Source organism: Vitis vinifera, chromosome 1 (assembly GCF_030704535.1).
Source record: "Vitis vinifera cultivar Pinot Noir 40024 chromosome 1, ASM3070453v1".
Lineage (NCBI taxonomy): Eukaryota > Viridiplantae > Streptophyta > Magnoliopsida > Vitales > Vitaceae > Vitis > Vitis vinifera.
The window spans coordinates 23292990-23437168 of NC_081805.1; the positions used below are offsets into that span (position 1 = coordinate 23292990).

At 33.1% G+C, this 144179-nt stretch overlaps 14 protein-coding genes and 1 pseudogene across 14 annotated transcripts; 9 read left to right on the forward strand and 6 right to left on the reverse strand.

Moving 5' to 3' along the window:
* Positions 1-7121: 7121 nt before the first annotated feature.
* On the forward strand, positions 7122-20217 carry LOC100244187 (lignin-forming anionic peroxidase-like; annotated as a pseudogene).
* LOC104880278 (uncharacterized) lies at positions 13799-19165 on the forward strand. Its single transcript, XM_010656548.3, has 4 exons — positions 13799-14054; positions 17617-18158; positions 18254-18488; positions 18568-19165. Exons 1-4 carry the CDS (start codon positions 13862-13864, stop codon positions 19026-19028), a joined length of 1431 nt encoding a protein of 476 aa, XP_010654850.3. The 5' UTR covers positions 13799-13861; the 3' UTR covers positions 19029-19165.
* On the forward strand, positions 16250-17523 carry LOC104880280 (L10-interacting MYB domain-containing protein). The gene is made up of 2 exons (XM_010656554.3): positions 16250-16789; positions 16882-17523. The coding sequence occupies exons 1-2, from the start codon at positions 16466-16468 to the stop codon at positions 17371-17373; spliced, it is 816 nt and encodes a 271-aa protein (XP_010654856.1). The 5' UTR covers positions 16250-16465; the 3' UTR covers positions 17374-17523.
* Positions 20218-32564: 12347 nt separating the features above from the next.
* Positions 32565-33023, forward strand: LOC100249348 (nuclear transcription factor Y subunit B-4). The gene has a single exon (XM_010658207.1). The coding sequence runs from the start codon at positions 32565-32567 to the stop codon at positions 33021-33023; it is 459 nt and encodes a 152-aa protein (XP_010656509.1).
* A 21907-nt stretch (positions 33024-54930) lies between these two features.
* On the reverse strand, positions 54931-55827 carry LOC100254462 (lignin-forming anionic peroxidase). Its single transcript, XM_010656558.3, has 2 exons — positions 55630-55827; positions 54931-55504 (listed from the first exon to the last, which is right to left on the reverse strand). Exons 1-2 carry the CDS (start codon positions 55643-55645, stop codon positions 55110-55112), a joined length of 411 nt encoding a protein of 136 aa, XP_010654860.2. The 5' UTR covers positions 55646-55827; the 3' UTR covers positions 54931-55109.
* Positions 55771-56429, reverse strand: LOC132252604 (lignin-forming anionic peroxidase-like). The gene is made up of 3 exons (XM_059736956.1): positions 56187-56429; positions 55901-56092; positions 55771-55821 (listed from the first exon to the last, which is right to left on the reverse strand). The coding sequence occupies exons 1-3, from the start codon at positions 56427-56429 to the stop codon at positions 55771-55773; spliced, it is 486 nt and encodes a 161-aa protein (XP_059592939.1).
* A 7865-nt stretch (positions 56430-64294) lies between these two features.
* On the forward strand, positions 64295-65203 carry LOC100259578 (lignin-forming anionic peroxidase-like). Its single transcript, XM_059736958.1, has 4 exons — positions 64295-64408; positions 64519-64684; positions 64812-64959; positions 65014-65203. The coding sequence occupies exons 1-4, from the start codon at positions 64295-64297 to the stop codon at positions 65201-65203; spliced, it is 618 nt and encodes a 205-aa protein (XP_059592941.1).
* A 5508-nt stretch (positions 65204-70711) lies between these two features.
* Positions 70712-72043, forward strand: LOC100264755 (lignin-forming anionic peroxidase). The gene is made up of 5 exons (XM_059736962.1): positions 70712-70942; positions 71037-71228; positions 71338-71503; positions 71631-71778; positions 71833-72043. Exons 1-5 carry the CDS (start codon positions 70712-70714, stop codon positions 72020-72022), a joined length of 927 nt encoding a protein of 308 aa, XP_059592945.1. The 3' UTR covers positions 72023-72043.
* A 2422-nt stretch (positions 72044-74465) lies between these two features.
* Positions 74466-75039, reverse strand: LOC100242472 (lignin-forming anionic peroxidase-like). Its single transcript, XM_010658224.3, has 2 exons — positions 74977-75039; positions 74466-74860 (listed from the first exon to the last, which is right to left on the reverse strand). The coding sequence occupies exons 1-2, from the start codon at positions 74990-74992 to the stop codon at positions 74466-74468; spliced, it is 411 nt and encodes a 136-aa protein (XP_010656526.3). The 5' UTR covers positions 74993-75039.
* A 7055-nt stretch (positions 75040-82094) lies between these two features.
* LOC100247600 (lignin-forming anionic peroxidase) lies at positions 82095-83753 on the forward strand. Its single transcript, XM_002269133.4, has 4 exons — positions 82095-82456; positions 82557-82748; positions 82859-83024; positions 83141-83753. Exons 1-4 carry the CDS (start codon positions 82214-82216, stop codon positions 83533-83535), a joined length of 996 nt encoding a protein of 331 aa, XP_002269169.1. The 5' UTR covers positions 82095-82213; the 3' UTR covers positions 83536-83753.
* Positions 83754-88361: 4608 nt separating this feature from the next.
* LOC100252708 (lignin-forming anionic peroxidase) lies at positions 88362-90016 on the forward strand. Its single transcript, XM_002269109.4, has 4 exons — positions 88362-88725; positions 88826-89017; positions 89128-89293; positions 89410-90016. Exons 1-4 carry the CDS (start codon positions 88483-88485, stop codon positions 89802-89804), a joined length of 996 nt encoding a protein of 331 aa, XP_002269145.1. The 5' UTR covers positions 88362-88482; the 3' UTR covers positions 89805-90016.
* Positions 90017-95110: 5094 nt separating this feature from the next.
* Positions 95111-95827, reverse strand: LOC104880686 (acyl-lipid (9-3)-desaturase-like). Its single transcript, XM_010658226.1, has 2 exons — positions 95774-95827; positions 95111-95719 (listed from the first exon to the last, which is right to left on the reverse strand). Exons 1-2 carry the CDS (start codon positions 95825-95827, stop codon positions 95111-95113), a joined length of 663 nt encoding a protein of 220 aa, XP_010656528.1.
* A 6299-nt stretch (positions 95828-102126) lies between these two features.
* Positions 102127-103585, reverse strand: LOC100259700 (lignin-forming anionic peroxidase). The gene is made up of 4 exons (XM_002274657.4): positions 103310-103585; positions 103040-103231; positions 102763-102928; positions 102127-102688 (listed from the first exon to the last, which is right to left on the reverse strand). The coding sequence occupies exons 1-4, from the start codon at positions 103529-103531 to the stop codon at positions 102294-102296; spliced, it is 975 nt and encodes a 324-aa protein (XP_002274693.1). The 5' UTR covers positions 103532-103585; the 3' UTR covers positions 102127-102293.
* Positions 103586-106739: 3154 nt separating this feature from the next.
* On the reverse strand, positions 106740-108406 carry LOC100263220 (lignin-forming anionic peroxidase). The gene is made up of 4 exons (XM_002269022.3): positions 107940-108406; positions 107669-107860; positions 107422-107587; positions 106740-107339 (listed from the first exon to the last, which is right to left on the reverse strand). Exons 1-4 carry the CDS (start codon positions 108144-108146, stop codon positions 106945-106947), a joined length of 960 nt encoding a protein of 319 aa, XP_002269058.1. The 5' UTR covers positions 108147-108406; the 3' UTR covers positions 106740-106944.
* A 9467-nt stretch (positions 108407-117873) lies between these two features.
* LOC100264885 (lignin-forming anionic peroxidase) lies at positions 117874-119529 on the forward strand. The gene is made up of 4 exons (XM_010656585.3): positions 117874-118212; positions 118290-118481; positions 118588-118753; positions 118839-119529. Exons 1-4 carry the CDS (start codon positions 117970-117972, stop codon positions 119231-119233), a joined length of 996 nt encoding a protein of 331 aa, XP_010654887.1. The 5' UTR covers positions 117874-117969; the 3' UTR covers positions 119234-119529.
* The last annotated feature ends 24650 nt before the right edge of the window (positions 119530-144179 follow it).

The following is a 144179-nucleotide window of genomic DNA, read 5'->3' on the forward strand; positions in this document are numbered from 1 at the left end:
CTTGAAGTTCTTAAGAGGTGCAAGAAAGCAATAGGATGGCAAATATCTGACTTGAAAGGAATCAGTCCTTTGGTTTGTACACATCATATATATATGGAGGAAGAAGCTAAACCAATTTGTCAACCTCAAAGAAGATTGAATCCTCATTTACAAGAAGTGGTGCGAACTGAGGTACTGAAGCTACTCCAAGCGGGTATTATTTATCCTATATCTGACAGCCCTTGGGTGAGTCCTACTCAAGTGGTACCAAAGAAGTCAGGTATTACTGTGGTTCAGAATGAAAAAGGAGAAGAAATTGCTACACGCCTCACTTCAGGCTGGAGGGTGTGTATTGATTACAGGAAATTGAATGCTGTTACAAGGAAAGATCATTTTCCACTCCCATTTATTGATTAGTTGCTGGAGAGAGTCTCTGGCCATCCTTTCTATTGTTTCTTGGACGGGTACTCAGGGTATTTCCAAATTGAAATTGATGTTGAAGATCAGGAGAAGACCACTTTCACATGTTCGTTTGGAACATACGCCTACAAAAGAATGCCTTTTGGTTTATGAAATTCACCTGCAACATTCCAAAGATGTATGCTTAGTATCTTCAGTGATATGGTGGAGCGAATTATGGAGGTTTTCATGGATGATATCACCATATATGGAGGTACATTTGAAGAATGCTTAGTAAATTTGGAAGCGGTTCTTAAAAGATGCATTGAAAAAGACTTGGTGCTCAACTGGGAGAAATGCCATTTTATGGTACGTCAAGGAATTGTCCTTTGCCATATCATCTCCGAGAAAGGCATTGAAGTTGATAAAGCAAAGGTGGAACTTATTGCCAAATTGCCATCCCCAACCACTGTAAAAGGAGTAAGACAATTTCTTGGCCATGTAGGGTTCTACAGGAGGTTTATACAAGATTTCTTTAAGCTGTCAAGGCCTCTTTGTGAACTTTTAGCTAAGGATGCTAAGTTTGTCTGGGATGAAAGATGTCAAAAGAGTTTTGATTAATTGAAGCAATTTTTGACAACCGCTCCAATAGTAAGGGCTCCTAACTGGCAATTACCCTTTGAAGTAATGTGTGATGCCAGTGACTTTGCTATAGGAGCTGTACTTGGCCAAAGAGAAGATGGGAAACCTTATGTGATCTACTATGCAAGCAAAACATTGAATGAGGCTCAAAGAAACTACACAACTACAGAGAAAGAATTGTTAGTTGTGGTGTTTGCTTTAGACAAGTTTCGTGCTTATTTGGTAGGGTCTTTCATCATTGTTTTCGTTGACCATTCAGCCTTGAAGTATTTATTGACGAAGCAAGATGCAAAAACAAGGTTGGTTAGATGGATTCTTTTGTTACAAAAGTTTGATCTCCAAATCAGAGACAAGAAAGGGGTGGAGAATGTGGTAGCTAACCACCTTTCAAGGTTGGCTATAACACATAATTCCCATGTATTACCTATTAATGATGATTTCCCTGAGGAATCACTTATGTTGCTAGAGAAAGCTCCTTGGTATGCTCATATTGCTAACTATTTGGTTACTGGTGAAGTTCCAAGTGAGTGGAAAGTGCAAGACAAGAAGCACTTCTTTGCAAAGATTCATGCTTATTATTGGGAAGAGCCTTTCCTTTTCAAGTATTGTGCAGATCAGATCATAAGGAAGTGTGTCCCTGAAGAAGAGCAACAAGGGATCCTCAGCCACTGTATGAGAATGCCTGTGGAGGCCACTTTGCCTCTCAGAAAACAGCCATGAAGGTCTTGCAATTAGGGTTTACTTGGCCATCGCCTTTCAAAGATTCCCACATCATGTGTAGGAGTTGTGATAGATGCCAAAGACTCGGGAAGCTTACAAAAAGAAATCAAATGCCCATGAACCCCATCCTTATAGTTGATCTTTTTGATGTTTGGGGTATTGACTTCATGGGACCTTTCCCAATGTCTTTTGGTAACTCTTATATATTGGTGGGGGTGGACTATGTTTCCAAATGGGTGGAGGCAATCCCCTGTAAACATAATGATCACAGGGTGGTTCTTAAATTTCTCAAGGAGAACATCTTCTCAAGATTTGGGGTGCCCAAGGCCATAATCAGTGATGGAGGTACTCATTTTTGCAACAAACCTTTAGAAGCCCTATTAGCCAAGTATGGAGTGAAGCATAAGGTAGCTACACCTTATCATCCTCAAACTTCCGGGCAAGTGGAGCTAGCAAACAGGGAAATAAAAAACATACTGATGAAAGTGGTGATTACAAGCAGAAAAGATTGGTCTATTAAGCTGCATGATTCATTATGGGCATATAAAACAGCTTATAAGACTATTCTTGGCATGTCTCCCTATCGTCTCGTCTATGGCAAAGCATGCCACCTTCCTGTGGAAGTTGAATATAAGGCTTGGTGAGCAATCAAGAGGTTGAACATGGACTTGATCAGAGCTGGGGCAAAGAGGTGCTTAGACCTTAATGAGATGGAGGAATTAAGAAATGATGCTTACATCAATTCCAAAGTTGCAAAACAGAGGATGAAGAAGTGGCATGATCAACTAATCTCCAATAAAGAATTGCGGAAAGACAAAGAGTCCTATTCTATGACTCAAGGCTTCATATCATTCCAGGGAAGCTCAAGTCAAGGTGGATAGACCCTTTCATTATTCACTAAGTACATCTCAATGGAGTGGTGGAATTACTAAATTCCAATGGCATAGACACCTTTAGAGTCAATGGTCATCGCCTCAAGCCATTCATTGAGCCGTTCAAGCCAGAAAATGAGGAAATCAACCTCCTTGAGCCACAAAAATCCTGATTAGAGAGAGTTAGATGGACTTGGTTTCACCAAAGTCCATAATTTTGTTAAATATGTTAATTTTTAAGTTTTGTAAATTATTTGTTTGTAATTTTGGTCGTAAATTATGTTAATTGTAACTAACTTAATCTTTTTGAATGATTAAAATCAGCAAGAGCAGATTCTTGCCACTCAGGCCCAGCACACTGCCATCCTGAGGTAGATTCAGCATCATCTTGGCAGTACATCAGCTCCTGAGCATGCCATTCCCACCTCATCCGGAGCCTCCCATAGGAGAGACAGCTGAGCCATTATTTCCACAACATCACTTCATGTCTCTAAGGAGGTACCACTTCCTCCCTATTTTTCAATTGCTTTTGTCACATTGAGGACAATGTTCAGCTTGGTTGGGGGGAGAGTTGAGGAAGGAAGTTTTTTGTTATGAATGCTAAGTTATTTTGGTAATTTAGTTGCTTTTTGCTTAATTTTAAAATTTTTTAAGTTTTTATTCTACTCTCCATGGTTATTAAGGAAAAATTCTCAAAAATGAAATGAGAGAAATTGAATTTTTGTTTTTCACTTAACTTAGATTTTGTATTATGCTTACTAAAGTTGATAAATTGTTGAAACTTCTATTGAATTCAACCTTAGTTCTTCCACTTTAAGCTATTCACACACCGTGCACAATAGGTTTCGATTATAAGATGAAAAACTATTTCCCTCTTGACTTAGGAAAATTTTAGACTTGGTACATTTGACCTCATTTAATAGTGTTGGGACACCTTATAAAAGGCCAATGAGCCTTTGAGAAAAACAAAAAAAGAATAAAGAAAGAAAGAAAAAAATGTTTGCTTGCCTTGAAACCCGAGCAAGGTCTGAGGGGTATATGGTGAAAATCTTTAAAACCTGGTGCCCTAAGTTTTCATTGGTTGGGAGTCACCGACCTCAATGCTCGTTACAAGGGTGGATAGGTGGAGTTTAACATACTGTAGGTGCTTGGGTATTAAAATTTATTCTCAAAAGTCCGAGGTAAAATCCGAGGAGTTAGTGGTTGAAAGATCTTTAAAGCTTGATGCCCTAAACCTTAATTGGTTGGGAGTCATCGATGGACCCCCGTTACATGGACAATTTAGAAAAGAATACCTTTAGCCTTGTACTCCTACAATGAAAAAAAATTGTGAAACAAGAGGTGCGTTCTTAGCCTATTGGAGGTTGATTAGTTTGCTAAGCTTTGAAAAAGAACTAGGTTGGGGGGAGAGATTAGTTCAGCATACTATATTCGGAAACTAATAAATAACACTTAGATTTTTGTGGAAGAGTAAGGTTTGACCATTTGGAAGTGGAAACTCTTTTAAAGCTTAAATTTGCATAATGCCTTCTCTTTAAGAATTATGATTAGACAAGTTATTTGATAACTCTTGTTGAAGTTTGAGTTTTATTTCTTTAATGTTCCATGTGAGAGTTAGATCATCATGCCACTTGAAAATTGTTTTTTTTTTTATAAGCATGATGTTGTAAATTATAGTACTTTTTATTTTTATTTTTCTCTCCTTCATTGTTAAGGGACTAGCAATATGTCGGTTAGGGGGAGTGATTACTACTCAAAAAGTGCTATTTGATAGCTTGTAATAAACTCTTTTAAATACTTTTGAGTAGTAGTTATCACCTTTTAACCCAATTAACATATTAAGGACCCTTGCAATCAATTCTAATCAAAGTGTGTTAAGTTTTGGTGTTTTGATAGCTTTTTGATCACCAAAGCAATCAGAGATTGAGGAGAGTTCTTTGGAATCCATGACAAAGCAATGGAAAGCTCAGAAACATGAAGAACCGAAGCTTTGAAGTCCTTTGCCATAAGCAAATCCGGAATGCAAGGAACAAAAGATGTCCGGACAGGGCGTCCGGACACACCATCGGATGGAGGCGGAAGTCAATGATCCGAACAACATATCCGGATAGGATATGCTATCGTCCGGGTGTGATGTTCACGAGTACCGTGTGCTTCTCCCTAAGGGAGTCCAGATAGGGGAGCGCGCCATATGTCCTCTTGGGGGAATTCAGATGGAGTTGATCCGGATAGCTTGGCGTCCGCCGACATTTCACATCCGGAATTCCGTGCGTCGACATTTCATATCCGGAATTCCGTGCGCCGACATTTTACATCCGGATATCTCACAGCCGGATGGGAGAGGAGGACACTTCAACTTCTCCGGATATACATATCCGGACCTTCTGATAACGCTTACCTGCAGAGTTTTTCTCTCAGTATACAGTGCAGCGGTGTTCTCCTGAAGCTTTCTGATATTTCCAACCGACATTTTGAGATATTTTGGGATATTTTGCTTTAGATATTTGTTGTTTAAATCCCCAAACTCTCCTTGTAATCCACCTATCATAGGATTCCTTAGTCTTTAAGTAAGTAAAAAGGGTGAATAACCTCATATATATAGTTTGTAATTTTCTTTACAAAGGGATGATTTATGTAATCGACGGAAGGAAGAAATATAATTCACAGAGCACTTGCTCTGTTTTTCCTTCATATATTTGTTTTCTCGTTAGTTTTCTTACTAGCCAAACAAGCTCTGAGGAAGTTTCCTCAGAGAATGAGTGGCTAGACTTTTAGTTCCTTGGAGTTAAGGTTGCCGGGAAAGGTTCCAAGTGCAAGAATTAGTAGCTTTGTGGTTTCAGTCATTAATGAAGAGAAAGTGTGATCCTTTAATGATTTCTATGTTTTTAGTTAACTTAAAACACCTTCAAGTCACTTGAGCCAACACTTGGTAAGGCACGTGATCTCCGTCCATGGAGATGCACTTGTTTATCTCTTGCGAGCTTTTGGGAAGTGACTTGAAGGTAGAATTTTCTAGAATTGCCAACACTTGGTAAGCTTTTGGACTCCAAGGAGACATCCATTAGTTATCTCTTGCGAGCTTGAGAAGGGAAGTCCAAAGTTAAAGATCACCTTGAATGGCAAATGCTAGGTGAGAGGCACGAGCCATTGCAAGTTGCATCAGTGAGAGGGAATTAGAGCTGAAATCCATTTAAAGGATACATCCGTATAGCACCGGTTAGAGAATTGACTATATGTTAACTCTCTAATGCGAGGAAATGAACCAAATGACCGGAACTCTGTTTTTGCATAAGGAACCTCCCCTGTGAACCTAAACCTCCAAGGAATGTTTTTCTTCATAAGTAATTTCCATTACTTTCTTTTTAGTTAGCTTTAAACAAAACCTCATTTAAACAAAGTTTGTGTTTTATTTCTTAAGCTAACCTTGAAATGAAAAAGCACCAATTTACTTTGAATTGGTATCAGTTGTGAGTTGAAAACCCTTCCCAGTGAACGATCTTAGAGCCACTATGCTATATGAGCTAAAACTATCCTAATGCATGATGATATAGGTTATAAATTTTGTTGATTACTCTCTCAATCAAAGAGCACCAGCTGGACATGAATCAGTTGAGACACCAATTGGGAACGAATCACACGACCTATTGGACAACTCACATTTTGTCTCTCTTGATCAAGGTTTGAAATATTGGCAAATGCAGATATATTGATATTTAGATTTTACTGATATATCAGAAATATCAGAGAAATATTCGGTGGATATTTTGATAAAAATTTCGATGAGGTGAAAATTATTCAAAATTCATGAAAATATTTGAAACAACTCCAAATAATGATAAAATAAGTAAAAATACACATATTAAAGTTATTTTGTAAGTGTAATTGGTATAAGTATGGTTAATAAGAAAAATATCCGTAAGTAAAGATATATCAGTCTTAATATCTAATTTATTATTTATCTTATCAAATTAATTTTAATTTATAAAATATTAGAACTTCATTATTATTTTTATATTTTAGTATTTTTTTAATAAATTATATTTTTAATATTTTAAAATAAAGACATTCAAAATTAAAAGGATAAATATAAAAAATTTAAAAAATTGAAATGATACTTATTTTTTAAAATAGGATTAATGAGATAAAAATTGATACATTTAATATTAAAACTATAATTTATTTAGTTTAAGTATATTTAATAATGTAAAATAAATGATGATGCATATATTATTTTTTAATATTTATATTATTTATATTTAATTATCATATAAATGATATAAAAAAAGACTTGTTAAAAAATTTATAATGTTGGTTTTTATATTTTTATTAATCAATTAAATAAAATTTAAAATTTTTTATTTTTATAAATGAACTTTAAAATATTTAAATTGAGTATATGATTACAAATGACATGTTAGCCTAGTGGTACCTAGGGATCAATCTAAGCTTGTTAGCCTAGGCTTCGGTTCGCGGCAAAATACGGCCAATATCGTCGATATACCTGATAAAATGGACGATATTTTCGCCTCGCAATATTCAAACACTGCTCTTGATGACCAACAGCAGCCCAAATCTCGTAACTGTTATGAGGTTAGAATATGTTTCACATTGTAATTATTTTTGTACGAAATTAATTAAAGTTCCAACCTTAATGATCCATATACAATAAGGATATGCATGTATGAAGAAATTTTTTATTACAATAGTAAGGTTTTGAAGCCAAATCACTTGGTCAGTTCTTGACTTTGAAATACATAGAAATAAACTTTATATGTATCTTGCAAGAAAGAATACGAACCTGATCAGCCCCCAGCAATAAACTCTAATTCATCTCCACTCCCATGATTGCTTTGTTCAGGTATTCATTCCTTTCTGTCCAGCTATACTAGTTGTCCTTGTAAGATTTTTTTAAGTCATTGGATTAATACTGCAGGGATGTGATGCATCAATCTTGCTTGATGATTCCTCCTCCATTCAAAGTGAGAAAAATACACCTAATAATTTGAATTCAGTTAGAGGATATGAAGTCATAGACCACGTAAAGTCTCAAGTGGAGAGCAACTGTCCCGGCATTGTATCTTGTGCTGACATTCTTGCAGTGGCAGCCCGAGATGCATCCGTTGCTGTAAGTATACCTTTAATGTTATTACCGTAAGCATGATCATGTCTCTTGATTGTTTTTTATGTATTGATTCCATAATGATATTGTCAATTTTTTTATGTATACATGAAATAGGTTGGAGGGTCAACATGGACAGTGAAGCTTGGAAGAAGAGACTCCGCCACTTCAGGCCTCAGCCAAGCTTCCAACAACCTTCATAATTTGAGAGATAGCCTTGGTAGGCTTATTTCCTTGTTTGGTAGCAAAGGTTTGAGTACAAGATACATGGTTGCCCTTTCAGGTAGGTGGAATAAATTTGAATTCACTTTTGGTCATGTATACGACTTAATACAAATTAATTCACTGAATGGAATACAGGTTCCCACACAATAGGCCAAGCAAGATGTGTGACATTCCAGGATAGGATATACTACAATGGAACTAATATTGACGCCAGCTTTGCTAGTACCAGAAGATGCTGTTGTCCTTCTAATAATGGGGATGGTGATGACAATCTTGCAGCCCTAGATTTGGTTACACCCTGAAAGTGAATATAAGAATGCAGTGGGAATGAAAAGACTTAGCATATTCTATTATTGGGTTTGAGCTATTTACAAGAAAGTATATTGAATCTTGACCTAACTACTTACAAGTGCAACCGTATATCAGTTAGGAACTATAACAGTGTAACAGTTATGAGCTATGAGTTAGTTTGGGTCAAGTCAGTTCTGTTTAACCCTTGTTGGTTATTGTCCCCTCGCTAGTGCACAAGGCAAGGAACATCAGAGAGCTTTGTTCTGAACATATAAAACTGTGCACTTGAAACATACTTGGTGAAGATAACCATAACTTACTCAGCCGAAGAAACATAGTGAATATGGAGATCATGTTGAAGAACTTTATCTTGAATAAAATGCTGGTTGAGTTCTTTATGCTTGGTGCGGGCATGAAATACTGAATTTGCAGCAAGGGCAATTGCACTTTTGCTGTCACACCAGCTCAAGGGAGGCGTATTCTTCGGTACACAAAGTTCTTTTAATAATGCTTAGACCCAGATAATTTCAGTTGTCAAGGTTGCAAGACTCCTGTATTTGGACTCGACACTGCTTCGTGAAATAATCTCCTGTTTGGATGAGGACCACAAAATGAGATTAGGTCCAAGAAAGAGACGGTAGCCACTTGTACTCTGACGATCATCTGGGCAAGATGACCAATTGGCATCATAACATCCTTGAAGTGCAACAGATGGAGATGACTGAAGGAGTAGACCATGGGTAGGGTGCCTTTGAGATACTTGAGTATCCTCTTAACAGCAATCCAATGTGTAGTGGTTGGACTAGCCATAAATTGACAAGCCTTATTAACAGCAAAAGAAATATCAGGTCTGGTTAACGTGAAATATTGTAGTGGCCCTACTATGCTCCAGTCAAGAGTTGGGTCAGATAGAGGATCACTATCTGAGAGTGATAATGTCTTAACAATAGAACCAGGTGTGGAAGCTAGTTTGCTTTAGTCAATTCTGCCCGTTATAACAAGTCACAAATGTATTTATTCGACTGAGATGAATATGAGACTTGTCTCTATGAATTTCAAGTCCAAGAAAATAGTTAATAGGACTAAGATCCCTTAGAGAAAATGTAGAGCTGAGATGTGTAATGAAAGAATGAACCTGTACTGTAGAACCACCGATGACTAATGTGTCATCAACGTAGATGAGAAGGATGATAACATCAGTAGATGTGTGCTTAAAAAATAGGGAACTATTTGCTCGTGAACATTGGAATCCCCAGTTAACTAGGGAGCTGCTGAGCTTATTGAAACCAAGCTCTAGGATCTTGTTTAAGGCCATATATGGCTTTGTTGAGGCAACGGACATATATAGGAGGGATGCTCAGGATGAACATAGCCAGGTGGTTGTTGCATGAAAACTTGTTCTTGAAGCTCCCTATGTAAAAATGCATTTTGAACTTCTAACTGTCGTACAGTCCATTGAGATGAGAGTGCAAGAGTGAGCACTATTCAGATGGTGGAGGGCTTCACTACAGGGCTAAACGTTTCAAAATAGTCAATGCCTTGGGTTCGATTAAATCCTTTGGCAATGAGGTGGGCTTTATATCAAGCTATGCTGCCATCTGGTTTTGTTCAGTTGTTGGCATTCCAGATTCCAAGCCTTGAAGACTTAGTCTTTGCTGAAGATTAGCTCAAGCTTGTTATGACTTCATTTGTTTTAAATTTCAAAAACAGGTGTAATAGCCTAAATAAATATGCAGGAAAGATAGGAAGAATTTGTTATTTGTTTTTGTATAAATATCTCATCTCAAATGGAATAAAATATATCAGCTTCTCTCTATCATATTTGTAGCTTTTCTTCATTATACCTACAACTTCATACTTGTAATTTCTCCAACAAGTGGTATCAGAGTCACAGTTGGTCTTACAGGTCGCTTGGTGAAGAATTTCCTGATGCAAGGATCGTGGAGAAGGTTCTTGTGACACTTCTTGAGAGGTTTGAGTCCAAGATTTCATCTCTTAAAGAATCTAGGGACCTTTCACAAATTTCACTTACTGAACTAATGAACGGACTCCAAGCACAAGAGCAAAGAAGAGCTTTGAGGCAAGAAAACGTCACAGAAGGTGCTTTTCAAATGCAGACCCTATAATCTAATAAAGACAAAAACCAGTTCAACAAGAAGAAAAGTAAAAGCAGAGAGAAGAGCAGTAAAGAAGGGCCCTAACAGAAGAAATATCCAACCTGCTCACATTACAAGAAGACTACGCATCTAGAGAAATACTGTTGGTGGAGGCCAAACGCAATGTGCGGCAACTGCAAACAGCTTGGGCATGTTACCAAAATCTGCAAATATAAAAATAAAGGGCCTCAATCTTAGCAAGCACAAGTTGCTGATGTAGATTCGCAGGAGGAAAAACTCTTTGTAGCATTATGTTTCTCAAGTTAAGACTCTTATAATGCTTGGCTTATTGATAGTGGATGCACACACCACATGTGTCACAATGCTACAACATTCAAGGACCTTGACAAAACCTACAACTCTATGTTGAAAATTGGCAATGGTGGATACGTGGATGTCAAGGGAAGGGGCACGGTTGTTGTCAAAACAAATTCAGGTATCAAGCTCATCTCTGATGTATTATTTGTACCTGATATTAGTCAAAATCTATTGAGTGTAGGTCAAATGCTTGAAAAACAATATTCCCTACAATTCAAAGACAACCAGTGCATCATCTTTGATCCATACGAAGAGAAATTGCTTTGTGTGAAGATGAAAATCAAGAATTTGGCCATAAATTGGGAGAATGCTGCTGAATATGCATATGCTGGAGTTACTCAAAGTGTTTCAGACCTATGGCATAAACGGTTTGGACACTATAACCAAAGGAGCTTAGTAGAGCTAAAAAAACTTGAGCTGGTGGAAGACATGTCAAACGTATCTGATGAAGCTCAAATATGTGAGATTTGTCAACAAGGCAAACAAGCAAGGTTGCCATTAAAAAATAATCAAGCATGGAGAGCCACCGAAAAGCTTCAACTCATACACACCGATGTTTGTGGTCCCATGAAAACAACTTCTTTGAGTGGTAGCAAATACTTCATTCTCTTTATAGATGACTATACTAGAATGTGTTGGGTATATTTTATCAAACTAAAGAATGAAGTTTTCTCTGTTTTCAAACAATTCAAAGCCCTTGTAGAAAATCAAAGCAACTTGAGCATTAAAATCTTAAGGTCTGACAATGGTATGGAATATACCTCCAGTCAATTTGTTGAGTTTTGTAGCACTACATGCATCGAACGTCAGCTAACAACTCCATACACTCCACAACAAAATGGTGTCTCAGAGAGGAAGAATCGAACCGTAATGGAGATGGCCAGGTGTTTTCTATTTGAGAAAAAAATGCCAAGTAATTTTTGGGTAGAGGTAGTTAACACCTTTGTATATTTGCTGAATAGATTGCCTACAAAATCCTTGAAGAACAAAACACCATATGAAGCATGGTACATTGTCAAGTCCTCTGTTAATCATCTTAAAATATTTGGAAGCACATGCTATTATCATGTACCAGAACCTAAAAGAAGCAAGCTGGACAACAAAGCTCAGAAGGGCATTCTCATTGGCTATGGGACATCAACTAAGGGCTATAGAATATTCTATTTGCAAACAAACAAAGTTGTCTTGAGCATGAATGTAAAAGTTGATGAAATGACAACTTGGGATTGGCAAAATAAAAAAGATGTGCAATCTGATCTCGATTTTGATAATCATGAAGATTTTCAAACTTCTAAATCCGCAGATGATTTTCCAGTGAGGAACACAAGAAGCTTGAAGGACATCTATCAAAGGTGCAGTTTAGTAATAACTGAACCAACAAGTTATGTAGAAGCCAAAGATTCTGAAGCATAGAGGAGAGCAATGCAAGAAGAAATGAAGATGATTAAGAAGAATGAAACCTGGCAGCTTATGGAGAGACCCAAAAATCACAAGGTGATCAGAGTGAAACGGGTTTTCAAAACAAAACTCAATCCTAATGGTTCGATATGCAAGCACAAAGCTAGACTAGTGGTGAAGGGATATGCTCAACAGTATGGTGTTGATTATCAGGAGACTTTTGCTCCCGTGGCAAGGTATGACACTATCATACTACTTTTTGTACTTGTTGCTCAAAATTCTTGGCATATTCATCAGTTAGATGTTAAATCTGCCTTCTTAAATGGATTTGTTGATGAAGAGATATATGTAGAGTAACTAGATGGGGTTGTGGCTCCATGCAAAGAGGACTATGTGTACCTTCTAAGGAAGGCATTGTATGGCTTGAAATAAGCCCCCAAGGCTTGGTATGAAACCATGGACAAACATCTGACTAAACTTGGTTTTGTTAGAAGTCAGAGTGAAGCAACCTTATATGTAAAAACTGATGATGTCTAGCTTTTAATAGTCTCTTTTTATGTAGACGACATGCTTGTAACAAGAAATTAGCCCGGGTTAATTCAAAGCTTCAAGGATGAGATGAACAAAGTCTTTGAAATGACCGATCTTGGAGTCATGAAGTACTTTTTGGGAATGGAAGTGATGTAGTCATGTTCAGGAATTTTCATATGCCTACAAAAGTATGCTATGGATATGTTGAAAAAAATTTAAAATGCAAGATTGCAAGCCTGTGTCTACTCCTATGACAACCAGCGAGAAGTTAAGCAAGGATGACGACTCCGAGAAAATAGATGAAGGCTTATATAGAAGCTTAATTGGTAGCCTTTTATACCTAACAACTAGCAAACCTGACATATTATTTGCTGTTAGTGTGCTTTCTAGGTTCATGCACTCACCAAGTAAGAAACATTTTTCGGCAACTAAAAGAGTATTAAGGTACATCAAGGGAATTGTTGCTCTTGGAGTTCAATTTTCAAAATCTGCAGAAGGTGATTTGAAGTTGCTAGGCTACTCCGACAACAATTGAGGAGGTTGTGTTGATGATTCAAGAAGTACTTTAGGGTACTTATTCTCCTTAGGCTCAGGTTTTTTCAATTGGAGCTCAAAGAAACAAGAAACCACAACCCAATCCACAGTAGAGGCAGAATACATTGCTACTGCATCTGTTGTAAATCAAGCTTTATGGTTAAGAAAAATGCTGAAAGACTTGGGGCAAGAGCAAGTTGAGCCAACCAACATTATGTGTGACAACATTTTTGCAATATCGACTTTGAAAAATCTTGTGTTTCATGGTCGAACAAAGCATATTAAGATCAAGTATCATTTTATTAGAGAAGTTCAACAATCCAATGAAGTGTTACTTGTTCATTGTTCCTCTGAAAATCAACTCGCAAATATATTCACAAAGCCTTTACCAATGGAAAGGTTTGAAACTCTTAAGTAGAAGACAGGTGTTTGTTATTCAGATGCCAAGGAGGAGTGTTCAGTTGTTGGCATTCCAAATTCCAAGCCTTGAAGACTTAGGTGGCGTTTGTTTTTTTGGCTTTTTGCTGAAAACAATTTGCTTTCAGAATTTAGGTTGTTTGTTTTTTTAATTTTTGATGACTTATTACTGAAATTTTAAAATTTTTGATTAAATAAAAAAAGCTAAAATATTTGGCTTTTTCTATTTAGAAAAAGCCAATTTTTTAAACCTTTACCAAATGCGATTGAACCCGAACCCGACGCCCAAACCTACCCACCCATCCCTTGTAGCTCTCTGCAACCCCGATCTTCAACCCTCACCTCATCCCAAAGCAATAATTTCTTCATTCTCCTCCTCCATCGCTCTCCTTCCGGGACTACAGAGTTGGAAAGAAGCTCCTCTTTCATTCAGCATCGTTGATCTGATTGAAGGTAACTGACCCAAATTTATTTTGGTTTTAGGATTTCAATGGAGCATTCGAGTCTCATTTTCCAGTACTTTTCTTTCTAAAACTCTCATTTTCAATAGAGCATTCTGGTTCACGTGTTGCAGGTCCGTTTATTTTTTGAGGAAGAAAAACTTTGTTTGGTGATATCTTATTATTTAGAGCCTATTTGATATGGTTGTTGTCTCGTTGTTAATTTGGGTTTGTTTGATTGTTGTGATTTTTGTGGTTTGTTGGGTTATTTTTTAAGGAAGAAAAATTTTGGGTTTAATCTTATTGATTTCATATTATAGTTTGTTGAGTAGAGCATTTGTGCTCAAACTGTTTGTTAGAATGCCCATGAGAGTTCTTAAATAATGTGGAATACCCCCTCCAAATGATTGAACGCCATTGAAAGTTGTTGCAGAGATAAAAGGTTCCCCTGAATGTTGGGGGGTTTATAGGATTTTTTGAGTCCTCTTTGTAAGGTTGGAGGGGTTTGGATCATCCAAAAATGGCTCCTACACTTGCCTACTGCCAAGCTCTTTGTAAGGTTGCAATCGCCTTGAAAAGGGATGATTCCATTTTCTTAGCTTTTGCTCCCTGTCCCTGATGAATTTTTCAGAGGAGTTCCAGCAAGGATGAGAGCCGATGCTTCACAGCCCTTCCAGAAACTGGGAATAAATAGAGAAATTGAGTGTCAAATGTGGGGATGACAAGACCAAGTTTTCTTCCCGGAGGGAAAGCATCTAACAGCTTCTCAGCATTTTCTAGGAAATCATCCATCGACCATTCAGCATCTTCTTAGCCATTGACCAAACTTCTACTTCATTGGCCGTCGTAAATACAATGACATACATGTTGACTTGGTCAATTGTTCAAGCTTAACCTATGACTTTGGTTTTAATTTATTGTTCAAGAGATTTTGATTTTAGATAAATTAAATTGGTTGGTGGAATGATGATATGTTAGAGCAACAATATGTTAGAGCTAGAGTGCCAAAATTGGAGATGTCCTGTGCCAAAATTAGAGCAACTTCTCTAATGTCCAGCCATGTGACTAGCAGACAAGGATGACTCCTCTACCAACCGTGAGTCCAGCCATGTGAACATCTAGCATAGTGACTTATCAAGTGAGCAAAAGCTAAGAAAATGGAATCATAATCTGTTCCCCACTCCAATGCCAAGCTCTTGTTACCCTGTTTTACCCTTCCTTAAGTCATTAGCAGCTGGATTTTTAAGAATGGTATGCCTCCCATTGCCAAAGAAATTGGTAATTCAAATCATTCCTTTCTTTTTCCACAAAGATCAAGATGGCTTTACAGTTCCTGTGAGCCCAGAAACCAATTACAAAGGAACCTAATTCTAAAATGATTTTTTTATTTCTTTTTTCCTTTTCAGTCCTCTAACTTGTAATTATTATGCCTCAGCTGTTTAAAGCCTGTTTAGTAAAATCCAGTATCTTTTTCTGTTGCTTAGTTGCTGTCTTACTTACCATGCTTTCTTACTTCCCTAATTCAACCCTAAATCCAAATTTATCATTTTCTATTATTATTGTTATTAATTGTTATTATTTGTTATTCCAACATTAGTCAAAGGCCCTCACAATAAATATATGGAAATTCTCAATTCATAATAACTCTTTTTCTTTTCAAATGGGTTGCTTTGAATGTTCACTTTCTAATTTATCCTTGTCAAATTGCTGTGAAAGGGAAATTGGGCTGCTTCAATTTTCTGGAGTCGGGGACATTGGGAAGCTTGACAGTTAGTTGCATCGCAGAATCAATAGACTGATTTAATTGTTAAAAGTCTGCCTCACTCTTTAATTGGCAAATAATTAGTAATAAAAGCAGTCACATGCTATCAGAATCAGAAGTAGTTGGTATTTAAGGTTTTTTTTGGTTGAGTTGAGCTTTGACGGGCCCAATGGTAAAAATATGAAAAACAATTCAACTCCAAGGGAGTGGTGAATGCTTGATATTGTCCAGAGGGATTCTACAGCGGTCATTTGAAACATTTGGTTAAAAATCTTCACATGAAAGAACAGTGAAAACAACCAAAATTTAGAACTGGGGCAATTCTCTCTCTCTCTCTCTTTCATTCTTTTTTTTTTTTATCTTTTTTTTTAGATGGCTTCATCTTATACTATGGATGACAATAAATATATGGAAATTATCAATTCATAATAACTCTTTTGCTCTCTCTTTCCACCATTTATGAGCTGCTACTTCCCTCAAAAGCACCCCTTCACTTTCTCCCACTTTACATATAATCCTTTTTAATATTTTTGTTAGAAAAAATTATTTTCCTTTTCTATTTAGACATACCAAACCAACTGAAGTTTATTTTATTTTATTTTATTGTCTTTAATTGAAAATTGAAAATTAGTCATTAATGTTGGTTGGTTTTTTGTACAGTAATGAGTCAAAATATTGAGATTAGTAGGGCAAATTGGACTGACCCCATCCAAAGAAAGCACTTTATTGATCTTTGTCTTCAAGAGGCAAACAAAGGCTTTAGATCAGGTGGAGGTTTAAAGTCTAGTGCTTGGCCTCGAATTGCTGAAGAGTTGGAGAAGTTACTTGGAAAACGTTATACTTCAAAACAACTTAAGAATGGGTGGGATTACATGAAAAGACAATATCTCATTTGGAGTAAAATGATGACTATGACAGGACATGGTTACAACTCTGTAACCAAAACTTTTGATTGGCCAGCTGAAAAATGGGAAGAATATCTACAGGTAGTTTTTTTTATGGATTTGAGTGAATTTTAAAAATAATTGTCTTATATATATGTATATATGACTAATTTGTTGTTTATCTTGTAAAATAGAAATATCCAGAAGCTAAACAATTCCGTTTTAAACCATTAGCAAATGTGGAAGAATTAGAGGCATTGTTTGAAGGAGTGTTAGCTACTGGGTCTAAAAATTGGAGCTCTGGGGGAGTGATGGCTTCTGGGGCTGAGGAATCATCAACACATTCTACATCTATGCCTAGCGAAACTTCAATTAGTTTAGAAGAAGATGAGGATTTGCCAAGAAATACTAATGATGAAGCAGAAGGTTCTAAGAAAAAACAGAAGAAAGGAAAGAAAGAGCAAACTCAAGAAGAAATGAATAGAATAGTGAATGTGTTGGAGAATTTTGAAGGACCCACAGTCAAAGAATGCATGAAGATTTTGAAGAGGCTTTTGACTTATGAGGATCCATTATACTATGTAGCAATTAATGCATTCTGCAAGAAGAAAGAGTACAGAGAGGTGTGGATGGAGATGGAAAGTGATGAAGAGCGAATGGGATGGATTCAAAGCTTGCGAAAATAACTTTTTAAATATTTGTTTTAAATTTGTGGAATGCCTAGGGTATATGACTTATATGATGATTTTAATTTGGTACTTTTGGTTTGTTTGTTTTGGATATTTGATACATTTAAACTTTTCCAATTATAAGACTTTCTCTCTACATTTTATGGATATTTGTTTTGGATATTTATTACTCATACATTGTTATAACTATTTGATTATATTGTTATGTTTTTATTTCATAACTATTTTTTTTTATAATAGATATTCTTATGGAGAATCCTTCACATCACTCAAATAGTTCAAGTTCATCATCATCAAGTGAAGATGAAGATACAAAGTTAGAAGTGACAAGAGTTTTAAAAAGAAGATTGGTTGTGTTGTTGCTCAAATTATTGAGTGACTCATCCATTAATAAGGAACGAGTCTCTACTTCATCATTTACAGGTTCACTTTTCATTCAAGAGCTTTTAAATGGTTCATCTAGCACATGTTATGAACTAATGCGGATGGAAAAACATGGATTTATTTCTCTATGTCACATGTTTCGAGAAAAAGGATGGTTTGTTGACAGTAAACATTTGAATGTTGAAGAGAAAATGGCCATGTTTCTTATGACTATTAGTCATAATCTTCGGAATCGATTGATTAAGAATAGATTCCAACACTCAAGTCAAACAATTCATAAATACTTCCATGAGGTTTTAGTGGCCATGGTGAATTTCTCAAAAGAGATGATTACTCCTCCATCATTCAATGATAGTTCAAATGGTATCTCCAATCGTCGGCTAAGACAAATTTTTAAGGTACATTATTTTTTATTTCTAATTATTCATATCATATTTGTATTATTCTCATATAAAAATAATTATTTATATTTTAAAGAATTATTACCATGTAGGATGCTATTGGTGCAATTGATGGAACTCTTATCCATGCATGTATTCCCACTAATCAACAAGTACCTTATCGAGGTCGTGGGAGAGGAGAGTGTTTTCAAAATGTTATGGCAGTTTGTGATTTTGACATGATATTTAGGTTTGTTGTTGTTGGATGGGAAGGAACAGCTCATGATTCAAGAGTCTTGACAGAAACTATTCGTAACCCGCAACATAATTTTCCAATGCCCCCATCAGGTGAATATTTTATTTTCATTTTATTTAATATAATTTGTATTTATTCATTATAATAATCAACTCAATCCTTTTTTTTCAGAAAAATATTATTTAGTAGATGCAGCATACACACACACTCGAGGTTTTATGGCACCATATCGTAATGTGCGCTATTGGTTGAGTGATTTTCGTAGTGGTGGTAAAGCTGTAGGAAAAGAGGAGATATTCAACCAATGTCATGCAAGATTAAGAAATGTCATTGAACGTGCTTTTGGTGTTGTTAAGGCGCGTTTTCCAATCTTGAAGAGAATGGCACCTTATTCGTTTACTACTCAAACAAAAATTGTCATGACATGCTTCTCCATTCACAATTTTCTTCGACAAATCTCAGTTGCGGATAGATTATTTTCTGAATATGACAATGAAGTGGAATTGGAAAGTGACAATGCCAATCAAAATCAAAACTCAACTACAAGCAGTTTTTTTGCAGCATCTGATCAAGAATTCATGCAACAGTTCCGAAACCAAATCGCAAATGAACTCTTTCAAGTGTTTAGTTAACTTGTCATTTTTAGCTTTTTACCATTGTAAGAAATGCAATGTTTAGATATTAGCATAAAATGTGATGTCTTCGGATATTTGAAAATATGTACTTGAATTGTTATGTTTTTTCTTTAATTTGATTTAGGTTTTATCAATCCATTATTTTTCATATTATTAAGTTTAAATATTTTATTTTAATTATATAAAAAATAAATATATTAATTATTTTTTGTAAGAATGATAATGATAAATTATTTATTATAACAATTTTATTATTTTGAACTTTTTAAAAATAAGTTAAATTATATTTTTTTAATACATTAAAATATTAAGATATTGGTTTTCAGCATATAAAAAAACAAACAGCTTAATACTTAATAGAAATAAAATTTAAAAAAAACAAACAACTTAATGCTTAATGCTATTAAGCTTTATTTAGTATTAAGTTAAAAAAAAGTTCTATTTAGAATTAAGCCAAAAAAACAAACGCCACCTTAGTCTTTGCTGAAGATTAGCTCAAGTTTGTTATGACTTCATTTGTTTTAAATTTCAAAAATAGGTGTAACAACCTAAATAAATATGCAGGAAAGATAGGAAGAGTTTTTTATTTTTCTTGTATAAATATCTCATCTCAAATGGAATAAAATATATCAGTTTCTCTTTGTCATATCTGCAGCTTTTCTTCATTATATCTACAACTTCATACCTATAATTTCTCCAACAGGTTTGTACTTCAACTTAAACACCCATTTGCACCCAATGAAGGTGAATACAAGAATGCAATGGGAATGAAAAGACTTAGCATATTCTATTATTGAGTTTGAGTTATTTTTACAAGGAAGTATTTGAATCTTGACCTAACTACTTATAGGTGTAAACATATACCAATTAGGAACTGTAACAATTTAACAATTATGAGCTATGAGTTAATTTGGGTTAGGTTAGTTCTGTTTAACCCTTGTTAGTTATTACACCCAACTCTTTTGATAGCAATTACTTCAAGAATCTCATTAAAAAAAATGGTTTTCATCAATTAGACCAAGTACTTTTTAGCGGAGGATCCACAGATAGTATTGTCAATGGATATAACAAGAGCCTTAAAACTTATAGTTTTAAATTTGCATCAACCATGGTAAAGATGGGAGATATTGAACCTCTCCCTGGCACAACTGGAGAGATACATAAATTTTGTAATGTTACAAACTAAGTTGTGGTGCCTAAGTGCTTTAATTCAAAATGTCTATAAGTGTCAATAATTTCTATTGAATTTTTCTCTTTTCCTTTGTTTGGGCAAGTGGTGTTGAAAATTAAGGTCATTCTTTTTCTTGTATTCTACATTCATTAATGATAAATCTTTGGTTTTGGAGTGTGCCCGCCCATGGTGAGTCATCTTATTTACCTATCATGGCTATATTTCCTTTTATTATCTCCTCTTTCTAGGAAACAACGATTAAATTGCATTAAAAATGTGATGCAGATAGAAACAAAATATAAATCATGGTGTCACAACCTATATAAACAATATATAAATAATCCAAGGAAAATATTATTCAACATCATTATAGAGTCCGAGTCTCACCATCAAATGGTAATGCATCATCAATATGTGAGAAATGCAGCTCTATGAAATGATGACTCACTAGGGATAATTAAAGGTTCAAGTTTGAACTTGAGTTGAGGGAATGACATTGTGTTTGATTAATTGATTGATGAATACTTTCTCATGTGCCATTGTTGCATGGAAAGTATTTAGTATATTTGTTTGCTTATAGGTGCTTAAGGATTATGGCATGATGGTGTTCATTTGTCTTATATGATTGTATGCTAATTGAGTAGGACTCTAAATCATTGTTTTATATGCTCAAAATTTGGAGTTTTTTCTTATATTTTGAGTGTAAATCATATTCTTTAAACTTCAATATTTGGTAAGTCCTCATTTGTGTGCTAATGTAACTACTTAGTGAAGAATACAATGAAAGAAGATGAAAAGCTCAAATAATGAAAGTTTCCAAGTAAGGTAGAGTCCCGAGCATCATGGAAACAAGAAAATTAGACCTGGAAATGCACAAACAATGATAGAAGCTAATATCAATTGAAAGAAGCTAAGATTGATTTCCTAGTCTCAAATCGATACTAGGAATTGCAAATTGATACCCAAATTGGCAATAGGGTAGATTAGAGCCAAATTGACACCTCAAGGCTAGATACTTGCATTTTGAAATTTTGTTACCTCGTTAGGCTTGTGAGTAGTTGCAGATTAGCACTTGACACCCAGTATGGATACCATGACTTCTTTGTTGAAAAACTTTTGATAAAGCACTGTGCAAGGGCCCAATCTTGGTCTCTAACATTGAAATTTTAATATCCAAACCGACAACAGACTTAATATAGATTTCATCTAAAGTGGCTGCTCAATGAAAAAATATTTTGTCAATTTCAAATCTATACCAAGGCACGGTATCAAAATTTTGGCACAACAATTAAAGATGTCAACCCTCAGTCACTTATATTTGTTACCATAGATAGTAAAAATTGATGTAGGATTCGGTACTATAGTAAGCCTTGGTGTCTAAATTGTGATATTGTGATCAACAATAGGTTGATTATCAATTTGAGAATGGAGAGGTCCAAACTTGTATCAAATTTTTTGATTAAAAGCTAACACTAGAGGACATAAATTGACACCATTGATGCAATACCAAAATTCAATACCAAGCCATCTTAGTGTTGATATTTTAACACCACAATGCTGTAGTGTCGATTTATGCTGACTTTGGCCTATTGTTATTTGTTTCCTTTCAAGAATGGATTTTCCAAGATATTCTTCATAAGACAAGTTGTACCAAGACTTCTTACTAGGGTTTTGAGTGTTTTTAGGAGTATTTCATTTAGGGTTTAGAATATCTAGGTATTTTTCATTTTGATGTAAAAGGGAAAGAAAAAGAGATATCCAAATTTTACATAATTTTAATTATGTGTTTATTTCAATTTTATTCTATGCGATATTATGGACCCCGCATTTTGGATGATGCGTTCCCACTCGATGGCGAAACTCGCTTTTTATTTATTTGGTGAAAAAAAATGATTTTTATAAAAAGACTTGGAGTCGCCACTTATTTTAATTTTTTTTAAAGGGAAAAAAAAATAAGAAAGAAAACCTTATGTGACTCCTTATTTGGAAAAAACATGTCTGCAAAAATAGAATTTGGATCCGAGGGTCAGGTTACCTATTGAGAAGGTACGATGGTGACCCGTAGGATCCCTCTAAGCCCGTATATGTACGGCCTCTACTAAACAAATTAAGGGAATTGTGGCAATTAATTAATTAATTATGGATACCAAGAAAAATAATCAAGCAAATGAGTATATACAAATCATGGTGAAAATCAATATACACAAAAATAATGATGAAATCTAATTACAAGAATACACAAAATAAATAATAAGAGAATTATGCAAAATGATTTATTGAACTAAATAAAAAAACATTAAAAAAATAGTTTTCAAGAAATTTCAAATGATTTTAATAAAAATGGTTTTGAATTAATGATTTCAATTTATTTATTTACAAAAAAAGAGCCAATTTATTTTATCAATTTCATTTGTATTTAATTTTCAAAAAAAGGTTATTTACACTTCTTGTATTAAAGAATTTATTACAAAATTTCAATGTGGGCATAAAAATTATTTTCACTTGCTTTTACTATAAAAGAATGAATTTTTACAAATTCATTTACAAAAGTATTTCAATTTGTTTTCATTTAAGAAAAATGACTTACACAAATTATTAAAATAATAATAATAATAAATATAACTTTATTTGCAAAATAATTTTTAATTAAAAAGAAAAAAAAAGATTTAAATCATCTATTTCTAAAAAAAATACTTTTAATCCCATTTTAATTAAGGAAAAAGAATTCATTTAAAAAAACATTTTTTTTGGACACTTTAATTAAAAATTAATTTTTGGGACAACTTTATTTACAAAAAATTTTTTGGACAATTTTTATTAAACAAAGAAAATTTTGGACAATTTTATTAAATACAAATTTTCAAATTCTGTTAAAAACAATTCTTTTGGATTTTTTTGTAAATGCATTTTTCTGAATTTTTATTAAAAGAATCTTTTATTAAGAAGAATATTTTAAAATTATTATTTAATTAAAACATATTTACTGAATTATTCTTCTAGTTTGTTCGATATTCAATTCTGTACACACTCAATAAATATATACAAACGAATATTTACAAGAACTAATAAAAATAAAATCAAATAAAATTGGAAAATAAAATATGTATCTAAATAAGCTTATAACAAGCTCAATGTTTTTCTACAGCTTTTTGATTCTCACTTTCTTCCATAAAATTTCATGCTCCATATGTCATGAATCTGTACTCAGCCAACAAAATTGCATAATAGGCTCATGCAAAAACAAAAATAGCCCAAATGTAAATATCCAAAGATGTACAAAATCTCAAACAAATATTCAAACCCAAATTCAAATTTCAAATTAGTCCCATAAATTTCACCAATTAAAATGAGCCCAAATTACTATAGGTCTTAGCCCAAAATATCCAAATTACAAACACAATCAACCAAGCCTAAAATTGGATAAATTAAAATAAATTCTACTATGCCTAAATTTAATATTCCATAATCTAAGCCTAATTTAATATACACCACAATTGTCCCATGTCCAAATTGGCTAAGCTCATATCAAATATTCAAGTCATCCAACAAATCTCGCCCACATTGTAGGCCCAAAATTCATATCAATTAACAATCCCACATTAATAATACATAAGACCAAAAGAAATAATATCTCAAGCTCAATCCAATAAGCCCAAACAAATAACCAATTAACAAGCTCACATTAACAATACATATCACCAAAGGAAACAATATTTCAAGCTCAATCCAATAAACCCAAACAAATAACCAATAAGCAATAGGCCCAAATCCAAATCAATTACTATGCAAACCAAAAATAAAAAATAAAATAAAGCAAAAAAGAAATTTACCCATTTTTTTTTTATAAAAACTATGGATGGTCAGATCATGGGGGTGGTTGCCCAGCGGTGGTTGGTCGAAAGTGGTGGTGAGGGTGGCGGATGGAGAGAGAGAGGAAAAAGATGAGAATGAGAATATGGAAGGAAAAAAACCTTGAAATAAATAAATAAATAAAATGTGGAGAGAAAAATGAAAAGAAAAGAAGAGAGTGGGGAACTGAGGAAAGTGGCAGTGGGTCTTCGGAGGGAGAAAAACCTAGAAAAAAATGGGGAAGAAAAAAATCTGGGTGGGAGTCCTGGCCGACCGTTTGGAGAAAATGGGGATAAGAGAAGAGAAAAATGGAAAGAATGGGGCACCCGCTAGTGTGCTGTTGGGTGTTTGGGTCATGCTACTGGAAGGGAGAGCCAACAGAGAAGAAGGAAAAAAAATGGAGAAAAAAAAGGGTGCCGACCACTTGGGAATGGAGAGAGAAAAAAACTAAAAAAGAAAGAGTGAAGAGAGTGGGCATGTGCTGGGTGGGAGTGAGGGGTATGGGAGGAGAGAGAGGAAGTGGGTGGGGTGGTTGGGGGAAGGTAGGAAGAAAGAGGAGAGAGGAGAGAGAAAAGAAAGAAAATGAAGAAAAGAAAAATAAGGAAAAGAAAAATAATAAAAAAAATAAAAAGGAAAAAAAATAGTAATAATAATAATAAAATAAAACAATATACAAAATAAAATAAAATAAACTAAAAATTAAATTGTGAGTGGGTAAAAAAGACAGCATGTAATCAGGATTTAGAATCTAATGATAAAATTGAGCTCAAAATTAATGTAAAAATGAAATTGAGACAAATTTTAGGGTTTACAGATATTTTTCATATGCCAATAACGTGTATGAAGAGTTTTCTCATAGACAGGAGTGGCTAAATCTTTTCTCCTTGGGCATGTAACAATGAAGGTGGAGGATTTAGGAGAAGGAAACAACAAAAGGTGATATCTTGCTATGGTAATTAGTTTTAACCTTTGTTGTTTTGTATAAAATGAAGTTCTTTGCTAGTTCATCCGAGTTAAAGATACATATGATACATGCTAAGGATCCATTGGTATGATCCCATAAGATTGCTAATTGAGGAAAATTTATTAAATGAACATTAGACTTTTGAATGATTAAAAGGTCAGAAACCATATAACCATTGATTCTTTGGACATTGTTAAACTAGGGATTTAGAAATTTAATCAATGTTCTAGATTTGAATGGTCTATATCAATGATTTAGTCTTGAAAAGACTAAATAGTTCTTAATATAAAATTTGTTAACCCTTATCCTAGATCTGAATTTGGATTTGTGAAAGTTTTCGGTGTTTTTAGTCATTGTTAAGTTAATTTTCAGTTTTTCAACCAAAATCTCAATTTTAAGATAAAAATGTTTCATAAAAATCAATATTTGACTTGATCTAGACAAAGCAACATAGTTCTTTTAATTCCCTAAGAGCAATATCCAATACTACGAGTGGTAATTACTCGCTCTCTACCTTTTTTTTGGCTAGAGTTAACTCTCTGTTGTATAGGATTATTAAAGTGTTAATATACTTTGGGATTATGTCATTCATCCTCTTTAGAGTAACAAAAAGAAACAAGTGAAAGCAAAAAAATAGCATGGTATTGACATAGAAGTAGTGGTGCCAGTGAGCATACCTTCTGTCTCTTGTCAATCCCAACATCCATGTCTTGCAAAATGAGCGATCCAACTTTGTATTAAGAAATGATTGTTTTACTGACAACAAAATTTAAAAATGAAAAAAAAAAAACATTAATTTCTATTAATTTTAAGAAAATAAAATAAAATAACTCATATATTTATATCCGATAACCAAAAACAAATTAATAATATCATCAAATAATAAAACAAACAAATAAATAAAAACTTCAAATTATTATAAAAAAATTAAAATTTAAAAATTTAAAAATAAAAAGAGAATTCTTGCCATGTATAATTTATCCTTAGCATGAATATCACCAGCTTCATTGATGGTGAACCTTATGCCTTCCCTCTTCTTGTAGCCCTAAAAGCCCTTAACAAATGTGATTACTTTACCCACCCCATTCATGATAAAAAGAAACAAGAAACAATTGAAAGCAGGAAAGAATAAATGAAAGTAAGAAAACAACATAGAATTAATTTGGAAGTAGTACCAATGAGCATACCTTCTGTCTCTTGTCAATCCTAACAATCATGTGTGTTGCGATCACTAGATCAGTGATTAGGAAGCATGCTTTTAAGATTCGAGCTAGGTTCAATGGAGTTAATTACTATAAAAAATTAAAATTTCTAGGGTGTTAAAAATAATACCTTTAGGTTCAGATTTTTTTTTTTTAAGAAGGGAAGAACGAAGATTGCCTAACCCTAAGAGGATTTATATAGACAAACAAGTGACCTTAAGTCACTACAACCCATTGTGATGATGGCTCTTGATTCATAAAAAGCCACAAACCCCAGTTGTTTTATCAGTACAAAGCTTATTATTCTGCATCCTCCTGTAATTGGAAAGGCTGCAATAGTATTTGATCCATTTTTTGTAAGATCATACTGGAAAGGGTTGGTTTTGCTTTCAAAACGTTTCGAAGATAAGTCTCATTTGGGGTTTTACAGACACTTGAGAATTATTTTGATGACTTAAGCAATTGATTTAACTTTATCATATACTGTCACAGGTGTTAGGGCTAAAAAGTGTTGAGTAAGTTTGATTATCTTGTTGGCGTCTCCAAATCTGCTTAATCTTTCAAGTTAATTAGTAGTTTAATATGGTATCCTAAAAGAATTTTATTTAAATTGTTATTTTATTTATTAAACTTTAATTAGTACTAAACAATGAATAAAGGGTATATTTAACTAGAGGGCGTAAGCAGTAGCTTGCTTAACCATTTGTTTTTACTAGGAAAAAGAGGGCACACTTGACCATCATCCATGGCGGACAGGCCAGATCCTTAGCCCATCCAAAGGAAAGACCGCAATAGAGGAGTCTGGTAGCCTGGGTTCTTAGATTCTTTCATGGGCCTTGACCACGACTCTTGGGCCTAGGTCGCTAGCATGGGATAGGTGGGACATTCTAGCTGGCTGGGTAATTTCACTATGTGGTTAGATGGTTGGCAGTTCCTTGCACAAGGATACCCATCCTCAAGGTGGCCGTTTTGTGGCAGTTTTATTGCTCTTTTGAGAGGAGTAGGAGATTAGTTGTGTTTGCCTTATGCTTACCAATGATGGTCGACTTCTACTAGTGATGTTGTCCGACCAAGGCTCAAGCTTCAGCTTCCTCTGTCGTTTGGAAGACCTAAGTGGACTGCTTATGATAAAGACACAGGTCCAGGATGAGGGTCAAAGGGGTAGGTTCTAGATGTATTATCCTTTTTATCCATTAATCAAAATAATTCTTATTCCCATCTTAATAAAATAATTAAACAGATTGTGTAAGAAAGGCAATGCAAATTTTCCATATCCGTCCACTTTTTTTTAAAAAAAAAAAATTTAAGAAGCCTTTTCGAAAAAAAGGATTATTTAAAAAAAAATTAATTACATTAGAAGTAAATATATTTTATATTAAAAAATAACTCTTTTTATAGTTATATATATCAATTAGAATTGGGGAAATAAATTTAGGTTAAATTATTTTTTAAAATTAATTTCTATATGATCGGGATAAGGTGAGATAAGGCAATATCAAAGCCCAGATCTCATCTTGGATTTCAAAAAAAATCCTAAACTTCTCGGTTGTCACTAATCCATTTATTTTAATTCTAAATCCATTTGGGTGGAAGGAGATGAGTATATAAAAAATCAACCAAAAAAATCAACCACATTTTCATCCCTAGTTCAGCTCCCTCATAGTTGTTTGGAAGATCTAGGTGGACTGCTTCCTCGTCACTTGTATTCTTGATAATTTCTTTTGCTTTGGAGATATGACCTAAAAGGTCTTTTTTTTGTTTAGACTTTGGATGACCTAACTTTTAAAGTAAAAAAAGAGTATGAAAGGAGTAGAATTATTTTTTAAAACTAATTTTATATATAATTGGGATAGGGTGAGACTAGGCAATACCTAAACTCACTCTAAACCCGTCTTGAATTTTAAAAAAACTCCCAAACCTATCACTAATTCATTTACTTTAATTCTAAATCCATTGGAATGGAAGGAGATGAGTATCCAAAAAATCAACCACATTTTCATTCCTAATTCAGCTCCCTCATGGTTGTTTGAAAGATCTAAGTGGACTGCTCTCTCATTACTTGTATTCTTGATAATTTCTTTTGCTTTAGATAAGATGTGACCTAAAATGTCATGTTTGTTTTCGACTTTTGATGACCTAACTTTTAAAGTAAAAAAAGCGACGAAAGGGGTAGAATTATTTTTTAGAATTAATTTTATATATAATTATGATAGGGAGAGACAAGGGAATACCTAAGCCTACCCTGAACCTATTATAGATTTCAAAAAAACATTCAAACTTATCACTAATCCATTTACTTTAATTCTAAATCCATTGGAGTGGAACGAGATGAATATCCGAAAAAACTAACCCAAAAAATCAACTTCATTTTCATCCCTAGTTCAGCTCCTTCTTAGTTGTGTGAAAGATTTAAGTGGACTGCTTCCACTCACATTCTTGATAATTTGTTTTGCTTTGGATAAGATATGATTATTTTATAATTTTTTTTGCTTTGGATAAGATATGATTATTTTTTACTTTGGATGACCTAACTTTTTAAAGTAATAAAAAAAAAAAGAAGCGTACGAAAGGGATAATGGTAGTCATTTCCTAGTGGACATCTACCAAACTTTTTTAAAAAAATGTAATAAAAAATACCCTTAATTTTATGTAAAAAAATTCTATGACATGTTATGCATGCGCCTGTGAAGAAGAGTCAATAAATTTATTCTAAATAGAAAAGAAATGCAAGGAAGTTCAAAACTTTCCACATGGACTCTTTAAGCATAAACTAGAAGGTACTCTTTTCTTTTTGAATATATAGAAAGATGCCCATTAAGTTAAAGGAAAGCAAGGAATTTTGAAGAATCTTGCTCTTGGCCTTAATTAAAAAAAAGGGGCATAAATAGATAATATTTCTCCTATTGTCTTCAAAAGACTTCCTAAAGTTTCTAGGGTTTTCAGGATATTCCTTCATGGATGCCCTGCCCATAACATCTGTTCAATGCATTCCTATGTTCAATGAAGGTTAAAACCCTTAAAGGAGTCCAATAACATAAGCTTTATCTATATATGTATAATGGGTAATGCAGGTCCAATAAATTAAATAAGCTTTTTATATTATATTAAGTGTAACTTTTTTTTTAATGATAATCAGGCACAATCATAAGCTGATTTTCATTATATACTAATAAATAACAAATCCTAAAAAAAAATTAATATTTGTTAGGTAAGTTTTCCATATGTGTGTTTTCTCATGCATAAGAGTCATCAATGTATGCAATTATACACTTATATAATTATATCAAATCAAATAATGACATTTCACATGAGTCCCACACAAAAGGAAAACAAGTTGATAATTAAAATGTAGTTATCAAAATAAATAAAATTGGCCGGTTGATTTTCATTAATAAATAAAATTAGTGAGTTTGATAAGTGAAAAGACAAGTATCAATTCTCATTAAAAATTAAAATTTAAAATATCCAAATATGCATTTCAACTTTCCTAAATATTGATTTTTAATTAAATAATAATATTTCAAGGGTTAAGACCATCCAAATATGTCTTAAAATTTACCTAAATATTAACTTTGATTAAAGAATAATATTTGTAAGAAATAAAGAAAATTGTTTGAATATATATGTCTATTTGGACATGTATAAATAGAGGGTCTCCTTAGTTTTCAAAATCACAAATGATAGAGAAGAGAAGACTTTCACACTTGAGAAAAATTGTAGAAAGTGTTGGAATCTCTAGATTAATCTATTCTAAACCTTGAATTGTTGGGGTGCATGAAAAACTATCTTAAGGATACTAGATTTATGCAACATAAACGTTAAAAAAAAAAAAAAAATCTTAGATCTAGGTGCTTAAGATAACAATTAGTACATGTGATCTAAATGTTCTTAAATTGATTTCAATCGGTTAAGATACATGGTATGCATTGTAGATCTCTCAAACTAATAGCCTTCCACCCATGGTTCTTTTTTCTAATCCTAGCATGCGAGGGGGTGAAATGCTCTTAGATGGTTGGTGGCTAGGACTCTCCTTTCTCAAGGGTGAACAAGAAGACTAAACTCTCAAATGTGAGGCCCTAACCCTTAAAATATGTTTAGATATAGGCTTTTAGTGAACTTATGTAACTTGAGCCCATCTAGGGCTTAAATAATTTAATCTAGCCTACTTGGATCCTAATTAATTAATTAGCTTTATTGGAATCCAGTTAATCAATTAGTCCTAATCTAGAGACAACATTCACAAGCTCTTGTGCAACCTTGTGTTTTTACCAAAATTCCTTTTATGCATATATGCGAACAAAGAATCCAATTAACCTAAAAAAATTATGCTATCATGGAACATGGGTATTAGTAGGGATCACTGGATTGTGGGAACATACTAACTCCTTCAAAATCCAAGTCTAAAGTTAACTTATTATTTTACTAAAGAGAGTCAATTGCACTCTCATATTTCCTATGATGTTACAAGAGATTACTTATCTTGTTATTATAGTTTTGTCATTATCATCATTTTGGTACTTTCAAGTATCAATGCCTTCTTTCAAAGTGTAAGTCCTCTTTAAGGTCCATGTTTGAAAAAACCAAACTTAGACTAAATTCTAGATTTTTTTTTTATATATATAAAAAACAAACTAAGTACAATAGGAGATTAGGGTCTAACAAAAATGAAACTTCTTTTATTAGTGAGTTTTAACATATAAACAATGATTTGATGAGTTACAATAGTTATAAGTGTTTTTCCATTTTGTTTTTTCTTTTCTTATCTAGGAGATTGAGATGATGGTTGATTGTAATTTCAATTTGTCTTAACTCACTTAAAACTCTTAAGTGTCATATTTAAGAAATAATTTCATGCCCAAAAGTCTTTAATATTTGCAAAAGTGATATACCCTTGGTGTGTATTGTGTTATAACTAGTAAGAACACTTAATAATTAAGTTTGATAATTTCAAGTGATCATGACATTCTTTTAGGAACTCCATATAAAGAAGACGTTGGAATTCCAAAATTTTGAATTTTGTTAGCAATTTTTTGAAGTATTAATGAGAGGGAGAGGATGGTTCCCCTTGCTATAGTGCCGTCAAATATAGTACTAGGCAAATAGATTTTTTTCACCACTTTTCCCTGGCCTTCCCTTATATCCTCATGAGAAGGTAAATTGAGCATATGAATAATCATTTTGATGCAACTTATAGTAAAACATATGTAAATAATAATAATAATAATAATAATAATAATAATAAGTTTAATGCATTCTTAATTTTTTTGCCTATCAAATAATAATAATAACAAATGGTGAAATTGTTGAGAGATTTGGCAATTTCTTGAAACTACAGTTTTTATTTTATTTATTTATTTATTTATTTACTAAGGCCTCAAATTTGCATGAATTGATGAGTCCAGAAATTAACATTATGGGAGTTATTAACCATTTAGAGAAGAATGCAAGGAGTTTAGGTTTAACTGAAAGATTCTATTTAGTTCTCTAAATTCTTAAATAAAACTGGATATTGAAGAAAAGGATTTAAAATAAAATTGGAACTGAAAAATTTAAGTGCTCAAAATTGGTGTTTCAAAGGAATCTACATTAAGGTAATGTTCAACTTTTCTATGTACCTTTATACCTTCCTAAAATATCTGATTTAAAATTCATCCTCTAAACAGGCGAATGTATGGGCATGCGTGTGCAAATGTAGCTCATTGGTTTAGCACTTTTGGACCAACTCTACACACATTGGCAGCAGCTCATTGGCTTACTACTTCTGGACCAACTCTACACACATTGGCAGCAGCTCATTGGTTTAATTACTACTTTTGGACCAACTCTACAGACTTTGGAAGCATTAAGATTGAAGATTAAATGGGTGAGGGGACTATTTCTACTATGATGGAGTACTATACCTTTGTAGGCTTCAGTTATATTACTTTTTGCAAAAGCATTTCTTCCCCAATTTTGAGTAGAAAGTAGGAAGATGCGTAGCTGGCTCGGCATAAACTTATTGGATCTTGATTTGTTTACTCTGTTGAATTACTGTTAAAGCTGGGCCATATTAGCTGAACGGGGAATTGTGAATCACTGCTCATTCTAGTATTCAGTTGCTATGTATAGATACCAACATTTATAATATACCATAAAGAATATCACAATTATTTATTCTAATATACTGACCTCGAGCATAGTGATTCACTATTTGATATATAGTGATCTTATTGGCTCCATGGCATTGTAATTCACATATGCACATGCATATACAAATAGATATAAATTTTTGATAGAAGAACGTCCATAATTGAGATTAAGAAGTTGGGTTTTTAGACAATCAAGATAGTTTTTTTTTGCCTTTAGAGATGGCTGATAAGCAGGATCTCTTGCTGCCTATTGCCAACGTGGGTCGGATCATGAAGCAAATCCTACCACCGGGGGCCAAGGTTTCCAAAGAAGCCAAAGAAACAGTGCAAGAATGTGTATCTGAATTTGTAAAGTTCGTTACTGGTGAAGCATCTGCCAAGTGTAGAAAGGAGGACCGACAGACGGTGACTGTAGATGACATTTGTTGGGCACTGAGTGCTCTGGGACTTGATGACTATGCTGGGGCTACGGTTAGGTATTTACACAAATACAGGGAGTTTGAAAGAGAAAGAGTCAATCAAAAGGTCCAAAACGAAGTCCACAGCACTCGAGCCAAATCTGGAGCATCAAACTATAAATGTATCCAAGCAGGGAAACAGACCGAAACCCCCACTCCGCTATTATTGTTCAAAGTTACTGATCAAAATGGTAGTAGCTCTCTTACAAAGCTATCTTGATCAATATTTATTACGTAGCAATATGCTGATAACAATAATGATGGTGATGCACAAGACTATGAAACTAGAGAGTTTGAGATTTTTCGCATATGGGTGGAATCTGTCCCTAAAGATTTTAGTTTGTGGATTTTTTCTAAGTTTAAGGTGCTTTGTGTCTTTTTCTGCATCTAGGGGTTTTTCACATATCTCGCTTTCTTTCCTTCTTTCATCTTCTTCTTCTTCCTTGGATGAAGGGGGAAGAAGATCTGTACAAGATGAAAGATTGTTCTGTTCTGTCTTGTAACTTTGGTTCTCATATATTGGATGATAGTCAACCCAACAATGTGAAATCTTGAATTTTGCTGTGTTGGTATCACAGTTCAAGACCATGTAAGGTTGATCAGTTCCTTTCTTAAAAAGGAAAAAAAAAAGAAAAGAAAAAAAAATCAATTATGAACAAATTTTCCTCACTTAATTAGCTAGCTAGTTAGGGTTTATTGTTTGAACACATTTATTTAACTCAGACACTTTAGTATTTTAGTCTATACTATTCTTGTAAACAATTCCTAAATATATAGAAACTAATTAGTTCAGCTAGTCCTATGCTATGGCTTAACATAGTTTAGTCCAAAGAAATTGGTTTCAACCCATTGCCTAATGAGCATTTCCTTCCTTAAATTAAATGATTATGTCTTATAAGTTCATATTTGCTAAGTGGTCTGTTAGTCCTTTAGCTTTTCAGGTTGCTTCTTAGGTGGCGCTTTTTTTTTGGTTTTTTGCTAAAAGCAATTTGCTTTCAGAATTTAGGTTGTTTGTTTTTCTAGTTTTTGATGACTTATGATTGATTTTTTAAAATTTTTGGTTAAATAGAAAAAGCCAAAATATTTGGTTTTTCTAAATAGAAAACACAAACTTTTTAAATCTCCCCCAAATCATGATTGCAACCCAACGCCCGACATCCAACCCTAGCCCATCCCTTGTAGCTCTCTAGTCTCAATTGCAACCGACGATCCCCAACCCTCACCTCATCCTTGTGTAGCTCATTGGTTTCACGACCATAAGCTTTCTCAAGGTAATTTCTTCCCCATTTTCTCTCTCTATTTAGGTTTCAGTTTTTGTTCTTGCTCTTTCTTAGCAATGGGGTTAAACCATAGGTAGAATGGTTATTTTCTGTTTGGAAATGGTTTATTAATATCTTCTCTAGTACGATTCTTTATGATTCTCATGCCAATGGTTTATTTTGGGGTTTTGTGGGGAATTTTGATTTTGTGGAAGTGGGTTTGATGGGTTTATAGGTTTAATGAATTTTGTAGAGATGCTCATGGGTTTTGGGGATGCATTTGTGTGATTCGGTTCTGGCTTTGAGGAACCATTTGTGTGATTTTGTGGGTTGTTTTCTACCTACTTGGGTTGTTTTTTGTTGCCCCTGTACTATGTCATTCACTTGTCCAATGAGCAAAGTGAAGCTCTGTCATTCACTTGTACTTGCTTGCTGGAAACAATATTTTTTGTTGTGATAATCAAATGTATGTGTGTGCGTGTGTGAAGTGATAATAAAAAATAAAATTATTTCTCCCAAGCATGAGGAGTTTGATTTACTCCTAGAACCACAACTTGATGAAAACCTGGTTTCTAGGACTAGAATTATTCCTTCCAAGCCTGTGGAGCTTGATTTGCTCCCAAAACTACAACTTGATGAAGACCTTACATTTGCCTCGAGGACAAGAATGGATTGTATAAATACAAAATTTGGGCACTGGTATAATTTCTTGTTTCCTTTTCTTCCATTCTCTCTCTCTCCATGTACTGAGTTTTGTAGATGTATGCACACATTTCTTTTTGTGGACAAACCCTTTCTGGAATACGTTTTCACCTTGCTATTTTTTCTGAAGATTTGTTATCCCTCCTTATTTTATGAGTTTATCATGGATAGAGGTTTTTTATATCTATTTTCAGTAGGAAAAAATAATAGAAATGCATTGTATGCAAATATGTTCTTGTGTTCTTGTTCTTAATTCCATTTTATTTTCTAATATAGGAATTTGTAATACAAAATTATTCAGTATCTAGTCTATTCAAGTTGCTGAAACATTTCATGAGACATTTTCATTGCAAGTTTGGAGCCATGCATTCCTTGTCCTGATATTGCAGGAAAGAAGGCTTGTATGTTTTTGTTTTGGAATAATTCCACTATTGTAGAGAACATACCGCCTTCCCATAGGTGCTTTCTTAGAGCTATGGTGAGAACAAATGGTAGAACATGTTTCACTTTTGTTAAAAGTACCATGTTAATTTCTATTTGGTAATATCTTCATTGTCAAAGCTCTAGTCCTAGAGGTCTCAAGTTTGAGAGACTCCATCTATAATTTTTTTTTTTTTTTTTTTTTTGTGTGTGTGATAGGTTATTTGTCTCTCCATGTATGAGTTTGGCCCACACATGAGGTAGGATGTTAGCTTGATATACATTGTTGGTCCATTTTGTAAGAGTTTTAAGTATTGGTAGTTTAACATGGCACTGAAGCTCAATTCCAACATTTTCTCCAACAATCCCTCAGTTTTTGAAGCATCCATAAGATTATCATCAAATTCCTAATCATATGTTGTTGTTGTTGTTGTTGTTTTTAAGAGTTCTTTTCTTTTTCAAGTACTACATTGCTAGTTTGACTTTTCTCCTACATCCTCTCCATTAGACATGGTTTTGAATATTCTGCACTTCCATATCTTATTTGAATATATGATATTTGCTGCCTCATGGAGGAAAATGGTATTATTTAAGATAAATTCAACAGTAGGGATTGTAGGGAATGCTCTCTTTTACTTTGAGGACTAGTTGGAAGACTGAGGTCTTCTAGGATATTTTGATGCAATAACCTTAAAACCTGCCTATAGTGACAAATTGATGTCATACAAAAGAATTCTAAAGTGATTTATTGGATTCTTAATTCAATGGAATCCAACACTGGTCTTTCTTTACAAACATTTATCAAAGCCTCTTATAAACTTTCTGCAAAGTGGATAGACTCCAATATAGATGATTCTTCCTTGTTAGTATAGGAAGTTCACTCCCTATTATGTCTGCAAAAGAACAAAACTCTTTTATGTTCTTTTTTATTTGGAAAATAATATTAACACCATTAAAAGGAAGTTATATTTTTGCTACAGTTTTTATTATAGTGACTAAGGCCTCTTTGAGATCTTCAATTCTTATTTTTCTCATGGTGCATGGGTTTTTTTTTATAAGTATTAGATTGGGCCACGGGTTGTCTTTGAATATCATTTTAGTAATCATCATTATTTCTAGTGTATGAGATGTGCAGTGAACGGGGTGAACAATTTAAAGCAATTCAAATGAACATAAATTGAAGAGATGATGGTTAATGGTTGTTGAAGTGGTTCAGTTTAACAATATAAATTACACCATGAATAGAAATCTAATAACATATGCATAATGCACAAGGTTCTAAGCTAGAATGTTGGTTAGATGCTAATCTTATTTGTCTTTTTTTTTTGTCCTTTTCTTTTTTTGATAGGCAAAAAGAACTAACGGTAGCATATTGGGAATGTATAGAACACCATATGGACATAGTTGATACTGGAACTTTATTTTAAATACATGATTTTATAAGGTTCATGAGAAGAGAGATCCTTAGAAAACTACATGTGACCCCATATTTCTATTTGCACATGCCTGTTTGTTACATTTATGGGGAAAAATTTTAGAAGTAGAATATGTTTGCATTTTCTTGAAGTATCTTTATTATTTTTTCTTTAAGCATCTTATAAATGAACATGTGCTCTAGATAGATGGAAAGTCAAATATTAAAGTTGCTTCCAACTTTCAAAGCATATTCAAGGAGCTTTGAATGATGTTTGAATAGTGTTAGGGCTATTGTTTCATTGATATTAAGTAGCTAGATATCTAGAATTCATTTTCTTTCCTTCATAACTTATTTTTAGTTTGAGAACCTGTTTAATTAGACATAAGACTGCTATTGCATACATGTTTGATAAGATATTTTAAAAATCTTTTTGGTCAAACACTCTCATTAACTCATCTGAATGCTTGTGAGGGTTTTTATGTAATAATTTTAGAAATGAAAAAAAAAAAATATGCTTCCCACATTTCCTACCTTCCTCTCTGTGCATGTCCATATTTGGGTGCTTTAGAAAAAATCATCTTAAGGGACTTTGGATAGTTTTTATAAACTGTCTTTAGGTGTTGTTGGCATAATTTGGGTTTTAATGCTTCTTGTGCTAGATGAATTTATTCTCTACATAGAATGGTTACATGTGAATGGATTGATATTTGTTGTCTATTCTTCCATAATCCAAACTACATATTTATTGTCTCTAATTTAATGCTACTATTTGAATTTAATTTTCAAATCCACACACTAGATATATATGCAAAATGCCACTAGACATTTTTTTTTAAAAAAAAAAAATTGAAAATTAATCATTAATGTTGGTTGTTTTTTTATATAGTAATGAGTCAATATGTTGAGATTAGTAGGGCAAATTGGATTGACCCCATCCAAAGAAAGCACTTTATTGATCTTTGTCTTCAAGAGGCAAACAAAGGCTTTAGATCAGGTGGAGGTTTAAAGTCTAGTGCTTGGCCTCGAATTGCTGAAGAGTTGGAGAAGTTACTTGGAAAACGTTATACCTCAAAACAACTTAAGAATGGGTGTGATTACATGAAAAAACAATATCTCATTTGTAGTAAAATGATGACTATGATAAGACATGGTTACAACTCTGTAACCAAAACTTTTGATTGGCCAACTGAAAAATGGGAAGAATATCTACAAGTAGTTTTCTTATGGATTTGAGTGAATTTTAAAAATAATTGTCTTATATATGTATGCATGACTAATTTGTTGTTTATCTTGTAAAATAGAAATATCTAGAAGCTTGTTTTAAACCATTAGCAAATGTTGAAGAATTAGAGGCATTGTTTGGAGGAGTGTTGGCTATTGGGTCCAAAAATTGGAGCTCTGAATGAGTGATAGCTTCTAGGGCTGAGGAATCATCAACACAATCTATATCTATGCCTAGCAAAACTTCAATTAGTTTAGAAGAATATGAGAGTTTGCCAAGAAATACTAATGATGAAGTAAAAGGTTCTAAGAAAAAATAGAAGAAATGAAAGAAAGAGCAAACTTAAGAAGAAATGAATAGAATAATGAATGTGTTGGAGAATTTTGAAGGACTGTCGGTCAAAGATACATGAAGATTTTGAAGAGGCTATTGACTTATGAGGATCCATTATACTATGTAGTAATTAATGAATTTTTCAAGAAGAAAGAGTATAGAAAGGTGTGGGTGGAGATGGAAAGTGACAAAGAGCAAATGGGATGGATTCAAAGCTTGCAAAAATAACTTTTTAAATATTTGTTTTAGATTTGTGGAATGCATATGGTATATGGCTTATATGATTATTGTAATTTGGTACATTTGGTTTGTTTGTTTTGGATATTTGATACATTTAAACTTTTCTAATTATAAGACTTTCTATCTACATTTTATGGATATTTGTTTTGGATATTTGTTACTCATACATTGTTATAACTATTTGATTATATTGTTATGCTTTTATTTCATAACTATTGTTTTTTTTTTATAATGGATATTCTTATGGAGAATCCTTCACATCACTCAAATAGTTCAAGTTCATCATCATCAAGTGAAGATGAAGATACAAAGTTAGAAGTGACAAGAGTTTAAAAAAAAAAATTGGTTGTGTTGTTGCTCCAATTATTAAGTGACTCATCCATTAATAAGGAATGAGTCTCTACATCATCATTTACAGGTTCACTTTTCATTCAAGAGCTTTTAGATGGTTCTTCTATCACATGTTATGAACTAATGCAGATGGAAAAACATGGATTTATTTCTCTATGTCACATGTTTAGAGAAAAAGGATGGCTTGTTAACAGTAAACATTTGAATATTGAAGAGAAAATAACTATGTTTCTTATGACTATTAGTCATAATCTTCGGAATCGATTGATTAATAATAGATTCCAACACTCAAGTCAAACAATTCACAAATACTTCCATGAGGTTTTAGTGGCCATGGTGAATTTCTCAAAAGAGATGATTACTCCTCCATCATTCAATGATAGTTCAAATGGTATCTCCAATCGTCGGCTAAGACAAATTTTTAAGGTATATTATTTTTATTTCTAATTATTCATATTATATTTGTATTATTCTCATAAAAAAATAATTATTTATATTTGAAAGAATTATTACCATGTAGGATGCTATTGGTGCAATTGATGGAACTTTTATATATGCATGCATTTGACTAATCAACAAGTACCTTATCGAGGTCATGGGAAAGGAGAATATTTTCATAATGTTATGGCAGTTTGTGATTTTAACATGATATTTAGGTTTGTTGTTGTTGGATGGGAAGGAACAACTCATGATTCAAGAGTCTTGACAGAAACTATCCGTAACCCGCAACATAATTTTCCAATGCCCCCATTAGGTAAATATTTTATTTTCATTTTATTTAATATAATTTGTATTTATTCATTATAATAATCAACTCAATCAATTTTTTTTTTTTTAGAAAAATATTATTTAGTAGATGCAGCATACACACACACTCGAGGTTTTGTGGCACCATATTGTAATGTACGCTATTGGTTGAGTGATTTTCGTAGTAGTGGTAAAGCTGTAGGAAAAGAGGAGATATTCAACCAATGCCATGCAAGATTAAGAAATGTCGTTGAACGTGCTTTTGGTGTTGTTAAGGTGCGTTTCCCAATATTGAAGAGAATGGCACCTTATTCGTTTACTACTCAAACAAAAATTGTCATAGCATGATTCTCCATTCACAATTTTCTTCGACAAATCTCAATTGCAGATAAATTATTTTTTGAATATGACAATGAAGTAGAATTGGAAAGTGACAATGCAAATCAAAATCAAAACTCAACTACAAGTAGTTTTTTTATAGCATCTGATCAAGAATTCATGCAATAGTTTTGAGACTAAATCACAAATGAACTTAACTTGTCATTTTTAGCTTTTTACCATTGTAAGAAATGCAATGTTTAGATATTAACATAAAATGTGATGTCTTTGGATATTTGAAAAATATGTACTTGAATTGTTATGTTTCTTTAATTTGATTTAGGTTTTATCAATCCATTATTTTTTAGATTATTAAGTTTAAATATTTTATTTTAATTATATAAAAAATAAATATATTAATTATTTTTTGTAAGGATGATAATGATAAATTATTTATTATAACAATTTTATTATTTTGAACTTTTTAGAAATACGTTAAATTTTTTTTTAATACACTAAAATATTAAGATATTGGTTTTTAGTATATAAAAAAACAAACAGTTAATACTTAATAGAAATAAAATATTAAAAAAATAAACAATTTAATACTTAATACTAACTACTATTAAGCATTATTTAGTATTAAGTTAAATATAAGTTCTATTTAGAATTAAGCTAAAAAAAACAAACGCCACCTTAGTTCTTTAACTAGTTTTTTTTTCTACCTTCCTTTTAAAGAATAAACTTAAGCTAGTACTAAAATCTTGTCAGTCCATAAGTCCATATGAAGACAGATCAATCAAATGAGTTATATGTATTGCAAAATTTACTAGTCTCACCTGGTACCTCTTTTTCTCTTACCGCAGACATCCTCTCAATGCTTATCATTCCCAATAGTCATTCATGTGGGAGAAGTTCAAATGGAACAAGTACTTTTACTGATTCTTGTGAGGGTAACATTAATGTCATTAATTACCTTTAAACATAGAATAGTGAAAGGTGGTACCCAACGTTTCATAAGTATTAGGGTTAGGGTTTTCTTAACCTATGAAGCCAGAACCATTATCCAAGGTTTTCCAAGACATCATGATCTCTTCCAAAAAATTCCATTAAACCTAAGGCATGCCTATATTATATATAGAAGTGAGAATGGGCATTATTTCCATAAAGGAAGATAGCAAAAATTTTGATAATAAAGTGAGTAGTCCAATTCCATTAATAGAGTTAGGGTTTCTATTACTCTAAGCTCCTTGGGGACCAATTCTCAAATATCATCCAATCTTTTTTCTTAATCTTAATGACAGTTTCTAGTATGGAGTTTATATTGGAGACACAAATCTAAGAAATTCCACTTGGAGTTGTAGAGAGAATGACAAAAGCTTAGAATCTACAAATCAACTTTTGGAGTGAACATGTAAAGGAATATTATCCAGCAACTTTCTTGAAACAATGAGTTGTCAAAGGTAACTCTATTGGCGCCAAGGGTTCAGGTCATAGAGTCATGGCATCCATCTACATAGCTTGTTAGCAGAACATGGTTTGTCGAGTGTGGCATTGCGCTTTAGCAACATATATCTATATTAAATAACAGAAAATTGGTATCGCATGTTGTTTGGTGTAACCTATTTCCTTTGATAGAGAGCAAAATGCCCATGAGTTCTTCATGTGAGCTATTGTAGCTTGATATTTACACAAATGCTACTTTGTCTCAATTACCCAAGGAAACATGTCCAAAATTGAATAATCTACATAATTTTTTTTCCTTAAACCCTAGTTCATGTTTTGTAGGACTATGCCAATGCATATCAACAAGCTACCTTGTAGTCATGACAATGTGCATGCATGTTGACTTAAGGGACCAAGAATATCTCTTCTAAGCATGCACATTTCTAAGGCCAAATCCTGAAGAATGAAGATAATTTTTTGATGATGTAAAATGCTCATAGGTATGTCAAGGAGATTATATATACCCCAATTTATACAAAAGCTACCTCTAAATTACTTTTCCAAATAGATACAATGCATTAGTCCTCCATTCACACCCCTGGGCTAAGCCCCTAAAAAGGAAACTCTCATCAACTATGTAGAAATCCAAAATAAATGAGACTATTTTTTTTTTTACAATTTTCACAAATTTTTACTCCATGTAGTGAATCCCATTCAGCAACATGAACAGTGCTTTTTGGTTTGCCTTCTAGTAGATAATCATGAAAGTAGAAACTTCACTGGTAGCAACAATTCCTTATGAATCAAACACCAAATGAGACAAGTTCCTAAAAGCACACGAAAATGGTCTAACTTTTATCAGAGAATCCTCCAAATGTTTTCTAAAGAGGCCATGATATGCCATGACATGGAAAAAATCTATTAAAGATTTTAAGGAATCTGAAGTAAGGAATATGATCATGGAGAAATTAATGACGACCATGGGAATATATTAAGGTAAAGTCAAAACCAATTTTGCTGGGAAAACATGAATATCTATAAGGATAATGAGCCAATTTTAAGACCTTCAAAGTAGGGAAATGGGTAATTTTAATGTGTATAAATAAGTGAAATTATCCTTTCATTGTTAATCATGACAGTTTCATTAATGGGGAAATTATCTTTTACTTGTTCCCATCCTTTAGTTAAGTATTTCATGGGTCATAGCCAACCTGTTTTGAATGGGGAAGAATGTTTTATCTTTAACAAGTTTTTTTTTCATTCTTAGCTAAAGGGTTTGATGAATGTCTAGAAATCATCTTAGCATCATTATTCAAAGGATTGTGAGAGAGAAGTTTTCCTATTGTTGGCCATGTCACATCATCTTTGTGATCCAACAGTAACGCTACGATATGTAGTTTACACATCGATAAAGGGTGGCTTTTTTCCAACATTAACACGAAATGACTGTTAAACCAAAGGTTGTTGAAAATTTCTACAATGGGATAATTGGAGCTGAGAAACCGTGTTGTAGTGTCTAGTATAGTGTAGTATATAGGGCGAATTTTCTGAAGAAAACAAGCTAAGTTGTATTGTGGTCTGATTAATAGATCTAATATTTTCTCTCTATTTCATTCTTTTATTGCTTTAATGAACCTTCTTTTGTTCGCTTCATTGTTGTTTTTCTAGTCTCTAGTATTGCTATTTTTGGTCAATTAGCCATGGTTTTAAAAATCGGACCAGACCAACCGGTTCGGGAAATTAGACCGGAAAGTGATTGAATCGAAATCAGACCGGGGGAACCAGCGGTCCGACTGGCGAATTAGATGGTTTTGTTCGAACTGTCTTATTCAATTTTTTTTTCCTCCTAATATCCGTGTAGCTGCTCCCATTGTCGTCGACCACTGGAACGTTGTCCTGTTGGCAGCATCCCTCCCAAAACGCTGCAAAGCCCCATCGTTGACCACTCAATACCACATCCTCCCTCCCCTCCCAAGCCCAGCAACTGCAAAATCCCCTGACAACACCCTTCCCCAAAATGCTACAAAGCCTTGTCAACGACCACTCAACCCCCCCACCCCCCACCGCCCGCCCCAAGCCTAGATGCAAAATTTCTCCATCCCTTCTCCTCTTATCTCCCAAAATCTCCCTACGCTTTTCCTTCCTAGTTCCTACCGCATTTCTTTTTGTTTTTTTAAAATTTAATTTTTATTTTTTATATTTAATATCTTAATATTTAATTTCTTAATTTTTCTTGATTATAATTGTAATGATATGTTTAATATTTAAAATTTTCATTTTTATTTTATTTATTGCACATTGAAATTTTAATTTATTAAAATTATTGGGTTAATTGACATCTACAGGTAAAAAACTTTGTGAAAAAACTCAACAAATAAAGTAAATATTATCAAAATTTAGATAGAATTATTATTTTTATTTATTAATTTTTAAAATTTTAATAATGTATAAAAATATATATTTATGACATCACCGGTTCGACTGTGGTTCGATAGCCAGTCCGACCAGTGAACCGTGAACTTTTTTGGTTCAATGATCGATCTGGTTCTAAAAACATTGGAATTAGTTGTACATTGGCTCATTGTCCCAACTATACAACACTTTTCGGTTGATTCTTGTTGTTTTACTTGCACTCACAATTTTCCAATATAGACAAGAAAAATTCCTGCATCTAGTTATTGGGAGTTCTCAGTGTGCGAAAAAGGTTCCAACACACAATGTCACTGTAGGAAAGTAGATTTGGTTGTATTCTCATAGGCACACTCCTTTCCTAGAAGAATTTTAATTTTTGAGGATGATGATCAGTTCTTATAAAGGAACTAGACCCATACCCTTGGGCGTTACATTGCTCTAGCACGTCCCGAATATTAGGCCAACATGTCTACTATGAACTAATGTCACTTCTTATGGAGAGATGCGAGATTCTTCCACAACATATTTTTTAAATATAACTTTCAATAATGGTAATGGTTCTAAAAATAAGCCCTAAATATTATATTCAATTGTAAACTTTATTTATTGATAATCAAGTACAAGCATAAGTTGATCTTAATCATATATATATTGGCAAACAACAAACCCTATAAAAATATTTGTGAGACAAGTTTATTGTACCCATAGGAATATTTTCTCTTGCATTATGGTAAATGATATGCAAGTGTTTGCTTGTTTACATAAATCATTTTTGCATATTTTCATTGGGTCAGTTGAGATAATGATCAGAATTATAACACCTCAAATATATTAATTCATATCTAGGAGTAGTCTTAGTCTTAATATTAAGGTATTAGGTTTCTGTTTTGAATGCCGATTAGGTCATGTTACTCTATGCATAAGTTCTTGGATTCTTTGGTAGAATCAAGGACTATGAGTTCTGTAGAGAAGCAACCTTGAATTTGTAATCTCAAATATGGAAAGAATAACTAAAGTTTTTTATTTTATTTTAAAATTGGAATAATAGTCTCTGAATTGAGATTTTCTACCCATGTAAACCAATTAGAAAACATATGATAGTTCCTAAATGGAACTATGATACATTATGTTATTTTGGTTGCCTTAGGACTGAAATTTATGCATGTGTTTTAATTGTTGTTTTATTTTTCAGTTGTTTAAAAGTTTAAGTCCTAGTCTTGAGGAAGTTGTTGGTTAGTTTGTTTCATGTCGTGAATCATGGCCAAAATGTAGGACCATGATCTTTGTTTCCATTTGCTTTTCAATTTCTATTTATTGTAATTCAGTTGAATGAATTAATGAATTCCCTTTGCATCATTTCTTGAGTTTAACCTTTCGATATTTCTCCTACTGCAAATTATTGTCAATCTTCTAGTTGTTTCTAGATTAAAAACTAACAATTGGTATTAAAGCAATCTTCTTGAGGGATCTGTATTAGAGTACAACACGTCATGGAAGCAGAGACTAGTTTTTCATCAATTTCTCCACCTATTTTTAATGGAGATAATTACCAGATTTGGGCAATATGCATGGAGACGTACTTGGAAGCTTTTGGATCTTTGGGAATCTGTAAAATAGGATTATGATATCCCAGTCTTACCAAATAATCCCACCATGGTTCAAGTCAAAGCTTATAAAGAGAAGAAAACGAAGAAATCAAAGGCTAAGACATGCTTGTTCACTACGATGTCACTCATGATTTTCACAAGAATCATGTTCCTTAAAACAACAAAAGCAATATGGGATTATCTTAAAGAAGAATATGTAGGAGAAAAAAGGATAAAAGGTATGCAAGTTTTGAATTTGATAAGGGAATTTGAGTTGCAAAAAATAAATGAATCTAAAGCAATTAAAGACTATTCAGATAAACTTCTAAGTATTGCAAACAAAGTAAGGTTACTCGACTCTGAAGTAAATGATTCAAGGATTGTAGAGAAGATCTTTGTCATGGTGCCTGAAAGGTATGAAACAACTATTACAACCTTAGAGAACACTAAGGATCTGTCAAAGATATCCTTGGAAGAATTGCTTAATTCTTTGCAGGCACAAAAGAAAAGGAGGCTTATGAGTCAAAATGTCATCATTGAACGAGCCTCACAAGCAAAACATCACAGAGTTGATAAGAACAAGAAGAAAAAGAAGAAGGGCCAGGAAGAATACAATGACTTTACAACCTCGAGTAGTAACACAAGCATAAATGGAAATTTCAAAGGAAAATACCCACCCTACTAGCACTGCGGGAAGAAATGCCATCCTTCATTTAGATGTTGGAAAAGAATCGAGGCTAAATGTTCCAAATGCAACAAGTTTGGACATGAGGCTATGATATGCAAGCATAAAAATCAGATGAAGGAAACAGATGCTTAAGTTGTTGACCAAGAAGAGGAAGATCAACTTTTTGTTGCCACTTGCTTCTCAAGCAAGGAATCAAGTGAAAGTTAGGTGATAGACAGTGGTTGTACAAACCCCATGACCCATGATTGGACTCTCTTCAAAGATTTAAAGCCCACAACTATCACAAAGGTTAGGATAGGAAATGGTGATCACATTTCTGTGAAAGGAAAGGGAACCATTGCCATCTCAACAAACATTAGCATAAAGACAATCTCAGATGTTCTCTTTGTACCTGATATTGATCAAAATTTGTTAAGTGTCGATCAACTCGTAGAAAAAAGATTCAAAGTGTCCTTTGAAGACAAGCATTGCCTCATTCATGATGCAAATGGACAAGAAGTTTTCAGAGGAAAAATGATATATAAAAGCTTCTCATTTAACCCAACCGAGAAGGAGCAAAATGCTTATTCCATTGAGGAAAAGTTACTAAAAAATGGCATAAGAGACTTGGCCATTGCCACCTTCAAGGAATGTTGCTGATGAAGAAAAATGAGTTGTCAGAAGGATTACCAGCCTTTGTAGATCACTTACTGAATTGTCATGCTTGTCAATACGGTAAACAAAAATGGAGACCATTCCCAAAGTCAACTTGGAGAGCCTCTTTCAAGTTTCATCTTGTTGGTAGATCGGAGGGTTGGCCGAGTCCATTAACTCCCTTTGTATTCGCCGTGGGCGCTTGGGTGAATGCACTATAAGGTTAGGGTATGCGTCTTTCCTACAAGCAATTGATTTTAGGAGAGTTGGTAGCGCCTAAGGTCCTACAAGTGGTATCAGAGCCGAGGTCACGGGTTCGAACCTTGGGAGTGTCACTAGGGGAGAGATTGTTGGCAGATCGGAGGGTTGGCCGCATCCATCAACTCCTCTTGTGTTCGCCGTGGGCGCTTGGGTGAATGCACTATAAGGTTAGGGTATGCGCCTTTCCTATAAGCAATTGCTTTTAGGAGAGTTGTTAGTACCTAAGGACCTACATATCTAATCCACATAGATGTATCCGACCCTCAAAGAACTATATCATTAGCAAGTAGTTGGTATTACATTGTTTTCATTGATGATTTTACAAGATTGTGCTGGAATTGTTTTCTTAAAATTCAAGTTAGAAGGGGCTAGAGTGTTTTGGAAGTTCAATAAAATGGTGGAAAACCAAAATGGCTGCAAAATTCAAGTTTTAAGGTCAGATAATGGAAAAGAATACACCTCAGAAGAATTTAATTTGTTTTGCATGGAAGCGAGCATAGAACACTAGCTTACTACTCCATATACTCCGCAACATAACAGAGTTAGTGAAAGGAAAAACAACTACATAATGGAAATGACCAGATGTATGCTTCATGACAAGGAGTTGCTAAAGAAGTTTTGGGTTGAGGTGGCAAGTACTGTAGTTTTCTTGCATAACAAATTGCCTACCAAGGCATTGAAGGATAAAAATCCATTCGAGGCATGGTATGGCTATAAACCTTCACTCAATTTCCTTAGAGTGTTCACTTGTATGTGTTTCTCTCACGTTCCACAGGTCAAGCATGATAAACTTGACAAGAAGTCAGAACCAAACATCTTCGTGGGATACAGTTCCTTCTCTAAAGCCTACAAGGTGTATTAACCTCAAACAAGGAAGTTAATTATTAGTAGAAATGTGTTCTTCAATGAAGATGAGAAGTGGACCTGGGAACAAACACAAGAGACATCCATAAGCAATCAGAAATCAAGTCATCCATTCCAAACAATAGAAGTGCAAGCTCTTGAATAGTGGCAAGAAGAATTGGAAGATCATCCACCAATCTGTGGAACAAGACCACTCTATGATATCTATCAAAGATGTACTGTGGCCATTTGTGAACCTGCGGGTTATGAAGAAGCCATTAAAAACTAGAAATGGAAGAAGACAATGGAGGAGGATATGTCAATGATAAAAAATAAAAAAAAGACTTGGGAGCTTGTTGACTAACCAAAGGACATGAAGGTTATTGGAGTAAAATGGGTGTTTAAACCCAAGTTAAAAGCATATGGTTCCATCAACAAATATAGGGCTAGACTTGTAGTTAAAGGGTATGCACAAATTTTTGGTGTTGACAACTTAGACAGTTTTGCACCAGTGGCTAGATTGGACATTATACGAATCTTGCTAGCAATTGTAGCTCAAAAAAAGCTAGAAAGTGTTTAAGGTAGATGTCAAATTTGCATTCTTAAATGGTGTATTGTAGGAGGAGATTTATGTGGAGTAGCCCAAGGGATTCATGGAAAAATATGAAGAAAAGAAAGTCTATTTGCTTAAGAAGGCTTTATATGGCTTAAAACAGGCACCAAGAGCCTGGTATTGCAGGATAGATGAGCATTTATCAAGTTTAGGCTTTGAAAAAAGCAAGTTTGAAGCTACTCTCTATGCAAAACATAAGGGAAATGAATTACCCATAGTTTTCCTTTATGTTGATGATCTCTTTGTAACATGAGGCAATGCCGAGCTGGTTGATGAGTTCAAAAGAGAAATAAAGCAAGTCTTTGAAATGATTGACCTTGGATTAATGACATACTTCCTGAGAATGGAAATTAAGCAAGTTGAAGATGAAGTATTTATATGTCAAAGGAAATATGCCAAGAAAAAACGTAAGAAATTTCATATGGAGGATTGCAAAGCAACAGTCACACCAATGAACCAAAAAGAGAGCTTAAACAAAGAGGATGTGACTGACAAAATTGAAAAATGTAATTTCAGAAGCCTGATTGGTTGCCTGATGTATTTCACTACATCAAGACCAAACATTTTGTTTATTGTGAGTCTCTTATCTTGTTTCATGCATTGTGCTAGTGAATTGCATCTAAAAGCAGCAAAAAGAGTGTTGAAATACATTAAAGGAATAGTCAACTTTGGTGTAAAGTTTAAGAAGAATCAATGTTTCAAGTTGCAAGGATTTTCTAATAGTGATTGGAGAGGATCAGTTGATGACACGAAAAAAACCTCTAGGTATTGTTTTAGTCTTGGTTCAGGGATTTTTTGTGGTGCTCTAAGAAGTAGGAGATAGTTGCACAATCCACTACAAAGGTAGAGTTTATTGCAACTACTACAGTTGTCAATCAGGTATTATGGTTAAGAAAAATTCTGTGTGATTTGCACTTGAAATAATGGAACAGTATAGAAGTTCTTGTTCATAATCATACCACAATTGCAATTTCTCACAATCCAGTCTTTCACGGGAAGACCAAGCACTTTAAAATCAAGTTTTTCTTCCTGAGGGAGGTGTAAAAAGAAGGAGAAATTGCTCTCATTTACTGTAAGTCTGAAAATCAGTTGTTAGACATTTTTATAAAACCACTACCTGTCAGCAAGTTTGAAGCTCTAAGGGAAAAGGTCAGAGTTTGTAGCACCTAATGCAAGGAGGAGTGTTATTTTGGTTGCCTTAGGACTATAGGTTATGCGTGTGTTTTAATTGTTGTTTATTTTTCAGTTATTTAAAAGTTTAAGTCCTAGTCTTTAGGAAGTTGTTGGTTAATTTGTTTCATGTTGTGAATCATGGCTGAAATGTAGGACCATGATCTTTGTTTCTGTTTGTTTTTCAATTTCTATTTATTTTAATTCAATTGAATGAATTAATGAATTCCCTTTGCATCATTTCTTGAGTTTAACCTTTCAATAGTTCTCCTACTGCAAATTATTATCGGTCTTCTAGTTGTTTATAGATTAAATACTAACACATTCATTTACGAGCCCATAAAATGTAATCATAAAAGTAATTGTTGAACACTAGCTAGATTAGTTACTGCATTAAATCTAAATTAGAAGGTACTCATACCTCATTGGATAGAGATTTGAGTGGGACCTTTTGGGTTTTGTTAGGATCTTGTCTAAAAGTTAGAGTTCTAGAACTTGACCAAGACCTAACAAATTTGAATTAATTACAAACTTGAAAGCTTTTGTGATCTAATAATTTATTAGGGCTACTACTTGGTTGGAAATCCATCCCAAAACTCTCATACGTGGGCGAATGAAACCCATTTGTTTTCTATTTTTAAACCAAATCTAGAGATATTAGCAACATTGAAGTTATAGACTAAATGGGTGAGAGGGACCACCCGTACCATATACTAAGTACAATACCTTTTAAGTAGAAAGTAGGAAGACTCCTAATTAGTTTACTCAATTGCATTACTCTTATATAGTGGCAACATTTAGTACCGGTTTTAGCTTAGTGTCATTAAATTTAAAGGTTCTGCACTTTTTTTTGCTCTATATTCTCCTATACTATAGTTGATTTAAGATAACTAGTAGATTAAAATGATTCAAGCAGTTAATTTTCTTAGTTCATGATGAATAATTGAGGATGGCTATTTATTTTAGTTTTTGGCTGCCAAAAAGCTTCCCAAAGATGCAGTTCCTTGCTATATAGAAATATACCATCAAGAATATCAATGGTTCCTTGCTATATATAAATATATATTAACATTTATAATATTACCATCAAGAATATCTCTTGTAATTACACTAATGGGTTCAACCTCGAGCATTCCACATTAATGATGCAACACCTTGTGTGCTCCTAGTGGATCTCACTTTAGTGTCTAAGGGATGTAGATCTCCTTTACAACCTAATAGAAGTTTGAAACCTTATTTAAGAGCTTTGGGAATAGGAAGGCAAACTAGGTTTTTCTAAACATTTACGTCAAACTCAAAAACCTATTTAAGAAGGATATATGTAGGCCCAATGGCCAAGTAGATTGATTTTATAATAATTCCCAAAAATAAAGGTATAGAATATTGAAAGACGAATTTCCAAAATTCTGGGAGATTCAATCTTGAATGATTGATCACCCTTAGAGTACTTGAGCACTTGAACTAGTGCTTGAACACTCACTCAGTTTTTAAAACATGCATCCTACATATAAGCAGGATATTTAATTGAAGAAGACCATTTCTTTGGATGAGGTTCTTGAAGTAATTGTTATAAAAATAATTAGGTGTCACCAAATCAAGTGGTGCAAGATTGGCATCGCCATTCCCATTATAAGCATGATAGCCACGCTTCATGGCACTAGCAAAGCCAACATCAATATTAGTTTTGTACTGGACATGCATCCTATCACAAAATTTCACATATCTTGCTTAGCCTATTTCATGGGAATTTACATTCCATTGAATGAATTAATCAATATTGAACCATATGTCTACTCAAATGTGAATTAAATCCTAGAAACATATATAAATGAAAATCAAACCTCTTTGGGTTTCCAATTACATGGAAGAGCCACCATGTCTCTTGCAATCAGACCTTTGCTACCGAACAAGGTAATAAATAAGCTTGTTGAGGTTATCCTTGAAGTTGGGGAGGTTGATTGTTGCTTGGCTTAGTCTTTGAACAAGATAATCTAACAAGGTGAATGTCATGAACCTCTCAAGATTACCTCTACAATCCTTGAATCTAATATCCTCCTATTGTGTGATCCATTGAAATACTCCATCTTAAAAAAAGCATATGTCAAGTCCCAATTACGGAATTACCATAATCATAGTTTTTCCTAAACACACTTCCTTTAGATCACTCAAGAGAACACATTGTCACTAGCTTCCATTGGTAATTACTTAATCTATAGGGAATATATTATACCTTAGAGTTTTACCTGTGGGTTAAAGCCACTTTGGCATAAGTTCTGTATTCTCTCAAGGTTGAGAGGCCATACAATATAATAGTTTGGTGAAGTCATGTTTACTCGATAACCTTATATCATGATTCACTATAAGTCATATCTAATATGTAATCATACACAATAATGCACTCATCATGGGAATTTCATCCTGATAACAAAGACTAATCATCCCTCTAATTATGAGGTACTTTGCAACAACCTCAAATGGATTGTCTAAGTCAATGAACTAGTTGTAAACAAATCAACTACTAGGAAGGAACCAGTGACTTTGATCTTTTATGTAATTCCTACTATACCCAAGTTATGTACAATGCAAAAGATGTTAGGTCATAACACTCATAAAGTGTAATGCATGGAATAGGACAGATAGAAATGGGAAATTGGAATCTTATTAAAAAATAATAAATATAAAGAATGTTACATAATGTCATGCTTTTAAGGGCTTTATCATAACTTTAAGATGCATAAAATTCCTCTTAGGGCTCTTTAAATCTTAGTAAAAAAAAAGCAAATAAGCATTTTATACTTTCAAATCTATAAGATTAGTATATTACCTCAGATTTGGATGTTCCCAAATCAAATCCTATTGTTGAATATGTGTAGAAATCATGGTAGATCTCATAGATTCAATAGCCTTCCACCCAATAGCTTTTCTAGATCCTGACACAAATGGTGGAAGCCTCTAAGAGGATTAGTGGCTAAGGTTCTCTTCTCTTTGGAGTGAATAGGAATAATGGGCTACGAAGAGTGAAACCCTAATCCTTAAGGAGGATTTATATAGACTTCGACTGAGCTTTAGTGACTTAAGCATATCTTAGGCTTAAGTCACTTAAATTAACTTACCCACATGGGCCCTAGTTGATTAATTAGCTCTATATGGATCCAATTAGTCAATCTTACACATTTACCAAAATGCCCATATGCACATAAGTGAACAAAGAAAACAACTAACACTCATAATGTATGTCACCATGAAAACTAAAACTCGAGTAGGGACCACTAGGACCTAGAAGAAAATACTAGTTCTCTCATAATCTAATTTTGAAGTTAACCCAAAATCTAACTATAAAGAATTAACTACACTTTAATATCCTATGCATATTACAATGAGATACAAGACCTCGAGTTCATGACCTACTATCCATTGTATGCAGACATTCCATAAATTGGTGTCTGTAATCAACAAGGTAAAAACTATCAACCTTTCAAGATGATCTCTACAATTCTTATGTTAAAAAATACTCCTATTATCTGATAAATTAATATACTTTAGCTTACAAAGAGCATGTGTTAAATTCTAATTAAGGAATTATTAGGATCATATATATTCAAATTACACTTCCTTAGGATCACCTAAGGGAATACACCATCACAATTCCATGAAATATCATGGTGTTTCTATTGAGAATACTTGTTGCCCATCGGTTTCTATAAAAAAACAACCCAATCCATAGGAAATATATGACCACATTAAGGTCTCACCTGTATATTAAAGTCATTGTAAACTTTAACACAAGCTCATATTCTCCCAAGGTTTGAGAGACCATATAGAACAACTGCTTGATGAGATCATGACTACCCAATCGCCAATATCATGACTACTCGATAGCCAATGTCATAATTCACCATAAGTCTTATCCAAAGCATAACCATACATATTAGTGCACTTACTATGAAAACTTTATCTTAATGATCCAGATCAGTCATCCATCCAATTAGGAAGTAATACACTATAACCTTCATTGGATTGCCTAAGTCTATGAACCAAATGTGAACTAATCATCTACTTGTAAGGAACCCATAATTTGAATATTTCATTCAACTCTTAATGCACTCAAATCATATACAATATAAGAGATGTCAAACTAGAATGCTTAGAAGATATAATGTATGAAATAAATAGATAAAATAAGGAAACATGAATCTTACTAATAAATAATAAATCCAATATTGTTACATCAAGTCATACTTTATTTATTGTTTTAAAAACTGAACCACCGAACCAGTCGTCTTTCCGATCCATTTCGTTGAGTTAGGCCACTAATGGATTGGACTGGTCATAAACCGCTTAAACCAACAATTGGATCGTCAACCCAAACAAACCGCACAGTTTTTAAGGAACCGATCAAGATAAAAAGTCTTATGACATCAAAGTGCACTAATAAGCTTGCTTTTGCAAGCTATGTTCCAATTTCCAATGTAAGGCATGCTACATTCCAACTTCCAAGGTATATTAATAGCACTAAGGATTTATTAAATAATGAAAAACACATTTGCACTGGAAGAAATTTGAGCCCAGGTCCTTCAAGTGGAAATGCAGCAGCTCAACCAAGATTGTACAACATATATGTATATATATCACGTTTATTTTTATTATAATTACATAATAATAATTATGAAAATAATATAAATTAATTAATATAATCATTTAAAATTTTTTTAATTTTAAATTAATAAAATTGGTAGTTATAGAAATTAAATTAAATATTATAATTTTTATCAATAGATACAACCAAAAACTGATCTAGGTAGGTTTTAAATACTCTAATCACTAAGTTTATGAAGGCATACAATAGGTGCATTAGTCGAACTGAAAAGCATTACCAAGAACTTATGCCTAGATTTGGTACAAAAAGTAATCTGGGACATGTCATCACCCTTGACCCTCAACTTCTGGTAACTAGATCAAAAATCAATCTTAGAAAACACACATGCATCTTGAAGTTGGTCAAACAAGTAACCAATGCTAGGTGAAGGATACGTATAGCTCATAATCGCCTTATTGAACTTCTGATGATCAATGCAAAGCTGCAAGAGCCAATTTTTCCTTTTTCACAAACAAAACTAGAGCTTCATATGGTAATACACTAGGTTGGATGAAAAACTATCCAATTAATCAACCTAAGACAAATCTGAAATTAATTTTATATAAACAGAGGAAAATAAACTTAATTAATGAATTTATGTGCGTTGCATGAAAATAAATTTTTTCTCAATAAATTTCATGGATCAGGGACTGTGTTTTGCACATCATCACTTGGCATTGCAATCTACCTTAGGCTACTAAATGTGTTGTGTACACGTTTATGGATGCACCGGCCCACCAAAAATTAATGATGTATGATTAATGAATATTAATGAATTTCTTATCTTTTAACTTAAGAGAAAGAGAGAGAGAGAGAGAGAGAGAGAAGGATGGACAAAAATCAAGAATTTATTATAACATACAGAATACATGAAAGAATGACAATAATTTTCATGATATGATCCATCAAGACAAACAGTGAAGGAAAAGAAGGAAATGAAATGAAAAGGTCTTTAAAAACATTATTGACACCACGAAATTTTGAATATATGAAGAAACTCGGGGTGAAATTAGTTTATGACGTTGCAGAATTTTCGTATCACTCCGGCAGATCCAGTCAAAGCTTCAATATCTCCCATCTTCACCATGGCGGATGCAAAATCAGACCTGAAAGTTTTTGGGCTCTTGCTGTATTCATTGACAATAGTGTCTGTGGATCCTCCACTAAAAAGTACTTGGTCGGATTGAAGAAGACCTTTCCTTCGAATGAGATTCTTGAAGTAATTGTTATCAAAAGAATTGGGCGTCACCAACTCAAGAGGTGCAAGATTGTCATCACCATTCCCATTATTAGCAGGACAGCGGCGTCTCCTGGTACTGGCAAAGCCGGCATCAATGTCAGTTCCATTGTCGTATATCCTATCCCGGAATGTCACACATCTTGCTTGGCCTATTGTATGGGAACCTATGTATCGTTGAATGAATTAATCAGTATTGAACCATGCATATACATGATGAGAAAGGATGGAATTGAACTCCATCAACATATATATACACATAAAAATAAAGCCTCTTTGGGTTTCCACTTACCCGAAAGGGCCACCATGTCTCTTGCACTCAAACCTTTGCTGCCGAACAAGGAAACAAGCTTGTCTAGGCTGTCCCTAAAGCTCGGAAGATTGGTTGCAGCTTGGCTGAGGCCAGAAGTGGTGGAGTCTCTTCTTCCAAGCCTCACTGTCCATGTTGGGCCACTAACCTATTTGATACACGGCGAAAATTAATCTTCAATTTCACCGTGCAATTGATTTAGCGTTGAAATGGACAAGCTAAGGGTAATAATTAAGGATAAACATATACATACAGCAACAGATGCATCTCGGGCTGCGACGGCAACAATGTCTGCACAAGATACAACGCCTGGACATAGGCTCTCCACCTTTGACTTGATATTATCTATGACTTCGTACCCTCTAACTGAATTCAAATTATTAGGTGCATTCTTCTCGCTTTGAATGGAGGAGGAATCATCAAGCAAGATTGATGCATCACAGCCCTGAAATTAATTCATTAATCCAGTGACTACTCAATTTTCTCCAACAATTCCCAAAAGAAAAATGAAAATTCTGAGAGTGAAATCGAATGAGTACCTGGACAAAGCAATCGTGGAAGTGAAGACGAATTAGAGATGCTGCCATTCTACGCTCACGTGACACAGCTGTTCTGACAGCTGTCTGGATGGTGGTGAGTGCTCTTGGACAGGTATGATCATAGAATGTTGGAGATAGGTGAGCTTCACAAGGCATGTTTGAAAGAATGAGGAACACAGCAAGAAAAATGCAGGCAGGAGAAATGCAAGAGGGCCAACTTGAACTCCCTGCTGTTAAACCCATTTTCCCTCTTAAGTACCGTAGGCTGAAAACTAATTAAAAGTGTTGCTTGTGCAAGAAGCCTTTAAAACCCGTAGAGAAGAACAAGGAAATTGATGAGAATTGTACAAGCCCTCGCACCCTATTTATACTCCTAGGAAATGAATATGATCATAGAAGTTGGTGGCTTTGAATGCATCAACTGCATGTTCATCAAAGTCGGCCATATCATGAAGACGTACTGCTTGCTTGGAGTTTTTAGGAAACCATCGAGAAATAGCCTCCAAGCCTCAAGAGCTTTTAGTTGGTGGAACAAATCTGAATTTTAATTACTTTCAAAAACCCTGCATGGATCCCCACGTTGGGTCAAAATTTTCGAAGTCAAACTTTATGTCTAATGTCGTCACATGGCCGACTTTTGCAGTTGCATGCACTATGTGTTTATATAAAGCTCACCTTTTTCTTACCTTCAAAAGTAAGATTAATAAGGTCTCTATGACTGGGATGCTTTCTGCAAGTGGAACTCTTTCAAAGATGGACGTTTTAAACTTAATTTTGATGGCTCTAGGAATATTAACTAATAGCTAAGTGTGAAGCTTTCAGAAATGGACTTGGTTAAAAAAATTCTACGTATTGTAAAAAATTATTGAAGTTGAATTTTCTAAGTTCATATTATTGTCAAATTCCTATATTATGCAGCTTTTGCATGATTATATTTATTGTGGGTTATGTGGTTTATTCTCGATTCTATTATAAATTAACACATACTAAACTATCTCACTGAAAAGTGATTGTGACCCACTTGCCAACTTAATGGGAGATGGTAAGAATAATATTTTAGAAGTTAATAAAAAAATCCTCAATAATTTAATAATTAAAAACAATTTTTTATTTTTTATTTTTAAGAACATAAAATAAGGTATTTTTAGATAATATCTTTTAGTTATTTTTACTTATTTTTTAAGAGTTGTTTAAAAAAATAATAATAATACAAGCATATAAAATAGTTAAAAATAAAATATTTTTATATAAAAATTATTTTAAAAACATATTGAAAAATATTAAAATCAAGTTAAAAATGTTTCAAGTTCCTAAATAAACTTTTGTTTTATAGAGTATAAAAAAACAGTTAGTTTTCAAACACTGTTTTGAAAAACTATTTTCGAAAATAGTTATCAAAACCTTAATTTCATTGATTTATTCTCAATAAATGCAAAGCTATTGCATGCATTTTTTTTAGAATAAAGAAGAACCATTGCAAGAAGTTTTGCAATACTTAGAATTCTAAAAATATCTAAATTGATTTTAAGATCTTGGCATTAATTATATAATAACAAAAGTAATACTAATAAAATATATAATAGTCATACTATATATTTAGGATCTCCACTCATATTCTAGCTAAAAATTCTAAATATGAAAATAAAAGGATTATTTATATTATTTGAATTTTACTTTTGTAACATTTAATATTTTTTATATTTTAAAATTGATATTCTGAATAATATTCTCATTAATATATATGTTTGGAATAGATTGCCGGTTTCAACTGTAATTAACACGCTACAGAAATTCACTGTTGAAGTCTAGCTGCGTGATGCAGGGCACAGCCTTTTCAAATACTTTGTGCGTACGTATCATGGGCGCATGCTTTAAAAATAAATTTATTCTAAAAGAAATGTGAACTTGTCGCCACCCTCTTTATGGCGACAGCAGCCCAGCATAAAATAATATAGGCGTCCACTATAATTGAACTCTTAAAGTGGGAAACCCTAGATCAATTTTAATAAACTAATTCAATAATAATAACCAGTGAAATGGCCATCTCCGGTGTGCCATCATTGAACCTTATATATAGACTTTTAGTGAATATTACAATTTTGAAGTAATTGAAAAAGTCACCCTTATCCAATTTTCGCCGTGCGCGGCCTCCTGACTTTGAATATTTTGACACAAGATGAAGTTCTATGTATGCATGAGGTTTTGTGGAAGACAGCAGTTTCATCCAAAGCTTTATTTGTCCTATCTCATCAAGGTTTCCCTGCCACATTGATGAATAGGTCTTGGACCATGCCACCAACTCCTATTATGCCCCAGCAGTATAATTATAGGTTCTTTGATTGTCTTGATGGGTCACATGAAAATTAATGTAAATCTTTCATTCTGTATTTTATAATAAAATTATAATACCAAGTGATGATATGCAAAATGCAGTCATGCTCCATGAAATTTATTCGAGAAAAAAAACTTTTTTTCACATGCAACTTACAAAAATTCACTAATTACAGTTTCTGTGATGACTATGGTGTATTTTCCTCTGTTTATATAGAACCAATTTCTGATAATTACCCAAAGCTTTGGGTCGCTATATGTATATATGTTTGGATAGGGTTTCATCCGACCTAGTGCTTCACCATATGAAGCTCCTATTTTATTTTTGAAAAAGGAAAAATTGCCCTTGCAACTCTGCATTGATTGTTGGAAGTTCAATAAGGCCGTTATGAGAACTAAGTATCCTCTACCAAAAACTGATAACTTATTTGACCAACTTCAAGATGCATGTGTTTTCATCAATGATGTCGGTCATTGATTGAGGCCATATATTGCGTGGTGATTGGGGCAAATACTACATCTTAAACTTGATTTTGGTATTAAACACGCTCCCCAATTAGTCAATTGTGTATGCTATGCTTTTGGTATATTCTATTAGTTGTTGATCTTTTTCAACCATTTTCATGAACAAGATGATTTTGGGAACTCTTGGTTCATCCAAATTGCAAAAATGGAGTATAAGTAGAGCCAAAGAATTAAAGTCACATGAAGATCAATGGCGCAATCCTATTTCAATCTACAAAAATTTTTAAGTTGGTTAACCCCTTTCAGATGTGAGATATCACATATTAGGTTTATTGATAGTTTACTTTTGACATAAAATTTGTTTAATACAAATAATTAATACTATTTTTATTGATAATGAAAATATTAAATATATCCATCTTTTCTTTCTTTGCACCCATAGATTTGTTTTTTTAATAATCCAGGTTCGGGTCTAGACTCATTTTGGTTTCTTTTTTAATAAGATGGTTCTGAGAAAAATATCACCTACTTACTGTTTTCTTTTTCTTTTTTCCTTTTAATAAGTGGGTCCAAGGAAAATTGTATTTAACATCATCCTTATCTTCTTGGCAAAATCAAAATTAACATTCATGCTCCTCTTTATCCACATCCAACCAATCTCAAACTGTTACACTTGTTCATCAAAGCTACAGGACAACCTTGATAAAATAACCTTACACCTAACCATCAAGCATCAAGAGGCTCTGGTTGGCAGAACAAATAAGACTTTAGTTATTGCATGGATTTGAATTGAACTGTCTTGTGTCAAAATATTGGAATTCAGAAGGTGGCATGGTTGGTGACTTTGTCAATTACTTCAAAATTGTAATATCCCACTTTTGTTAAGGCTAGTTTTTCTACCCTTCATTGTTTATTTGGTTTTTTTTTTTTTTAATGACAGCTAACATAGCAGGATTTTATTAACATAACATAATCCAACGGCATATAAGGAAGCCTCGTGTCATTGGTTATTGTGGATGCTCATAAAATAAAATGGCGGGCTGCTGTCGCCATAAAGAGAATGGCGACATGCTTTTTGATTTGAAGATGTTGAAAGCCTGTAGTTTGACGACCACTTGCTCATACAATTATTACAATTTTTGTTATATTATAAACTTATCTAAAAGCATGCGTGAATGTTACGCCTGTGAATCAGGACTAGCCTTCAAGATTGAATCGTGGTAGCATGTTTTAGCTGGAAAAAAAGCTATTTATTTCAAATATGGTGAGATTTAAGTATTTTTAACATTTAAATAGGGCTTGGGTGTAGGATTTAGGACCTTAGCATAATCTGAATCTAATTTAGAATGTGTTTAATAATAATTTTAAAAAATGTTTTTAATCTTTTTAATATTTAAAAGATAAAATTTTTAAATTATTAAAAAGATTAAAAATATTTTTAAAAATTATTATTAAACATACTTTCAATATTTTATAATATTTATAATTTATGTTATATTATATAATGATATTCACTTGATATCCTTTTAAATAATTTTAAAATAAAAAATAATTATATTATATAGTATATTATTTTTTTTTAAAGGAATTTTTATTTTTTATTTTTTATTTTTTATCATTATTTCGACATAATGCGTTACTTTGTATTTAAATTTTGGTATAAATATATATAAGAAAAAATAAAGTTTAAAAGGTGACTATCTTACCCGAATTTGACCTTTAAACCTAAACAACTCATCTAACTCTATCACCCTGATCCTAACCCAAATTCAACCAGAACTTGAAAAAGTGAGGATGGATTGAGAATGAGCTGGGCATCTTAGGCTATAAGTTGGGTTTTAGATTGAACCGGAGCTGGATACAAACCTATACTTTGACTTGTGTTGCATTCCTAATTCTAAACATATCACATAAATAACAACAATATTCAGAATACATGAAATACAAGAAGTGGCATTGAGTAACATTAATAATATTCAAAAGACATGAACTGTAAAATATTATTAAAGAAAAATTCATATAATGTAAATCATTCTTTTATATTCAAATTTGGATCAGATTTTGGAAAATGAGTCCAAATCTTAAAATTATTATTATTATTATTATCATTATTATTGTATTAGGGTTATTATTATATAACTAGTGGAGACAAGTGTTGTATACATGGTTCTGGTGTCATACAACTTTCTTTCTTTTTTCTTTTTTTTTTAAAAAGCGTGTTGCTTAGGACTAAAATTTATTTACTAAGGTTTAATTTTTCTATAAAGACCCTTAAGATAAATGTGAGTTTCTTTTGTTTTATCTTTCTTCATTATACAATATAAATGGTTAAGAGCTTAGAATTCCTATTAATTATTTGTGATGAAATGGTTAAGTCTCAAGCATGCATATGAGCCGAAATTAAAATGATATATCTCATGAAGAATTAGTGATTGTGTTCATTTCAATTAATTGACTATGAATATTAATTAGTAGTGTTATAATTTAAAGCATGCTAAATGCATCTTGATGAAAAGGAAGATTAAGGCTATGTTTGGTTCCCGGAAAATATTAAGGAAAGAAAAAAAATGCAAAGGAAAATGATTTTTTCATGTTTGGTTGTCCTATGAAAAATATAAAAGAAAATCAAATATAATTAAAACTAATTAAAAACTTATGTATTTTAAAATTATTTAATCTTTATATTAATGAGTTAAAATAAATAAAATGAGTTTGAAGTAAAAAATAAAAATAACGTATCAACTTTTAATCAATTTTTTTATTTTTCTTCATTTTTTCTTTCCTTCTATTTTTCCTTTATATTTTCTTTCCTTTGCACTTCCCTCAAATTTTTTGAGAACCAAACATAGCCTAAGGAATTGATACAAAAGGCATCCCCACGTGGGGGAGACATTATATAAACATATATTGCATGCAGTTGCAAAAGTTGGCCTTTCAAAATTTTGACCCAACGCGGGGATCCATGCGGGGTTTTCGAAGTAACAAAAATTTAGATCTGTGCCAACAACTAAAAGCTCTTGAGGCTTGGAGGCTATTTCTCGATGCTTTCCTGAAAACTCCTATCAAGCAGTACGCCTTCATTATATGGCCGACTTTGATGAACATGTAGTTGATGCATTCAAAGCCACCAACTTCTATGATCATTTCGGAGGAGTATAAATTGGATCGGAGGGCCTGTACAATTCTCATCAATTTCCTTGTTCCTCTCTACGGGTTTAAAGCCTTCTAGCACAAGCACCACTTTTAAGTAGTTTTCATCCTGCAGTACTTAGAGGGAAAATGGGTTTAACAGCAGGGAGTTCAAGTTGGCCCTCTTGCATTTCTCCTGCCTGCATTTTTCTTGCTGTGTTCCTCGTTCTCTCAAACATGCCTTGTAATGTCCCAAACCCAATTTAGGGGTAAAATCGTAATTTAGAAATTAATAATTAATTAAAGTAATTTAATAAGGGTAAAAAAGTCTTTTTATATTTAAAACATCTATATATAAATTATATCTTTCCTATATTCTCGATTCAGAAAACTCTTTTACACAGAGATCAGAGAGCATAGGATTGAAGGTTTGAAGGTTTAGGGTTTGAAGATCAATTTTTCAGGTAAAATTTTTAATCTTTAAATTAATATTTTATATTTGTTAATTAGTTTTAAACACTTTAGATATTCTTTGGAATATCTCAATTTTAATTAGAGTTCGTTTAATTAATTTCTAGGTCAAAAAGATTAAAAATTTATGAACATAGTTTGATTTATTAATAAAGATCAATAAATTTTGATTACTCAAATGAATAGATCTAGATAAAAAAAAATTATATAGTTTTGGATGTGAAAATTACAAAAAATTGTGAGTACGGAGGTTAAAAGTTTTGACTTTAAAGAGGAAAAAAAATGATGAAAGAAGCGTAGGAAGGATTTGACATGTTGAAAACAAAAAAAAGAAAAGAATTGCATGGAGTATTTGTTAAGTTTTGGTAGGAGATTTAAATAATAGTAATAATAGTTTAATGCAAATAAATATTCTTAAAAGATTTATTTTAGATAAGTTAGAAAAAAATGAAATAAATTATTGTTTAGGAAGTTGAAAATAATATTGGATGGTAATAATATTAATATGAGAAATTAATTAGGATCCCTAATACTAAATAAAATATTTTTAAGATTGTCAAATATATATATATATATATAGATAAATAATCAATAATCAATATTGTGTATGATATTATGTTAGGTGAAGAGGAAATTCTTCAAAGTTAAATACTTCAAGATTTTGAGTGCTTCTTCAATGTAAGGGAAATTAATGCAGATTTTTATAGAAGAAAATAATTTCCTTTTTATATTGTATTTTGAAAAGTATAAAAATATTATTTTTATCTTTTTGCATAGATCAAATATGTGTTTTGTATGAAAAGTATATTTGAGAATCTTCTTTGTTTATTTATGAAAAGTATATTTTGGAGATATGATATTTTGTTTTGCAAGTTTGAATTAATGAAATAAAGTATTTGAACTCTGGTTCCTATGGCCCTAGTCAATGGGTTATAATTGTTGACATTTCTATGGCCCTAATCAACGGGTTATAATAGTTGATACTATAGGGCCCTAGTCAACGGGTTATAATAGTTGACTTTATGGCCCTAGTCAACGGGTTATAATTGTTGACATTTGGTTTTGTTCACCTTAACTAGAACAAATTTGAAACTAGCCACTCATTTGTGAAGTCCCACCTAATTGGGCACCATTTGTTATTTGATAACCAGAGTAAAGATATTTTGAATGCATTTGTTTTGGTTTTGATGAGAAATTGTTTTGAAATGGATATGAGAAAGTTTGTTGAAAAGTTTGAATATATTAGTATTTCAAACTCAAAATTTTTTATGAAAATAAGTATATGTTATATCTCCTATTTGCAAACATGATTGAAAGTGTTTGATCTATGAAGCTGCATTGATGTTCCTTATTGAGCTTTAAGCTCATGCCTCTTTGTTGATAATTTTTCAAGTACTTTCAGTTCGGGCGAGGAGTGATGGCTAGACTTAGGATTTTTTTTTTGTTAGGATTTTGGTTCAAACTTTATTTTTGGACATTGTTTAGATGTTAAATTTTAATTCCCGTTTAAATTATTTGAATTTGGAGTTATTTGGATAATAACACTCTGGTTGATGTGTTAGTTTTTTTAAAATTGATACTTGGAGAGATTTTAGAATTTTGTTTTATTACTCTAAATAGGAATTTGATAATTGGTAAATTTTCGGTTACAATATGAATGTTTGTGTCGTTTCCACTTTGAGCCTTTGAGCTTGAGGTGTGAAATGATCGTCATGCCCTTAGAGTGGGTTTTGGGGCGTGACATGCCTTGTGAAGCTCACCTATCTCCAACATTCTATGATCATACCTGTCCAAGAGCACTCAACACTATCCGTAAATGTATACTTGTAAGTATACATTTATCCTCAATTATTTACCCTTTGCATGTTCACTTCAACGTTATATCTGTTGCATGGTGACATTGAAGATTAATACCGATCCCATGTGTATCAAATAGGTTAGTGGCCCAACATGGACAGTGAAGCTTGGAAGAAGAGACTCCACCACTTCTGGGCTCAGCCTAGCTGCAACCAACCTACCAAGCTTTAGGGACAGCCTCGACAAACTTATTTCCTTGTTCGGCAGCAAAGGTTTGAGTGCAAGAGACATGGTGGCGCTTTCTGGTAAATGGAAACCCAAAGAGGCATTATTTTCATGTGTATGTACAATGATGGAGTTCAATTCCATCCCTTCTCATCATGTATATTCATGTTTCAATAGTACTAATGAATTCACTGAATGGAAATACAGGTTCTCATACAATTGGCCAAGGAAGATGCGTGACATTCCGGGATAGGATATACAATGGAACTGACATTGACGCTGGCTTTGCCAGTACCCGGAGACGCCGCTGTCCTGCTGATAATGGGAATGGTGATGCCAATCTTGCACCTCTTGAGTTGGTGACGCCCAATTCTTTTGATAACAATTACTTCAAAAATCTCATTCAAAGGAAAGGTCTTCTTCAATCCGACCAAGTGCTTTTTAGTGGAGGATCCACCGACTCTATTGTCAATGAATACAGCAAGAGCCCAAAAACTTTCAGGTCTGACTTTGCATCTGCCATGCTGAAGATGGGAGATATTGAACCTCTCACCAGATCTGCTGGAGTGATACGAAAATTCTACAATGTCATAAACTAAATTTGTCCACGAGTCTCTTCATTCAAAATCTCTCAAGTGTCAATAATGTTTTTTAACACTTTTTACTTTCATTTCCTTTTCCTTTCATTGTTTGTCATGATGGATTATATCATGGAATTAATGTCATTCTTTCATGCATCCTGTATTTTATATTAAATTCTTAATTTTTTTTTTCTACTTAAGTTTAAAGGTAAGTAATTTTCATTGACATTCATTAGTCATACCTCAATTTTTGGGGGGGCTGGTGCATCCATAGACGTCTATACGACACATTGACTAGCTTACCCAAGCAAAGTTATTAAAATATTATACATCATCATTTTTTAACCTTAGTTATAACTATATACCTGAAGGCAAAAAAAATTCCAATGTTCTAATGTAATTCCAATACCAAGTGATGATGTGCAAGATACAGTCCATGCTGCATGAAATTTATTCTAGAAAAAAAATTATTCTCATGCAAGATACAAAAATTCATTAATTGCAATTTTATAATGACTATGGTCTATTTTCTTCTGTTTATATAAATTTAATTTCAGATTTATTACCCAAAGTTTTGTGGGGATGCTATATATATCATCCAACCTAGCGTTTCACCATATGAAGCTCCAGTTTTGTTTGTGAAAAAAGAAAAATTGGCTCTTGCGGCTTTGCATTGATTATCGGAGTTCAATAAGCTGATTATGAGCTATAAGTATCCTTTACGTGCCTAGAATTGGTGAGTTCTTTGACCAATTTCATGATGCATGTGTGTTTTCTTAGATTGATTTTTGATCTAGTTACCCCAAATTGAGGGTCAAGGGTAATGACATTCCCGGGACTACTTTTTGTACCAAATATGGGCACTATAAGTTCACTGTAATGCCTTTCGGTTTGACTAATATGTAATGACATTCCCAGGACTACTTTATGAGTGTATTCAAAACCTATATAGATTAGTTTGTGGTTATCTTTATTTGATGATATGTAATGTATTCTATGAGTAGAGAGGAGCTTGGACACTTGAACGTGTATCTTTCTTGTAATTAAAATACTAAAACCTAAATATATAATAACCTTGACCAAGAAAAATTAGAGATATGGTTATGGCTCTATACTATTTTGGGTTGTTGGCTTCTAGAATTACCTTGTGTTCAATTTTTTTAGATTGGAAAGATTAATTATTTGAAAAAGATAATAAAAACTAATTTAAATAAATAAAAATAAAATATGGATAAAGATTTTCTAAAATGAACTTATTTAAATTAAAGAATAACTATTGATTTTTAATTCAATTAATCAAAATTAGGGGGCTCTACAATCCAACTTCGGATATAAATCTTTAGGCAAAATAAGGATATATATAATGTAACTACTCTTAATGTAATCAGAATGCATGGTTTAATAAGATCAACCTAAGTTTCATATCTTAGAGTTGATCTATATCCTAACTTTTATTGTTGAATTACCTAATAGATGAATGAAAAATAAATTTGGGTTTAGGTATAACATTTTATGTTTTTACCACTTTGTGCAAATTTGCCTTAAAGATAAATAATAATGACAAAATCTCATATCAAGAAATGTTTTTACCACTTTATTCTTTATTCTTAAAGAATAAAGAATTATTAAGAATCCCAGTATCAAGAAATGTGTGATTGTACCATCTCTAAAGTAAAACTAACTCTAGAGGGTATTTTGATCTCAATAATGATGTCCTAACCTTTCATTAATTCAATTATTAGTCTAATTACACTAATTATTTCCCTTTTGGTCTAATCTTAAGTTTAATGTTTCACCTTAAGATAACTTTTTAGCCTCTCATGGACATGTACTCGTATGTACAAGTCATGAAAGATTAAGAAAGAATCGTGTTTTATTTCTAAGAAATTAAAAATAATATTTTATTAATAATAAAAAGGAGAAAAACAAACTACGAAAATCATTGATATCTTCTCCCTTAAGAATCCTCTACATGATCTTCATAAACATAAAATTGGAGTTTTTATAGCAAAGTAAGCATTAACATGTGACATGCTCCTATTCCCACTTATTTCCTAAATAATTATCTAAAAATAATGAAAAAAAAATACCAAAATCCTGATTTTCAATTATGTGCAACCCACTTAGGATGATGGAGTGTCAAAGATACAATTCCTGAGGTGGAAGAAAAATCTTGAAGTGGTAGTGTGATTTCAAAATTGGGCTTATTTCAAAATAGATTTCGGGATTGGGCTTATTTTAAAATAGGTTTCAAAAACATAAGTTAAATTTCAAAATCACCATTTTGAATTTGAAATGATCCTTTAGCTCTGCCTAATTGTCTCCAAATCGTCATAAATTTAAATAAGAATTTTCGATTTAGAAGCATATCTAACCAATTTTAAGGTATAATGATATTTGATTAGCAAGATCAAGCCTTTACAAAAGAAGCTTGACTTTTCCTTGTCGCATGATGACAACTTGAGTTATAAAATTAAACTTTATATCTTAAATGATGAAGACTTAAGAAAGACACTTTTCTATGGATGATATTGTACAATTCATAGCTAGTGGTTAGTATGCCAATAGGTGAAAGTTGAACATCGACCACCCACAAGACAATTACATCCACTTCCCATTCTTAAGAAGAAATAGGAATACATTTCTAAGGATTTTGTTACTAGATTATTGAAGACCTTAGGAGGCAACAATGCAGTTTGGGTGGCAGTGAATCACTTAATCAAATCTACTCATTTTCTACCTATTCGAGTCACTGTCTTTGGACTTTTTAGCTTCTCTTTATATTAAAGAGATTGTAAGGATACATAAATCCTACCAACCTCCATCGTGTCTGATAGGATCCTTGCTTTACTTCTAGGTTTTGACAAAATTTGTAGGAGGCTTTGGATACTCAATTGAATTTTAGCACTACCTTTTATCCTTACATAAATAGAAAATAAAAAAGAGCTATACAAAAATTAGAAGATATGTCAAGGGCGTGTGTTCTAAATTTCAAATGTAATTAGGATGATCATTTACCTTTAGTGGAGTGTGCATAATAATAGTTGCCAAACCAGTGTAGGATGGAACCATAGAAGACCTTGTATGGTAGGCGGCGTAGATATCCTACTTCTTTGAATGATGTTAGCGAATAGAAACTCTTGGATCCTCAGTTGCTGCAGTTCACCACAGAGAAGATCAATTTAAAGAAGTATCATTAGATTAACTTACCAATTCATCATTTTAAGTCTATCAAGAGTTTGTTATTTAAATAGTTAACCACCTAGCAATGCCACTTCTTAAACTTTCCACCATTAATTGGCTTCTATTTAAATTCTATTCTTAAGAAACTCATATTCATTTTGGAATGAATCTAGACTTATTCTTATTGGAATTCCAACATATTTTCAATATATTATTCCATAAATGCCATCGAGTAGCACTCAAAATCAGGGTTTTCTCATGCTTCAAAGAAAGATTATAAAGAGGCATTGAGTGCAAATTAGTATCTTTTAGCTTATAAATATGCTAAGTCTCTATTTGAGTAGTAATGATTCAATCTAGTAGAGAATGCAACAAAAAGAGGGTAAAAGGTGTCAAAATACAAGTATCAAGGCAACTCAAAGATCCAATGATGACAAAAGCAAAGTGAAGAGGTTGGAGATGAGATTGGAAGACTTGGTTATGCAAAAAGACATATATATATATATATATATATAAAACCATGGAAAAGAGTCAAACCACGTAATAACAATTCAAACTGACACCATAGTGCACTATATATATATTTTTTTCAAACTTACAAAAAGAAGCGCAAGGCAATGAAGCAAAGGCTAATATCAAATCATATTGATAATAAACCAGTTGCAATTGGGTCATTCAACATGAATGGATAAGAGCTAAAACTTGTTAATTTGATAGTATAGAAGCTGGACAAGAACTCTAATGTCAATTTGGTATAAATTCAAACCAATACAGTTTCCAAATTCCTTAGGCAATGCAATAAGTACCTAAACTCAACACTTTAATAGGCTCTAAAGAGCCTTGGTGTGTTTGAGGTGGTTTGAACTCATCCATTGTTTAATTTATTTTTTTTAATATCTTAGACTGTTGCTTTTGATCTTTTTATTATTTGTTTTTAGGTTTTTGAAGTAGTTCATGCAATGAAATAGAAGGAAAAATATAGTACAACGGATCAAAACGGAAGTTGAGGGAAAGAGTTAGCAAGCTAAAGTGGAAGCAAGGCAGGCAAGAAGAAGGCTTGAGTACTGATACCACTAAAAATAACTTCCCCCAAAAAATGTGCATCGCGATAGATGCAGCTGCAATCACGTACCTAAAACATCCCTAACTAAAACAGGTACCCATACAAAATCCACCCCAAGCAGTCAAGTCAAACCAACCAACGTCATCTATCCAAGACTTTACACTAACTATAAAAAGGGAAAGCCCAAACGGGAAAAGGACCAAGCTAAAACCACGTCTTCAAGTACCCTACTCAAAGGTATGCACAATCATTCTACATATGCAGGAGGATCAAAGCCCATATAGATCCATAGGCACAAGCTGCACAATGGTCCTGTGCGTGACTCTATGTAGGCACATCAACACCAATTCCCTACGTGAGCTCCACTTATCAACTGATCAATGCACAACCCTATGCAAGCTCATCCAGGCACACCCTCCACACACACCTACAGATCCCCAAGCAAAATACAAGTTTGTGCACTCAGACTTGAACAAATCAAGCCTACTCTCACAAGTTTGTTTCAATAGTGTGTGATTCTATTAACATAATATAAAATTTTTTCAAAATTAATTTCTATCCATTTGTTTACATGCATATGGTTCAATAATGGCATACAAGAGACGACCATTTCATTGGTTATTACTATTGAATTAATTTATTAAAATTAATCTCGGGTTTCCCTTTTGAAGAGTTCAATCATAGTGGACGCTCACATAATTGAATCCTGGGCTGCTGTCACCTTAAAGACAATGGCGACAAGTTCACATTTATTTTTATTATTATTAAATTTATTCTTAAAGCATACGGCTATGTTACGCCCAAAGTTTTTGAATTAATATAGCAGAAAGCATCCAAGGCTTAGAGACATTATTAATCTTAAATTTTCCAGGTAAGAAAAATGTGAGCTTTATTTATATAAGAACATATTGCTATCTGACGAAATAAGACATAAGAAAACAAATTATTTAGAATGAAACACTAAAGTTTGACTTTGGAATTTTTGACCCAACGCGGGGATCCATGCTCTTGAGGCTTGGTGTGGAGCTGTTTCCTGATGGTTTCCTAAAAACTCTTAGTTGCACGTCTTCATTATAAGGCCGACTTTGATGAACATGTAGTTGATGCATTCCAAGCCACCAACTGCTAGTCTGCTATGCTCATATTCATTTACGAGGAGTATAAATAGGGTGCAGGGCTTGTACAATTCTCATCAATTTCCTTGTTCTTCTCTACGGGTTTTAAAGCCTTCTTGCACAAACCACACTTTAGCCAGTTTCCAGCCTGCACTTAGAAGGAAAATGGGTTTAACAAGTTGGCCCTCCTGCATTTCTCCTGCCTGCATTTTTCTTGCTGTGTTCCTCATTCTCTCAAACATGCCTTGTGAAGCTCAGCTATCTCCAACATTCTATGATGATACCTGTCCAACAGCACTCACCACCATCCGGACAGCTGTCAGAACAGCGGTGTCACGTGAGCGTAGAATGGCAGCATCGCTGATTCGTCTCCACTTCCACGATTGCTTTGTTCAGGTACTGATTCAATCTCACTCTCAGAATTTTCATTTTTCTTTTAGGAGTTGTTGCAGAAAATTGAATAGTCACTGGATTAAATAATTAATTGCAGGGCTGTGATGCATCAATCTTGCTTGACGATTCCTCCTCCATTCAAAGCGAGAAGAATGCACCTAATAATTTGAATTCAGTTAGAGGGTATGAAGTCATAGATAATATCAAGTCCAAGGTGGAGAGCATTTGTCCAGGCGTTGTATCTTGTGCAGACATTGTTGCAGTCGCAGCCCGAGATGCATCTGTTGCTGTAAGCATACATTTATCCTCAATTATTTACCCTTAGCATGTTCACTTCAACGTTATATCTATTGCATGGTGAATTGAAGATTAATTCCGATCCCATGTGTATCAAATAGGTTAGTGGCCCAACATGGACAGTGAAGCTTGGAAGAAGAGACTCCACCACTTCAGGCCTCAGCCTAGCTGCAACCAACCTACCAAGCTTTAGGGACAGCCTCGACAAGCTTGTTTCCTTGTTCGGCAGCAAAGGTTTGAGTGCAAGAGACATGGTGGCCCTTTCTGGTAAGTGGAAACCCAAAGAGGCATTATTTTCATGTGTATGTACAATGATGGAGTTCAATTCCGTCCCTTCTCATCATGTATATTCATGGTTCAATAGTACTGATGAATTCACTGAATGGAAATACAGGTTCTCATACAATTGGTCAAGCTAGATGCGTGACATTCCGGGATAGGGTATACAATGGAACTGACATTGACGCTGGCTTTGCCAGTACCAGGAGACGCCGTTGTCCTGCTGATAATGGGAATGGTGATGCCAATCTTGCACCCCTTGAGTTGGTGACACCCAATTCTTTTGATAACAATTACTTCAAGAATCTCATTCAAAGGAAAGGCCTTCTTCAATCCGACCAAGTACTTTTTAGTGGAGGATCCACCGACACTATTGTCAATGAATACAGCAAGAGCCCAAAAACTTTCAGGTCTGACTTTGCATCTGCCATGGTAAAGATGGGAGATATCGAACCTCTTACTGGATCTGCTGGAGTGATACGGAAATTCTGCAACGTCATAAACTAATTACTCCACCAGTTTCTTCATTCAAAATCTCCAAGTGTCAATAATGTTTTTCAATACTTCTTCCCTTCATTTCCTTCTTTTCCTTCAATATTGTTCGTCTTGATGGATCACATCATGAAAATTAATGTCATTCTTTCATTCTGTACTCTATAATAAATTCTTATTGATGTTGTCCTCTAATCTATTTTGGTCCATCCCTTCGTTGGCTCCTTAATTTTTTTTTCTCTCTTACTAATATACATTCTTTTTTTCTCTCTTACTAATATACATTCTTAATCATTGGGAGTCTGCTTGTCTCTCTTATATAAATATCAACTAACAGCTTACCCGACCAAATTAAAATATTATACATCATTATTCTTTAATTAATTAACTTCAGTATGAATATTTCCTGAAAGAAAAAAATTCCAATGTTCCAATGAAACTACAATAAAAAGTTATGCTTCATTAAATTTATTCAGGAAATGGATTATTAAATCTCATATGCAACTTACAAAAATTCATTAATTAATGATTGTGATCTATTTACTCTATTTATATAAAATTGATTTCAGCATTATTGCCCAAATTTTTAAGGTAGGTAGTATATATATTGATTAGCAATAAAAAAAATCCACAAATAATATATTATATAGTATTCAAGATGAACACATCAAACATATCTTCGATCCTAAAATTTGTTTAATCTAAACATAGGACAAGGTGTGGAAAATAGGCTCAATTCTTCCAAACTAGGGAGGTGACATGATATTCCACATGAGATAGAGGATAAAGTTCTTGACACTATAAATATGAGTTCCTCTTAACCAAATAAATTTATTTTAAAGCCATGAAGGCTTCTTGGGCTCAGAGCGGACAATATTTATACGATTGGGAGCAAGTCATTACAAATAGTATGAAAGTCAATCCCCGACCCTAGTATGGGGGTTTATTTGGTCTCGTTTAGGGTATTTATCTATTTAATCTAACAATCTCATAAGACACAATAAAAATGTTATATCTATATAGGGGAGTATTTATGATATTCCACATTAAATAGGGGTCGGAGAAAACTACTAATCTTATTAACCAAATAAATGTATTTTAAAGTCGTAAGGACTCCTTAGACTCGAAGCAGATAATATCTATACAATTGAGAGCAAATCGTTAAATAACAAGTTATAATGGCAAGTGAGTCTCTCATGGGCATTGGTGGGTTTGCTTAAAGGACTCAGACCTACATAATTTTTCCAAGTACGTTCCAACTCTACTTGTGAGTAGAAACTTGTATAACGAATAGCTTATTGTCACAGCCTGAGGTGGAGGGCACAACATTCCTTGACATTGACATTGACATCTGGTGGGCATCTAAAAGTGTTTGAACATTTGCTTAGGGGTTGGCATTTGGACCAAGTACTGTACCAAATAAGGGCGTTGGCTGGTCCGATCATCTTTAGGTATATTTGGAAAATCGTGTTTTTCTATTTCAAATTGGGTTAAATTCTCTCGTTGTAAACTTCATTTGGGCTATGCTCAGGTCAGGGTTTGAACAACTTCAATTTAAATACGATTTAATATTTATACATTATTTATTATTATTTATGTCATCTTATATAATATTATTTATTTTATTTGTTATTTCAAATTTTAAAGGAAAAAAATCAAAACTATAATAATGCCATTTATTATTTAATCTTATTAGAAAGATACATATATTTTATTTTACTTCTATCATGTTAAAATCCTACCTCATTTACCTGTTAAATGCTGATCTAAATATATACAAAGAAGTTTTAAAAATACATTATGAATCGATTCAACATTACCCAATCATGCCTAACTACAACAATTTGATCAATCTGATTAACCCGAGTTAAGTCTAACCTTAACTCAATCCAAGATTCAAAAATGAAGTTGGATTAGACTTTAATTGAGAGTGACTTAAATGCAATGTTTAATTTTCTAAATGCGAAGATTAGAGTTTGCATTGGCCACTAAACTAACCTAACCTAAACTAGGTACCCAAGTTGCATTTTAAATTGTGACTGATGATGAAGGTGGATATAACATTTTGTTATGAAAAGTGCATAAAAGGTTGAAGTCGTTAAATGACGAAGATTTTCAATGGTTAGAAACCACGAATGATTTACAAAGAAAATTTTGTTAATTTTGTTAGCACAGCTGGTTATGTGAACATAATTTTTTTGACTGTATCACATTTAAATTAAGGATATGCATTACAAATATGTAACAGATGGACGGTCATATTTAAATAAGAGTAGAAGAATTATACAAATTTATAAGGGAATTTTCCCAAAGCCATCAAACAACAGCCACAATGCATTCTAAAATTCAAAAATCAAAGAATGACGGTACCAGCAAAAACAAAGAAAAAAACCTAGTCAGTACGTCCACTAACATTGATATTGACACTTGGATTTTGAATGAAAAAATCGTGGACAAATTAGTTTATAACGTTGCAGATTTTTCTTATCTCTCCAGCAGAGCCAAGGAGAGGTTCGATATCTCCCATTTTTACCATGGCAGATGCAAATTCAGAACTGAAAGTTGAAGGGCTTTTGCTATACTCGGTCACAATACTATCCGTAGATCCTCCGTTAAAAAGTACCTGATCTGATTGAAGGAGGCCTTTTCTTTGAATGAGATTCTTGAAGTAATTGTTATCAAAAGAATTGGGTGTCACCACATCCAGGGGTGCAAGATTATCATCACCATTCCCATTATCAACAGGACACCGGCGTCTCCGGGTGCTAGCAAAGCCAGTATCAATGTTAGTCCCATTGTCGTATATTCTATCGCGGACGGTCACGCATCTTGCTTGGCCTATTGTATGGGAACCTGCATATTTTAATGAATTAAATACTTATAATTAGCAGACAAGTGCAGGGTGACAAGTGACTACAACTCCAACACTAAGTAGTGATTCAGTAAGACCTGTTGAGGGTTCCAATTACCTGAAAGAGCAACCATGTCTCTTGTACTTAAACCTTTGCTACTGAACAAGGGAATAAGCCTGTCCAGGCCGTCTCTAAAGCTTGGAAGGTTGGCTGCAGCTTGGCTGACGCCTGAAGTGGTGAAATGGACAGGTATTATCATAGAATGATGAATAAAGCTGAGCTTCACATGGCATGTTTGAGAGAATCAATAACCCAGCAACAAGAAGAAATGCATGAGAAACGCAGGAAGGCCATCTTGAGCTCCCAGCTTCCAAGCCCATTTTCCCTCTTAGTATTTGCTGTTGATTGTGCAAGAGGAGGAATGGAGATCTCTATGAAACTTTCACAATATATCTAAACCCCTAGAAAAGACAGTTTCTTTCTTTGTGTGCTATTGCTAAGCAAGATAGTTTTGATCAGTGGTGCAAAGGCCTCATATCTTATTTATAGTGGTTGATGGGGAAGATGAGCACTTGGATTGACGCATAACCTGTTCATCAAAGTCGCCACCATAATGGAGACATGCAAGAGTTTTAGGAACACCTTGGTTGAATAGTCTTATACCTCATGGTACCCCGAGTTATGAAACTTTCCTTTGTCAGATACGTACCCAACTGCTGACTTGGGTTGCTTCTACATTTTATTATGCCCCATTTTGAAGGTGGAAAATGTTAAAGTGGAGATAAAATAAGTTTGAATCAGATAATTTTTCTTTTTATTAAGTTTATTCCATTATTTTATTAAGTTTAAAACTAAAACCTTAGGTTAAAAAAACCTCATATCATTTATTATAACGTCCCTTTAAAAGCATATGTCACACGTGGAAGGTCAATTTAGGTTGACTGCTACATGCCAACCATAAAGGTATGGGCCATGCAGCATCTTGCCATCAAAATTGAACAGTGGCATCGCGTTATAGCTTAGACTTTTTCAGATTATTCTCCGTAAAGGTATTGCTTACTTATGTACAACGCAAAAGCTATTTTAAATATTAATCTTTCATATTTACAATTATTCCTCGTAACACTACATACAAAACAATTTAAAACATCTAAAATTTATTCTAAAAAATAGTCTGTGTTCAAAATAAATTCTCAAAAAACTATGTTTCATAAAGAAGTTTCCTATACATGTGAGTTAGAAAATTATTAGAAGAATAGTTTTCTCATTAGTCATTATCCTACTCCATGATCAATTCATATTATACTAATTGTCATAAATGCTAAATCAGAGTGAGTTTAATGGTATTTCTAATCAATACGCTCCCAGTCAAAGTTGTTTTTTATAAAAGTGTTTTAAGATAATTCTCCATCAATTGCTTTTTGTAATATATTGTAAGCGATTTTTTAAATTTAAAAAAAATATTTTCTAAATTTTATTAAATAATTTATTTATTTTTTAAATATTTTTCATATAATAAGTACTTTTTAAAAGCACTATCAAAATAATTCTTGATTATAATATTTGTTGTATGGTTTAAAGGGTAACTAAAGTCTATCCCATGTTTCTTAAAGAACCATCTCAGTTCCAATGTTAACAAATTTGGATATTCCTACGGATTTGAATAACCTAAGGTTTTAATTTAAATATTTATGAAAGCGATTTCAATTATATAGTGTGAGTTCTATCTTTGACTTCTCATTTATATTCTAAAAACATATGTGAAGGTACCAAAAATTGAACCACTAGGAGGATGAACCACCAAGAGAATGGTTTACCTCAAAATTTAAAGGTGCACAAATTCACCTCACCCCAAAATGAGGACCATGAAAAGGGACGACCTCCTTACATATGGATTGAACTAACCAAACTATACCTATAAAGACGAGCCTCATTACTTTTGTCTTTATGTACTCAAAAGTCAACAAATCATACAACAATCTATAGCAACCATGATAGATTGACCATCTGCACCTAAAAAGTTGAGCCCAATAGCTATTGTCCTCATATGATCAAAGTTAACAAAAGAAAAGCCTATAGCAACCTTCAGCAACAACAAAGCAATGGCCTATATAAAGCCCTCACCATGAAGCAATTTGGGGGGATGGCTCTGGTATTCACTAGAAACTCTTGTAAAAATTCTCATAGAGGTTCTCCTCCCTACAAGAAATTTCTCTTTGTATCTAACAAAGATATAATAAAAGTTCAATTATCCTAGAAGATTTTGAGCATCTCCAATATGCTATATGTGTAAGGTCAAATTGTATTGATTGTACATTTCTATGCTAATCATAGAGATATGGACCATTGCAGCATCAAACCATCAAAATTGAGAAATAGCACCGCATTTTAGCTGAAATATATGACCCATTCGAACCTTAATATTGAAGCCTTTGTTCCATCCTCTATGTCTCTTACTAAACACTGCTAAAGTCTAGATTATAGATTAGATAGAGTAGATAGTTATGCTTAATGGATTGGTACTTGAATGAATGAAATAGAATTAATTTTTAGATTCAATTATTCCAAAACTATAGGTCTATTAATTTTTAGAATTTAATCAAACCCCAATATTAATAATCTAAAAATCACAAATAAGTAAATCAACTTTAGTCAATTTATAAATATTTTCATAAATGTATTTGTGTTAGCTTCTCAACCCAAACTTAGGCAAATACAATTAATAAACAAAAAAGATAAAAAAAATTACATGAAGTTGGCTCACCGCCGAACCTTTAGCCTCAGGCTCATAATAAGTTTGAAGTGGTGTGTGGTTTTTTTAGTAAAATCTAAATAAAATTTAATACAATTTAACTCTAAATACAACTTAATAATATTAAGTATTAACTTGTTTTTTTTTTTATTAGGGTTAAATATACTTTATTCCTTCAACTTTTAATATATTTTACAGTTTACCCCCTCACATTCAAAACTCAATACTTTGCCCTCCAAAGTTGTTAAAGAGCAATATTTTTACCTCCAATTACAAACCTTTCATAAAATTATGAAAGAGATTGTTCTTTTTTCGGTACTCTAATTCGAACATTGATTTAAAACTTTCAATTAACAACCTTGAAGTAAAATTTCCTAAATGCTTTCAAAATATAGTAGCTACCAATTTTGATTTTTGACTTTTGAAGAAATGTTTACATAACTATTTATGATTTTGGCATACACTTGAAAGTATGAGAACTTCAAACTTGAATAATAGATGTTTTTTGTTACATTTCAAATAATTTTTTAATAAGTTTGGGGTAAAGAGTTTCTATTTAACAAATTTAGGGGGGCAAAGTTTTGGCTTTTGACTGTAATGGGGCAAAGTATAACACACATAAAAGGTTAAGGGGATAAAGTGAATTTAACCATTTTATTATTTTATTTATGTTAAAGTACTAAGTATTAATAGGATGAAAGTTATGTTGGGATTATATTTTGGTTGTTTTAAAAAAATTGTTTTTAATATTTAGGAAAAAAACTAAATATTTTGGTTTTTTCTACTTAGTTGAAAAATAAATAAAATGTAATAAGTAAAATAAGAGTTAAAAACAAACACCTAAAATTTGAAAGCAAATTACATTCAACATTAAGTTGAAAAAACAATCACCAAAATTAGCAATTGTGCCAAAGCTTAGAAGTTGAATAAGTCTAATTTATATATTTAGAATGTGTCTAGAATGTTACAATTCAAAATAAAAATGAAAAATACATTTCATTTGTCATTCAATGCCTTGTTTGAATTAAGTAATTATAATTTTAAATAAAAATTTTAAAAATATATATGAGAGGATAAAAATTAAAATTACTTTTATAAAGATTTTGATTTTTCTCTTATGTAAAAAAATAATTATGATTTATATCTATTTTAATTCTTATTTAGATCAATTAAATGTAGCATAATCCCTACCACCAAGATCAAGTTCATCTTAATTTGAGTAATTACCACTCCAATGGTGAGTTAATTAGTTCAAGGAATCAAGGAATATGGACTTTCATTATTATCTTAAGACCTATTTTGATTTTAGGTCATCACCATCTTATTTGTGGGTTGGCCAAGTTATCAAGGAATATGAATTTTCTTAAGGACAAGACTAAATATGTTAGTAGTGGGAGCAACCACCACTCTAACAATGAGGTTCTTTACTTGATTATACACTTAACTTAGATTATGAAATTGGTCTACCCAACGTAAGGGCTTTGATCTTGTCTTAAGCACTCTCTAAGTTTAAGGCAGGGAAATAAATTTGAGAGGAGCTCTACCTAGTTATAAAATCATAACCTCCACAATATAAGCTTGATACTTATGAGATTAGGACACCTAACAAAGGATATTTAGTCCTAAGGGCTTTACATTTCCTAAACTATTGTTTGCCTTGAGTGCTCAATGTTCTTGTGATTACATAAATGGTGAGTAATGCTCTTTAAAGTCTAAATACAAACCTATGTCTATCTAATGAGCATTAAAAAGTAAAGTCACCCAAAATATTTTTGAGTGTTTAAGATTATCCTTGATTGTTTGCCCTCTCTTTGAAATTTAAAAAAAAAAAAATGGAATAGGACAAGAAAAGAAAAAGAGACATAGCTTGTTTCCCTAGATGGGTACGACACCTTGGCAATGTTTCAAGTGTAAAAAGCCTCCATTGCAAGATTGGGACATCCCTTGTGTTGTTATGTTGTAAAGGCCACCTTAGTGATCCTCAGATTAAAAATTGATTCTAAGGGTGAAGCCCATGTTTGTGTAGTCATTTCAATGCTGAATGTGAAAAACAAATGATGTATGATTTATTTTAAAAGGATGTCAATAGGTTGTGTTAAACAGAAATCTAGCCAAAAGAGATGCAAATTGACCTCATGGAACATCATTTTGAATTTCTCTAGGAAGAGTGTTCTTGAAAATGATTTTTGACTCATGGATGGAAATATGTTTATAAGTGGAAAGTAACTAACATTCTCACTGTTTTATGGTGTCATGAATGAGTCTTCTCTAGGCTTAAGCTTCTTTGTTAGAGTGTTGATAATCATTTGTTTTTTACCTATTCATATGATAAATTTAGAACGTTCCCCAATCTCTATGTTTATTAATTTCGTCTACAGTTAAGCTCTTGGTAGCATCTTTTATCAATATGAATCAATACTTGCTCATTGACTAGAAGATAAGTGTGTCATCCCTATGTTTCTTAACTTTGTTGAATCACTTTTTGGTCTATGAAAAGCTTTTTAATGTGTTTCTTGTGATCATTCATCCAATTTTTTTGCCCAAGTCATTTTTCAGTAGGGTGTCAATCAATCTACTAAATATGTTTTCCAAGAAATTTTTTTAAATGGATTTTCTAAAAATGAACGTGGATTGACTTTTGAAACATTCATCTCTCATTCTTTGTGCAAAAACTCATTCTCTTCTTGCATGAATTCAAAAAGAAGTCGAGATTGAGCTTGGTGTGGACTCCAAGTGTGCTCCGAAAGAAGAAGGTGAGAAGGTAAAAATGAAAATATTAATCAAGAGGTCCGGGAAGGATTGGTTGACTTGAGTTGGGTAAAACCTTTTATTAAATTTTTATTCTTCATAGTGGATGTTTTCGATCAGTGGTAGGCCTATGGTTTTTTATCTCTTCGGAGATTTTTCATATAAATTTATAGTGTCTCATTATCTCTCTTTTTTTCCTTAACATCAGTTTTCAGTTTCAACAATTTATTATAATTTTGATTGTCTATTATTTGATTGAATGATGAAGAGAAATGACTATGAATCATCTTTGCAGTTGTTTTTGATTGTTGATCATTGACATTTTGAGGTATATTGATATTGTTTTTATCATAATTTAGTTTAAGTTAATTTGAGTTTGGGAATGTTAGATCATGTACATGTGAATTGCATTTTAATATTATTGGGGAGTATTGTTGCATTCATATATGTATGTGATTTATAATTTATGTTTTTAAGGTTGTATGAAGAGAAGAAAAATATTCAAAAAGTTTTTAAGGTTTGCTAATTTGAGCTGAGAATTTGCTTAATTGGTCAAAACACCCATTCGCCCTCTTCTAAGTGTAAATTTGAATCCAAATCTAGATTAGGCATTGATTTATTTATTTTTAAATCAAAAGCTAAAAATATATGTAGATAGATAAAAAAAAAATTCATATATTCAAATGACTATATTTATAATAAATAAATGAATAAATAAAGATCGGAAATCCTCGGATGTAAGAATTAAACAAACTAGGAAACTAAATAATTGAACAGCTTGGGTGTGGTGGAGAAAACTAACAAAATGTTGCAATGCGGCCTTCACCATCGGTCCCATCTGGACTATTGTGGCTGCAGTGCTGCGTGGTGTTGGAGTTGGACTGTTCTGGCTGCAGTGCTACACATGGTGTGGATGGCTGGAATCGGATTCTGGCATAACATCTATACGTATATATTTATCTTAGGCATATTTATAACAAATTTATGACAATGGTATTAATAATTCATTTTTGTAGCACTGTTAAAAAATAATATTATGTAAAAGTGCATGGTAAGAGACACGTGATGCAGTAATGGCCTTTCCGAATGGGTCGTATTTGTCAGCTATAAGCCTATAACGCGTCGCCACTGTTCAATTTTGATGGTGAGATGCCGTATGGCCCATGGCCCCATACGCCTATGGCTGCCTTAGAAATAGTCAGCCTAATTTTACCTTCCACGTGTAGCGTACCAGTAATTAGCTTTTGATTCAAAAGACTGACAAAAGGAAATTAGAATAAGACAAATTGAGGTTTTTACACCCAATTTCATAGCTGAGTAAAAAGTGAACTATAAGACATAAAACCAACAAATTTTGAAGGTTTTAGTTTTAGACTAAATAAAATACTGGAATAAACAAGATAATAATGATAAAAAGAAAAATAATCGGATTCAAATTTATTTTATTTCCTTTTCCTGCTTTCGTTTACATTTTCAACCTTCAAAATGGAGCATGAAATTTGGAAGCAATCCAAGTCAGCGGTTGGGCATTTGAGAAAGGAAAGTGTCATAAGACGGGGTACTATGAGGTATGGAACTATTCAAACATGGTGTCCCTAAAGCTGTTGCTTGTCTCCACTATGATGCCGACTTTGATGAACAGGTCGTGCATCAACCCACCTGCTACTATTCCCCATCAACCACTATAAATAAGGTATGAGGCCTTCTCACTTCGGATCAAATCTACTTGCTTAGCAATAGCACACAGAAAGAAACAGACCGTCTTTTCTAGGGGTTTAGATATATTGTGAAACAGTCTCATAGAGATCTCCATTCCTCCTCTTGCACAATCAACAGCTAAGACTAAGAGGGAAAATGGGCTTGGCAGCTGGGAGCTCAAGGTGGCCTTCCTGTGTTTCTCATGCATTTATTCTTGTTGCTGGGCTATTGATTCTCTCAAACATGCCATGTGAAGCTCAACTTTCTTCGTCATTCTATGATAATGCCTGTCCAAGTGCACTCAGTACCATCCGGACAGCCATAAGGACTGCGGTATCCCGCGAGCGTAGAATGGCAGCATCTCTGATTCGTCTCCATTTCCATGACTGCTTTGTTCAGGTATTCATTAATTCCCATATTTCCAACTCCATTTGGTTCGGTCAGAAATTTTTTTCTTGGTGAAGAAAGTTATTAAATCTTTGGATTAATTATATTTCAGGGCTGTGATGCATCAATCTTGCTTGATGATTCCCCCACCATTCAAAGTGAGAAAAATGCACCTAACAATAACAATTCAGTTAGAGGGTTCGAAGTCATAGACAATGTCAAGTCTCAGGTGGAGAACATTTGTCCAGGCGTTGTATCCTGTGCAGACATTCTTGCAGTGGCAGCACGAGATGCATCTGTTGCAGTAAGTATCATTTCTCATTAATTTTATATTACCCTCACTTGATTAATCTTTATACATCAACTTCATGATGATATTAATTTAAAATTCTGAATATGTTTCAAATTAAATAGGTTGGGGGGCCAACATGGACACTGAAGCTTGGAAGAAGAGACTCCACCACTTCAGGCCTCAGCCAAGCTGCAACTAACCTTCCAACCTTTAGAGACGGCCTGGACAGGCTTACTTCCTTGTTCAGTAGCAAAGGTTTAAGTACAAGAGACATGGTTGCTCTTTCAGGTAATTGGAACCCTCAACAGGTCTTACTGAATCACTACGTAGTGTTGGAATTGTAGTCACTTCTCACCCTACACATGGCTGCTAATTATAAGCATTTAATTCATTAAAATATGCAGGTTCCCATACAATAGGCCAAGCAAGATGCGTGACCTTCCGCGATAGAATATACGGCAATGGAACTAACATTGATGCTGGCTTTGCTAGCACTCGGAGGCGCCGGTGTCCTGCTGATAATGGGAATGGTGATGATAATCTTGCACCCCTGGATTTGGTGACACCCAATTCTTTCGATAACAATTACTTCAAGAATCTCATTCAAAGAAAAGGCCTCCTTCAATCAGACCAGGTACTTTTTAACGGAGGATCTACCGATAGTATTGTCACGGAGTATAGCAAGAGCCCTTCAACTTTCAGCTCTGATTTTTCATCTGCCATGGTAAAAATGGGAGATATCGAACCTCTCATTGGCTCTGCTGGAGTGATAAGAAAATTCTGCAACGTTATAAACTAATTTTTCCACGAGGTGTTTCATTCAAAATCCAAGTGTCAATATTAATGTTAGTCGACTAACTACGTTTTTTTTTTTTTCCTTTGTCTTCGTTGGTACAGTCAGTCTCTGATTTTTGTATTTTATAGTACATTGTTACTGTTGTTTGTCGGCATTGGGAAAATTCCCTTATTAATTTGTATCAGTCTTCTACTCTAATTGAAATATGAGCATCCATCTGTTGCATATATTAGTCATGCATCCTTATTTTTGGATTGTGCGCATCGTAACGCTTATGCTGACTATACTAATATCCTTGTCTAAGGAAACAATTAATGCCCTACATTATCTTTAGTGAGTCTCATGCGTGTACTGTGGACCAACGGTCGCACTCATAATGACTGACACTAGAGTCCTTAACTTTCCCTTCACTGCTTTGGCCAACCCAGTTTGGACCACGGGATTGTCTTGTCCTCTTAACTCACCCTGCCCTCGCCTGTCTATTCGAGCATTTGTAAGCAACAGGGCAACGAGGCAATAATAAGAAGGGTTCTTTCTTGCCCCAACAAGCCTGGACTTGGCCTTAGGGTAACCGAGGAGATTGACACACTCCTAAGCATAAATACAAAAACACTGCAATTCCCCCATTAATTTTACTCCAAGTAAAATTCAAATCGAAAGACAATTAGTAAATTCATAAAATGAGAATTTAAAGTGGAACAATGACTACCAAATTGTTGAACTTACACAAAAAGAATGCCTGGTGGCGAACCCAAGGCAACAAAACCAATTGCCTGGTTCTCCCCAAGTTACTAATTTAAAAGGCGTCACCGTCTGTTCTTTGCTGCAACTCACACTCAACCACTTGATGGTGCTCTCGACCCTCATGCTTCCAATTTATGAAGCCATGGATGGAGGCAATTTTGGGAATAATATTTTCACAAATATTAGACATCAATTTTTTTTTTTAATAAGATATAAATAAGTTTTCAAAGTAAAATGTTAATGAATATTAAAAGCATTTTTTTGTTGACTATAAATAGGACTTATAAATAAATATTAAATGGGTTAAAAATATAAGGCAAAGTTATTATTTAAATTGTTCAAATTTTGAAAATTAAATTTAAGTAGTAATAATAGACTCTTTACCCAAAGATTTGCCTAAAGATTTGTTCGTTTTAATTATCTTGTCAAGTATCATTAAAATTAGTTTACTAAAGTTTTCAAGATTGGATTATTAATAAAGAGAAAATATATATACAAGAAAAGAAAAAGATTAAAAAAATTATAAATTTTGTTTTTTTAGAAAAAAATAAAATAAAATTGACCATATTATAACGAAAATTTTCCAAATGGTCGAGGTGGGACTTCCTACAAATTCATCATTTTTCAAACCAATGGGTCCCATTAATACCTTATCTTGGAATCGAAGCAATGGACAAATTGAGGGTGCCCTTTCTCCTAGGAAGAAGGTGTGTTGTCTTAGAGATAAGGACACAATTGGTGAAGGTGACTTAGGTTTAACTATAGGACCTCAATTAAGTCTTAGGTTTTATGCCTTGGATGCGAAAATTTCTACACAGTCCACTTTGTTTTCTAAGTAGTTTTCCTAACTTCAATCACATATGGAAAAAGGTTTCTCTCTAATTAATGGAAAAATACTCTACAACATGGATCAACTGCAAGCTCTTGAAGATTTTGTCCACAAGCATCTCTCTTAGTCATGTTTATAGATTATCATTTTTTTTGGACATCTTACTTTTGTTTTCTAGACACTTTGCATTATTTTGGACAACTCTTAGGTGACATTTATTTCTTTCTTGGACAGGAAGGGGAGACATAATTATACATGGATATTACATATTGGATGATGATCATAATCATTTTTATTTTTTATTTTTGTATATCTATGGATACTTGACATGGTATTGAATCCATACTTATTATCTTTGGACATATTTGATCATTTTGAATGAAAATAGTTATATGTCTGAATGTGGCTATTCTTGTGAGAATTCATTTGAAATTTATGGAGATTCTTGGAGATATTGTGTACATTTAATGGTTTCTTATAAGTGCAACTAATCGTTTTCTTGAGATTTAATTGCAGGTTTTGTAGTACCTAAGGTGTGGTTTCGAGTGAGGTATGAGAGTTGGGTGGGGCTTACTTGCTTGTACTCATTCGTATTGTAAAAGGTTTTGCCCCAGAATTGCCAAAGAGGGAGATTGTGAGTGTTGTAGTCAAGTTGGTAATTCCAGATAAAATACCTAAGTGTCTACTAGTTATGGTTCTCTAAATTCGTTGTCAAACTACTTGACTTATGAAGATCAAGTCACTGGATTTGCTAAGAGGCCAAGGTAAGTAGCTGAGTTGTGTTAAATGAATTTGAATCAACCTTATGTTCAAAATATTGATTGTCTTGAACCATTTTAAAAGAGTTATGGAAGCATAGGAAAAATATTTTTGCTAAGAGTTTTATGTTACCCTGTTTCTCGATCGATCCAAGTGTAAGGGCAAATCGATCCAAATTACTCTTTTTTGTTATCCTTTTCCATCCATTATATTAAGGGTTTTATATCCTTTTAAATTAAAATCCTTCTATTTTTGGATATGAGATAGCAGCAGTCGGTTCTTGTGCTCTTGATTCCCTTCCCTTTTTGAAGTTGTTGCTTTCCAAGAAAATCTCATGCAAGTCTTCAAACAATTTTTTAATGGATTTTTTGAAAAGAAAAATGGGTTGAGTTCTTTGAACATTCATCTCTCAATCATTTTGGGTTTGGATGAAAACCCATTTTCTTCTTGATGAAGCTTTAAGCAGAAGGCCGGAAGGACTCCAAGCATGTTCCTGAAGATGAAGACGTGGTGTAGAGGTGTGAAGATGCTTGTCAAGTAGTCCGTGAAGGATTGGAGATCTTGAGCTAGGCAAATTCTTGTACACCTTAATTGTTTTTCATAGTGGAATTTTTTATCAGTAAGCCCATGTTTTTTTTTTTTTTTTTTTTTTTATCTCTTTGGAGGTTTTCCACGTAAATTTTGGTGGTCTCATTGTCTCTCATTCTCCTCTTAATCTCATTTTCAGTTTCGAGTTATCTTAGACAATTTGGACATCTAAAACTTGGTTGAATGTTGAGGTAAAATAGATATATGAGTTGTCTTTAGGTAAATTGAATGTTGTTTTTGAATATTGTTCATAGGTATATTTGAGATATTATACTCTTGTTCTTAATTAAAAATTGTTTTAAGGAATTGTGTTGGGGAGCGTTGGAATATGTGCATGTGACTTGCCTTTTAATCTTGTTGGGGAGTGTTGTTACATACATATTTGCATGTGATCTCTACTTTGTGTTTGGAAGTGTTTGTAAAGAGAAGGAAAAATTGTAAAAATCTTAAGGTTAGATAACTTATGTTGGGAGACCTTTTAAATTGGTCAATAACACCTATTCACCCCCCTTTAAGTGTGTTTTATCATTGAGATTCACCTTTCGGTTAATTTGATGAACCATGTTTACATCTACAGATAAGAGAGAACAATTCTATTATGTCATATAAAATATTATAAAAGATATGCAAAATTATATATAATTATTATATTTTAAAATACCTCATATTTTTTCATTCTTTATATTTACATTCTGAACTACAAGTAAATTTGAATCCAAATCTAGATTAGGCATCGATTGATTTATTTTTAAGTCAAAAGCTAAAAACATATGCAGATAGATGGATTCATTCATAGAGATAAAGAAATTTCATATATTCAGATGAATAGATCTATAATAAATAAATAAATAATAAAGATAGGAAATCCTTGGCTGTGAGAATTAAACAAACTGGGAAATGTATTTATTTATTTATTTTTTTCCATTATGTCTTGGTGCCATTAATTGAATGGCTTGGTGTGGTGGAGAAAACTGAAAAAATGTTGCAATGCGGCCTTCACTATCGGTGCTATCCGGACTATTGTGGCTGCAGTGCTGCGTGGTGTTGGAGTTGGACTGTTCTGGCTGCAGTTCTACACATGGTGTGGATGGCTGGAATCGGATTTCTGGCATAACATCTATACATATGTATTTATAACTAATTTAGGACAATGGTATTAATAATTCATTTTTGTAGCACTCTTGAAAAATAATATCATGTAAAAGTGCATAGTAAGAGACACGTGATGCAGTAATGGCCTTTCCGAATGGGTCGTATTTTTCAGCTATAACGCGTCGCCACTGTTCAATTTTGATGGTGAGATGCCGTATGGCCCATGGCCCCATACGCCTATGGCTGCCATAGATATAGTCAGCCTAATTTTACCTTCCACGTGTAGCGTACCAGTAATTAGCTTTTGATTCAAAAGACTGACAAAAGGAAATTAGAATAAGACAAATTGAGGTTTTTACACCCAATTTCATAGCCGAGTAAAAAGTGAACTATAAAACATAAAACCTATAAATTTTGAAGGTTTTAGTTTTAGACTACATAAAATAATGGAATAAACAAGATAATAATGATAAAAAGAAAAATAATCGGATTCAAATTTATTTTATTTCCTTTTACTTTTTGTCGTCTTTCTTCTTGTAATCTGCTTTCGTTGACATTTTCAACCTTCAAAATGGAGCATGAAATTTAGAATCAACCCAAGTCAGCGGTTGGGCATTTGAGAAAGGAAAGTTTCATAAGGCGGGGTACTATGAGGTATAGAACTATTCAAACATGGTGTCCCTAAAGCTGTTGCTTGTCTCCACTATGATGCCGACTTTGATGAACAGGTCATCAACCCACCTGCTACTATTCCCCATCAACCACTATAAATAAGGTATGAGGCCTTTTCACTTCCGATCAAATCTACTTGCTTAGCAATAGCACAAAAAGAAAGAAACAGACTGTCTTTTCTAGGGGTTTAGATATATTGTGAAACAGTCTCATAGAGATCTCCATTCCTCCTCTTGCACAATCAACAGCTAAGACTAAGAGGGAAAATGGGCTTGGCAGCTGGGAGCTCAACGTGGCCTTCCTGTGTTTCTCATGCATTTATTCTTGTTGCTGGGTTATTGATTCTCTCAAACATGCCATGTGAAGCTCAGCTTTCTTCGTCATTCTATGATAATACCTGTCCAAGTGCACTCAGTACCATCCGGACAGCCATAAGGACTGCGGTATCCCGCGAGCGTAGAATGGCAGCATCTCTGATTCGTCTCCATTTCCATGACTGCTTTGTTCAGGTATTCATTAATTCCCATATTTCCAACTCCATTTGATTCGGTCAGAAATTTTTTTCTTGGTGAAGAAAGTTATTAAATCTTTGGATTAATTATATTTCAGGGCTGTGATGCATCAATCTTGCTTGATGATTCCCCCACCATTCAAAGTGAGAAAAATGCACCTAACAATAACAATTCAGTTAGAGGGTTCGAAGTCATAGACAATGTCAAGTCTCAGGTGGAGAACATTTGTCCAGGCGTTGTATCCTGTGCAGACATTCTTGCAGTGGCAGCACGAGATGCATCTGTTGCAGTAAGTATCATTTCTCATTAATTTTATATTACCCTCACTTGATTAATCTTTATACATCAACTTCATGATGATATTAATTTAAAATTCTGAATATGTTTCAAATCAAATAGGTTGGGGGGCCAACATGGACACTGAAGCTTGGAAGAAGAGACTCCACCACTTCAGGCCTCAGCCAAGCTGCAACTAACCTTCCAACCTTTAGAGACGGCCTGGACAGGCTTACTTCCTTGTTCAGTAGCAAAGGTTTAAGTACAAGAGACATGGTTGCTCTTTCAGGTAATTGGAACCCTCAACAGGTCTTACTGAATCACTGCGTAGTGTTGGAATTGTAGTCACTTCTCACCCTACACATGGCTGCTAATTATAAGTATTTAATTCATTAAAATATGCAGGTTCCCATACAATAGGCCAAGCAAGATGTGTGACCTTCCGCGATAGAATATACGGCAATGGAACTAACATTGATGCTGGCTTTGCTAGCACTCGGAGGCGCCGGTGTCCTGCTGATAATGGGAATGGTGATGATAATCTTGCACCCCTGGATTTGGTGACACCCAATTCTTTCGATAACAATTACTTCAAGAATCTCATTCAAAGAAAAGGCCTCCTTCAATCAGACCAGGTACTTTTTAACGGAGGATCTACCGATAGTATTGTCACGGAGTATAGCAAGAGCCCTTCAACTTTCAGCTCTGATTTTTCATCTGCCATGGTAAAAATGGGAGATATCGAGCCTCTCATTGGCTCTGCTGGAGAGATAAGAAAATTCTGCAACGTTATAAACTAATTTTTCCACGAGGTGTTTCATTCAAAATCCAAGTGTCAATATTAATGTTAGTCGACTAACTACGTTTTTTTTTTTCCTTTGTCTTCGTTGGTACAGTCAGTCTCTGATTTTTGTATTTTATAGTACATTGTTACTGTTGTTTGTCGGCATTGGGAAAATTCCCTTATTAATTTGTATCAGTCTTCTACTCTAATTGAAATATAAGCATCCATCTGTTGCATATATTAGTAACGCATCCTTATTTTTAGATTGTGCGCATCGTAACGCTTATGCTGACTATACTAATATCCTTGTCTAAGGAAACAATTAATGCCCTACATCATCTGTAGTGAGTCTCATGCGTGTACTGTGGACCAACGGTCGCACTCATAATGACCGACACAAGAGTCAGATTTTTTATAATAATACAACAGTTTTAAAAAATAATTCCTAAATTATCATATTAGGAAAATTAATTCAAAATCTACCGTAGTTTTATCCAAGTAGAAAAGAGGAAAAAAATTGGAAGTGAAAAATTATCTCTTCAAAAGATGATTTAAAAATATATATATAAAAAAAAATCGTATTTCCAAGACACGATTCCAAATTAGAAATAAATGAAATAAGAAATCAAGAGATCATTTTCAAAAAATTAAAATATATATATATATCTATGTGTGTGTGTGTGTAAAAAAATATATAAAAAAAAAAATCGTCTTTTCAAGACACGGTTTCAAATTAGAAATAAATTAAATGAGAAATCAAGAGACGACTTTCAAAAAAAAAAAAAAAATATGTGTGTGTTATCACTTCTTTTTTTTTTATTCTTTATTCTATTTATACAATAATACAATTATTAAAAATATATATTATAAAAAAAAAACTACTATCAATTTTATATGAAAATTGAGTTAAAAAAAATTGTTATTAATTTATTAAATAATTATTTATAAAATAAATAATTTTGTTTTGTTTAATTTTTAAATTAATTTTATTATATAAATTTTAAGATTAAAAATATTAATCTTTAAGTTAAAATTTCACAGTAAAATGAATTAAAAAAAAGTTAAATAATTGTAATTGTTCTTAATCTTCAATTTTTCTTTAAATTAATGCAATTAATTACAACAAATAAAATTAATTAATTTAGTTTGATATTGTTTCTTATTTATAAGATAAATAATATTTATCTATTTTTTGTTTATGTGAAAAATGATTTTATAAAAAATAAATTTGTTATTAATTTATTAAATAATTATTTTAAGAATATAATACCTAGTCATTGAAAATGTATGATGGAACCATTTAATTAGAAAAAATAGACTTGTTTCTACGTTTATAAGTGATTATCAATAAAGTAAAAGTAGTTGAATTTTATGTTTATGATTTATATTTTAAGAATATTTTTATATAAAAAGGGATAATTGTGATATTTAAAATTAATTAATTAAATAAAAATCTACTTCCAATTGAGAAGCTCTCTCAAACAGGTCTTCCATAAAGCCTGCGTATTTCATAAACTCATTCCCAATTTTTCCTTTTGTTCCTCTCAATTTCCCACTCCAAAAGCCTTTTTTCGCCCTCATTTATTAGTCATTAATCATAACTTCTTCTCTAGAAGCATGCCCACTTCTTATCTCATTTCTTATTGCTTTAATTTTGTATTTATTATTATTATTAGTTTTTATGGAAATCATCTCTTCATTGCTTTTTTTTTTTTTTTTCAAGAGACGATTTTCAATTACTTAATTTTTTTTTATGGAAATCATCTTTTCAATAGACGATTTTTTATTGCTTAATTTTTTTTTTATGAAAATCATCTCTTCTAGACACAATTCTCATTTTTAATAATTTAAAAAGATGATTTTTTTTTATAAAAAAATATCATAAATCATCTTTTGAAGAAACGATTTAAAAAAACAAATATCCTTCTCTCATATCTGGTAAAAACTATCGTAAATTTGTAATTATTTTTTCTATTACGGTAATTTAAAAATTATTTTTTAAAATTACCATACTCTTATCAAAAATCTACTCCTTAACTTCCCCTTTACTGCTTTGGCCAACCTAGTTTGGACCACGGGATTGTTTTGTCCTCTTAACTCACCCTGCCCTCGCTTGTCTATTCGAGCATTTGTAAGCAACGAGGCAATAATGAGAAGGGTTCTTTCTTGCCCCAACAAGCCTGGACTTGGCCTTAAGGTAACCAAGGAGATTGACACATTCCTAAGCATAAATACAAAAACACTGCAATTCCCCCCATTAATTTTACCCCAAGTAAAATTCAAATCGAAAGGCAATTAGTAAAATCATAAAATGAGAATTTAAAGTGGAACAATTACTACCAAATTGTTGGGAAGACAAAGTCTCAGACCCCAATTTAAACTGGAAGTAGTTGAAATTGCACAAAAAGAATGCCTGGTGGCGAACCCAAGGCAACAAAACCAATTGCCTTGTTCTCCCCAAGTTACCAATTAAAAAGGTGACCAGCACCATCTGTTCTTTGCTGCAACTCACACTCAACCACTTGATGGTGCTTCTTGACTAAGGATGGCAATGGGGCGGGGTTTTTCAGGTATCCGCCCCGCCCCGCCCCTAATGAGACATGGTTCAATTTTAATAAACGGGTTTGGGACGGGTTTGAGATTTTTTTTAAAAACCCGGGACGGGTTCAAGTATTGCCCGCCTTGCCCCACCCCGTTCCAATTATATATAAAATTAATTTTAAATTAAATTTAGTTTAAATTTTACAATTAATTTAATTTAAATTTTTATTTTACTATTTTTAATATATTGATAATAAAAAAATATTTTTAATAAAATAAGTTATAAAAAAATATAATAATTTAATTATTTATAAAACATATTTATTTTCATGCAATTAAAAATTTTAAAAGTAATTTTTTTATAAAAAATATTTAAATTAAAAAAAAAAAAAGTTAAACAGGGTGGGGTGGGGTGAGTATGAGAATTTATCATACTCGCCCTGTCCTATCTCGTTTAATTTTTTAAATGGGACGAGGATGGGAGTTGTTTCGAATAAACGAGACGGGGTTGGGATGGGGGTGACCCACCCCGAACCCACCCTATTGTCATTCCTATTCTTGACCCTAATGCTTCCAATTTATGAAGCCATGGATGGAGGCAATTTTCAATAGACGTATGTATGGGAATAATATTTTCACAAATGTTAAACATCAATTTTCTTTTTGTTTTTCTTTTTTTTAATAAGATATAAATAAGTTTTCAAAGTAAAATGTTAATGAATATTAAAATCATTTTTTGGTTGACTATAAATAGAACTTATAAATAAATCTTAAATGGGTTAAAAATATAAGACAAAGTTATTATTTAAATTGTTCAAATTTTGAAAGTTAAATTTAAGTAGTAATAATAAAATCTTTACCCAAAGATTTGCCTAAAGATTTGTTCATTTTAATTATCTTGTCAAGTATCATTAAAATTAGTTTACTAAAGTTTTCAAGATTGGAATATTAATAAAGAGAAAAAAAATATGTGTATATATATATATATAAGAAAAGAAAAAGAATAAAAAAAATTATAAATTTCTTTTTTTAAAAAAAACTTGACCATCCATATTAAAAAAAAATGGGGAGGGAAAATTGAATTATTATAAAAATGTACTTTCCTCAAACTTTGATTTTAATTTTTTTTTTTAAGGTTTTTTTCTCATATTTTCCTTTGGATATTCAAATATAAGAAAATATAATTTTCTTTTATTGGACTCCAATAAAGAGTATGTATCCAATGCATGAAAATAAATTTTATTCAAAAGAGTTTTATTAAAAAGTAAATGTAATTGCTAAAAGTGTTTGATCAAAATTCTTCAAATAACTTTATTTTTCTTTCAACATGAATTATAATTTTCAACATTTTCTAAAAAGTTTGAATGTTTATATTTCTTTCTCAAACAAATTGGTAAAATTTATTCAACATTTTTTTAAAATATTTGAACTATCATGACTTCTAATATAAGTGTGGCTTAAATATGATTTTAAAGGGAATAAAATTATACCTATACCCTATATTATATATAAAATGTGGGTGCTTGTAAAATATTTTTTTGGTTTAAAACAATCCCACTAAAAAAAAAATGCTTCTTTTGTATTAAAATCAGTTCATTATAGTTTTCAAGATTGGAATATCAATAAAGAAAAAGAAATCTAACAAGAGAAAAAGATAGAGGAAAAACTATAAATTTTCTTTTCTATGAAATTTGACTGAAAACTTAGGGGAAATAAATAAATAAATTATTATAAAAATGTATTTTTCTCAATCTTTTGTTTCCCATTTTTTCTTTTTTCTTTTTTCGAGGTTTTTTCTCTCCTATGATATTCAAACATAAGAAAATATATCATTTATTTTTATTAATCACTGAGAGTATGAGTTAAGAAAAAAGTGAAAAACTATCCTAATAAGTTCTTTTCTATGTTTCGTACCCAAGTTGTAAGGCAAGCAAACATGGACGCCTAAAATAAAATTTTCAAAGCAAAAACACATGCTCAAAATCTTCATCAAATACTCTATTTAGATGCTTAAAAAAAATTAAAATAAAGCAACGAAGCAAACTAAGGTGGTGTTTGGTTTTTACTTAATTCTAAATAAAACTTTAATGTTTAATAGTGTTAAATATCAGGTTGTTTGTTTTTGTAATATTTTATTTCTATTAAATATTAAAATATAAGGAAAAATCAATATGTTTTTTTTTTATAAAAATATAAATATTTTGGTTTTCTCTATTCATTAAAAAGTTTATAATAAGTTATGAAAAATAAAAAAAAAATAAACTACCTAAAGTCTAAGAACAAATTACTTTCAATAAAAAGTTAAAAAAAAACAAACACTTCTAATCCAACATCCTCGTGAATCTCTTGATAAATGTTAACAAGACACAATTTAGAATCATAAACGACTTGTGAAGAAAGTTAATAAATAAATAAATAAGGAAAAAAAACCGATATTAATGATATTAGGTTTTCGCTTATGATCTTTGTGGGTGTTGATTTCCTAATCAACCACGAAACAAAATTTATTTTACGGCAATAAATAATAAATAATAATAATAAATTCAAATCATTCTCCTACTTTCCATCTACATTCTTATCAATCAATTAGAGGAGTAAAAGAAAAGCAAAGGGAAAAAATTTATCTATTTTGGCTACCTGGACGTGTTTCTTCTCTATTTTTCGTCTATTGGCTTTACTTTGGCTTTTGATTTAATCTTGCATATAGAAGGGGAAGTCAAGAATGCTAGTTAGAATGATGGTGGTAGGATTGGCAACGGGGTGGGTTTGGGCGGGGCCACCCTACCCCATTCCCGTCCCAATTATATAAATCTGTTTCTCATCTCCGTCCCATACCTGGGGTGGGGTGGGGCAGGTTAATGGGATCCCATCCCCGTTTCTCTCGAGGCGGGGTGGGGTCAGGTGCTGGCCCATGCTGCCGGGACCATCAACAGCATCTTCCAATTCCGCAAGACAATTCCCACTCAACACCTGCGCAAAGCAGTTCAAACGCCCGTTCATCATCACCTGGTAGTGCCCAGAATCGTGCCCAATCCACCCACTCTGAATCCAAAAAAGGCCCATCAACGCACCACTGGCAAGATGAACCCATGTGTTGTCACACCCCAGAACCCCATAAATACAGGCGGAGAACATCACCGCCATCGCACAGAGTGTGACGAACACCCCATGCCCCTTTTTCTCAAACAACCCCATCTTCAAAAACTCATACACCAACCTCCTATAATCCTTCGACACCTCCGAAACAATGTAATCCTTGAGATGAAACCCAATAAAGAAATCGTCCAAACGGCTCCACAAAACCCCGGGATGGTAGGCCACAAAAGCATCAGTAGCATCCTGGCCGGCAAGACTCAGCAATGGAGCAGACCCACCTAGGTGCTCTTTCGCCTAATCAGACACATTATAGATCTTTCCCTGTATAGAGATCCATAGATCCCCAACCCTGCTGTGGGTCTTGAGCTCTTCCTTTGAAATGTACCTCTTTGTCGCTGCCATTTCAGAGAGAGATCTGGGAACAATGTCTCTCTCTCTTCTATTTCTCTCCTTTGTTGGTAATTATAATTTCAGGGTGGGGTGGGATGGGGCAGGGTGGGGCAGGTAACTACAAACCCATACCCGCCCCGAACTCGATTCAGGTTTCACAAAACTATCTGATACCCGTCCCATACCCGATTAATTTATTTCATACCCATCCCAATAAGGGCAGGGCGGGGCAGGTGACCCTCTTGACCCGTGAAATTACCATTCCTAGATGGCGGGACGTCGAAAAGGCCGTGCAAAATAATGACTATCGTAGCGGGAATCAACCTACTTAAACTGAAATGATTTTATCGGAATAATGTACATTGCAAGGATTTGGTGAATACAAAAATGAAATAAATCTTTTTTACAATGTTTTTCAAAATCGAAGAGGTGCTTAAATCAAAAAAATTATTGGTTCACGATTCATTGGTCAAATCAGTGGTCAAACCACTGATACGTTATAAATAATAATTTTTATATTATATAAAATTTTAAATAATTATAAAAAAATTAAAATTATTTATAATTAAAACTTTAATAATATATCATTTTTATATTTGACATATCAAATTAAATAATGAAGAGAAATATAAATATATTAATATTTTAAATTTTATTAAATCGAACATATATAATATTTAAATATAAAGATATATTTAAAATGAAAAAAAATCTAATATTTAATTTTATTCCCATGTCTTTTATATTTTATTATTTTGAAATTATTATATTAATTAATTTATATTATTTTTATAATTACATTATATAATTACTATAAAAATAAACATGAAAGGGTTTTATACAAGAAAAAATTGAAAAAATATTAATTTTGTTATATAATTTTATTTGCAAATATAATATAATGAAGAAACTTCATAGGTTAGTGGTTAAACTTCAATTTTTACACCTAAAAGTCCTAACTCAAGCTCTTCAACTTGCAAAAAAAATTTATTCTCACTAACTAATCCCACATCGAAAATGGATAAAAAAATATGTAGGGATTGTGAGGTATAAAAGGCATGCAATAATCATTAATTTGCAAGACTAAAGTTTATTGGGTTTGATGACAAGTGGGTTGGATGGGCTCCTCATGGAGTGATACGGTTCCCTTAAGAAAATATTTTTTTGTCTTAAAAAAAAAAAAAAACCTTTTATACTGAGTAAAACGACATCGTTTTGGTAAGGTTAAAAAAGAAATTAAATAGTTGGACTAGTTGATTCATCCGATTTGTTGATCGGACCGTCGATTCATCCGATCCAATCTTAATTCAACCTTCTATCAACTCAATTAACTGGACCAAACCGAAATCGTGACCATTCGGCAATCGGATTGGTCGAACCAGTCGGTCCAATCCAATTTTTAAAACCATGCTTTTTTTAGTGGGATTGTTTAATATAAACAAAAAAGGTTTTATAATTTATGATAGGAGAGAATGAATATATGGTAAGAGAGAATGGACCAACTTAAATTAAAATTATAATAGGGGGGAATTAACTATTGTGAACTAAAAAAGTTTCATCATAACATATGTTGTAGATGTTTAGTGGATAAAAAAGAAAATGATAATAAAAATTCAAATCATAAATAGATAGATTTATTTATATCTGTAAGACCTTAGATGCTACTAATTCTCCTAAAAACAATTGTTGTTAGTAAAGACGCATACCCTAACCTTATAGTGTATTTACCCAAGCTCCCACGACGAACACAAAGGGAGTTGATGAATGAGACCAACCCTCTGATCTGCCAACAATCCCACCTCCCCTCCCCAGTGACACCCCTAGAGTTCAAACTCATGACTTCGGCTCTGATACCACTTGTAGAACCTCAAATGCCATCAACTCTCCTAAAAACAATTGTTGTTAGAAAAGACGCATACCCTAACTTTATAATACATTCACCCAAGTATCCACGACATACACAAGGGGAGTTTGATGGATGCGACCAACCCTTTGATCTGCCAACAATATCCTTTTTTTGATTATATACATTCGTTCATATATTTTAATTCCATTATTATTAGTATTATTATTATTATTATTATTAATGTTGTTGTTGTTGTTGGAAAACTTGTACTTTGGGCCTCCCATTTGTAAATAATATAGTTTTCAAATCCAAAAAATATGAAATATTAGAATCAGTCGTTAATGTGCTAAATAATATGGGTTTTGTGCACTTTGTCCTAACTCATTTTTATATGCCCAGATTGCCCTCACCCATTTCCATGTCAATAGCCACATTAACTAATAGTTTCAAAAAAAAAAAAAAAAAACAAATAATTATTCAGTTTGAAATTTGGGTTACACACTTAACCTGGAACCATATCAAATTTCCCAAATCTAAAACTTCTTCATCTCAAAGTTGTCGAACATTTCTCTCCTCACTATCTCTCATTTTAGAAAGCAAACCTTAATCCTAAATTGCAATCTACATTTTTTTTTTCTCCACTTTCTCAATAACCAAATATGCATTTCATCATAAGAACATCCAATTAAAAGAAGGCTTGAAGAGGTGTAGCTGTGACTCTAATTTTGTTATAGCAGAGCAGACTTGAACGAAAAAGTGAACTTTGAAATATTGGCTTCCTGAATAAGATATTTCTTTTTCCTCTCATTCAGTTGCATTTTGCCCTAAACCCAACCCAAAATTTGAAGGTAATTAATTTTTATTAAGTGCTCTTTAGCTCATTTGTTTCAAATGGAGCACGTAAGCTATTCTGGAGTCGTTCTTGGACTCCAACTTTTGTCTACAACCATGAGGTGATAGCTTTACGTGTAGGTGGATCTTCAACTGCATGATTGTCGATTTGATACCAATCTTTTTCTAGATCGAAGACTCATGAAATGAAAAATTAAAGTGGTAGTTTCTTTTTGATGGTCGAAAGAATGTTCTAGAGATATCTAGAAATTGGATGGAAGTCCTTGAGTTTTGTAGACTTTTTTAAAGTCCAAAGCCTATGGTGTGGATGGTTGTTTGATGACTATAATTAGGCAAGATCGTCTTTTGACCAAATACTTCATAATTCAATCATATTTATTCACTGAAAATAATAAATAAAAAATAAGAATTAAATTGCATAAATTTTTTGCTGGTTAGCAAAAATTCTAGGTAGTGTGTGAATTTCTAAAGTTTGTTGGACTATGTAGGTTAATATTTTGCAAAGCATCTGTGATTTCATTGTTTGTCTTTAGTAGAAATGGTTTCATTGTTTGTCTCCAATGGAAACTCTTTCCTATAGTCTTTTGAAACTTCTTTGTAAAGGACGTTTGAAAGCTTGAATTTTAGTGATGATATCAAATAAAACCGTTATAATCTCCTTTTAGCAATATTAAAAAAATAAAATTGATTATGATCATTTGTAAGCTTGAATTTGAGTGATTATATAAGATAAATCGACCTAACCATTATGAATACTCCCCTTTGCAATATTAAAAACATTTTATGTACAAAGGAAGTGTTTGCAAGTTGATTTGATGTTGAAAGGACAAGGGGTAATGGAAGATCCTGAGATGAGAGGCGAGTAAACTAGGGGTTCCGAATAGACTTTTATGATCTCATCAACATGATCAATTTTTGGTAATGGGTGATTGGGAGGATCACTTCTCTAATTTGGTGCAAAGCATGGCTACAATGTGGTTGAAAACCATAGTACCATTTGAAAAAAAATAAAATAAAATAATGCTCTTCTCAAATTTAAAGACTTACAAATATAATCTTATCCTAAAAATAGAACTCAAAAAAATGAATACTAATTCTTGGGTTAACGACGCATTTATTAATCCTCCAAAGAACAATTCAAATATTGCAATAAGAATAAAAAAAAAAAAATCAAGAAATAAACTAAGGCATGACCAACACTTCACAAAGTTGTCACTTAATTTTCATCCCAAATATGTATTCAAGTTTCATCTCTCAAATGGTTATTGCCATCATTTTATCAAGTTTCAAATCAAAGTCAAAAAACCGTCTAAAAAAATGTCACGCTCCTTGAAATTTTATTAGCTCAATTGATACATTCAAGTCTCTCAAGCAAAGACAAAGGAGAAAACAATAACAACATACACACAATGAATTTGGCATTCAAAATTAAGCATGGACTAACTTAGTAAAACAATAACAGTTAAAAATGACCAAGCATAGAATCTCCCATGTCCCTTTATTTGCTAGTAGTAATTGTCATATATCCCATTAAAATTAAATGAAAAAATCCATCAACTAGAAGTAATACAGATAAACCAATTTCCCAAAAAATCTTATGATAACACAAATCGTGGAAAGGAAATAAAATTTTTCTACTTTATTTAAAAATACAAACATATATTTAACCAAAACAAATTTATCCTCTGTTTCATTCATGCGAAAATGAAGCCAAATATAAGAAACCCCAAAATAAAAAGACCTTCGACCCCAAGATTTTCTCAGTAGCCAAACAAAGTCTTAAATGGAAAACTCACCTATGATTGATTAATCCAAAACAAAGGAAAACTCCAATTTGATTTCCAAAAACCTTAAAAAATTTTCACCTTTGATGATAAAAGAAGAAGATATGGGTCTAGTTCAATTTACTTGAACATTTTAGGAAGATGGGTATCGAGTTTGAGTGATCAGGTTGTGAAGAGAGAGACAGTGGGGTTAGGGAAAAATGAAAGGAAGAAGGTTTTGGGAAGATGGGTATCTGGTTCAACTGGTTAGGACATGAAGAGATAGACAAAGATGTCTGAAAATCGGTTGTCTTTAGATTTCAAATGAGGTAGGAAAATGAGAAATTCTTTAGATTTGGGATTATGACAAAATGAGAGGTAGAAGTTTAGGGAAGATGGGTCTCAGGTGTGGTAAGGAAGTGAGAGAGAGAGAGTTTCCCCAAATTTGAGATGATTCTTGGGTTGCATGTGTAATCCAAATTTTAGATATAATAATAATAATAATAATTATTATTATTATTATTATTTTTATTTTTTTCATGGAAACCATCTATTAATGTGGCTATTGACATGAAAGTAGGTGAAGGTAATCTAGGCACATAAAAATGAGTCAACACAAAGTGCACAAAACCCATATTATTTTTCACATTAACAACTAATTCTCATATTCCATATTCTTGGAATTTAAAAACCATATATTATTTGCAAATGGGAGGCCCAAAATACAAGTTTGCCTTTATCGTTGTTGTTTATTTATTATGTGTGTATTATAAATATGGAAATAAATATAATCATTAACTATAACTCTTAAAAAAATGTAAATATTTAACGTCACATTTATTTTTATAATTATAACTATGAAAAGAATATAAACTAATAATGTAATAGTTTTTAAATTATAAAATAGTAGGAAATATAATTTTTCATAGGTACATAAAATAAAATAATAGAATTTTCGTTTTGTCTTGAAGACATCTTCATATTTAAATACTGTACATATTTTATTTAATAAAATTAAATATATTAATATATTTATAGTTATTCTTATTATGTTTAAATTTGGTAGTATGAAAGATGAAAAAATATGAAATACTATAAAGTTTTAAACTATTTATTTATATTTTCATATTAAAATTAAAATTATATATTTATGAGGTCATGTTGCTATCACTCACTATTCAACCATCATCAGCCCAACAAATGAATTGTATCTAATAACTTTTCTGGTTTAATAACTTTTCCAATTTTGTAAACATTGTTAAAGCATAATTATATAAAGATGTTTTATTTCTTATTTAAACATACTAAAAATTAAATAGGTTGGACCTGAAAGCCCAAGGCGGCAGTCTAGACCCAGACCACCCATGATACCCATAAGGCTGGGCTTGGGCTTCTTTCTTGATGCATAGGTTTAGATCCTAAGGCCCAAGCAGTAGAAATTAGGCCTGTGCCATTGGACAGAGCCCCATTTTTGGCATGGGCCGCTGGAATTACACCCAACATTCATCCTAAGGTTAGACAGCTGATATTAGTTGACAATGGTCAGGTGGTACTTTCGGCTTGATGAAGCCTGCATGAAGCCCTGGTTTTGCAAACTGCCAATATAATATGCAATGACTAGATCACATGGAGCTTTGCAAAATTTTGCATATGGCCATAAAAAATGACGTTGCATAATATTTTGGTTGGATAATATATATTTTACTGTGGGTTGTGACACCATGATTTGTATTTGGTTTCTATGTGCATCACATTTTGAATGCAATTTAATCTAATTGATTTACTGGCAGCAGGAGATTATTGAAGGAAATATAAGGAGACTTGTACTAGTAGGCATAAGGGTCATGATGGGCACACTCCAAAACCAACTTTGTATCGTTAATGGACATAGAATACAAGACAATGAACGACCGTAATTTTCAACACGACTTGCAAAGACAAAGGAAGAGAGAAAATTTCAATGGAAGGTATTGACGCTTAAAAGACATTTCAAATTAAAGCACGTAGGCACAACAACTTAGTTTATGGCATTGCAGAATTCACGTATCTCTCCAGCCGCGCCAGTGAGAGGTTCAATATCTCCCATCTTTACCATGGCTAATGCGAAATCAGAACTGAAAGTTTTACGGTTCTTGCTATATTCACTGACAATACTGTCTGTGGATCCTCCGCTGAAAAGTACTTGGTCTGATTGAAGAAGACCCTTTTTTTGAATGAGATTCTTGAAGTAATTGTTATCAAAAGAGTTGGGTGTCACCAAATCGAGGGCTGCAAGATTGTCATCACCATCCCCATTATCAGCAGGACAGCGGCGTCTCCTGGTACTAGCAAAGCCCGCGTCAATATCAGTTCCATTGTCGTATATCCTATCCCGGAATGTCACACATCTTGCTTGGCCTATTGTATGAGAACCTGTATTTCCATTCAGTGAATTAATTAGTATTGAGTCATATGATCAAAAGTGAATTCAAATTCATTCCACCTACCTGAGAGGGCAACCATGTCTCTTGTACTCAAACCTTTGCTACCAAACAAGGAGATAAGCCTGTCAAGGCTATCTCTGAAGCTAGGAAGGTTGCTGGAAACTTGGCTGAGGCCTGAAGTGGTGGAGTCTCTTCTTCCAAGCTTCACTGTCCATGTTGGCCCTCCAACCTATTTCATGTATGCATAAAAGATTTGTCAATATCATTATGGAATCCATACATAAAAAACAATCAAGAGATATGATCGTGCTAACGGTTATAACATTCAATGTATACTTACAGCAACAGATGCATCTCGGGCTGCCACTGCAAGAATGTCAGCACAAGATACAATGCCGGGACAGATGCTCTCCACTTGAGACTTTACATCGTGTATGACTTCATATCCTCTAGCTGAATTCAAATTATTAGGTGCATTTTTCTCACTTTGAATGGAGGAGGAATCATCAAGCAAGATTGATGCATCACATCCCTGCAGTATAAATCTAATGACTTAAAATAAAAATCTTACAAGGACAAATAGTGTGGCTCGAGAGAAAGGAATGAATACCTGAACAAAGCAATCGTGGAAATGGAGACGAATTAGAGATGCCGCCATTCTACGCTCACGAGATACCGCCTTCCTTGTCGCTGTTCGGATGGTACTGAGTGCCTTTGGACATGTATTATCGTAGAATGATGAAGAAAGCTGAGCTTCACATGGCATGATCGAGAGAATCAATAAAACTGCCACAAAAATGCATGCACCATAATTCCCTGCTATTGAGCCCATTCTCTCTCTCTCTCTCTCGCTGCGCTATTGAGCAAGTAGTTTTGATGAGAAGCACAAGCCTCTCAATCCCTATATATAGTACTGCTTCCTAACAGCAAAAGTTATTGCTTGGGGCATGACCCATTGCCATGAGATTATTATATAAAACTTTTATCTTTTCGGCAGCTTGGAATATAGAAAACTATGGATCTCTCTCTCTCACTCTCTCTGTGAGCTATTGAGCAAGTAGTTTTGATAAGAAGCACAAACCTCTCAATCCCTATTTTTAGTACTGCTTCCTAACAGCAAAAGTTATTGCTTGGGGCATGACCCATTGCCATGAGATTATTATATAAAACTTTTATCTTTTCGGCAGCTTGGAATATAGAAAACTATGGATGGGGGATGGGGGGCTGATCAGGTTCGCACTCTTTCTTGCCAGATATATGTAAAGTTTATTGCTATGTCTTTCAAAGTCAAGAACCGACCAAGTGATTTGGATTCATGTCTTTATTTATATTGGCTTCAAAACCTTAGTATTGTAATAAAAAATGTTCTTCACACACGCATATCTTTATATATATAACGTATATGGAACCACGATAACACACACATATCTTCAAAATGTTGGCTGCTATTAATTGGTCATGAAAGGAAGACGACAAGAGAAAGTTCACCTACCTTTCCGGCATTGTGGTCCTACTTGGTAGAATAAATAAATAAGTTTGAACGCCCACGTTGATTTACTAATTTAAGTATTTACGGATCATTCTTTGACATTTTTAGTTACATGTGATTAATTGTTTTCACTTTTTGTAATTATTCGATTACAACTTATTCTAAAGGTATGTTCTTGATAGCTTCGTGGGTACGTCCAAAATCAAGTATTGGCACCTTATGGCAGCCATGAAAGAATAAGGCCGTGCACCATGCAGCCTTCAAGATTGAACATTGCTAAAGTCATAAATTAATCAGCATGGGGAAAAGTTGGTGTCGACAAAAATATTGTTATTTGAATTTTACAAAAATACGACTAGTGTTTATCTCCAAGTTTTTACTTATATAAGGTTAGTCACATGGGACCATGAGGTGTCAAAGATTGGAAGAGATAAAGGGAGCGAAGTGTGATGTGGGGGAACATCGGTTGTATGGAAGTATGAATGGTGTTTGTCTCAAATTCTTATTTCTAGGCGACCAATCACATGGCATGCATGAAAAGGTTCAAGTTTCAGGGGAGGCGTAAATGCAAGAAGGGGTAATAGCAATATGATCAATGAGAGAAGTAAAGGAGAACAAAAATTTCTTAATTTGTTTGGTAAGAAGTGGAACTTTTATAGTATTTCAAAATAATAATTCTCACATTAATTATTCAATTATAATAAGGAGTCCTTAAGATGAGGCGTGTTACAAAGACACAATGGTTTGCCTTCTCATTCTAGCCAAAATGAGCTCAATATTTTTCAATCCTGCCTCAACAAACTTTTAGTTTTAGTCATTAAATAAATACCTCAAGTTAATCTCAATTTGCTCAATCATGTGAGAGTTAGTTATGCAATTGAGATGTATCATCACTTCTGTTTTAGACTTTTCAAGCTCTACTCTTGACTTAGGCAAGTGTCTTAGCATCAAGCTCTATATCGAGGGTTAAACCTTTAAAAGGGTGTTGAAGATCATTTGGTTATAATTATACCAAAAGAAATATGCAATCTTTTTTGTAATAAGAGTGAAATAATCATCTTATTAGACATACATAATGTTATTTTCACCGAGGTGTAAAATACAAGAGACCCTATTGATATTCAACCACTAACATATATACATGTTAATCTATGGGCATACTTGGAGCATCTATCTAAATGATATAACATTGTGAAGTAAATATATATAAGGAGAATATGAACCTTTCGATGCATAAAGATCAAACATGGGGTAATAATCATCATATTAGTATAGAGTGGCTTGGAACATGTACCATATTAAGTTCCAAGATAATTAATTCGCTATAATTGATCTTGCCATGATGGAGCTTATACATCACAAGCTGTACACGTAACACACAATGATGGATCCACTTTATCAACTGACAAACAGGTTGATGCCAACCAAAATTTTCTTAAAATTTGAACAATTAAAAAATTGAACAAAATATATGAAACTTTTGGATGAAATATTGATATCAACTAATACTATTTGTTGTTGCTACTTTGATGCATATTATTACATTAAAGTTAAAATACTGTTTTAAACTTCTATGAAACTATAATAATAATAATAATAATAATTGGAGAGTAAATTTTTTGGGTGCCACTAGGATAGCTCGTGGTGAATTATAGAGAGGATACACCTAGATAAAATTATCAAAGTAGCTTGCTTAAATTGAAAATGAAATTAAGCAACTAAGTAAGGAAAGGTGTGTAATATAAAGAGTTTAATTGGAAAAAAAAACTGAAAGTGATAAGGAAAAAAAAAATTGGTTCTAGAGAATTTAGTAGAAATTTATGGAATAATGTGCTGCAACAGTGTGATAATTGAGAAATTGATTTTTTAAAATTAAACATAATTAGGAAGATACAGGAAACATGAGATGTGAATTAATTATTCTCCCTTTTGTGAATATGATGGATTTTTTTTAAATGTTATTTAAAAAAAAAAAATTTTAAAAGGTCATTTAAAAAATACATATAAAAATACAAGTTTTTTTCATCTCTTATATAAAAATACATACATTGAACTTACCTTTTTAAGACACCAATTCACTTTCCTTTTTTTCTTTTTTTCTTTTTTATATTCAACCCGTCTTTTGAAAAATGAATTTAGTGAATTGACTTTTTTAAAAGATAAGTTGTACTTAAAATCTATGGTAATGTTTACTTTTTCAAAAGATGAATTGTACTTGAAATCTATGGTAGTTATAGAATTATTTTATTTGGTGTTACAATCTTTTAAAAAATACTTGTAGTAGAAGGCCCTGGACATGACCATGATCCGTCAAAACGCCTGGAAACCTCATGCACTTATTGCCCTAAAATGTGCATCAAAGCTTTGATCGCCACAAAATTGATATCAAAGAGCTTTCGCTACTGTAACATGTCTTGAATATTCTCACTTTGCATTAATTTATCTTTATTTTCATTGAACATGACATGATAATTTTTAAGAAACCATGATCACATCTAAGGGAGATTTATAGTAGTGGGAATATGGGTTGCTACATGCCAACACCCCAAAATATATGATACCTGTCTTTTATTTAAACTAAGATAAAGGAGTGACACTTACATTCTCCTATGAATAAGACAACCCTTATAATTTCCTATAAAATAGAAACCAGTAAAGAAATTAATTTTGGCATCCTCCGCCAAATCGAAGGAAGAGAAAAAGGTCTAACACTCGTTATTGACACTTGGATTTTGACTGCAAATCTTGTGAAGAAATCAATTTATAGCACTACAGAGTTTTCGTATCTCTCCGGCAGAGCCAGTGAGAGGTTCAATATTTCCCATCTTAACCATGGCTGATGCAAAATCAGAGCTGAATGTTGAAGGGCTCTTGCTATACCCAGTGACGATACTGTCAGTAGAACCTCCGCTGAAAAGTACTTGATCTGATTGAAGAAGACCCTTCTTCTGAATGAGATTCTTGAAGTAATTGTTATCAAAAGAATTGGGTGTCACCAAATCCAGGGCTGCAATATTGTCATCACCATCCCCACTAGTAGCAGGACAGCGGCGTCTCCTGGTACTAGCAAAGCCAGCGTCAATATCAGTTCCATTGTCGTATATCCTATCCCGGAATGTCACACATCTTGCTTGGCCTATCGTGTGGGAACCTATATTCCAATGAATAAATTAATATTTAAACTTTTATATGATGAGAACTGGAATTGAAACCTCTTTTAGGGTTCCAAATACCTGAAAGGGCAACCATGTCTCTTTCGCTCAAACCTTTGCTACCGAACAAGGAAATAAGCCTGTCGAGGCCGTCACTGAAGTTAGGAAGGTTGGTGGCAGCTTGGCTTAGGCCTGAGGTTGTGGAATCTCTTCTTCCAAGATTCACTGTCCATGTTGGCCCACTCACCTATATATTTTCATTTATATTAGGAATTTTTGAATGGTACGTGACCGTAATGGTAATTAATAATGATAAATGTGTACTCACAGCGACGGATGCATCCCGAGCTGCCACTGCTAGAATGTCAGCACACGATACAATACCGGGACAAATGCTCTCCACTTCAGACTTGACATCATCTATGACATCGTATCCTCGAACTGAATTCAAATTATTGGGAGCATTTTTCTCGCTTTGAATGGAGGAGGAATCATTAAGCAAGATTGATGCATCGCAGCCCTGCAATTAGTCCAGTCATTTAATCTTCTCCTACAAGAACATGAGAAAGAAAATTTCTGAGGTAACTGAATTGGCATACCTGGACGAAGCAATCATGGAAGTGGAGACGAATTAGAGATGCTGCCATTCTACGCTCACGAGATACAGCAGTCCTGACCGCTGTCCGGATGGTACTGAGGGCTTTTGGACAGGTGTTATCGTAGAATGAGGAAGATAGCTGAGCTTCACATGGCATATTTGAGAAAATAAACAATAGAGCAACAAAAATACATGCTGTTGAGCCCATTTTCGCTCTTTAGTTTTGCTTGTGCAAGAGGGACTGTAAAGAACTCAAGAAAGGACGCTCTCTCTCTCTCTCTCTCTTTCTCTTTCTGATATTGAGCTACTAGTTGTAATTATGAGAAGCACAAAGCCTCTCAACCCCTATTTATATTGCTCGGCCTAACATGAACTGTAAGCTCAAGAGCTCCCGGTTGGTAGAACGAATCAAAGTTTTCAAGAGGACCCCACCTAATGTCAAGAGCTTATCATTTAAGACCATCTTTTTGGCAGCCTGGAATATGGAAAACTATGAAGGCGCAGACAAAGGTTCGTAAGTTGTCATGTCACATACATCCAAAGTTAGTTGTTATCTCTTCCCAAGTCAAAAACCGACTAAGTCACTTAGATTCATATGTTAACTACCTTCCCTGCAACATTTTCTTACTATTTCTTTCACAGATCAGTCTGACTCTTGCCTTGAGATCCTAGCAAACATCAATCTAATGTGAAATCACAAATCTTCCGATGAAATTCATATATGTTTATATGTATTATCTATGGGTTGGTAAAAGTCATTTTCCTAACTAGCTAGAAAAATTCATTGTGGTTACATTCACACCCACCTCATCCATGATTAATTATAAGGCTATCTCCATCAGAAAGTTTATTGATCTTTACACACTAATTACTATGCCGAATGGTATACTAATCTGTTATAAAACGTGGACTTATATCGATCGACATGAGGGAAAGACGACAAGGTCACAGTTGTTCACCTACCTTTCCAGCAATTTAGTCCCAATCGGCATGATATATAAGTCTGAACGTTATATTCATTTACTAATTCTAGTATTTATGGGGATCGTTTGACATTTTTAATTGCACGTACAAACAATTTTGTTTTGACTTTTCATATTTTTTTTATTGTGACTTTATTCTAAAGGAACATTTAGACAGCTACGTTATTAGGATTTACGTGCAAACAAAGACATGGACGAATATACATGCAGGACGTAGCCCACAAGATTGACTATTGGCAACGCGGACTAGCTGAAAAAAAGCGACTCACTCGAACCCTTGTGCCTTGTACAGCTCGATGAATGAGTTAGTAATATACAAATACAATGCAATTGCTTGTTTGCTTGTTCCCAACCATTAAAATATAAAAAATTATGAAAATATTGGATTTTGTTAAAATATTAAAAATTAACATAAAAAATATGAGACGAAAATTGAGATAAAAATTGACTAAAACTTATAGAAATATTGAGAAAAACTTAATTTAATAATAAAATATTTAAAAAAAGTAATAATACATATATTAATTTGTGATATTTGATAATAATATGTTGAACTTGATAACATATTTAATATTTAAATGATAATCTATTTAGTAAATTTAGATTTAAGGATATAAAAGAAATGATGATATATATATAATTATTTTCTTGTCTGAACCGATGAAATTCACTTGAGCTTAATAATTGTCCCAAATTTTTTTGTTGAAATTTCACAATTTTTGCATCCATGCTTGTCTTAAACCAAATCTAGTTTGGTCAACACAAGGAACTTACGATTGTTATAGCTATAAGAAAAACTGATGCAATTCAACCAAAATATATCAGATTGGTTTGGTTTTCAATATCTATAAAGGTTAGTTTGGGTTAAAGATTTTGAAAACCAATTTTATTAGTTTATTTTTTGGTTTTCTAATCTACCCCCTACCGGCGAAAAATGAGTCTTGTCAAAATGGTAATCAACAAAATATGTTGTAAAAACATTATTGGTTTGAGGTTTCAAATATCGAATGATAAATGGAGAATCAAAACGAACATAAATCCGAAGATGTCTTTGAGGGCCCATTTTAGTTGTTTGAAAAGGAGGAATAGGAACAAGGATAACATAACTAAAAATTCTTAAATGAGAAACATTTAGTTATTGATCAAGTACAAGTTGTAAAAGTGAGTACTCATAGTAAGTAGAAGGTTGAAGATAGATTAAGGTTGCATCATGGAGTAAAGCATAACCCCAAGTAGAGAAATGTAGTTATGTTCTTAATTAGAAGTAATGGCCAAGCAATCAATTGAAGTCATTTAATAATATATTCAGCTAAACCATTTTATGTGCGAGCATGAGCAACGAGATGCTCAATTTTATTTCGAAGTGCTATACATTAGTTAATAAATGTTTCAAATGAAGATTCACCATATTATCAAGAAAAATTTTCTTGATAAGATAAACTAAAAATTGTGGTCTTAGATTGATTATTTGAGAAAATAAAATTAATGTAAAGGGAATATTGTGAGTAAAAAGAAGATGAACATGAGACCACCTAGTTGAGGAATATATTAAGACCATAAAATACCATAATAGTATACTAGAAGAGTGGATGGGCCCTATATATCCTCATGAATTCTTTCTAAAAAGGTTGGGGATTTTGAGACAATACATGTGAACAATGGTTTAATAATTAATTTATCTTATAACCAAAAATAAAAATATCGGTAATTACTAATATATTGATATTTTGATTTTACATATATGCGGGAGATATATTGACAGATATTTTGACACAAAATATCAATAACGTAAAAAATTAATGAAAATTATGAAAATATTAGAAAAAAAACTTTTAAAAAATTATATAAGAAGTAAAAATAGATATTTTAAAATTATTTTTAAAAAAAATATAAATTTAATAAGTATACATTTATTATTATGTTGCACAATATTATTTTATAAAAATAATATGATAACATGTTTAATTTTATAATATATTTAATATTAAAATTAGGATCCATTTTAATTTAAATGAATTCAATTATATCAAATAAATAATAAAATATGCATAATTTTTTTTAATATTTATATTTTTTATATTTGATAAATATATAGATTATATAAAAAAAAAAGGCATAAAATTACGTTTTCATATTTTTGGTAATAAATTAAATCAAATTAAAAAATAAACTAATTAGAATTAATTTGTTTAATAAAATAATCTTTAGTGTTCTTATATATTTTGGTGCATAATTTTTATCAAAGAGTATCGACACCCCCCAATACATGATTATAACAAGCAACAGAATTGTAATAATTATGCACATGAATCTTTTGGTTCTTTAAAAGGTGACTGAGTGTTATAGATAATATGATGCATTGTAAATGACCTTAGGTGACTAAATCATTCATGTCAAAGCATAAAAGTACTTTAGTCATAGAATTTTTGGTTATTACATCATATGACTCAATGAGTCTAATGGTTGTGTGATTCAACCCATAGGAAAAAGCAGGGAGCTTCTCTACTTAGGTGTTTTTATTCAAAAATGATAGAAGTCATATAATACTTTTCATTAACTTCATTCATAGTTTCAATATAATATTCATTTATGTAAATACCTTTAAAACTAATCAGATTCCCTTTGGATCTAACTGAATATAATGCATCACTAATATTAAGTTTAGTTCCATTAGGTAAAACAATAGTAACTCTTTCAGAGTGAATCATGTTTACAAAACCTAATATTGTATTAGCATTAGCTGGTGCAAGTATTAAGTTTGAAAACTACTTTTTATGTCTAAGAATTGTATGTTGTGTTTTACAATCTACAAAACATACATCTTCATAATGTGTTATGTAATTAATCAAGTTAGGATGATTCGTCTATATGTTTGACAAAGAAAATAATAAATATATAAATGTCATGCATAGAATATGAAAGAAACCTTATAAAAATTTAATGTTTGTAAACTAAAAGAACATATGAAGATAGAATAGCATGTCAAGACATAACCGTTAATTATAACAAGCATGCCCTTTCTCAATTAAATGATCAATTTTGTTACTAGCATCTTCAAAAATAAAAAAAATAAAAAAAATAAAAAAAATTGGCATATCTAAGTGGTTTGTATCTTCAATTTCTTTATTATCAACAAAGTTCATCTCAACCTTTTTTTTTTTCTTTTCTTTTTACTTTTTATGAGGCTTAGTAAACGTCAATTAAACATTGTGACATATGACAACTATGTGATTAATGTCCTTACATGCTACATCTATAACATTTATTCTCATGAGTCTTTTTGCCTTGTATATTGTTTCACTTTTATCATGATGTCGTTTTAGTATTATTCCACTTTTGATGGTAGGTTGTATTTTTCCTATTATGATAACCATAGTTTCCAGAGTTAATTATGTCTTCTATGACTACAACCACTAAAGAATGGAAGTAGTCAGATAGTATTAATGATTTTTCAATAAAAACTCGTTGTTTTGTTAAGCAATTAGAAGACATGAAATCAATTTTAAATATTTGGTAAATCTATGCTTTTGATATTGTTGCTATAAGGTACATCAAAAGCATGAAAAATAGTAAATGTCTTTTCTAACATATCTTTTTTAGTAATCTTTCTCCATATTGCTTCAATTGGGAGCTAATCTTGAATAATACAGTTTTTGGCCAAGATTATAGTCTTTTCGTGGTTGTATCATTCTTTCAAATTGATCCAAAAAATGAGAGGGTCCTTGATCATAAGATATTCACTCTTTAATCCTTCATCGATACGATGGCAAAAGAAAATTAATACTTTTGTATTATTCTATGGGAATGTGTCATTTTCTTCATTAGTGGTTGCTCTAAGGTTCATTGCATGGAGGTGGATTTCAGCTACCAATATCTGTGACAAATATTTTTTTTTTCACCGATATATTAAGAGTGACAAACTCAACTTTGGTAAGCTATATGTGATATAGTTTAATCAAAATCATCAAAATCATATATGAAGTATAAATAATAAATAATACACTTCAAATAAATTTAATAAAGGAGAGAGAAATTTTATATTATATATATGAGTACAGCTTTAATTGCATGAATTATTAATTTATTATAACTTTTATCTTTCATAAAAAGTGAACTTCCCTATTTGGCAAAAAGCTTTCCTTTAGATTAAACAAATTAAATTTAACAATGAGCATCTAGGAATTCGGGGTACAAATTACATATATTATATAATAATAAACAGATTAGGAAAACAAATTTGATGGTCTCTCTCAAGTATAAAAAAAAATATTATTATTTTCATAACATGTGGTTATGAATAATGATTATAATTTCAATTTATATAAAAATGTTAATATTATTGAAAAATGTTGATATTATTATTTTCATAATTTTTTGTTATAAATAATAATTACATAGTTTTTGACTATGTATAATTTTAATTTATGACATGTAATTTCTAACTATATATTTTTAACATTTATTAATCTACTAGCTTTTTTTGTTTTCCATTCCATAGCTCTAGACTATGAATAATGAAAAAAAATGAATGATACAGGTTGTAAAATAAAAGAAGAATAAGAAATTAATAGGCAGAAAAACAAATTTCAATGCTAAGAATAATGTGTTTATTCCATTAGTAGGTGTTCCTTTTATATAAAGTCCAAGAGGAGATTTATAACAATAGGAATATGTTATTTATTTATTTATTTATTTTCAGTTTATTTTAATCTAATTTAAATATTTTTTTTCATGAACTCTTACTAAAAATAAAACCATAAAAAATCAATTAATTTGAATGAAAATGAATTTAAAATAAAATTTTTAAAATTGAAATCCAGATTTGGTACCCATATAACACCACTATTTTTACTTTATAACTCATCTAATTATCAATGGAAATAAATTTCATAAATTTCTATAAATTCATGAATAAAAAATTAAAGACAACAATTATGAAATTTGAAGTAGAAATGAATTTACTATAGTTTTTAAAAATTCAAACCTTTAGGATAAAATAAAATAACTATAATCAATTTCAATGTAATTTCTTTAATTCTACTCCAAAATATAATTATCTCATCTAAATACCCACTAAAATCAACCATTCTAATTAATTTTGAAATATAAAAAGTTAGAATTCGCAAAATTCAAAATTCAAAAATTAATAAATTAATAATTGATTACAATATTGAAGTCAATTATCAATAGAATTGAGTTTTAGACATCCTGTACTAGGGGAACCATCCTAACTTATATACATACAACGAATACTGGACCTCCATGAGAGAGAGAGAGAGAGAGAGAGAGAGAGAGAAGTGGGGAGAGAAAGGGAGTATTTCACTACTAGGAGTGTATTTTGCTACCAATTGAGGTATATATATACCCTTCTCTATTTTAGATAGAAGGCAAGGGTGTATTTCACTATAATAAGAGTTTGTGATGATGAGATACTTTGTTTATAGAAAATGTATAGAGGTTACAATTCATATTAGTGGGTTGTATTTTTATCATGTCCAATGATGAAAATATTAATAATTACGGATATATTGGCATTTCGATTTTACGAATATATTGAAGATATTTTCTCGGATATTTTAATACAAAATATCGATGTACCTAAAATTAATCAAAACTTATAACAATGTAAGAAATTGATATATATATATAATTTATTATATTTCATAATAATATTGTATGCATCAATAAAAAATATAAATTTCATAACTGTACATTTATTATTAAATTATATCAAATATTATTTAATAATAATATTGTGATATTTGATCATAATATGTCTAATTTAAAAATATATTTAATATCAAAATTATAACCTATTAAATTCAATTGTATTAAACTATATAAAATAAATGATGATATATGTATAATTTTTAATAGTTAATTAATATATTAATGATATTAAAAATACTATGAAGAAAATTATCATGATAATTTGTATATTTTGGTAATCAATTAAATGAAATTTTTTTATTTAATTATAAAATAATTATAATTAATTTATTCATTAAAATGTTATTTTAATATTATGTTTATACGATGAGTTTTAGTTCATATATGTTTAGTGTGGTATATATAATAAGAGGCAAGCTTGGCTGAGTGGTGGGCCCAGTTGTGTTTTTAACTTTCACCACCACAACAACATATTGCGAAAAATCGATAAAATGTATATAAGTTTTGAACTGCCCTATTTTGACTACCGCAAAATATCGCGAAATATTGAGGAAAAATCGATAAAATCCCAATAAATTTTAAAAAATCATTAAATTTGATCGCCACCACCTTGTGTTGACCGTTGCAAAATATCGGTGAAAAATTAATAAAATGCTGATGAATTTTGAAAAATCGATAAATTACCAAAATATCGATACATCGATATTTCTCTCCCATATATCGTGTTAAGGTCCATTGAAACACTATATCATCGAAATATCGCGATATTTTAATTCCTAATTGTGTCAAAGCTTATGCATTCAACTAAATTGATCAATCCAATCTGAATATGAATAATGATCGAGTAAAAAACATAAACATAAATAATATTTAATTATTAAATAGGTAACATATTGTTTAACACATTTAACGTGTCTAATAAGCAAGTCTTATTTAATAATCAAGTTGAGTTAAGTCTTGATAAATCTATATGACTAATGCATTAACCAAACATGTTTATAATTCAGTCAACCTATTTATTTAAAATGAATCAAATATGAGTTAAATAGTTTGAAATTGTAATAATTAGATAAATCAATATAATTATTAAATGAATTAATTTGGGTTAAATTCATGTGATGCAGGTTGATTAGAATATTACTTATTTATTAAATACAAGTTATGTAGATCAGTACACAAATTTGATTTATTCTCGATTATACTCAATCAAAGTTGATAAAAATCGTCAAGAGTTTGAGTTATAATAATGAATCATATCAAATCTTATCAGCATGACATTGTATGTTGTATTTGAGTTCTTTATATAATTAATCATAAGGTCAACTCGGTTTTATAGAAGTTGTTGGTAAACATTTCGGAACACAAAATCAATTGTACATTTAGATTGACCAAATGCTCATGATGCGGTGAGCATAGATTAACATTATGAAGTACACAAGAATCACAACAGCGACGCTGACCGCCACGGGGATGAGATCATTAGAAATATCAATAAGAATAGGGCAATATGGCGTTGAGATCAAGCTGTAACGCGTTGTCAATGTCAAAATTTGACCCTACATGCGTATAGAGCATGCTTTTAGAACTAAGCTACAACCAAGCATATATGAAAAGTCAAAGATAAAATTTTGTACCATGCATACAGTTAAGAGTTTGAAACAATTCCTATAAATATCGTAAGAATATGTTATGGTATCTTTAGTGTAGTATTATTTTCTAATTTAGTTTTATAATTAAAAATTCATGTTTAGTAACATGTTCTTATTTTTTTTAAAAAGAAAAAAATTGATAATGAAAATTTTGAAAACAATTGAAAAAGTATTGTTTAATAGCATGATTTAAAAGAAATGGAAAATAGGATAGAGGTAGTTTAAAATAAAAGTCACCTTAAAAAATTTGAAAATATTTAGAAGTTTGTATGAGGTGAACGCGTCTTTTCTCTATCATTTGTTTACCTCATTCTTTGTTATAAAAAAAATGACATAAGTGCAAAATGATTCATTGCCCTACGAATTTATAGTATCTAACTCGCTCAATATGGAGTCAACCCTATGCCCAAATTGATGTGGATAAGGTTTTGAATGAGTTAAAATATGACTTAAATTATAAAAATATCAACTTGAAAATAACAAAGGAACTCCCTAAGATTTCTTAGTTTTTAATTATGTTAAATTAATAAGTTTATCATTTTTCCTTTGATGGTTAAGTTTGAGACTACAAAAAGTTATTTAAGTAAAGACAGGGATTAATAATTTATTTGTGATTTTGAAATATTTATTTTTTAATTTGTTATTTCATAATATGATTTATATTTTATAAAATTTAAAATAATTATTTTATTTGATAGACTGTATGAACCCATGGAAACCCGAATTATCCATGAGCTTAATGTGTCCCAACTTGACCTTGGGTTGGGTTTAATGTAGATTAAATATGCATGTTGAGGGTGGTTTGACATGGATTAACCTTCTAAACCCGTTCAAGAAAGGGGTTGACACACTTTTTAACGCATGGAAGAATTGAAGATCTCTTATATCTTCCTTATAGGTGATGATATAAAATAAATTCCCAAATTTTTGTTTTGAAAAAAAAAAAATCCATTCATTTTTCTCATCAAAAGGATTATATTATTTTTTACCCTTAACAACTCAATTAATAAAAACTCTAATTTTAGTAGAACAATAAATATTATTTCATAAAAAATGAACAAGATTTAAAAAATGTTTTTCTTTCAATTTTGAATTTATCTTGAAATTTATTTTCTGTTTTTTATTTTTTTATTTTTAAAGAAATAATTTATTTTCCTTTTTTTTTTATTTATTAAGAAAGGCTTTGAAAACTAATAGAAAAGGGATTAAGTTTTAAGATAAAGAATAAACAGAACTGAAAATTTGTTTATATGTGTAGTTTTAAAAGTAACAAAAACAAAATTGTATGGGAGTGATGGCCTCTTCAAATTCATTAATTGGAATCATGATGGTTCTTGCTAAAAAGCATGCAGTGAGAACAGGCCTACATAAAATCTAGCCTTCTAAATCAAGCCTTTTGACTTTGAAATGGCAATACTCAGTTCCCTGGGCTTTTGGTAAGGAAGATGTCAATTCTCATCAGCCACACGGAACAAGCAACTTTGATTTGTTCTACAAACTGGAAGGCGCTCTTGAAGGTTTCTCTACAACTCTCAGTCGTCCCCATTACAATGCCGACTTTGATGAACAGGTCATGCACCAACCTTCCTGTTGCTACTATAAGTAAGGTCTCAGGCCTCTGCCATTACCATCAAGCCATCTTTGTTCTTCAGTACCTTAACAGAAAGAGAGAAAAGGTTTCTTTTCTTGTATAATTAATTAGTCTGTCTGGTTTCATCTAACAGAGAAAATGGGCTCAGCATACCCAAGCTCAAGTCGGTCACCCTTTATTTCTTATGCATGCATTTTTCTTGCTGTCTTCTTTATTCTCTCAAATGCCCCATGTGAAGCTCAGCTATCTTCAAAATTCTACGATAATACCTGTCCAAAAGCACTCAGTACCATCCGGACAGCCATCAGGACAGCGGTATCACGGGAGCGTAGAATGGCGGCGTCTCTAATTCGTCTCCACTTCCACGATTGCTTTGTTCAGGTATTCATTAATTCTCATGCTTCTAACTCCATTTGTTCTTGTTGAAGAAAGTTATTAAGTCTTTGGATTAACTGCAGGGCTGTGATGCATCAATCTTGCTTGATGATTCCGCCACCATTCAAAGTGAGAAAAATGCACCCAACAACAACAATTCAGTTAGAGGGTTCGAAGTCATAGACAATGTCAAGTCTCAGGTGGAGAGCATTTGTCCGGGCGTTGTTTCTTGTGCAGACATTCTTGCAGTCGCAGCTAGAGATTCATCTGTTGCTGTAAGTATACATTTATCAGTAATTATTACCATCACTAGATCATTAATCTTTATACACCAACTTCATGATGATATTAATTTAAAATTCTGAATATAATTCAAAATAGGTTGGAGGGCCAACATGGACAGTGAAGCTTGGAAGAAGAGACTCCACCACTTCAGGGCTCAGCCAAGCAGCAGCCAACCTTCCTAGCTTTAGAGACGGCCTGGACAAGCTTGTTTCCTTGTTCAGTAGCAAAGGTTTAAATACAAGAGAAATGGTTGCTCTTTCAGGTAATTGCAACAGCAAAAGTTTTAACAGCTCATCATGACCTTTTAACATGGCTAGATACAGTCCTAATATGTTCCTTGAATACAGGTTCTCATACAATAGGGCAAGCAAGATGTGTGACATTCCGCGATAGAATACACGACAATGGAACTAACATTGATGCTGGCTTTGCTAGCACTCGGAGGCGTAGGTGTCCTGTTGATAATGGGAATGGTGATGACAATCTTGCACCCCTGGATTTGGTGACACCCAATTCTTTTGATAACAATTATTTCAAGAATCTCATTCAAAGAAAAGGCCTTCTTCAATCAGATCAGGTGCTTTTTAATGGAGGATCTACGGACAGTATTGTGACCGAGTATAGCAAGAGCCGTTCAACTTTTAGTTCGGATTTTGCAGCTGCCATGGTGAAGATGGGAGATATTGATCCTCTCACTGGTTCCAACGGGGAGATACGAAAACTCTGCAATGCCATAAACTAATTTGTACCCAAGCTTTTTCATTCGAAATCTAAGTGTTGATAGTGTCTTTTGAATGTTTTTTAAATTTCTTCCTTTATTTTGATTTGTCATGGTGAAAATTAATGTTATTCTTTAATTCTATGTTGTAATAGAGTTCTATTCTCTCTTCCACTTCTGGTATACAAGCTTCTCCCCGTGCTTATATCTCCCTATGATTATATGTCCTCCATGGTCTCCTTGGTCAAGGAAACTACGATTATAATGTATTAAAAATGCTAAAAGCAAGTGACAGAATATATTCAAAACCTATAAATGATCATCATAGTGTGCATAACTGACAATTAAAACCAGCTCAAAACTTTTAAAGGCGATGAACATTCTTAACCTACTTTTCTGTAATTACAATACAAATTACTAAACCATATATACAAATTAGACACTTCCCCTAGAACCTAAATTTGGATGCAAAGAATTATTTTCTAAATTTATATATCTTGCTCATGATCCTCGTATTTGGAATGAAAGAAAAATAATAATAATAACTTGGCTCCAAGCATCAATATTGTTTTTGTTGTGATTGAGACACTAATCGAGTAGTGGATCGATCTCTAAGACTACATTTGATTCTCGAAATTGAGGGAAAATGCAAAAGAAAGTAAATAGACAAGAAAAGTAGAAGGAAAGAAACAGTGAAAGAAAATGAAAAATAGAGTTGAAGTCAATAAATTATTTTTATTTCTTATTGCAAACTTATTTTATTTATTTTAATTCATCAATATAAAAATTAAATAATTTTAAAATATATAAATTTCTAATTAATTTTAATTATATTTAATTCTCTTTGGAATTTTCTATGAGACAATCAAATATGATAAAATAAATTTTTTTAGTATTTCTTTTATTTCTTAGTACTTTCTAGGAACCAAACATATCCTAAATGAAGCAAGAAGTATAATACAAGAAAGTGCACTAGAAAATTAAAGATGCAAACTAACATCCAATAAGTTGATATCCTATAAGTCATGCCCGCATACTACTATGACGTCATGACTTCACCTTAGGATTAAACAAACATTAAATTTAACAATGATGATCGAATACTCTTAGATATCTGCAAGTAATTAAGTTTATTGGATAATACTAATTCAGGAAAAAGAAAATTGTCTTCAACACTAGAGTCGAGAATTAATGGTGGTGTTCCATAGTCTGCTACTGTTAACACCCTCTTTAAAAGAACTATTCATGTATTTGCAATGGATATGATAAAATTGGCTGGCCATAAGGATATTGTAAACTCTTTTGTAACCAGCTAGGGATATGGGCTGATTTTGTAATTTTAATTGATTTTATTTTTCGCATAATAGGATGAAATTTAATTGAAAATCTTTAGTAACAGACCGCAAAAACGACTTGCCAATTGACATCATGCCTATTTAATTTTAACCACATGAAAAAGAGAATATATGTACAATAATGCAAGAAATCACATGAGATAAAACAACTGTCACTGTTATTTATAAAAAATATAATGACCCTTCTACGAGTGTCAAGATAGGCAAGAATTTAAAATTGGCCCGCCCGGAAGTATCATGGTCAATATTAGTCAAGACATAAGATGGGTCTTGCACCGTGTGTCAACGTGGCCAGTGAAATAGACAAATAGTTCAAGAATCTAATTAAAAAAACAAAGTGTCTTCTTCTGAGTTCTTCAATGGGATCAAATCCTATTTACTGGAGGTTCAAGTGACAGTATCATGTGGGAGCATTGCAGGAGCCCTGCAAACTTCTGAGTCCCATTTTGCACCTGCCATGGTGAAAATGGGAGATACTATTGATCCTCCCACTATGTCATCTGGGGAGACATGTAGGATTTGCAGTGCAGTCAACTAGTTCTAGCAATTCCTTCTTAGGCTTATATATATTTAGCCTAATTTACTTGTTTCTTTTCTAGTGCATTAAATGCATTATTTGTTTACTCATAAAAGATTACAAGTAATATATATAGACTGAAAGTTATGGTCATTTTTTATCATTTATTGAGAAAATACACTGGAAGAAAAATTAAAGTAGAAAACATAGAACTCCACTCAACTCAACTTTTCAAGTACTTGTTCTCAAGGTCTTGGCAGTGCCATCCTCTGGTACTGACTGGTCTGCAGACTGGAAGATGCCTTTTTCTTTTCCTCCTTTGAATTGGAGAGTCCTCATTACTCAAAGGAAATTCTCAATTTCACCTAAAATGTTAGTTTCTTGTTGCTCGTGAGTGGGGTGGCTCCTGCTGGCTCTCCACATCGACTTGCCGATTTCCTTATCCAACAGCATGTTTATTTCCTTCCCTATTGTGCTGGACACATGGAATAATTTCATACCCATTCTTCCTTCATACAGTAGCTTCCAGTTGATCTTCATTGTGGAGCTAGCTGGTAGTTCCAGCAACTTTATTCATAGCTGCTTGGGAAGTTTTCTTGACTTTTCTTCTCTTCCCATTCTTCTGTCTCATCAAGTCTTCGTTTGTTATAATTTCTTAACAAGTTGTTCTCTATGAGCACTGTAGGATCCTCTCCGCAAGGTCGTCCTTAAGTCCACCACTCTCTTACAACCGTTTGGCTAGAGGTGCCATATGAGAAACTGCTCTCAGCTAGATGGCCCTACGGTCGAGTGACTGATCCGTCTCAAAGTAGGTCAGACGGCTACATCCTAAACGGATACAGCATGGCTAAAGCATGACTGTTTATTATGCATTTACACTCATTAATGTGTAGATTGTGCGTCTGGCATGCTCCATATTAACTACGGTTGTCATGGGAAATGTTCCATTCTCAACGGCTCATCATTGCAAGACAACCGTTATACATCGGCAATCAATGCCATCAGATCGCACAATCAAGCATAATTAAGGTGCTATTAAGACACTTGGTAAGACATTACACAACAAAAAGTATAAATAACCATGTGGACACTACAAGGAAATGGGGAGCTTTCTTTCTAAAAAAGAATTCAACTTGCCTAAGCCATTTACTGACTTTAGCATTAGAAAGGCATGCCCAAACCAACCATGCAGACAACCTTTGTGCAGGGATTGTAGTTGTTTGCATCTTAAAAAGCTTATACGGAAATGTTGGCATATCTTTCATCCAGGTCGTGGCAGCTAGACAAGACTACTCGTTCGGATCGTGTTACAACATTGGCGTCGTTTATGGGAACTAAACCAAAAACATATTAGCATGATGATCAATACATCTAATGCATCCCAATCAACCACTGTGGTAAACCAATTCCAAGCTTGGCAAGGCTAAATGGAAAGAAAATAAGAAGAAAATGAGCATCGAATGCAATCATTGCTTCAGCAAGTCGAGCAACTTAAATGGGAAAATAGAGAGTTACGAGCTCAGATGGCCGATGGGCATCGCTTGCAGAGCCATTAAACCCCTCCTCAACTTCCAACCCTAACCAGAATTGCAGCCAAACGACACGCTCATCCAGATGACACGTAGAGTCATCTCACCAAATGCATGAGGAAGACTTTTCTTCTAGCCACTCTTCTACTCAGCCTGAACGGACTTATTCTTCAATCAATTAGTACCACCATGACAAGGCTACTAGCTCCAACAAAGGAAAGCGAAAAATAGAACGACAAAGCTCTCACTTATCAAACGCCATGAAGGCCCGCTTGGGGCCCCAAAACCAGTAAACCCAAGCACTCCTGCGCATATCTGAAGCCTTGAAGGCTCGATTGGGCCAACCAAAACAGGAGACATCACCAAGCTTCCAGCCTTTGTAGGCGTAGCTACCAGTTGCGCCCGAGCCTATAAGAAAGGCACCCTTAGGCTTTATTAGCTGACAACTAGATGATATGATTTCCATGCCGTTCGACCATCATATCATAAGTTACGAGCCTCCTAGAGGGTTCCAGGTGCCCAAGTGACCCATTTGATCATCTGCTGCACTACCGATAATTGATGACATTGAACATTGGGAACGATGTGTTGCTCTACAAGGACTTTCTTACCAGCCTCCATGGTTCAGCCTTGTCATGGTTTCATTGCCTCCTTCAAACTCCATCAATTTGTTTCATGATGTTTATGAGGAATTTGTCAAGCACTACTTATGTTCTACGTGTAAAAGCATAATATAAACACCTTGTAGAATATTAAGATGCAAGAGAACAAATTGTTGAGGGATTTCATGAAGCGATTCAAATAGGCGGTACTTTAGGTGGAGTCCTATGGCATGGATATCATTCTTTAGATTTTCAATAGGAGTATAAGCCCCAACACTTCGTTCTTTGAGTCCCTAGCCAAAAGTTGCCCGCCTTGATGGACGATTTGTTTAGATAAGAGGATAAGTATGCTATGCTCGAGGATGATGTTTGAGTAGGTTCTCAGCAAGTTCTGGTCACTAACCGGTCAACAAACAAAAATAGCAAAGCTGGAAGCTCAAAGTCCCCAAATAACCAGTCTAGACAGGAGGGATGAAAACAAAACAAATAAAAACAACAACCCCTTAAGCTCACCCCGTTGACTATCTCTTATGAGCAACTCCTTCCACTGATTCAAGAGCTGCCCAAATTCAGATGGCCAAAACCAATCAAGACTGATCTGGTTAGGCGAGATCGGAAATGACAATGTTCTTACCATAAAGATCATAGACATACAATAGAGTAGTGTAAGAACTTGCACTACTTAGTGGAAGAGCTCATCAAAGTCGAACACCTAAAGCAATATGTTTGTGCCCCTGATAGACAAGATGAAAGAGGAGCAACCCAATAGGTCACTCTATCTTCTACAACACCTAGAACAATCATCAATTATATACATGGAGGGCCCGTAGATGACAAGTATCACTCCCAAAGATAGAGGCGAAGGCTAGTTTGTGTAGCCTTTGTCAGAAAAAAAGTGCATACTGTTCAGTGCACGTTCACTGATGATACTGTTTGACCAATAGATGGGCCCATTACTTTCCCTCCCATTGATTCCAACTAAGTAATCCTACCACACGAGAATGCTCTGGTCCTAACACTTAGAGTTGATGGCTTTGATGTGCACAAAATTCTCGTTGATCCAAGAAGCTCTACCAACCTCCTACGAATGTCAACTTATAGGCAAATAGGGTATTCTCTGTCTGCTTTAGAAAATCCTGGCCAGGTTTTGACTGGATTCAATAGAGCCTCAACAGTTTCCCTAGGCGATGTCATCTTTCCTGTCTAAGCCAGCTCGGTCACCTCTAATGTCCAATTTTTAGTGATGGAGGACTTATCACCATACAACACTATTATGGGACAGGTGTGACTGCACAAAATGGAAGTCACCCATCTACATATCATCAAATGGTGAGCTACCTCATTGAAACTGGGCAAGTGGACTTGCTTGGTAGCTAACTGGCCACCCGACAATGCTATCAAGTGACTATAGAAGCCAAACAAGTAGACTTAGTGTAGACCCTCCATTTTATCCTCTTAGCAGATGTGACACTAGGTGTCTTCTCATATTTCTCTCTTGACTCGTTGTCATCCCTTGGTGGCCCATCGACGCTTATATAGTTTCATTTTCTAAGCCACCTTCAGAGACCCTTTGTTAAGGGACTCATTCGAACCCACATTGTGACCTTGATCACCCTTCGTCCTTAGGTTAGATCCAACTTAGGTTCACCTAGACCCATTCTGGTTCACATGGGCCCGTTTATGCTCACTTAGACACGCTTGACCCACTTGGGCCTACTTAGTTTTACTTGGCTCACCTGGGTCACCTTTTAGGCATGTGTTGCATGGCTTTCATGACTTGTTTTCGTATGGTTGCATCATTTTTATTTTATTTTATTTATTATTATTGTTATTATTATTATTTTCTATAAAAAAAATTTCTTACTCATGTAGTCAATTTAATAATTTGGTGAAATGCTCCCATTTGATATAATAATGTGGTAAACATTTTTGTTTAATTTAAAATTTTTATAAAATATTTTTATTTAACCCAATAGTTTTGTAAAATTCTTTGATTTAATTTAATAATTTTGTAAAATGCTCATTTTTAGTCTAAATAATTTCATAAATTGCTTTTCTTTAATTAGAATACTTTTAGAAGAAAAAAAAATACTTTTATTTAATTTAATAATGTTAAAAATATTTTTTTTTTATTGAAACTAATACTTTTGAAAAATGCTTTTATTAATTTAATAGTTCTGTAACACATTTTTATTTAGTTCAATGATGTAGTAAAATGTCTTTATTTAATTTAACAATTTCATATATTGCTTTTCTTTAATTTAATATTCTTGAAAAATGATGTTATTTAGTATGCTAATTTTGTAAACTATACGCGGATGCAAGATTTTTTTTTACCAACTATGTTTAATTATCTTGAGGAGAAGGAAGATTCAGGAATTTTTGGGAAAACAAAACAGTAGCCCACTTGGGGAAGAGGAGGTTTGAGAATGTGGGAGCAGCAACCCACATTGGGAAGGTGAGAGAGGCTGGATTTTTTTTTTTAGAATTACAGAGTTTTTGCGTGGAAGTGGAGCAGGACCATCGGGAATGAGAGGTTGGTGGATTATGGAGGGGATTCAAAAGGTTTTTTTAGGGAAAGCAGAGCAAGCAGAAGAGAGATATAAGAGAAGACATTGAGAAACCTGAGGAAGAAATGTTCTGTTTTTAGGTGGAGCTGAGGAAAAACCAAGAAGAAGAAGAAAAAAAAAAAGAGTTTTGGAACAGAGAGGTTCAAATTTTTGGTAAAAAGAAATGAAGCAGAAAAAGATTTTTGTTGAATCTCAAGATGTAGTAGAAAGCTGGAGGCCCAACGATACCTGCTGAAGAGGAGTGTCTGCAGAGGAAGAAAACTGAAAGGAAAAAGAAGGGAAATGACGTTTGAAAGAGAAAGAAGGCTAGTCATTTTATCAACTATAGGAGGGGAGCATACTGAAGTATGATTGTGACAGATTCATCATTATTCTTCATTATCATGTAATTCTTCCTTTTCTCTTGCCATTTATGGGTATTGTTGCTATGGTCTGAATATGGATATCTTACATGTTTGATTTATGTTGATATTTGGGATGACATGGTTTTCTTGTTATTGTGCTATTTACTATTCTTCTTTATTATGTCAGAAAGCAACCTAACTCTGTTTCATTTTACTGTGAAATATCTAAGAACCATGTTTTTTATTCTTATCTGAACCTATGATCTCTCTCACTTGTTTTGGAAGCCCATTGACAACCCATGGAATGGGACTACGTTTAATGGATCCTTTGGCTTGTTTGTTATTACTTTGTTATCGTTGCTATCCCCTTATGCAACTCATCTGCTTCTAAACCCATTTTTGGGCCCGTGAAGCTGGAACTTCCTTCACTCTGATACTTGGAAACTGAGGCTATCATTTTTGTTGTCATCTTCACTTGGATCTATCAATGGTTTTATTCAGTCTCCACCATTTGGTGTAGTTACAGTTGAAATACCTTTCACCATAAGATAGTGGCCATGTATATGTGAACTTTCATGGTTGAATTTTGTAGAAAAATCATGGAGAAAAACGGTTGCATTAATGGATATTCATGGTTGAATTTTAATGGCCATGTTTGCTAAATATTATGGAAATTCAAGTGGATAGTTGTTGAAATTATAATGAAAGCATGTTGAAATTCAATGAAAATGGAACATATTGATATATAAATGTATTGAATTAATGTGGCTGGTTGTGATCATGATAACAATCTGTGCTTCTTTTTCTTTATTTTACCATTTAAAGTGGAAGGAAATTTAGTATAGTTGCATAGGTGAATATAAGTAATCGAAAAATTCAAAGGTGTGCATATGGAGATCCTATGGTTGTTTAAGTAATATTCTTAACCGAATTGAGGAGGTTGCGTGGCTAAAATTTGGTGTTGTTAATGAAGAATTAAATGGCCAAAAATTTATGGTGAAAATGCAATGAAAGGAAAGACAGATTTCGATGGCTGCATGTATATGAATTTGGAGTCTGGTTCTGTGATAAATAATAGAAAATTCTGACGGCCTGGCACAAATATGTTTGCGGTTGCATATGTGTGTGTTCACGATTGAAATTCAAGTGAAGGTATGCTAAGATTTTAAATGATGTAATCTGCTCAAATTCAAGGATTGGATATGGAGATTTAAGGTTGAAATTCATGTCGCATTGGTGAGTTTTAATGGAGAAAGTGGTAGCATGTGTGAAGTTTGTGGTCAAAAATCAATGGAGTAAGGTTTTGGTGGATAAATGAGGACATAAGGCTACATAGGTGTGTTGAATCTCAGGGCTGAATTTGTGGCTGTGGATAGAAACTTTTTCATGGCTGAAAATATGGTGAAGGACCATTGATAAGCGAGCTGAAAATTATGGTTGAAAGTTTGCTTTAATTCAAATGGAAATATAATTGAATTTTAATAAATTTGAAGGTTGCATAGATGAAAGTTGATTGCTGAAATTCTAGTGAAATTATTCATGATTTAGGCGTGGTCTTAATGGAGAATGAGGTTGAAATTTTAATAAATGAGCATGCTGTTGTTAATGGATGTATAAGAGGCTGATTTTAATGGGTGAATCAATGGAGCTTTGTGCAACTAAATCATGGAAAATTTAAGGGCTGAAAGTGGCAATCATGTAATGGCTTAAACTAACCTCAATGCATGAGATGAGTTCATGCTATAATGTATTATTAGTGCCCGAAGTTTAAGTGTCTGCATATAGGTGATTTCGATGGCTAGAAATTCAATAAAAATGAAGACTTTTTGGGTTGTATAGAGGAGATGAGTCAAACACAACTTGGAGAATATCAAGGCATTAATTGAATTTTGGACACCTTGAGAGGAATTATCTAATTGTCCCAATTCTGATTTATCGTTCCACATCTTCTTTATTTATTTCTTTTTATCTCATTATTTTCTTTTGAATACATTAGAATAGGTCGGGTGTGGACAAATCGGGTCACACATGAGTGTTGTTAGATTTAACATTTAGGAATTCGTTTGATTGAATGTTGATTGTTTGATAAATTATGATTGAGATTAGGTTATTTTTTCTTCAAACTCTTTTATTTGAGTAAGCATTGGAAAATTGCTTGACAATTGGCTTTGAATAAATGCATTAATTGGGTTTCATGCCTCAATGTTTGATTGATTTTCTCTAATAAAATGCATGTTAAATATTTGAACTAACTTTGATGATCTTGTGATAGCACTTAAGTTACGATTCAGGTACGTATACTATCATTCTTTATTATTGTGGTTTGAATCCTTATTTAGCATGTTAGAATTAGTAGAGTTTTTAAAATCACCTTAACTTATCAAGGTATTCATAATCGACTTATTAATAGTCATATTTCCCTCAACTAAGCTAGTAGAGACCATTTAGGGCTTAGTAGGGTGCTACCTCTTTGAAGGCACCTTCTTGATAGGTAATCTAATCCCCGAACCTAGACTCAGGTTTTTCGCAGACAGCTTTTGCAAAAAATCAAGAGTCCTTTTAGGGGTTTTGTTCTTAATTGTTTTCCCCTTTAAAAATAAATAAATAAAAGTAAGTGGCGATTCCAATTTTTTTTTTTTATAAAACTCAGCTTTTCACTTTAATAAAAAGGGAGTCTCACCAATCAAGTGGGAACGCGTCGTGAAAATTGTGGGTCCACACTTAGCTGGGGATGAACTTGAATCATCAAGTGCAAAGAGTCAATAACAATTACAGTAGCAGGCAAAAAGAGGATCATCGGTTGCTGACCCTCTACTATCTTTGACTTTATCAGATGAGGAAAGTCATACAACCAATGCTAGCTTTTTGCTAACAATGGAGGAACGTATCAACATAGAAGCCTTCCTCCACCAAAATGCAGATATCTTTGTCTAAAGTCACTTAGATATGTTAGGAATTGACCCATATGTGTTTGCTCATAAATTGAATATTCTCCCCAACATGTATCTGGTAAGGCAAAAAGTCTGAAGCTTCTACTCGGAACGCCAAAAAATAATACAAACGAAAGTTGATAAGCTGTTGGCCATTGAATTTATCCGGGAAGTTGCCTATCCAGATTGGTTGGCCAACGTCATCGTAGTTCCAAAAATTGGAGGAACCTAGCGAGTGTGTGTGGACTATACGAACTTAAATGACATTTGCTCGAGGGATAGCTTCTCTTTGCCTTAGATCTATTAGATTGTTGATTCCATGTCTGTAAATGGAATGCTTTCCTTTCTAGACACTTTCTCCAGTTACCATCAAATCCTTATGTTCCATCATAATCAAGAAAAAAATAGTCTTTATCACACTTTATGGATTGTATTGCTATAACATCATTCCTTTTGGGTTAAAAAATGCAGGTGCAATGTATTAAAGGCTGATGACAAAAATCTTCAAACCTTTGATGGGACGAACAGTGGAGGTATACATTGACGACTATGTCATTAGAAGTAAAACTTGTACAAAACACATGCAACACTTGGAATAAGCATTTGCCCTAATGCGGAAGTACAATATAAAACTTAACCCGCTTAAGTGTGCATTTGGCATCAGCATCAGCAAATTTATTTGCTTTTTGGTGACTCAACGAGGAATTGAAATGAACTCGAACCAAGTGAAGGTCGTGCTTGAGACACTTGTTATGTTCACTAAGAAGGAAATGCATTCTAACTAGTCATTTTATAGCCTTGAGCCAATTTATAGCCCAATTCACTTATAAGCTCCGTTTGTTCTTCATTACTCTACATGAAGCCCAAAAGTTTGGTTGGATAGAGGAATGCAATAGTGCTTATGATGCAATTTAGCAATGCCTTACAGAAAGGAGAGGAACTATACATGTATTTTGCTATCTCATACTATGTAGTCAATGTCATCCTAATATGACAAGCCCAAGAGGACGGGCAAAAACCTGCCTACTACGTGAGTAAGGCAATGGTAGACCCTGAGACCTGGTACTCTCAAGTAGAGCATATGGCACTAACATTGCGTGTTGTTGCTAAAAAGCTCCATTTGTATTTCCAGGCATATCAAGTGACCATCTTGACAAATCAACCATTGAAGGTCACCTTGCACAAGCTAGATCTATCTGGACAAATGATGAAATGGGCTATTAAGTTGAACAAATATGACATACAATACAAATCATGCTTGTCATTTAAATACTAGGTCATCATAGACTTTATAGTCGAGTTATCCCAAAAACGGGTGCAGATTGACACTATCAACTATTGGTGGATCTTGCATATAGACGAAGCATCAGGAGTTGGATTAGGGCTCATATTACTCTCTCATACTAGGGAGATGATTAAGTAGTTCGCCCGCCTCAATTTTCCCGTATCTAATAATGAGGTTGAATACGAGGCAATTATAGTTAGCCTCGATCTTGCCTTGACACTTGCAGCATCGAAGGTAGAAATACAAAGTGACTCCCAATTAGTGGTCGAGCAAATCCAGCGAGAGTATGAGGCCATGAATGAACGTATGGCCCACTACCTCAGTAGAGTGGAATCCCATTTAGCTAAGTTGTCTGATTGGATAGTCAAACGTATTCCTTGTAAAGAGAACGGAAAAACAGATGCATTTTCCGGAGTTGCCACTGTCCTACCCATCATTGAATCTATCATGTTGTTAGTTTATGTCCAACTCATGCCTTCTATTACTTCAAAACGGGTCCATGATGTGGCTCATGTAGGTGTAGTATGGATGCACCCTATTTTCAATTATCTCCACAGTGGTGAAGTTTTAGAGGACTGCAAACAAGCATATAAGCTTTGTATTCAAGGTACTCGATTTACTTTGATCAATGATAAATTGTATAGAAGAGTCTTTGAGAACACAACCAAAATAGGAGCTGGTAAGCGCCAGTCCCATTAGGAAGGGCCTTATGTTGTACACAAAATGGGAGGAGTAGGAGCGTACCATCTACAGACATTAGACAAAACGCCACTACTCCGTCCTTGGAATGTAGCAAATTTGAAGAAATACTATCAATAAGCAAGTTGTGCATAAATCATGTTTGTACTTGATTTTTGTGCGGCTAAACAAGCCAGATTGCAAACAACTAATAAGTCAGATTGTAAATGACATGACCAGTATGACCTGAGCCACAAATTTAAAGAACATCAAGGCATAGCCTAAGCAGCACAAGCCTTAAAGCTCCCATGGGAGAAATGACAAAAGGCCTAAGATACTTAATGTTACTCAAGGCCGAATGAATAACTTGAGTCTAGCAATGAATATGATGGTGTAATACACAGGCAAATTTCACAAAACATGAAAACCAAATCATGGAAACTCATTGAAAATTGTGTTCATTTGTATCACCAAAAAAGGGAAAGGCTAAAAGGCCAATGTTTATATAATTAAAATACCTAAGTGGCCAAAAGAAGGGAATATAAAAGTGGCTTCATCTTAATATTCACGGTCGATTGCTGTAGATCCATTTCTCGCTCCTAATCCGTCTTCTTGCCCTGCACCAACATCCAACTTAGCTTTGTTTCCGTCGTTTGATGGAATGTTGGGTATATTATCAGTAATGTCATGTTTCTTCATACAACATTGGGTAGTCGTAAAAGAACATATCATCCACTTACTGTTGATATGCCACCTCCAACTCTTTCTTCTCCTTAGCAAAATCGGACATGGTTTACTTGAGTTCCTGCTTTAGTCGGGCATTTTCTTCTTTAGCTTTGGTGCTAGATGATTCAGTAGTGGTCATATCCAATTTCAGTTGGTGGATCTCGGCCTAAAGCATATCATTCTTCATCTCAGCATTCCTTAGTAAACCCACACCCTAAATTGTCGTCTTCCATGCAACGGCTTTAGCAGCTGGTATAGTATGTGCATTAGGCATAGAGTTGTCACCAGATATGGTGACCATCTCTCCTAGCCCGTAGAAAGGAATGTTTTCCGTGTCCTATGCCTTAAGAGCAGGTGGAAACGAAGGAATCAATATCGGTGAAGCATTGGCAGCAAGCCTGGAGGACGAACCCTTTTTGCACGTTCTTTGTTTCTTTGACGAAGGCTCGATTTCAATGGCCTCGCCCAACCATTTCTATTGTCGCTTATGGAATCCAACTCATAGATTGGCAGTCATTTCTTCATTTTCCGCTTCTTCGACTATAAGTGGCACAACTAGCTCGGTAGTTCACACCACTCAGTCTACTCTGCTCCGAATGTTTTGTTCGGCTTGATCACGGTCTCCTGAACTTGAGGCCAAACAATAATCTTTTTCTTTCCTGGTCGGGGATAGGATTTGAAGCCACTCGGGAAGTGGAACCAGGGGCTTGGCGTAAAGTCTCCTTTTGGCGTTTTTTCTCCCGAGTGTCTAAATGAGCTTGTTTCGCCTCGTTGTCAGCAAGATGGGAAACCTCGTAGAAAGGCAAGTCCTTCATCACGAAGTGCTCGCCTAACACAAGGGTTGGTGGTGCTAGTCGTAAAAGAAAAGTGATTACAAACGGCTTTGCTTAAGCAAATACGATCCTTATGTTTTTTTCGGCAAGCAACACACCATGACTCTATTCAGACTAGTCAATCTCAAATAGTTTTTTAAGGCAGGTGAATGACGACTTCTCTACCCACTCAACCAAGTGGCCCCGTCTTTATTTGCTTGCACGGATAGAGAACATATTAATGAAGTCACAATAAAGTGAAAGTAAGTAATAGATAAGTCCTATGTGAGCTGTGAAAACATTCAATACTTGGAATTTCTAGAGAACGTGTGGACTTAAATAACTGTAGACCCTCAATTTTGTCCTCCTAGCACATGTTTTATTAGATACTTGTTCGATAATTTATAGTTAGCTCCTTGGTGGCCCATATCTACTCATACTACTTACCTTTTTTGAACCACCTTAGAGACTCTAGTTGAAGGATTGCCTAACCCCTTATTATGACCTTGGCAGCCCTAATTTAGACTTAGGCACTTTCCTGAACGCCTTAGGCCTATTTAAGCATTTTTTAAACCCGCTTTTTATATGACTTGCATGATTGCATGGCTTAAATGACTTGTGTGGCTTATATGGATTTCTTTATTATTTTTCTTTTATTTTATTTTATTTTATCTTATCACAAGTTTTCTAAATCATATTTCTTGGCTTTTTGGGCATGAGGAAACGGGCCGCCATCTATTTGGAAGGAGAATCAACAGAATTTTGAAAAAGATGATATTTTGTTTTTAGAAGGATAGCACATATATTATTTCCATGGGAGAATCGGTTATAAAAGGGTAGAAAATAAGAAAGGAAAGAGATTTCCTTTTTTTGGATCAGAGAATTTTTATTTTTGGAGGAGAGAGATCTAAGACAAAGGAGGACTTTTTTCTTTGGCAGGAAGATTTTTTTTCTTTTGGAGCAAAAATTCACATACAAAAGGCAATATTTTTTAAAGGAGAGGGACACACGCAATTTCTTTTGGGGGAGCGGTAGAAGACCTGAAAGACTAATTGGGCTGCCATTTTGAAACATCAAGAGAGTATTTTTCCGATACAATACAGGTTAGTTTTCGATTTTTGATACCGTATTTCTTTTTTTCTTTTTGGGTTTTAGTTGTTTGGTTTAATTAATTGTTTGTGATAAATTCTTTTAAATCTCGATTTCGAACAATCTTTTATTTTTCTTAGATTAAATGTCTCTCTTTTATGATTGCAATTCATTAGTTCTATGCTAGTTTATTTTTAATTTACATGAAAGTTTAAATAAAGTTTATATTTTTAATTCCGATTAGTTAAAATTCTAGTTTATTTTTAATTTGAATGAGTTATTGATCTTAAATCTATTAGTTTAATTGGACTTGTAAGGTAAAGTTTATATTTTTAATTCCAATTAGTTAAAATTCTAGTTTATTTTTTAATTTGAATGAGTTATTGATCTTAAATCGATTAGTTTAATTGGACTTGTAAGGTAAAGTTTATATTTTTAATTCCGATTAGTTCAAATTCTAGTTTATTTTTAATTTGAATGAGTTATTGATCTTAAATCTATTAGTTTAATTGGACTTGTAAGGTAAAGTTTATATTTTTAATTCCTATTAGTTTAAATTCTAGTTTATTTTTAATTTGAATAAGTTATTGATCTTAAATCTATTAGTTTAATTGGACTTGTAAGGTAAAGTTTATATTTTTAATTCCGATTAGTTTAAATTCTAGTTTAATTTTTAATTTGAATGAGTTATTGATCTTAAATCTATTAGTTTAATTGGACTTGTAAGGTAAAGTTTATATTTTTAATTCCGATTAGTTTAAATTCTAGTTTATTTTTAATTTGAATGTGTTATCGATCTTAATTCTTTAGTTTAATCGATCTTGTGAGGTAAAGTTTACATTTTTAATTCCAATTAGTCTAATTCTAGTTATTCATGTGTTTCTTGAAATTTAAATGTTAGTTTTTGGATGATAATTTTGTTAGTTTGTTTGATTAGAAAGTCATAAATTTGTTGCCTTAGTGATTGTTGGTCAAATATTTTTTTGAGGGCCGCTGGAAACCCATGAAGGTTGGCCTTTACTCTCACCACTTTAACTGACAAGATTTTCTAAAATTTTTATTTCGTGATCTTTGTTTCCTTTTGTTTTGATTGATATTTTGTTTTCTATTTTTGTTATTTTAAAAATTAATTTTTTTTATTTTAAAACAAAACTCTTTTTCTCAAAAAAATCGTTTTTAAATTTTTTTTATTATTATTCATTTAAAGCCTTTAGAATCAAAATCTATTTTCTTTTTAAAAAATAATATGCAAACATATCTTAATCGGTTTGCATCCTTCTCAATTTTCAACAAAAATTTTGGTTTTAAACAAAACGCGAATCAAAGCTTGTGGTCCCAAATAAATGGGACAATTTTAAGCTAAATTCGTATATATTAATTTGGGGAATTGGTGAAACCCCTACATAAGAAATTTTTTTCAAAATTTACTTTTGCTACCACCCTGCTATTTATCGTAATCATATTTACATTTTTCTTTTTAGGAATTGTATACAAGATATGTATGATAATTAATTATTCCGAATTCTGATAATTTTTGCTAATTAATTAGATAAGCATGCTAGGATTTATTATTTATTATTTATTATCTAACCCCCATGTCCTGAGGAAGCATATTAGGAGTTATATATGCTATCTAGGTACGTTCCCAAAATTTCATGAATATGCATGTCATTGCCCTTGTTTGATGCCATACTTGATTGCCTCGATGCTTGTTTGATCATCCTTGATAAAATGCATGTCGTGTGTCATATTTCTGAATTAACCATTGATGTTTTATGATAGTGCTTAAGAAGTGGTTCAGGTACGCACCCTAACTCTCCTTTATTGTGATTGATCTCCTTATTTAGCATGCTACTTTCTGAAAATCACCTAGCTTACTTAGGTATCTACAATTAATCAATTAATTGCCCCATTTCCCCAATTTAGTCAGTAAAGACCTCTTTAGGGCTTAGAAGGGTGCTACCTCTTAGAGGTACCTTCCCAATAAGTAACCTGATCCCCGGACCTAGACTCAGGTTTTTCAAAGATATGTTTTTTCCAAAAATTATGGAGTCACATTTTAGGGTTTTTCTTTCTTGTTTTATTTTCCCTTTAAAATAAAAATAAAATAAGTGGCGGCTCCAACTTTTCCAAAACTAAATAATTTTTCACAAATAAAAAGAGAATCTCGCCGATCGAGTGGGGACGCACGTGAAAAATGCGGGTCCACAATAACCTATCCAGACTTTAAGTTGATCTGTTCCATGGACCAAACACCAACACATGTCCTTTGTCCAAACCCTTACTAAAGTTTGGCAGTCCAGTTATGAATTGCAAAGAGAGGATGTGAGTCGACAGACTAAAGCATTCATTGCGGCTCATCTTTATTGTGCAGACGACCAACACCTCCAATAAGGACAAGTCCAGCTGATATAAGGTGTCTAGCACACTACATCCCATCAAAATTTGGATGACGTTAGGATTGATGAAGATAAGAGGGATTCAAGATAAATGCAAGAATTGTTTCACCAATGAGGGAATGGGCAGGCGGAGTCTCGTTGCAAACTATTCTTTGGTGAAATAGATCATATTGTTAGGAAGCCTGTCTATAGACAAAGCCTCTTCATATGATAATAGGATAGAAATAGAATCCGGAATGTAGCAGCAAGAACAGAATTCCTGCTCGGACAACTCGCCAATTAGATGCCTCGATAGAGAACGACCAGACCATGATGACTTAGCCCTGCCGCATTGAGTTCTATCGCTTGTAGATGCGACCACACTTCTGTCCATATTTGCAAATGGAAAAAAGGTTGAATAAACACCTACATGATAGAAGTGTTAACTAGTTAACACAGGGACCCCTATAATGACACTTAACCAAAAGCTACACTCATCACACAAATCCTACCCTAAACGGCTTGACACAAAACTTGTTGGGCAAGTCATGTTTATACAGTGTCCATGGTCTCAAGCCATGACCTCACTTAAGCCCAGAAACGCTATATAACTCTCAAAATGACAGTAAAAGGCAAACATAAACTCCAAATCCATAATCGGATTGATATAAGAACAGATTTCAGCAAAAACATATGGAACGCGCAAACAAAAACCATGGAGAAAGTGCATTCATCAATGAAGAAAAAAACCATAAAAATAGATATTGAAGAGGAACTCAATACCTAGTAAACTGCGTTGTGGTTGAATCAAAATCAAAAGACCTGAAGCATCTTCAATGGAGAGAAGAAAATTACCGAAAAGTAACAGTAGAAATGAAATGAACCATCTACCTAAAAACAACCAACCTATATAAGGGTATGACTGCAAAAAATCACGGCGTCCGAAGGGGTGCGCCGCCTGACACCACACCTTGATTGATGTAACCCATTAACGAATGAGCATGTCCCATGTGGATTTTAGGCATCATTCTTTCAAAATCTCCAAAAGTCACAACTCTTGCATTTGACCGTCTGACGTCTACTCAGGCCTAACTACAAGACTTGGGGGGCATTGTGGGGGTCCCTCTCTACAAGGTCATCCTTAAGTCCACCACTCTCTTATAGTCGTTTAGCTAGAGGGTGCCATATGAGAAACTGCTCTCTGCTAGATGGCCTTACGACCCTACGACCGGGTGACTGATCCGTCTCAAAGTAGGTCAGATGATTACATCCTACACGGGTACAGCATGACTAAAGCATGATCGTCTATCATGCATTTACACACCCATTAATGTGCAAATTGTGTGCCTGACATGCTCCATATTAACTACGGTTGTCATGGGAAACATTACATTCTCAATGGCTCATCATGGTGAGACAACCGTTATGCATTGGCAATCAATGCCATCAGATTGCACAATCAAGCGCAATTAAGGTGCTATTAAGATACCTAGTAAGACGTTACACCGCACAAGGTATAAATAATCATGCAGACACTACTAAGAAAGGGGGAACTTTCTTTCTAAAAAAGAATTTAACTTGCTTAAGTCATTTATTGACTTTAGCATCGAAGGGGCGTGCCTGGACAAACCATCCAGACAACCTTTGTGTAGGGATTATAGTCGTCTACATCTTGAAAAGCTTAAACAAAATTGTTGGTCATCTCTTTCATCCAACTCGTGGCAATTAGATGAGACCACTCGTTCGGATCATGTTACAACAAACACCTCATTGACCATACTAGTATTGCAGCATGCCAAATTCAATGAACTTTCACAAGCACCATTTGGGGACTAGGATTAAAATGAGAGACCAAAAAAAGAGCCTCTCATAAATGGCATCAAGTCATTATCTAAAATGATCATATGGCTCATAAATGTGAGATTGCCCTACAACTTTCAAAAGATCACATCCACCATATATAATAGACTTACATGTAATTTATAGAAAGCATTCAGATCTAACTTGCACAATTTCAACGGATGATGGAAGTGATGGTGTCATAAATTAATCTAGAATACCTGTATATTGTGAACAATTCATGGAGGTAGCCAACCAGCTCAACTTGGAATATGCTCTATTTCAGACATGGTTTGAAATGTCATAAAATTTTGGTGAAATATTGTTAATATTTCACTTATTGAGTAGAGTCAACATGATATTCCACACCGAAATTCAATCAGCAAATTTTATGATGAGTGATTATTCAAAAACATCACCAAAATATTGGCTTTTTTGTCAATTTTTCAGGAAGTCAATGTGGTCAACGCATAGGTCAACTCCTTCAAATTATTTGTCACGGGAGCCATAAGGATTCGAACCCAAGCCTTTTCAACTCCTTCAAGTTTTTTGAGGGATTTGAACCTAAACCTAAAGGCTTAGGTTGAAGCTTGGCTACCACTAGGCTAAATCATTATGAAAAATGTAGATATGTTAAATTTCATTATTAATAGAATAAATGAATTAATTCTAATTATTTTATTTTAAATTTTATTTAATTGATTAATAAAAATATAAAAACCATCATTATAATTTTCTTAACAAGTATTTTTTTTTTTTATATCCCTGCTTATCATGTTTTTCTCCTTGATCATACTTATATCAATTACACTTACAAAATAACTTTAATATGTGTATTTTTGCTTATTTTATTATTTTTCTTTTTAATTTTCCAAACATTTTCATGAATTTTGAATAATTTTCATCTCATCGATATTTTTATCAAAATATTCACCAATATTTCTGATATACCTATAAAATCCAAGTATCGCATTCACCAATATTTCAAACCAAGATTCTAGATAATGTCTAACTCAAGAATAAAACAAATATGATGGAAATCTGACCATAAGACCGATTCATGTCGGGACATTATTGAATTAAGACCTCGTAGATGAGTTCAGAGTGAGGCCATATATTGCAAGGATATTTTAGAAGGAAAATCCAGCTTTGTGTCATGCTACTCTTGGAAGAGTGAGTGGTGGACTCTAGTAGAGAATTGGAAGTTTCTGCCCTTACTAATGGACTGACTTCTACACAACTAGATTAATTAATTCATAAACAGTGGTTGTGTTGGCTGAGAAATGTCATGGTTGTCAGTTAGCATTTTGAAAGTTACCCCTAAGCTATGGATCAACAACACTTCACACAGTCGCCCAAATCTTAAAAAGGTAAATTTAATGAGAGTAAACTGAAGAATTTGAGGAGAATATTAATCACTAGAACATAAATACATAGCACAAGAAGCGACACCATTTGAAGGACAAAAACCGAATCTCATGTGAAATAATTGTTCATCTTTCCACAAACAACTTCAGTAAGAAAACCACCAAACTATGGATGTTTGTCCACATTCTCAGTCAATTTTCCCCAAGACACATTTTGAAGCCACGTGACATCTAAAGATATATATGGATTTGGTTAATCCTACTAGTTTTTTTTATGAAGTGGTCTATGTGTCATTTACGTTTTTAAATATCAATTATGGTTTATTAAATAATTAATATTAACTAAAATCCTATTAGTCAGTAATTTTGAGAAAAAATTTGACAACTAACTACTCATTTTGATGAAGAGTCAAATAATGAGTATATTTAGAAGAAAAAAACTAGTACTCCTACCTAGAAACAAATATTACTCTTTCTTTTTCCATCTACAAATCATTGGTCAAATTTAAGGGGTCAAGAGAGAGAAACACAATTTTCTTCTACACTTTGATTTTTCTTCGATGAATCACTCACGGATCAAGATACACATTCCCTTGATTTTGTGCTATGAAAATTATATTATTCTTCAATCTTTGAGTATTATGATTTAAATAAAAGTTATGGTTTTGTTTTGCATTATGAGAATTGAAAAATTCCTAACATTTTGCATCAGAGCCTATGATTTAAGAACTTATAATATGTTAGGGTGAATTCACAAGATTCCAATAAACACCAGGATTTTTCTACCATTTCTTTGTGTAAAATTAAATAGGTAATAGCAACTAGTAGTAATAAATAAATAAACTCATGCAATGGAAAAATAAATCAGACACCAGAATTTTTACGTGGAAAACCCCCCAATGCAAAGGAAAAAACCACGGGACCTAGTCCAATTCAAACTTCCACTATCAACAATAATGGGTTACACCTTTCTTCTCTAGAATAATCTTTAGATGCTACCAAATACATCAAGAGCACATATAGCCTTGGATTATATAATCTCTCTTGGCAAAAAAAACAAGGAAAATTGAAGAAAGAATACCCCAAAACACGTTGTTATTGTTCATGGCCAGTAACACTAGTTGCTGAGCTCAAAATATGATCTCTACCGTTCAAATTGTAGCTACTCAAGTTTTGAATCTCTCCTCCAAATTTCAACTCGATCAGACCACAGATGAAGTGGGATCGGCTCTTTGGTGAAATCTAGGCAGTGAGATGTGTTTTTCCTTTCTCTTTTCTCTTCTCTCTGTTTTTCCTTTTTCCAATCTCTTTTTGTTTTTGTTTTTTTTTTATTATTGTAATTGACTTGAGTCCCAAGCATATGGGGCCCATTCTCTCACATACTAGGGAGCCCAACAAATCTTCCCTTCTAGACTATGTGAGGGGTTCTACCAAGCCCGCTTGCTTTCTATAGAATTATAGCTTTTCTGTAGGTATTGGTTTTGTCATCATATCTAATCCATTCTCATCAGTATGGATTTTCTCAAGGCAAAACAATTTCATCTCTAATGCATCACAAATCCAATGATATCTCACATCAATCTGCTTGGATCTAGAGTGAAAAGTTGGATTCTTCCTGAGATGAGTAGCACTTTGACTATCACAGTAGAGTAGATGCCTTTCTTGTTGTAAACTCAATTCTTATAGGAAATTCTTCACTAGCTTCAATGATAGCAATCTACTCAGCCTCTATAGTCGACAAAGCAACACATTTCTACAACCTTGATTGTCATGACACTATTCCCCCTGAAAAAGTGATCAAATAACCAGAAGTAGACTTTTTGGAATCAACATCCATAACCATATCTGCATTTATGCATCCTACAAGCATAGGTTTGTCAGTCCCAAAACATAAACATGTCTTAGAAATACCCCTCAGATACCTAAAAATCCATTTCACTGCGGCCCAGTGTTCTTTGCCAGAATTAGAAAGGAACCTGCTAACAACTCCAATAGCATGAGCAATATCAGGCCTCGTGCATACCATGGCATACATCAAACTACTCATGGCTGATGCATAAGGCACCTTTCGCATTTCTTCTATTTTTTTCTCACTTGAAGGAATTTGTTTGGAACTTAGCTTTAGATGACTTCGAAGTGGAGAACTCACTGGTTTTGCCTTGCCCATGTTGAACTTATCTAAAACCTTCTCAATATAGCTTTCTTGAGATAGCCACAATTTTTCATTCGTCCTATCTCGAGAAATCTTTATACCAAGAATTTGACTTGCTCAACTCTTTTTTCAGTTTATCGATTTTACCAGTATCACGACCAACAATCAGCATGTCATCCATATATAGCAAGAGAATAATAAATTTTCCGTCAGAGAATTTCTTCACAAACACACAATGGTCAGAAGCAATTCTATCATATCAATACTCAACCATGAAAGAATCAAACTTCTTGTACCACTGTCTCAGTGCCTGCTTGATACTATACAAGCTCTTCTTCAGTCGAGATAGTAAGTGTTCCTTGCCTTTGATTATAAACCCTTCTGGTTGCTCCATATATATTTCCTCCTCTAAGTCACCATGGAGGAAAGCAGTCTTCACATCAAGCTGTTCAATCTCTAAATTCATACTGGCAATCAAACCTAACACAACTCAGATCGAAGATATCTTAACCACGGGTGAGAAAATCTCTTCAAAGCCAATGTCTTTCTTATAACCAAAACCTTTCACAACAAATCTTGCCTTGTACCTTGGCTATGATCTGTTTGGTTCAGGATTCCTTTTCAGTACCCATTTATTCTTCAATGCTCTCTTACCCTTAGGCAACTCCATCAATTCATAAGTGTTGTTCTTATGCAAGGATTTCATCTCTTCATGCATAACTCTCAACCACTCTTTTTTCTCATCATGCAGTAGAACCTCTTGATAATTTTTTGGATCTCTCCCATCAAAAAACAAAAAATACTCATCACTAGTATACCTTTTGGAAGGTTGACGCTTTCTAGTAGATCCTCTTAATTATGTTTCAGTAGGCAACTCTGAAGTAGCTTATCCTTACTGCTATTCTAGGTCATCATTCTCATTTATAGGATTTTCTTCTACATCATCAACAACAGACTCATCATTTCTGTCAACTATATCAACCTATTCTTCTTGCACAACTTCTTTATGTTTATTATGTCCCATAGAGTTAGGAAAGACTTGACCCAAATCAACCTATTCTTCACTGAAAGGCTTTGGCTTCTTAATCTGATCCAAGTCTTCAATGGTTTGATCTTCAAAGAAGACAACATCTCTACTTCTTATAATCTTTTTGGCAGTTAGATCCCATAACTTGTACCCAAACTCTTCATTTGAATAACCCAAGAAGATACACTGTTTAGTCTTGCTGTCAAGCTTGGACCGCTCGTCTCTAGGAACATGAACAAATGTCTTGCAACCAAAAACTCTCAAGTACTCAAAGGAAACAAATTTTCCTGTCCAAACTCTCTTTGGAATATCACCCTTTAAAGGATATGATGGAGACAAATTAATCAAATCAACGGTTGTCCTCATGGCCTCACCCCAAAAAGACTTAGGCAATTTTTCATGAGAAAGCATACACCTGATTCTATCATAGATGGTTCTATTCATTCTCTCAACTACACTATTTTGCTGCAGGGTCTTAGGAACAATCTTCTCAAGCCTAATTTCATGACTTCTATAGTATTGCTCAAATGGCCCCTTATATTCACCATCATTGTCTACTCTGACAGATTTTAACTGCTTTCCAATTTGCCTCTCAACTTTCACATGAAAATCTTTGAATACATCAAGTACCTGGTCTTTGGATTTCAAAGCATATGCCCACACCTTTCTTGAATGATCATCAATAAAAGTCACATAATAAAGTGTGCCACCAAGAGTATTACTTTGCATAGTATAAACATCAGTGTGAACTAAATCAAGAATATATGGTTTTCTACGTGAAGGAAATCTACAAAATGCAACTCAACTTTGCTTTCCAGACAGACAATGTGTACAAGGTAATAGTGACGTACTTTTAACTGGTAGAAGCTTCTTTTTAGCAAGAACCTGAAGTCCCTTTTCACTCATGTGACCAAGTCGCTTATGCCATAACTCAGTAGAGGCTTCATTCTCAACAATGTTGACCTCTCCCTTGACTAGTCTTGCTTCTGTGTTGTAGAGGGTATTATTTATCTTCCCCCTAGCAAAAACAAGAGAACCCTTAGTAAGCTTCCACTTGCCCTCTCCAAGGTGACTATGGTAGCGCTCATCATCAAGCTTCCCAACAAAGATCAAACTAAAGCGCATTTTAGGAACATATCTAACATTTTTCAGAACCAATTTGCACCCAATGCTAGTTTCTAGCTCTATATCTCCCATGCCAACAATTTCACATTTTGCTTCATTACACATCTTAACCCAACCAAATCTGCCACTGTTGTAGGAAGAGAAGAAATCTCTACATGTAGTGATATGAAATGACGCAGTTGTATCAACCACTTAAGTGGAATCCTGGCATGCAAGGTTTACACACGCATCATCACTAACAATGATCATATCACCATTAGATGCAACTACTGCAATGTCTTTGTCCTCTTTCTATTCTTCACATTTTCCTTTAAACTGTTCTCTTCTGAATTTTCTACACTCTCTCTTAATGTGCCATGGCTTGTCACAATAAAAACATTTTATCTCTTTTCAAGACTTTGACTTTCTTCTTGACTTGTCACGATTATAATCACTGGAAGGTTTTTTTATTTTACTTCTCCCCCACCTCTTTGTAACAAGTGCTTTTGTATTAGAGGAAATACCTAACTCTTTTCTTCTTGCCTCTTCATTAAACATGCTGTCTTTTACCATGTTGACAATTATCACACCATTTGGAGTTGAATTACTCAAGGATACCACCAAAGTTTCCCAACTGTCTGGTAAGGAACTCAACAAAAGTAAAGT

Bases quoted from the DNA above. Each gene is read 5' to 3' on its own strand.
- LOC104880278 (XM_010656548.3), top strand. From the start codon at position 13,862: ATGCGATTGAACCCGAACCCGACGCCCAAACCTACCCACCCATCCCTT. The intron at 18,159-18,253 runs GTACATTATTTT...ATTACCATGTAG, and splicing joins GGCTAAGACAAATTTTTAAG to GATGCTATTGGTGCAATTGA. The intron at 18,489-18,567 runs GTGAATATTTTA...CTTTTTTTTCAG, and splicing joins TTTTCCAATGCCCCCATCAG to AAAAATATTATTTAGTAGAT.
- LOC104880280 (XM_010656554.3), top strand. From the start codon at position 16,466: ATGAGTCAAAATATTGAGATTAGTAGGGCAAATTGGACTGACCCCATC. The intron at 16,790-16,881 runs GTAGTTTTTTTT...CTTGTAAAATAG, and splicing joins AATGGGAAGAATATCTACAG to AAATATCCAGAAGCTAAACA.
- LOC100249348 (XM_010658207.1), top strand. From the start codon at position 32,565: ATGGCTGATAAGCAGGATCTCTTGCTGCCTATTGCCAACGTGGGTCGG.
- LOC132252604 (XM_059736956.1), bottom strand. From the start codon at position 56,429: ATGGGTTTAACAGCAGGGAGTTCAAGTTGGCCCTCTTGCATTTCTCCT. The intron at 56,093-56,186 runs GTACTCATTCGA...AATTAATTTCAG, and splicing joins TCCACGATTGCTTTGTCCAG to GGCTGTGATGCATCAATCTT. The intron at 55,822-55,900 runs GTATGTATATGT...GTGAAATTGAAG, and splicing joins CCCGAGATGCATCTGTTGCT to ATTAATTTTCGCCGTGTATC.
- LOC100259578 (XM_059736958.1), top strand. From the start codon at position 64,295: ATGCCCTTAGAGTGGGTTTTGGGGCGTGACATGCCTTGTGAAGCTCAC. The intron at 64,685-64,811 runs GTAAATGGAAAC...ATGGAAATACAG, and splicing joins AGACATGGTGGCGCTTTCTG to GTTCTCATACAATTGGCCAA. The intron at 64,960-65,013 runs GTTGGTGACGCC...TCTCATTCAAAG, and splicing joins GCCAATCTTGCACCTCTTGA to GAAAGGTCTTCTTCAATCCG.
- LOC100264755 (XM_059736962.1), top strand. From the start codon at position 70,712: ATGGGTTTAACAAGTTGGCCCTCCTGCATTTCTCCTGCCTGCATTTTT. The intron at 70,943-71,036 runs GTACTGATTCAA...AATTAATTGCAG, and splicing joins TCCACGATTGCTTTGTTCAG to GGCTGTGATGCATCAATCTT. The intron at 71,504-71,630 runs GTAAGTGGAAAC...ATGGAAATACAG, and splicing joins AGACATGGTGGCCCTTTCTG to GTTCTCATACAATTGGTCAA.
- LOC100247600 (XM_002269133.4), top strand. From the start codon at position 82,214: ATGGGCTTGGCAGCTGGGAGCTCAAGGTGGCCTTCCTGTGTTTCTCAT. The intron at 82,457-82,556 runs GTATTCATTAAT...ATTATATTTCAG, and splicing joins TCCATGACTGCTTTGTTCAG to GGCTGTGATGCATCAATCTT. The intron at 82,749-82,858 runs GTAAGTATCATT...CAAATTAAATAG, and splicing joins CACGAGATGCATCTGTTGCA to GTTGGGGGGCCAACATGGAC.
- LOC100252708 (XM_002269109.4), top strand. From the start codon at position 88,483: ATGGGCTTGGCAGCTGGGAGCTCAACGTGGCCTTCCTGTGTTTCTCAT. The intron at 88,726-88,825 runs GTATTCATTAAT...ATTATATTTCAG, and splicing joins TCCATGACTGCTTTGTTCAG to GGCTGTGATGCATCAATCTT. The intron at 89,018-89,127 runs GTAAGTATCATT...CAAATCAAATAG, and splicing joins CACGAGATGCATCTGTTGCA to GTTGGGGGGCCAACATGGAC.
- LOC104880686 (XM_010658226.1), bottom strand. From the start codon at position 95,827: ATGGCAGCGACAAAGAGGTACATTTCAAAGGAAGAGCTCAAGACCCAC. The intron at 95,720-95,773 runs GTTGGGGATCTA...GTGTCTGATTAG, and splicing joins AGCTCAAGACCCACAGCAGG to GCGAAAGAGCACCTAGGTGG.
- LOC100259700 (XM_002274657.4), bottom strand. From the start codon at position 103,531: ATGGGCTCAATAGCAGGGAATTATGGTGCATGCATTTTTGTGGCAGTT. The intron at 103,232-103,309 runs GTATTCATTCCT...TTTATACTGCAG, and splicing joins TCCACGATTGCTTTGTTCAG to GGATGTGATGCATCAATCTT. The intron at 102,929-103,039 runs GTAAGTATACAT...TACATGAAATAG, and splicing joins CCCGAGATGCATCTGTTGCT to GTTGGAGGGCCAACATGGAC.
- LOC100263220 (XM_002269022.3), bottom strand. From the start codon at position 108,146: ATGGGCTCAACAGCATGTATTTTTGTTGCTCTATTGTTTATTTTCTCA. The intron at 107,861-107,939 runs GTATGCCAATTC...GACTAATTGCAG, and splicing joins TCCATGATTGCTTCGTCCAG to GGCTGCGATGCATCAATCTT. The intron at 107,340-107,421 runs GTATTTGGAACC...ATTGGAATATAG, and splicing joins AGACATGGTTGCCCTTTCAG to GTTCCCACACGATAGGCCAA.
- LOC100264885 (XM_010656585.3), top strand. From the start codon at position 117,970: ATGGGCTCAGCATACCCAAGCTCAAGTCGGTCACCCTTTATTTCTTAT. The intron at 118,482-118,587 runs GTAAGTATACAT...AATTCAAAATAG, and splicing joins CTAGAGATTCATCTGTTGCT to GTTGGAGGGCCAACATGGAC. The intron at 118,754-118,838 runs GTAATTGCAACA...CCTTGAATACAG, and splicing joins AGAAATGGTTGCTCTTTCAG to GTTCTCATACAATAGGGCAA.